General features: G+C 38.9%; 1 protein-coding gene across 1 annotated transcript; it reads right to left on the bottom strand.

Moving 5' to 3' along the window:
- Positions 1 to 2,005: 2,005 nt before the first annotated feature.
- Positions 2,006 to 63,810, bottom strand: LOC124606609 (DNA cross-link repair 1A protein-like). The gene is made up of 11 exons (XM_047138594.1): positions 63,316 to 63,810; positions 58,346 to 59,433; positions 37,402 to 37,672; positions 31,674 to 31,886; positions 26,885 to 27,025; positions 23,540 to 23,651; positions 20,254 to 20,397; positions 15,250 to 15,374; positions 14,825 to 15,000; positions 9,396 to 9,534; positions 2,006 to 2,326 (listed from the first exon to the last, which is right to left on the bottom strand). The coding sequence occupies exons 1-11, from the start codon at positions 63,692 to 63,694 to the stop codon at positions 2,133 to 2,135; spliced, it is 2,982 nt and encodes a 993-aa protein (XP_046994550.1). The 5' UTR covers positions 63,695 to 63,810; the 3' UTR covers positions 2,006 to 2,132.
- Positions 63,811 to 112,110: the final 48,300 nt, after the last annotated feature.

Genomic DNA, 112,110 nt, shown 5'->3' with positions numbered 1-112,110 from the left:
GCATCCTCATAGCAGTGTTACTGGCACCACCCTTATGCGACTGGCACAAAATCTGAATAGACATCATCTTTCAGATGTAGAAACACACCTAGCAAATCCCGTTTATGTCGCACAACTCCTTCTTGGTGCGGCGACTTTTTTTGCGTCAGTGTATTAACTGATGGTATTCCACTGATGAAAAAGCAACCACTTGGTGACTGGAGGATATTGCTGTTCTGGATTGCAGACCTTGACACTGCGAGGGCAGTGGAGGTTAATACCGATATTTATTGATTATGTATGAAGGCAGATTAGCATTTCAAGGTAAGAGATTTGAGTTTTTCTTTATGCATCAAGTGAGGGAGGTGATCAAAGTAAAAATCTAAGTGAGTTATTAATATACCTGATGAACAGTAGAGCAAATTACAAGTGAGAATAAAAAAAGGGCAAGGCATACTTAGGGTTTTCCACATAAAATACTGGAGATACAATAAAGTAATAATGAACAGGTAATAGAGAAAAAAAAATATTTCCATTATATGCAGACAGGCACAACTGTGATTTCTGTTGCCTGATAGTGTGATCGTGTGTGTGAGTTGCGTTTGTGGGTGTGTGTGTACGTCTATTGCTGATGAAGGCCTTAATGGCCAAAAGCTTTATTTATTTGTGACAGCCTTTTTGTTGTTCCTGTCTGTGACTCAGCATCTCAGCTATATGGTGAGTACCAACTTCCGTTTTCATAATATTGTTCCATTCCATCCTGGAGTTTCCATTGTTTGATTTCCATTATATGCCTGCTACGAGCTAGATAGTATATTTTCTAATATCACTGACCTCGTGAAAGTGACACACAACACTTGATAGAAACACAATAAAATGCACTGGAACACATGATTACTTCCCCTGCAGGATAATCAGAATAACAATAATGGAGGATAAATACGAGGCTTTGCAGGCAGAGACAAAACATAACCACAGCAGCTGGTTTTTGATGGTGTATCAGCATTGCCCACCAGAAAAAAAATATATCATGAAATAAATAAACAGAATTATCTTATTTGCCACTTAATGGCATGTATAATGAAAAAAAAAAAAAAAAAATAGCTCAAAAATCATTAAGAGGGCACATCTTTCCTTCCACATCAATACATCTCCTATTATGACCTATTTTAGTTAATGATCAGGGCGGTATAGAATCACTTCGTTTCCTACTTACTCACTTAAAAACTGAATTCTCATAAACTGGCTCAAATTAGCATATTGAAAAGCTTATATTTCTACTTCTTTTCTTTTATTTCTTTAAAAGCTTATCAAAAACGTTTGCTCAGATTTATTTGCAGTTACCTTGCAGACAAAAGTTGTGTCTGCTGGTGTAGTGCATCAACAGCCAATACAATTATCCTGTAGAGACAGCAGTTAGACTGCTGTTTGAGACCTATGGTTAAACATCTTGAAAGATCTGTTAGGTTAGTAATACCGATACAAAGTATGTGTGTCTCTGAAGGAGAAGGTGGATTCATATGCTGGACCATCACTCTACACTTCCGCTATACAGTGAGTGGTTACCTTCGATGATTCCATTGCTTATATTTTACATAGATATGCCTAGTACCTTTTCGAACATTAGCACATTTTCTACATGGAAGATAAATGAATACTGCTACTCTTTTCCTCTTCTCTAGCTTACTTTAATAGTCTTTTGACTATCACCAGCCACTTGTTTATACATTCCGAAAAAATTCAGAAAAATAACAGTACAAGTTACCTACATAATGACAATTTCCCGCAGAAATTTCAGTTTCAACAAGGGCAATATCATCTATGTCTTGTAACACCTATTACCCCACTGTTCCCCACATTGATTATCAGATAATGCAATCCAGAGGCAACACAGACAACATTAGCAAAATATCAAATATAAGAAAAGCAGGAATGTAGACAGGAAAGTAAAAATGGAAAATATTCAAAATAAATACATAACAAAATAATTTAGGACAATTTTTCAAATGGAAAGTAATATGGTGCATTTAATAAAACCCCGTAAAGTTCATATAAATTCTGTAAAAAACTTTAACAATCATATTGTCTTACTATATTTTATAAAAAGTAAATTTAAGCAACATCTGCTTTAAATTTCTATAAAATTATAAAATTTATTGCACAGAGAGGTAAGAGGACAGTTTCTTCTGAGTTTTTGAAGAAACTGGTTGAGACAGCCACGAAGAAAAGTATCGCTGCAAAATAGCATGTTTTCCAACATTCACTGTCGGAACAATATGTTCTGGCTGCAGAAACTGTACAAACTCACGTAATTCTGAATAGCTGGAGTGTTCACTATAGGGGACACCTGTAAAAAAACACATTAGAGATTTATTAATGGCACAAATTAAGAGTAACTCTTATGCAACTTACATGTATGAAAGTTTTCAGAAACAGCTACTAGATGAAAATGCTACTGTTTTAAAAAAATTATTATTGTTAAAACAATTACAGCTCAGAAATTGGACATGTTGGCTGTTTACAGTGAATGATTAAAAAACAGTGTTGTCAAAAAATGGAAATTTCAGGTAAAGAGTTCCATTGGATTAATTTTTACAATTTTGATGAACACCTATCAACAATGTCGCGAACAGCTTCATTCAAATGGTAATAATCAATAGTCGTCAGAAAAGACTGTCTGTGATTGGTTTACAGAATTTCATTCTGGTTATGCTCCTGTCAGTGATGAATTAAGAGATGGCCAACCAAAATCAGTTTCTTTCCATGACTGAAGAGGACTGGCTTGACACTTAAATTGAAAAAGAGGCATCATCAAGCATTTCGAAGGTTGTGGTCTGTTTGAATTTGCACAAACATTTAGCTGTAGACAAATCTGTTGCTGATGGATTCTACAACAACTTGAGCAAAACTCAGAAACCTGCTCGAGTCAATCGGCCTGAGGAAATGTTCAATAAACTATGCCAAAAAAAGCAAAATCACCATGCAACACTGTAAGTGGAGAAAATGTGTTTATATTTGTATGAGCCAGAAACTTACCAGCATGAGTTGGTCCGATAACCAGAAATTGCACAGATTGAGAGCCAGTGAACAAGTAGGCCATGCAACTGGATCCCCTTGTCTGATCCATTGACCAGGGAAGACACGATTGGGATATGTTCGGACATTAACAGCGAAGTAGGTGGAGCACCATCATGTGGCAGCCACATAACCCTTTGAATCATCAATGGCATTTCTCCCAGCAGCGGAGGCAAAGTCACCCACAAGAAACGCTGATAGTTCTGGTGACAAGGAAGGAAGACTGGTCCCACAATATGGTCATCAATTATCCCAGCCCACACATTCCGGCTGCACCGATGCTGATGATTTTCTGTCACCATATCAGGGGGATTGTGCATAGTATCCCACAGATGACTTATGAAAGTTGAAGATAGCACTCCACAAAAAGGTGGCCTTATCTGGTAATAGGATGGACGACACAGATCCTGGAATCATGGTTGCCTAGTGAAGAAATCAGTGACAAAACTGTTCCTGCTGTGGAAAGTCTGTCGCTAGTAAGCCCTGTACATGATGTAAGAGATAAGGGTAGTAACAATTGTCATGGAGAATGTTCCACATGATCGTCTGGCTTACTCTGTACTGGTGGGCCAACTGCCTGGTACTGGTACGGTGGATGCCTTCCACAGTGTTAGTCATATTTTCCTCTAAGTCTGCTGTCTGAACATTTTCGGAATGTCATTCATGATTTCCTGCTTCCTGATATGACCCTGTCTCAGACAAACGGTGAAACATTGTTGCAAACATTGAATGCTGTGGTAGTTGCCAGTGGGGATAGACCTCCTGATACAACCTTGCTGCCTGCTGCATGCTACCATTTGCCTTTCCATAAGTAAACACCATGTCGGAAAGCTCTCAATTCGAATATGGAACCATTGCATACAATGCTGTATCAACATCCATTACAAGGTGCGACAGCTAGAGAAGTGAATCAGACACAACATTACAAATTATTACAGCAGGAGAGGGTGCTAGAGCACGACGTATGAGGAACAGTACCACCCTCTAGGAGGAAACCGTACATACTTTAACTGTGTGGCTGCATGGTACAGTGTGTATTAGACCGCAGTATCTGTAACGAAGTATGACTGAATAAATGGTCTCTGTGCTGGTGTAAGTTGGCACCAGCACACCAGGTGGCAAAGAGGTTGTGAGAAAATCAACAGAGGCCAAAGACGGTCTTGCAGGAAAGGTGTTGCCGATGCCGTCTTGGCCGCCTGTATTTGGATCGCCGCTGCGGATCGGAGGGCCCAGTCAATTCCAGTCTGTCATTCTGTGAGTCACCGAGACATCAGTCGCAGCCCAGTCACTTGCCGTTGCAGACAGTCGCAGGCAGCACGCAGCGACCATAGTGGAACGTGCAGGCTACACTTAGCGACCAGAATAGTGTACATAATGGGACGTGTACTTCACCAGCAGTGAGGCTAATGTGGACTATTACAGAAGAGCTTGTACCACGGCAGCTGGACTACCTTGAGTAAACTAATTTTCTATTTTAAAATCTGCATGCAGAGTGTGATATAGACAGAGGATACTGGCTGGCAACCAGCATCCTCTCCTTGCTTCCCATGGTACAAGCCTACAGTGACAATGAGACAACACAAAAGTCTCTAGCATGGAAGCCATACATTTCTGGACATAAATTCATTAGACCTTTTTTGTTCCATATCCTCTCTTTGATCATTTTCTACAGTTTGCATATGATGGAAAAAATCACAGCTGAAGGTAGGAGAAACACCTTCTACATTCTGCATGTAATGGAAGACTACCATGCAGGTTTCTCACTCGCAAATCACATCTGAATACTGTCAATGTGTCTTACTGTAAAGAAGACACGTTAAGTTGAAGACAAGCACAATTAAAAGACACTTGCAGAAAGCTTTTGGCCACAGCCTTTATTAGTAAAAGAAACACACCATTTACACACAAGCAAGCACACCTTATGCACAATGCTTGCATCCCATGTGATAGTTACATTCCAGACCGAGATGCTGGAGATGGTGATCATGTGTACATGAGCTGTGCTCTTTTACTGATGAAGGCTGTGGCCAAAATCTTGCTATAAGTGTCTTTTATTGTGCCTATCTCCAACTTAACGTGTCTGCTTTACGGTAAGTAGCAAACGGTCTTTTCCTACATTGCTGACATTCCTACCTGCAGTTTCCACATCTCAATATTGGCTGTTTGTGAGAAGGTCATGTTATGCCTCATGTAAGACAGAGAAACATCTACCAGTGCATGCCAGAATTAAAGGGCAGCCAGATCATGGACAATGAGGACTGTTTCACCATTCCAGCATAATACTGATCGTGTTGATCAGGATCCTATGACTGCCACACAACTATGAGATCAATGGCTTCAGGAGGGTGTAATATACCGAAACACTAGCAAATAAATGAAAAATGTAGTGAGGCAGATACAGACCAGAGCCACATGCATACCAATTGGAGTAACAATAGATGTTAATGTTCGCTAGTGAAAACCCATCTAGTATTCAGTACTAACATTTTAAGCCAAATGACTTCCAAAGATGACATTTATACAGCTATATCAACAAATAACTATTCTATATTTTGTAAAGGTAAAATCTAAATACTGTTATACATATGTTGACTTAGTATTTCCATTTAGTAAACTGTTATGCTGTCAAGAGAGAGCAAGTAGTTTGAAATGTTTTTGGATTACATAACTTGTTAGGGAAAGGCATCCGACATATATTTTAGTGCCAAATATTCGTACCACTAACAACTACATAAGAATATTGGATTATTTGTTGTGAGAACTCTATACACACAATGGTATTGTGGCACGAAGGTCACAAGTACTCACTAAAAAAATTAATTTTACAACAGTCTGCCATCAGAAATAAAATGTATGAAGACTCTGTTTTTGTATGTAGAAATCTGAAATCCTCTTTGCTTGATCATTACTTTTACACTGTATCTAAATTTTGGTCCATGTGTGTACAAAGCTATGAAATTGATTGCAGAAATGATTTTTGTACAAAGAATTTACTCAAAGGCTTTCTTCCAAAAGCTAGCAAAGTTTTCATTCCCTTTTGTGTGTCTGCTGACAAGTCAATACTTCTGCTTTTCAGAGAGTCCTTTACTCTAAATTATTTACATTTGGCCATAATTTTCCTTGCTATATCTATCTATACTAATTACATAAGCCTCTTTAGATGTCAGGTGAATATTTCACAAACCCAGAGTAGAAAAGGGGGGGGGGGGGGGAGGAGGAGCAGCTTCAAGTATTGCAGATAAGTCTTTCCAACAACAAAGATAAGATTAACAACAAATTTCCATTGAACACGCTAAGGGGAGAGGGGGGTGGGGAGAAATAAAGAACCACAAAGGAATTGCCCACATTGGACAGAAATTGGTACGTGCGATACACACGTACAGAAAAACAAATGAAGAAAACTTCTATGATTTATTCAAGAGAAAGAACTTTACAAATTGAGCAAATCTGGCCCTTATGCAAACAGTTACTTGGCCTGGCACCGACTGGCAGAGTTGTTGGAGCTCCTCCTGAGGAACATCGTGCCAGATTGTGTCAACTGGTGCATTAGATCCTCAAAATCACGAGCTGGTTGGAGGGTCCTGCCCCTAATGCTCCAAATGTGGGGAAAGATCTGGAGGCTTTGCTGACCAAGGTAGGGTTTGGCGAACATGAAGACAAGCTGCAGAAACTTTTGTCGGGTGCGGGCAGGCACTATCTCGCTGTAATGTAAGCATAGGATGGTTTGCCACGTAGAGCATTGACAGGGGGCAGAGAATATCATTGACGTACCTCCTTGGTATGAGGGTGCTACAGATGAGAACCAAAGAGGTCCTGCTATGAAATAAAATGGCACCCCATACCATCACGCCTGGTTGTCAGGCCATACAGTGGTCAACAGCAAGTTTGCTATCCCACCGTTGTCCCGGGCATCTCCAGGCACGCCTTTGCTGGTCATTAAGACTTGATTTGAAGTGTGACTCATCAAGGAAGACAATTCTACTACAGTCAATAAGATTACACAGTGAAGACATGTCTGAAGATGCTCCACAAAGTGGTGGGGTACCAACTTGACTGTTGCCCACAATACGGCCTGATAAACAGGAGTGATGGTCTGGCATGCCATTTCTTTTCACAGCAAGACCTATTTGGTTGTTATCCGCGGCACCCTCAAAGAACAGCGGTACGCCGAGGATATTCCGTGCCTCGTTTTGTTGCCCATCGTGGTGAGCCATACTGGGCTTACATTTCAGCAAGATAATGTCGACCAGCACATAATGAGAGTTCCTTCCACTGCTTATTTTTGTGCTTGACAAACCCTACCTTGGCCAGCAAAGTCACCAAATCTCTCACCAATTGAGAACTTCTGGAACGTTATGGGCAGAGCCCTTCAAACAGCTTGTAATTGAGGATCCAATGCACCAATTGGACAGTATTTAGCATGATATACCTCAGGAGAACATCCAACAACTCTACTAATCAATATCAAGACAAATAACCACATGCATAAGGGCCAGAGGTGGACCAATGCATTATTGACTTTCTCAATGTTTGAAGCTCTTTCTCTTTAATAAATCGTCCAATTTTTCTGAAATTGTAATCATCTTTTTGTCTGCAGATGTACTTCACATCTACCAATTTTCATCCCACGTGGATAATTTCTTCGTGGTGCCTTTTATTTTTTTAGCGTATGTCAGAATAACAACAAAATATCAATGTATTTTTCGAGACGGAAGGACCATGCCCAAACCAAATTTGGTAAAAGATTTGATAAAGATTATTACCAACTAAGGAAACAGATGCTACTGTAATTGTGAGAGAGATAAGCACCTGCTGATGGTGCTGAATGCGTTCAAAGCTACAGAAATCATTTCAGTTTTACCAGTGCTTCACAAGTTACTTTATTCATGATGATTTTTACAGAACAATTTACAAAATGTTTTTGATGTGGAAAGAAGATATAGGTAATGCTACATGAACTGAGAACACACTTGCACTAAATGTCATCTCACTTCTTACAGCAACATAACCTCATTAACAACTCAATTTTTTGATGAGATATGTGGTGTTTTCTTTCTCACGCAGATTCCAATAAGACCACATACTGCACAAACAAATTGAAGTAAATGAAATATGGAAGTAAGCATCTTTATGTGTATCTACTAATGTCAAATGACCACAATAATTGTCCAGACAGCAGCAACACTGCAATATTATTACCAGAACCCTTTGAATCTTAAGAAGGAATTTGAATGTAGAAGGTGCAAGGTTCTGGTGTTGTGGGAAGTCTAACAGAGTTACACACACAATTTCTTATTTTCCATCTACCTGTTTCTCCTAAACGACAATACTATGAAAAACGTAGTGTGCTAATCACCATATAGCAGAGAACTTGAGTCACAGACAGGTACAACAAAAACTATTAAACATATAAACTTTCATCCAGAAGGCCTTCTTCTGAAATAGACAAAACACACATACACATTCATGACAATGCAGTTCACACACACACAACCACTGTCTCTGGCTGCCAAGTCTTTTTGTTTCACCTGTCTGTGACTGAACTTCTCCACTATATGATGAGTCACAATTTATCCTTTTCATGACATTGTCATTACTCCACCCTTGATTTTCCATTTTGGTTTCTCCTTAATGAAGCAATTGTTACTTTCTGTCCTGCCCCTCCATGTTAATCACACTGCTTGGCACAGACCATCTTTCCTCCACACAGAACCTTACTGGCCAGTGTGTTTCAACTACTAGTATTGAACGCACATCCAGGCCTTACATGGAACACTATCTTTAACAATTTTGTCTCTCATTACAATTTGATCGATAAATTTTCCATGAGAACCAGCCTTTGAAGAATTCTTTACTTGACACCTTTTATTTACGTGTATTCTAAGACCTTTGCAAAGTTGTTCCAAAGTAGCATATGTTTACTTGGTACTGCAACGTCAAACTTAAACCTCTATAAACAAGTAAATGCTCTACAAATACATGTGATCCTTCTGCTCGCAAAACCATGACATCATTTCTCACTACTTGCATCAATCTCTTTCTAATAAGAATTTCATCTTTGAAAACCAAATCCACAAACAGACTATTATTGTGAGAAATAGGAGGGCTGTGTCCTACACAAATCTCCTTATAGCCCATCTTAAACAGTTTACTTAAAAGTAAAAGGCTCTCACACATTTCCTTAGGAAAGAAGTTCTTTGTAGATCTCTCACAGGTGTTATCAACATAACCATAAATTGGTACAAAGTTCAAAAAGAGTGTATTCATTGCTACTTTCAATTCATTCCTGGAAATGCTCCCATACTGCGATACATATATATTAGAGAGTGCTTCAGACTTACCGTAAATAGTGACATTATCATCAGCTGTTCGCCTGAAGGTTAGTGAGGATCCTGAGTCTTGCAACTCCCATCCTGATGGCCGAAAGGCAAGAACATTGGAATATATCCCCTGTAAGCTGTTGAGATGATCCTTCAAGTCCTGTAAACAAAAATGTGTTAATGAACTGGTGGTGACGTGGGATCTGAGTGGGGTACGGTCAAATGGGGGGTGCCCCCAGGGATCAGTGTTGAGGCCACTCCTGTTCCTTATTTATATAAATGATATGCCCTCTAGTATTACAGGTAATTCTAAAATATTTCTGTTTGCTGATGACACTAGCTTGGTAGTAAAGGATGTTGTGTGCATCATTGGCTCGGTTTCAAATAGTGCAGTTCATGACATAAGTTCATGGCTTGTGCAAAATAAACTAACACTAAATCACAGTAAGACTGGGTTTTTGCAGTTTCTACCACACAATTCAACAAAACTCAACATTTTAATTTCACAGAATGGGCGTATGATTTGTGAAACTGAACAGTTCAAATTTCCAGGTGTTCATGTAGATAGTAAACTGTCGTGGAAAGCCCATGTCCAGGACCTTGTTCAAAGACTTAATTCTTCCATTTTTACTATTTGAATGGTGTCTGAAGTAAGTGATTGTTTGACACAAAAATTAGTCTACTTTGCTTATTTTCATTCGCTTATGTCATATGGTATTATATTTTGAGGTAACTCTTCCCATTCTAAAAGGATATTTTTGGCTCAGAAATGGGCAGTTTGGGCAGTAAGTGTTGTAAGTTCGCGAACCTCTGGTCGACCCCTGATCACCAGTCTGGGTATTTTGACATTGCTCTCTCATTATATATTTTCTTTACTGTCATTTCTTGTTAACAATATCAGATTATTTCCAAGAATTAGCAGCTTTCACTCAGTTAATACTCGGCAGAAATCCAATCTGCATTTGGATTGCGCTTCCTTAACTCTTGTGCAGAAAGGCGTGCAGTAGACTGCTGCATCCATTTTCAATAAGCTACCATAAGAATTCAAAAATCTTAGCAGTAATCCACACACTTTCAAATTGAAACTGAAAAGTTTCCTCATGGGCCAATCCTTCTACTCTGTTGAGGAGTTCCTTGAAAAATTTAAGCTAAGTTGTATGTTACATTGTTGATAGCATTTACTTAAACTTATGGCTTGACATTTTTTGGGTTCATAAACATTTCATTTTATTTGTTATTACTTTTATGCTATATTTCATGTACTGAAATGTTCCATGACCTTGGAGATTTGCTTCTCAATTTGGTCCTACAGTACTAGACGTGTAAATAAAAATAATAAAAATAAATACCTCTTTTGGTTTAATAAAATTCAAATGTCCATAGTCTGAAAAAAAAAGTTGATAACCTTAATTTAAGATGATTCCACATTTCTAGATTTCCAGAAGGCTTTTGACACCGTACCACATGAGTGGCTTGTAATCAAATTGTGTGCTTATGGAATATCATGTCAGTTGTGCAAATGAATTCATTATTCCCTGTCAAAGAGGTCATAGTTCGTAGTAATTGGCAGATAGTCATCGAGTAAAGCAGAAGTGATTTCTAGGGTTTCCCAAGGTAGTGTTACACGCCCTCTGTTGTGCCTTATCTATATAAGCTATTTAGGAGACAATGTAAGCAGCCACCTTACGCCGTTCGAAAATGATGCTGTCATTTATTGTCTAGTAAATTCATCAGAAGATCAAAACCAAATTGCGAATGATTTAGAAGATATCTGCATGGTGCAAAAATTGGCAATTGACCCTAAATAATGAAAAGTGTGAGATCACCCACATGAGTGCTAAAACAAATCCATTACACTTCAGTTAAACAATAAATCAATGAAATCTAAAGGATGTAAATTCAATTAAATACCGTGTAATTACAATTACAAACAACTTAAACTGGAAAGAACACAAAGAAAATGCTGTGGGGAAGGAGAACCAAAGACTATGTTTTATTGGTAGAACACTTAAAAGGTGCAACATATCTACTAAGGAGACTGTCCATCCTCTTTTGGAGTACTGCTGTGTGGAGTGGCATCCTTACCAGATAAGATTAATCGAGTACATCGAGAAAGTTCAAGGAAGGGCACCACATTTTGTATTATCGAGAAATAGGGGAGAGAGTGTCATGGACATGATACAGAATTTGGGGTGGAAATCATTAGAACAAAGATGTTTTTTTGTTGTGGCATTGCAGTATCACCTTTTTCCCATTTCATTTCTCTTGTAGAACAAATGTTTATGCATAACCGAACAAGTGATTTATATGGCTCAAAGACTCATTATGACTGTGAGATACAGATTATCTCTGACTCATGATATAAAAACTCTGCGGATATAATGTGGAACATTACGTGTAAAAGGAACTCACTGACTTCTGTGTGAGAATTGCAGAGAGTAGGATCGCAGTGGCACTGTAATTAACAGCATTATTGTAAGCTGCCATTTTGAATACTGAATGTAATTTGATGGATTATGATAACATTTCATTTCATACAAGAAGACGACATATATTTAAATGTAGCTAGGAAAATAATTTCTGGAAAAATACAATTTTATGAATGAAAAAGGTACGTTCAATTCCATGGTTATTTTAACTTCTCCCTTGTCTGTGGCTCAGAACAATATTTGGTGTGTCGTAACTCATAGGGAACAGCCATGGCTGTTTATTCTCTATTTTAAGAGATTAAATTCTGGACTTTATCAAAACTGATGCACACCTTGTGCACTGATTACCACACTGCATAGTGAGTATGTCATAGCACCCAAGCCACGCGGTCTGAGGCGCCTTGTCACAGTCCGTGTGGCTCCCCCCGTCGGATGTTCGAGTCCTCCCTCGGGCATGGGTGTGTGCGTTCTGTCCTTAGCGTATAAGTTAGTTTAAGTTAGATTAAGTAGTGTGTATGCTTAGGGAACAATGATCTCAGTCCCATAAGGCCTTACTACAAATATCCAATTTCCACAGCACCCAAGACGGCTTCCCCACGACGTACGTTGTGCCTCTGATTATTTTAAGAATTTTCAGAGTCGACAATCACCAGAATTCTGCAGAGCCACAGAGATTTTATTCCAGGTGCTGACTTCGACAACGAGGGTCAGACAAAATATGATTATGAACCATAAGCTCTAATCATTTAGTTTTATAGACTTGAAAATTCAAAATTAACAAAATTTCTACCTGGAAGTGTGGGAGATAATTGTGTAAAAATATTGGGGAAGCGAATTCTCTTGCCCAAAAGTTTCCAAGTAACTAGATATTATTCAGTCACAATAATTTGACTTCAGTTACAGGGGCAAAGAAGTTGAAGCGCGATTTTCTCTTGAAATTGCAATCACAAACTTTCTCCTCAGAAAGTGAAAATATTTTGTTGACTCTGACCTACGTAGAAAGAAACAATCATAATAATAAAATAAGGGAAACTGCAGTTTGCATTGAAAGATGCAAGCTGTTCGAGAGTGGAATAATAGAGAATTAATGTGAAGATGGTTCGATGAACCCTCTGCCAGACACTTTTGTGTGATTTTGAGAGTAGCCATGTAGATGTAGGTTTACGTTATGATAATAGAAAATATCAGGTAGGATATAAAATGAATAATTACATGAAGAAAAACCATCATTACTGTATGGCTTATGGAAAAAACATTGAGCAGCAAATACACACAGGTTATTCATAAGTACCTCTGGAAGTTTCAGAAGAAGACTGTCAGAAAACTGTAAGACATACAGAAAACAAATACATATCAGAGTACAGAGTGTCTCTCCAAGTCTTTCACTCACATCACTGGTGCTCAATATGGGCACCATTTGCAATACGGAAAACATCAATATGACAGTTTCATGAAAATATGCTCCATAATCCTGTGTGGGTTTTCAGTGTCCCAAAGAGACACCTTATGACGGTTCACCTTTCCAAACACATGAAACATTGTTTCATCACTAAAAACTAACTTCTGTAACAACCTATCTTCCTCCAGAGGTGAGTCTTGTTGCACACTGTTGAAATGAGATGTGATGTCATTATGACACACAAATGCTGTATGTAAGACAATAGGAGCCAAGCATCGACTTTTCTGATCATTTGACAGACGCTAAACTGGGGTAGCTTTTTTCTAGGATGGATTAAAGGAGAGGATCATTATATCCTCAACTGGTATATTCACCACAATTTTGGAAGATGTTGATGTCTCCATATTTCCTTTGGACATGTGAATCTGACAACTTTTGGAAAAATTGACCCCAAAGTAGTCTATCTAAATGGTACAACTGGCTGTATTCAAAGCAAAGTCACTGTGGCCCAGTCAGTTAATTGCAGATATTCGGTGACAGAGGTCCCGTGTCCAAAATTCCCCAAAGTATGATTTATTATGCGAAAATTGCAATTATCTTCAGAAATGACTCTGAAGACTGAACTGTCTAACGCCAAAGAAGATTTTGACAGGTACCCTCCATACTGTCAACCAATCACACATGCTGATATCGCTGAAGAATTGCATCAGTGTGTCTGAAGTTGACAAGTAGGTTATTACTACTGGTAAGGTTTACTGGATCTGACCTTTAAATATAATTTTGAGATTTTCAGTCTCACCAGCAATGAAGACAGGTGCCAGTCCAACCTGTTCGCCATGAGACATCAGGGAAGTCATACAGCATTTCTGCTGAAAATAGGTGCCCCTTAAATAATAGTTACTCATCACAATTCTAAAAACTGGACATGCAAAATAACATGTTCCTCTTGGATGTAGAAGGGCATAGCATTTTCAAGGTAGTTTAATATCTTCATCCCATTTTACTCGAAAGTCAGCAAGTACAGAATTCTTCAATTCAAAATTCATCAACATTTGGAAACTGCAATGAAAGTACTGCTGGAAATTTTAAAATGTGTTGAAAGTAAGTGAAGATGGGTAATATTAACATAACTTTGCATTTTACTGTTATAAGGAACCATCTGGAAATATTGTCAGCTCAGTATAGCCACCCGAAACTGGTATTTCAGAAAAAGCTTTTTGGTCAACTATTTTCAGTAAAAATGCTGTACGTATCATGTACACAGAAATGAAATGAGAAGTTAAATTTAGCATTAGATGTGAGTAATACCTTCCTTGATGTCTCACACCGAAGTCAGATTGGCACCTATCTTTGTCCCCGATGAAATTGAAAAAATGCTAAAGTGATTTTGAATGTCAGATCCAGTAATCGTTACCAGTAATAATAAATTACTAGGACAACTTCAGGCACACTGATAAAGTTTTCCAATGATACAGATACATGTAATCGGTTGACAATATGTAGGGTATCCGTCAAACTTTTGAAAGGGAAATTAGAATTATTGCATCCATCATATCCCTAATGAAAAATTACCTTAAGCATCTAATACTATGGAACCAAACCAAAATACTGATGATACTTACCCGGCTGTTGAGCTCTTTCATAGCCAGCACATGCACCTGAGCTTCATGTGGTTTTGTTACAAGTCTTGTTTCAATGTTTGGATCACACAAACATTTTAGCACACCTCTCTTATCAGGGCGTGCCCACAGTTTTGCTCCTATTGCTTTACTGATACCTAGAAAAACTTTTTCCTTTCCTGAAAGTAACACTGCCCTATTAGAAAAATTAGAGGTTACACCATAAAATGTATCATTACAATGACACTCACTGTTACATTGGCCAAAAAAGACAAGTATATTATATACTATGACGTAATTGACAGTACGGGAAAATTCTGTGTGAGGAATATTACACCAGCTTCAGAATTGTATTTTTGTGATTGTACAAATACAGTTGCATATTTAGTATATCTCTATGACCAAAAGGTAAAATGTGAACAACTTACCAATGAGATATGTTCCACACACTACCAAAGTTTTAGGACATCTTTGCAATGTTGCTTTTGTTATTTCTATGGCCTTTGCAATAACTTCTTCCTGTGATGGGAAATCATACCTTGGTTCACAATATCTGTAAACAACACATTTCTATTAAGACAGAACACCTTAAAGCGAATCCAGCTGCTAAAGTATTTCCCCGAAGACTACCAAAGTCCCTGATTTCATCAAGGAATAGTGAAATTACGTTTACAAATGACAACATTATTACTGATAATACTACAGAAGTGTACAACAACACGCACTTTAATAGAAGCAGCACTGAACACAGCAATTGCTTCAGAATGTTATATTAGCTATTTCTAATTGCTAGCAGAACAAATTAAATGACCAGTTGTGTGATACATCCACAATAACTATTTGCTGCAGTTTCTATAGTCACTGCAAAGCACAGGAACAGATAAATGACTGTACAACAGTAATATAGACATAGACAAAAATACATGTACCACCAAGATTTCATCAAATGATGGCAGCATTGTAGGCACACTTACAAAAAGGCTGTGACAAGCAAGAGGAAAAACTGAGCACACAGAATAGGAAAGACAAAGAGAGAGAAGAATTTGATGACTTGTGTAGGACAAAGAGGAATGGCCAAAGAAAAAAGATGAGCAAACAAGACAGTTAACTAAAAAAATGCAATTAACTGGATGAAGAGGGAATAGAAGTAATGTAAGGGAAATAATACAGGAACACAACACTCCTAGGTTACAAGTAGCACTGAAAGTACAACAGCTACAAAAGTCATCAATGCTGTGTTATGTGGTTTGGTCAGTGGCAAGGCAGAACACTTCCCTGTCTTCATCACAGACAAAAACACAAGAAGAAAAGCAGGAAAGATAGCACTAACTGTATCAGAAAATTCCTTGGATTTAGTAGGTATACATAACTTCCTGGCAGGCACTATGCCCCAGACACAGGCCTCGCCTGCCATTTACCCTCACAAAGGAGTGCATCCTATGTTACCCAGCAACACCTCGGACTGCAACAACTGAACCACATCCTTTACCAGGGCTTTGATTACCTATTATCATGCCCTGAAATGAGGGACATCCTACCTGAGATCCTTCTCACTCCTCCTAAAGCAGTGTTCCATCACCCACATCATCCAACATCTTAGTCCATCCCTATGCCACTCCCAATCCCAACTCCTTGCCACAACGATCCTATCCCTATGGAAGACCCGTGTGCAAGACCCACCAAATCCACCCACCCAGCACTTACTATTCCAATCCCGTCACAGGTTTATCCTACCCCATCAAGGGCTGGGCCACTTGTGAAAGCAGCAATGTCATTTACCAGCTTTGCTACAATCATGCAGCAAAGCTTTTTACATTAGTATGACTACCAACCAGCTGTCCACCAGGATGAACGGCCACCACCGAACTGCAGCCAGGAGCTTAGTGGACCATCCTGTGGCACAACATGCAGTTGAACATAAACATCCTTGATTACAATGGCTGCTTCACTACTTGAGACATCTGGATCCTCCATTCCATCACCAGCTTTTCTGCACCACAAAAAGGGACTTATTCTTACAACACATTCCCCGCTCCCATAATTATCCCGGTCTCAATCTATGGTAACATACTGCCCCACACCCTTTACCCAGCAGTTTCCAGCCCCTCTGTCCTATCACCTCATCCCAATTCCCATCACCTGTACTCTTTGTTTATCACCCTGTGCCAACACACCTACTCATCTTTCCCTGCTCCTCTCGTTTTTTGCTGTTTTCCCCACCTCCCTGCCACACAACCAGACATTGCACCCATTGGCATTCTAGTCCCTGAACACACTACCAGTGAGTGCTTCTCCCCGCCCATACACTGCTATCCGTTCCCCTTCCCTGACCCCTACAGATTGCTGCTACCGTCCCACTTGATAACTGCATTCTGGCTCGAGCTGATGGAGTTGGCGATAATGCGAGCATAAGATGTGCTTGCTTGTGTGAATGAATGGTGTGTGTTTCTGTTCTTCCGACAAAGGCTACGGCCGAAAGCTTACGTGTAGATGTCTTTTAATTGTGCCTGCCCACAACTTAGTGTTTTATCTACATGGTGAGTAGCAGTCTATCTTTTCCTACACTTTTAACTTTCTGTACAGTATTATATGACTTAAAAGTGCCCTTCGATAGTTTATGCTTATCTTATTTTACACCACGGGCATGAAAAGCCCTTGCAGGAATAGAGATACTGGTAAGAGTAAAGATAGAGTCAGCACAGAATAACATGGCCAGTAGATGCACAGTCAGCAGGGCACATGTGGGGAGAGCAATAGTGGTGGGGATTATGGGTAACTGCTGTAGGGGAGATGCCAAGAGCTGGAGGGGGAGTGCCGTTCTAAACTTTTTTTTTTTTTTTTGTAAATATTAAGTGGAGCCCATCCATGCCCACACTTGCATGGTGACCATTCAAAAAGATGTCACTTCTGCTTTGATTACTATCTAAAGGGAATCCTGCTGAGAATGCAGTGATTTATTTTTGCCTGACTTGTTAACCATTTGGAACTTTCAGAGAAGCATCACGAGTGACGAATTTTGGGTAAAACCTACACATTTCTCCTATTGCCATGTTGAAATTTGCTTCTTTTGCTAAAACACAGGGAAATTTACGCTATATCACCTCACTAACATGTTGTGCAGACACAATTGTGAGAGAATTCTAAAACAGTGGTTTACTAAGTTTATTGAGTGAGGAACTGACGACAAGTAAGGTCAGTAACTTATGAAAAAGCATGTCCTTGGCACAAACTAAACGTGTAATGTCTTTACATATGTTGTTCCAAAACCTATAGCATTTCTCATTTCACTAGCTATTGATGGCCCTTAAAAATTACATTCTCTCATCAAAAAAGTCTGTTGTTCGTGGAATAACATGGTAGCCTCCTCTTTGTATGCAAACATTTCCCAAAGTCTCATTTCGATGTCTTAAAACGTTTATGAAATATGTGGAATGTTATAAATATTTTACTCTGGCTTTATCGCTGGCACAGCCTGATCCCAAATGAGTGTGCTAAATCAGTCCCCCCCCCCCCCCCCCCCCCCAAACACACCTGCCTTTTTCTGGCTGACTAAATTGTGCCAACTGTACAGTCCACTGGTCTGGGATGATGGGTTGTGGCACATAGAGTGGGCAAGGAGAAAAAGGATGCAAGGAGTGAGGGGAAGGGTGGCAATGGCTGTGAGGGAAAGGACAACAGATGCACGGGTTAGGAATGTGGCACTGCTGAGCTCTTCCTGGCTGTAAGAATCCTTCTGGAACTTACTGTCATCTGCTTACACAGATTTCATACAAAATACGAGACATTAAAATTGCTATTACGTACTGTGTATCACAAGTGCATTTCTTAACTTTTCTTATTGGTTTACCAGATTTGCCTGTCATCTATGTACAAATAACTCACACAAAAGCAGTGGAAAAAAATGAACAATCACAGATAAACTGTCTGTAACCCTAGTATTCAGTTACTCAATATGCACAACAGCATGATTTAGCACTGGATCCATCTGAGGCATCCCTTCGACACACTGTTCCACCCTGCCACCTCCCAGTTTCAAATTACATCAATCTTCTACAATTGCTTACACCTCCCCCCCTCCTTCCACTACACTTCTCACATCTGATTTCCTATCCCCCCCCCCCCCCCCCCCCACTTCTTCTTACCACCTTTTTGGTACTTACCACTTGTCACTTCAATCCGTTACTCACGCATTTCTTTCTTTGTCTATCTAAGCTCTTCCTTCTCTGTTGTATTACATTTTGTCTGGCAAATGCTTGCTATCCTATTTATTTCACCCCACACCCCACATATGTGTTCTGTTCTTTCTCCTTTCTTGCCCTGAAGAGGGGGCTTGTGTTTCTGAAATCTATGGGTTATTTTTCTTTAAGGGTGTGTGAGTGTGTGTGTGTGTGTGTGTGTGTGTGTGTGTTTTGAAAAACCAATAAAAGCTGACTGAAATACATATTACGTAATCTTTGTTCTACTTTCCTTAGAGATGATTTGCAAAGTTTCTCAGAATTTGTGGTTGGGGTTCAAGATCAACCTGAAATGCAAACAAATACTATGAAAGCCTGATAAATGCCAAACTTCATCATCTTGCTGCTCCACGTAAGGAATAGCTAAATATTGCCTGTGCACAGGAATTTTCACCTTGGAAAATGGTTTCTCCTGCATTTGATTCAAACAGTTTCAGTACAGTGGTCCTAGACGCCGATATCTCCCGGCAGATTAAAACTGCGACAGCAGTATCCTTACCTTTCTATGTGATGCCAACAAACATCACATGCCAACTCAATGTTTAAGTCACTTACACTACTATCACCCTCTCCAAACTTCACAGAGGTTTTCCTTTGTAAATTTACGGAGAAACATCAATGGTAGGAGGAAATGGCAGATGAATGGCTTAACCATAGCATCAGAATTTTTTTTCCCACAATGAATCTCTCTCACAATGAATTAGAGTACACACTTAAACATAACTTCCTGGCATGTCATAGCAACATTCAAATCCAAACACTTAAAGCAAGCAAGATTCAAACCCAAACTTTTAGTGTGCAGATGACAATTAGTAACAGCACTTCCCATAAACAAGTCTCAGTCTACCCCACACTTTTAATGTAAAATTTCCTCCCGGCATACATTCCTGCAACTTCACAGGCCATTAGAATTCTTTTGTCAATTGTCTCCTTCTGTTAGAGCCGACCTTAATTCAACACTCTTTCAAATTTCTGTGCATGTTTCATTCCAGTTTCTAAATTATTAATGAGTACAGTGTTAAGTAAGTAGTGAAAATGAAAAACAGTAGTTGGTGCCATGGTTCCAAACGCTAGTTAAGCAGGGCATCATCTATCAAGAGAGCTGGACAAAAGTACGTGATGAAAATACTCAAAAAAGATGAAGAAATATTTTACAGAAACAGGATGACAATAAAAAAGCAAAAAAATCCTGCTTACGTGGTGTCGAGGAATAGCTTGTTTATAGAGCAGTGTTGAATGGCTGGAAATGACTTCATGACTCCATGATAACGAAAATCACCCACATGTAAAAAATTTCTACCATCAGGTAGCTGAAACAGCAGCATAATTGAACCAGGACAACTGCAAAAGTAAAACAGAATATATGTTATGAAAAAAAAAATCACCATGTCAGTAAAAACATCCATTATTTGTCATTCCACTTACTCCTACTAAAATTCTTATGCTAAAATTACATCTTTAAAAAACAATGCTCTTACATTTAAGAAAACTGTGAAATGAGGTTTTCCTAGATTATACAGTACATTCCTTGGCAGTTGAATGTTTGTAATTTTTACGCAAGAGACATAGTACCGTATTTACTCGAATCTAAGCCGCACTTGAATCTAAGTCGCACCTGAAAAATGAGACTCGAAATCAAGGAAAAAGGAATTTTCCCAAATCTAAGCCGCACCTGAAATTTGAGACTCAAAATTCAAGGGGAGAGAAAAGTTTTAGGCCGCACCTCCAAATCAAAACAAAGTTGGTCCATTGTAATATGAGACACAATTTAGGTCCAATGAATGACGATACAGCTACAGTAGTTTGGTTCGAGTCGTAGGCTTAGCAATTAAGCTTTACCAGGTAGCCACTGCTATGCGTCATGCGCTCTGTCCATATTTATACGAGTACCTCCCTTTTTCACGTGCTTCGTCTGGTTTGAATTGATTGTTTATTTTTCTTTGAGCTGATAAGTGCCATTCTCTTTGTTATAGGTGTTAACGTCACTCTAAGCTGAAAATGCATTACTGTACTGTGTCATGCATTGTTTGTTGCATTCTGATAATGAGTGTTTATGGCCTGTCACCGCTCGCGGCATGGCTTGCTTTTGTGCACGCTACTGCCGCTTACAATAATAATAATAATAATAATAATAATAAAGGAGAGGAATCGTCTCATTAGCAAAACAACGGCAAGAGACTGCTATTTGTTTTTACTTACACTGCTGCTTTCTTTGATAATGATCAACAAGAACCAAATAATAGACTGCATATGATAGATGATGTTCTGAACGAGAGTTCAGCAAAAATTTTTCTCTGTTTGAAAATCTTTGCAGACGCCTCTTTAGTACATTACATTCTGCACAGAAATTAGAGTCATCTTAGGTTTAAAAATCTAGGCAATTGCCGTGCTTCATTTCTGACTATCACTATTAGGCATAAGAATAATACGAATATAACCATGACATGATATGTATATTCTTCCGTGTTTGCTGTTGTCTCACTCTAGTTTCGTAGTTTATTAGACAGACAGGATTTAAATGAGATAGCAACAAACACGAAAGAATACATGGCAAAATGTTTATATTCATATTATTCTTATGGTGAAGAGAATACTGCATGTGATTCACAATTCATAAAAGTTCCTATTAGCAACCATCCCTTCTGACAGGTAGGAAAAAATTCAGAACGTAGAGTTGGCCATATTGACAAACATCCCAAACAGTCTTGCCAGTTGGATTTTCGTAGTACATTGAAATGCTGCTACATCGAAGATGAACAACACGGAATTTGTATTTACTTCGTTGGATAATGTACGAAAATGCAGTGGTCGAAACTTGGGGCGGAGAAAAAAAGCTCGTCTTCCACCCCCCCTTTTTTTTTTTTTTTTTTAAATTTATTTACTGACGCAGAGGTTTTGGCGCCAGTATTTATCTTTGCGCCTGCAAAGCATGCCTGTGTAGCGCTACATATATTCGACGGCAGAAGTTAGTTGTGGCGGCACCTACCAACATTTTTCAAAACTTCCGCTTACTTTGCACTCGATCCTAAGCCGCAGGCAGTTTCTTGGATTACAAAAACTGGAAAAAAGTGTAGCTTAGATTCGAGTAAATATGGTATACAGTGCGATGACAAAAGCCATGGGATACCTTCTAAAATTGTGTCGAACCTCCTTTTGCCCAGCACAGTGCAGCAACTTGACACTGCACGGACTCAACAAGTCCTTAGAAGTTCCCGGCAGAAATATTGGCCATGTTGCCTCTACAGCTGACCATAATTGCAAAAGTGTTGCCAGAAAAGGATTTTGTGTATGACATGCTCTCTCAATTATGTCCCATAAATGTATGATGGGATTCATTTTGGGCAATCTGGATGGGCAGGTAATTTGCTCGAATTGTCAGGGACGTTCTTCAAAGCAATTATTCTGAGCCACTGACATTGTCCACTGTTATCCATAAAAACCTCATCATTATTTTGGAATGTGAAGTCCAAGAATGCATACACATGGTTTCCAAGCAGCCTAACATAACGATTTACAGTCAGTTGAACCAAAGGACCCAATCCATTCCATGTAAACACAGCTGACACCATTATGCAGCCATCACCTGCTTGCACAATTCCTTATTGACAATTGGGGTCCACGGCTTCATGAGGGCTGCGTCACACTTCAACCTTACCATCATATCTTATCAACTGAAATTCGGACTCATCTGAAGGTTTTCCAGTTGTCTAGGGCCCAACTGATATGGTCAACAGGCCAGGAGAGGCACTGCAGGCTATTTCATGTTGTTAACAAAGAGACTCGTGTCAGTCGTGTGCTGCCATAGCCCATTTACGCAAAAATTTGCCGTTCTGTCCTTACGGATATGTTCGTCATACGTCAAACATTGATTTCTGCGGTTACTTCCAAGGCTTGGTGCTTGTCTGTTACCACTGAAGACTCTACACTAGTGCCGCTATGCTCGGTCATTACGTGAAGGCTGTCGGCCACTGCGTTGTCCGTGGTGAGAGGTAATGCCTGAAATCTGGTACTATCAGCACACTCCTGACATTGCGGATCTCAGAATATTGAATTCTCTTATGATTTCTGAAATGGAATGTCTCATGTGTACAGCTCCAACTACCGTTCTGTATTCAAAGCCCATTAATTCCCACTGTGTAGCCATAATCATGTTACAAACCTTTTCACTTGGATCAGCTGAGTACAAATGCCAGTGCACTGCCCTTTTATACCCTGTGTACATGACACTACTGACATCTGTACGTGTGCATACTGCTATCCCATGACGTTTGCCACCTCAGTGTAAATAAAACAGCAACAAAAGAAAACATACACAACATTTTTCAACATTTTGAAATTTTTATTCAATACTTGTTGATATTAGTAATATTACGGAACAAAAATACTTTAACTTTTTAGAAAGGTAGTGGTGTGGAATTTAAGTCACATCTATAACTATATTTTATTGTAAGGCAGAAGTGGAGATACGAATTTGTCAACTTACTGATTTGCATCTAATGCTGTAACCCGAACCATTCCAATAACTCTTTCATCATTAAGTTCTAGGACAGTCAAGTACTTCTCATCCACACCAATTTTTTTCTTGACAAGGGCAGCTAGTAAGCATAAAAATTAACAATCATATATTTTATTCACTTTCAATATCACTATAATATTCTCTGCAAATTGACACAATAGGTTTGGTTTAAAAAAAGCTGAATGTTAAACAAAATTTTAAGCCACAAAATTGTCATTACAATACGGTTACACAACATGTAATGTGATTGTCACCACCAATAGACTATAAATGTTACCATGCCTCCATTTTGCATTCCAATCCCTCTTGCTTTTCTCACAACAGTTCCTATTTTTGACGAATTGTCCTGATGTCCCCAGGCACTCTTTTTGGACAGTAAAATGTCCTGGATTTTCATCTTGCACAGTATGAATTAGTTTTTCTTTTTTCTTTTTTTTTAACTAATCATGTGATCTGATTGGATGGTTTCTTTCAGAAGACCGGGCAAGGTTCCCTAATTATTCCAATTATTGTGTGAATTTGAGGAATGTTGGTATTACGCTTAGTTCCATCAAAAAATTAAGCTGTCTCAAGCCTCTAGCTCAATAAATAACATTGATTTTATAAGGAATTTGAAGGGGTTGGTGTCCTATCAGCAATGCAGTGCTTTCAGTTTTTGGTGTTCAATTGGGTCTGCATTATTGTTTTTATTCGGTAACACTTTTCCGAGTATATGCCCACCTTTCTGAGTGTATGGTCACACTGTCATGTTGTTTTGTAGACCACTGTTGCAAACAGTCTTCATCAGAGTTATTCTTCATACTATTGGCCATTCCTGTCTTAAGATGTTATATAGTGTTAATTTCATCCTGCTCCTAGAGCCAGTTTGTCCTGAACATCATTGAACTCTATTTTGATCAAGGAGGAAGCTGAAACTGACATCCTTTATTAATAGTAGTTTTTATTTTAATTTCCATTGGCTCATATCAGTGAGTGAGGAACAAGCCATTTCACTCCCACAGTGGCAGCCTAGACAACTGAGTGCACTCTGAGCCTTCCGTCTTTATGTTTATTGCCACATTTGAGTGGGGAAACCATGTGAGCAATGTCAGCCCAAAGGCCAGTTATGGCTGTCAGTCAATATGATCGGAGCCTGTATTTGTCATTTACAATTCATATTGGCATGCTGCCTCACAATTCCAATCACCTCTCACATCTCTCTCTTGAAGGTAAGGCTTCACAGCCAGCATGCGAGCTCATGGAAAACGTATAATATATAACTGTGGCAATGATCCACCACTGCTGACTTCCAGTGTTGTGTGAGCCATATGTGCCTTTGTTTTTCATAAGACATGTATTAACTGGACACTAGATCTCACAGTGTATACTATAACACTCTCACAGCCAACTTTATAAAGTCCAGAACTGGAGATCCTAGCATGCCACATTTAGTTGCTGCATCAATATATTGGCTTGCCACGCACTTGGCAGATGACTTTTCCACATATTCGCTGGCACCCTGCACATACAGTAGGAGGATGAAGTGATTCTACGCTTTACCTTCAAGTGTCCTGAATCAGTACACCAGTGCGTAGTGCAGAATTACTACTGCTATTATTATTATTACTGTAATTATTACTGCATAATGGTGGGAGCTGCTGTGCACCTGCATATCGGTACTGGTTGGTTTTCTGTACACTCTGTGGTTGAGAGGAGAGCCATCAGGTTTTCTGTACACCTCTACATCAAGGAAGGGAAGCCTGACACTCTCTTCAATTTTCATCATGAGCTGTATATTAGTATAACATTTACCTGGAAAGTGTCACTATGTCCATATAAACTAATTTATTGATCAGAATGGTACAATTTATCAAAATTCTTCAAAATAGGACCCTTTTGTATCAATACATTTCTTTCAGCAAGACTGGTGAGGACCATGACAATAGGATATAAGAAATTAGAGCTCATTTGGAGGCATAGACAGTCATTTTCCCCTCGCTCTATTTGCGAGTGGAACGAGAAAGGAAATGACAAGTACTAGTACATGGTACCCTCTGCCACGCATGATATGGTGGCTTGCAGAGAATCTATGCAGATGTAGATTTAAGGGTTTAATGCACCACTGACATCAAGGTCATTAGCGACAGAGCACAAGCCTGGACTATTTCAAGGCTGTGGAAGGATATCAGCCATACCCTTTCAAAGGATGCCTGGAGAGATTTAGGGAAATTACAGAAAACATAAATCTGTATGACAGGATGCGGATTTGAACTCTTGTCTTACCGAATGAAAGTCCAGTGTGCAAGCCATTGCGTCACCTCAGTTGGTCCTGCAAAGTGAGCACGACTCCTTTAATGGCATCCCAAGTGTGTTCAATAGTATTGAAATCACATGAGCTGGAAGCCACACAAAGACCTTCCTGTGCGTCAGGTTTTCTCAAACAATTCAGTAGCAATGAGATAAGTACATTGGTTTTCTGAAGACGCTGGTCACCTGTGAGGTGCTTAGGCAAACCAATGGATGCATACAGTCAGGCAGTAGGTTCCTACATTGTTCTCCAGTTAAAAACAATGTCAGACAAATCATGGATCTAATATTCAGTATTCACCTTAATTACATATCCCTCATTTGAGAATATTTTCACCACCTATTCAAATGTTGCTCTGTTGAGAGGTGGAATATACCCCTCGTGTACCTATGATGTGCTAATACTTTGCCATCACTAGGTGATAATGGGTACCACGTATCAGTACAGCTGTGCTGCTTCGATATTTTAAGCATCCAATGGTAACACTCCTTCACCTATGGCAATCTCTCTGTTCTGTGAAGCACAGTAAATAGAAGTATACATCCGGGGTGGTGGCTTCTGTATCCCCTGCAGTTCACAGATGCTTCTAAGTAATATGTCTACATTTTGCAAGAGTTAACAGTGATCCACGTCATCAACACATTACAGCCCAGAGCAGCTCATTCTTATGGCAGTGAACAATTTGTGGTACATCCTTTATAAAGCGGCTATAAAAAGCCCCAGGGCCTGTATGACCTCCATTATGAAGAGTCACATACTGCTTGTGTCCACAATCTGGCAACAATCAAACTCAATGAGATATCGTGAGTTTTGCCCTTCCTGAATTTGACTGTCACCCCATTTGTCAATATAAGGTCCGATGATACTACAAATCATACCAAACTATTCAGACTGCCATGATGATAAGTGCTGAGTTTCCATCACAATGGCTATATCTAATTCAACTGTTTATTTGTGTATTTATGTAATAATATCATTTACATAATTATACTTCCTGTATATTCAACAGGTATTCCTAAACTTGCCTGTAACTGCACTGCAGTAGATTGGTTTACTGAACCCTTTACGAAGACCTATATAGTGGTCTGAATGAAAATGTGTCAGGAAGTATGAAGTAATCCCCGGAATGATCCCATACTGGAACGCATCAACAACAAATGTTGTATCTGAAAGAAGAATGCACAGAAAGACAGAATTACATCTCGGTTCATGTTAATAAAAATCAATTAAATTTATACACACAAACAATGGAAATTATTGCCCAGACAAAATCAAATTTTACAGAATTTTCAACTGTCTAAATATTAGCAAATGAGAAACAAACTAAGAAGTAACAGACGGACTGCAACACACTCAAAATGGATGTAGCAGGAATCGACACATAATGAGCAAAACATCTTTCATTAAGATATTTGCAGTGCACGTAAGAAACACACTGTAATACCAGATATGCGATTTGAAACTTAACTATGGACTGGATACTGTAACTCTAAAGTTTACAAGTATGAGAGGAAAATTTCATGAGACACAACTTCTGTTCATTTAGATCAGTTACAATCCCAATCAACACAGTGAAAGCTAAGTACTCCTAAACTGAAGCAGTTCCTTCAGATGTATCACAAACCAAATGGCTCCTCCCCCCCCCCCCCCCCCCTCCCGGCCACACGAGCATTCATTTTCTAATAGTCTCACTGCCTGCTCAAAAAAGAAAGCCTTCCAACCACTGTTGATTTCTTTTTTGCCAGGGTTTAATACCACATAAGCAATGAGAAGATCCTGTTGATATCTTTTTTCCCAGGGTTTAATACCTTATAAGCAATGACAAGATCCAAGTGTTTCACTGACTCAGACCAGGTTTAATAATGACCCAAACTCATTACGATTACATGGGCTTCACTAGGAACAGCATTTTGACAGTGATGTCCGTAAGATTAGTTGTATCACTATTCTGATGCCATGATCATGGTTCAACAGCAGTGACTCGCAGTCAACAGTACTACAAGCCAACAGTCCATGGCTGGCTGAAGCCAGATGGTGCAATTGTCAATGTGTAGAATCCAGAAGATTTATGAAACTATGTTGTTGTTGTTGTTGTGGTCTTCAGTCCTGAGACTGGTTTGATGCAGCTCTCCATGCTACCCTATCCTGTGCAAGTTTCTTCACCTCACAGTATGTACTGCAACCTACATCCTTCTGAATCTGCTTAATGTATTCATCTCTTGGTCTCCCTCTACGATTTTTACCCTCCATGCTGCCCTCCAATGCTAAATTTGTGATCCTTTTATGCCTCAGAACATCTCCTACCAACCGGTCCCTTCTTCTCGTCAAGTTGTGCCAACAACTCCTCTTCTCCCCAATTCTATTCAGTACCTCCTCATTAGTTATGTGATCTACCCATCTAATCTTCAGCATTCTTCTGTAGCACCACATTTCGAAAGCTTCTATTCTCTTCCTGTCTAAACTATTTATCGTCCATGTTTCACTTCCATACATGGCTACACTCCATACAAATACTTTCAGAAATGACTTCCTGACACTAAATCTATACTTGATGTTAACAAATTTCTCTTCTTCATAAACGCTTTCCTTGCCGTTGTCAGTCTACATTTTATATCTTCTCTACTTCGACCATCATCAGTTATTTTGCTCCCCAAATAGCAAAACTCGTTTACTACTTTAAGTGTCTCATTTCCTAATCTAATTCCCTCAGCATCACCTGACTTAATTCGACTACATTCCATTATCCTAGTTTTGCTTTTGTTGATGTTCATCTTACATCCTCTTTTCAAGACAATGTCCATTCCGTTCAACTGCTCTTCCAAGTCCTTTACTGTCTCTGACAGAATTACAATGTCATCGGCAAACCTCAAAGATTTTATTTTTTCTCCATGGATTTTAATACCTACTCCGAACTTTCTTTTGTTTCCTTTAATGCTTGCTCAATATACAGATTGAATAACATTGGGGAGAGGCTACAACCCTGTCTTACTCCCTTCCCAACCACTGCTTCCCTACAAACTGTAAATAGCCATTCGCTCCCTGTATTTTACTCCTGCCACCTTTAGAATTTGAAAGAGAGTATTCCAGTCAACATTGTCAAAAGCTTTCTCTAAGTCTACAAATGCTAGAAACGTAGGTGTGCCTTTCCTTAATCTTTCTTCTAAGATAAGTCATAAGGTCAGTATTGCCTCACATGTTCCAATATTTCTACGGAATCCAAACTGATCTTCCCCGATGTTGGCTTCTACCAGTTTTTCCATTCGTCTGTAAAGAATTCGTGTTAGTATTTTGCAGCTGTGACTTATTAAACTGATAATTCGGTAATTTTCACATCTGTCAACACCTGCTTTCTTTGGGATTGGAATTATTATAGTCTTCCTGAAGTCTGAGAGGGTACTTCGCCTGTCTCATACATCTTCCTCACCAGATGGTAGAGTTTTGTCAGGACTGGCTCTCCCAAGGCCGTCAGTAGTTCTAATGGAATGTTGTCTACTCCCGGGGCCTTGTTTCAGCTCAGGTCTTTCAGTGCTCTGTCAAACTCTTCACGCAGTATCATATCTCCCATTTCATCTTCATCTACATTCTCTTCCATTTCTATAATATTGTCCTCAAGTACATCGCCCTTGTATAGACCCTCTATATACTCCTTCCATCTTTCTGCTTTCCCTTCTTTGCTAGGAATTGGGTTTCCATCTGAGCTCTTGATATTCATACAAGTGGCTCTCTTTTCTCCAAAGGTCTCTTTAATTTTCCTGTAGGCAGTATCTACCATGCCCCTAGTGAGATAAGCCTCTACATCCTTACATTTGTCCTCTAGCCATCCCTGCTTAGCCATTTTGCACTTCCTATCGATCTCATTTTTTAGATGTTTGTATTCCTTTTTGCCTGCTTCATTTACTGCATGTTTATATTTTCTCCTTTCATCAATTAAATTCAATATGTCTTCTGTTACCCAAGTATTTCTACTAGCCCTTGTCTTTTTACCTACTTGATCCTCTGCTGCCTTCACTACTTCATCCCTCAGAGCTACCCATTCTTCTTCTACTGTACTTCTTTCCCCCACTGCTGTCAATTGTTCCCTTATGCTCTCCCTGAAGCTCTGTACAACCTCTGGTTTAGTCAGTTTATCCAGGTCCCATATCCTTAAATTCCCACGTTTTTGCAGTTTCTTCAATTTTAATCTGCAGTTCATAACCAATAGATTGTGGTCAGAGTCCACATCTGCCCCTGGAAATGTCTTACAATTTAAAACCTGGTTCCTAAATCTCGGTCTTACCATTATATAATCTATCTGATACCTTTTAGTATCTCCGGAATTCTTCCACGTATACAACCTTCTCTTATGATTCTTGAACCAAGTGTTAGTTATGATTAAGTTATGCTCTGTGCAAAATTCTACCAGGTGGCTTCCTCTTTCATTTCTTAGCCCCAATCCATATTCACCTAATATGTTTCCTTCTCTCCCTTTTCACGAATTCCAGTCACCCATGACTATTAAATTTTCGTCTCCCTTCACTATCTGAATAATTTCTTTTATCTCATCATACATTTCATCAATTTCTTCATCATCTACAGAGCTAGTTGGCATATAAACTTGTACTACTGTAGTAGGCGTGAGCTTCGTGTCTATCTTGGCCACAATAATGCGTTCACTATGCTGTTTGTAGTAGCTTACCTGCACGCCTATTTTTTTATTCATTATTAAACCTACTCCTGCATTACCCCTATTTGATTTTGTATTTATAACCCTGTATTCACCTGACCAAAAGTCTTATTCCTCCTGCCAACAAACTTCACTAATTCTCACTAAATCTAACTTTAACTTATCCATTTCCCTTTTTAAATTTTCTAACCTACCTGTTCGATTAGGGGATCTGACATTCCACACTCCGATCCGTAGAACGCCAGTTTTCTTTCTCCTGATAACAACGTCCTCTTGAGTAGTCCCCGCCCAGAGATCTGAATGGGGGACTATTTTACCTCCGGAATATTCTACCCAAGAGGACGCCATCATCATTTAACCGTACAGTAAAGCTGCATGCCCTCGGTAAAAATTACGGCTGTAGTTTCCCCTTGCTTTCAGCCGTTCGCAGTACCAGCACAGCAAGGCCGTTTTGGTTATTGTTTCAAGGCCAGATCAGTCAATCATCCAGACTGTTGCCCCTGCAACTACTGAAAATGCTGCTGCCCCTCTTCAGGAACCACATGTTTGTCTGGCCTCTCAACAGATACCCCTCCGTTGTGGTTGCACCTACGTTACGGCCATCTGTATTGCTGTGGGGGGGGGGGGGGGGGGGTGGTATGAACCTATGTACAACTTATTTTGTTTAAAGAGGTTCAAAAATCAGCCAACCAGTTGTAAAATTTGGGCCTTGTTACATCATATGATTGTACCTTAGATTAGATGAAGCTGAGTGGCTCCTGTCATATATAAAGTTGACAAAACAAGAATTATCTCAAGCCATGGCTTTAGATAGCAGCCAGATTACATGTATCATGCTTCAGAATGAATTCTCACTAGTAAATGCCCATGGGTAGAGGCTGTAACAGGAGTCACAGGATAAAATATTTGCATACGTTACGTGTACATCATGCTAGAGACTAAGGCCAACTGTTATTTTCTTTATTACTAAAATTTTCTATGTTTGTTTAAAATGCTACATTTCATTGCTTAATCAAATCTTTTTACTGTATTAAAATCTGAATTTCACTGGTAATACCCCCATTATGAACTACAATTTGCCAATTGAAACTACTGTCTAATAATATAACGTGCAGGCCCACTTACGAATGGGAACATTATACAGCAATTACCTGGGATCTTCTTATAAAAAGGACATTTCTTCTCTTTTGAAGTATCAGACACATTGTTTCTTCCAAAAATGTTTCTTGGAGCAGTGTTCCTTGGAGCAATACTTTCACTACTTGATGACACACTTTCTGATGAAACGACCTGCATATCTTCATACCCTCTTGCCTTCATACGATCCATAAGTTTTTTCCACTCATCTTTTGCTGACTTTTTTCCTGCAGAATAGTAAACAATGGGGCTTACAAAAGGAAATATGCATTTTCTCTGCCATTAAGCAATGAGGGAACGTTTGGAGCATAAACAGTGTGGAATCCAATATGTATAGAAAATTGCTATGACTAGATATGGATTGTGAGCAAAATTGTTCGAGATCTTGTTAGATGTGACAGAGAAACCATGGAAAGCTAAATGTCAAAGGTAGAACAGGAATTTAAACCTTCGGCTGCTAAATATATGTTCAATATCTTAAAACACTGGGGCACCTTGCTCAATTCACCATTAGCCTGAAAATATATACAGACCAGGCCTTGCAACAGAAAACTAAATATATTCAATAATGTAGAAGTCAAATCAGTATAACATTCAATTGTGATGCGTAGTAAAAGTGAAATGAACCGTTACAAAACAATGAAACTTGTACTGTTTTACTCAGACATTTGATCTGTCTCTTCAACTGAGATTTCACTGGAATATAATGCTGGCAGTTCCCAGTGTATATAAAGCACCAGGAGTATAAATGAAATACAAGCTATAAAAAACTACATATACAAAATTTTAGTGTAGTTCAAGGAGATAAAGGAAATACTTTTTTATGTGACAAAAATGTCACAGATACACCGTTCCCTGCTAGGGATCCATAAGGCTTTGACACTAGTGATGTTTTAAGATGGTGTTCAAGCTGCTGTCAGATTCTGCTGAAAATGTCATCCACTTACATTAATGCAAAACTGGCATCTACATGCGAATGGTTGTCTAATGCACTCAAATCAACCAGATGTTTTGCAAATAATGGCTGCAGTATCAGCCAAATGGGCAACTAGCTCTTTGGAGTATCTAATACACCAAACACTTCATCTCCCCCTACAAAAAGAAATTCACAGGTCAGGAACATCTCTAAAACAATATTCATCACAGACAGTTTGAACAATATCTCTGAACATCACTAGTGCAGAGACGGACACCAAACCTAAGACTAAAATTGCTGCTTACTGATCATTTTGATTCCGAGAACTGACTTTACTGTTTTGAACATAAAAAGATGATCTAAATACTGACTCATATTTTTCTTTAAGGAAGAAGGGGCAATTGCATTTTTTTAAAACTAGTTTCCACCATAATCATAACCAGCCAACTCAAATTTATGTATTGTTTTAACTATGGTCAACATATAAAACAGTAAAGGTTTTACATAGAAAACATACACTTCAGAAAAAGAGTGGTAAAGATGAGTTTTGGAGTGATCTTTACTGCTGTCTTTCATTGAAGCTGCATATTTTCATAGTAAGTAAGCACAAATATGAACAGTGACAAATGTGGCAAGTTAGCTTTGCAGGCACTGAATTTTTCATGATGGCAACTACTCGATTTTCTAATGTCAGTCAATCAGAGCACAGGACATGTGATTATTTCAGTAGTGAACATTTATATTCTCGCTTGTCACGAATATTTAACCGTTTTTGCAAGAAAGCTAGTCATGGTAACAGACTGATAGTTGTAAACCCATTCTACAATATAAAGGATTTCATGACCTGTGATATTAAACTGTAACGTTAATAACAATTCTGTTCTTTTATAGCATGTACTGTATTGTATTATGTGCATGACTTTGTCTATTGCTGTAATGGCTTAAAGACAATAAAATTATTATTATTATCTCATCTTCAGAGTACTGCTTGTGTCTTACATGAGCTACCCCTGCCAATTAAAAACGTTCCTGAGTGATAATTACAAAGTGAACCTTACTCTCACATTTGTCACGACATCTCTTGCAGTCAAATGAGCATCTACTGTGCTTTTACACATATTTGTGGTGCCTTCATTCCAACTGTTCCCTGACAATGATAATCCCCTTCCCACATCCCCACTCTCATGTGGAAGTGTGAGTTCAGCCTTCACAATTTTCATAACAGTACAGTATTTTTTTCTCCAGAGGTATATATCTTCTAAAAAGACTGAGTCCAGAAAATGTCTACTGGGTTCGTGTCACTGCCTGGTTTTTCTTCCTCTAATGTCAAAGTTTCCATTAATCAACTAGTGCATGTTCACTGCACTCTACTGAAAGAACTGCAGCTAATTTCACTATGTAGTTGAATAATCCTTCTTTCACCCTCTTTGCTGAATGAAACAACGTAAAACAGGACTATCAAATGAAGTTCCAAAATATGTGTACAAACATACACACAGTGCTTTCCAGCTTGCATGGAAATATAACATCTTTCTTGTTGGTTGGGAGGTTTTTTTTCCACTGTAAAATGATCAAAAACAGGAAAAGACAAACATATCCGCTTGGACATTCTATCTGTACATTTATATTCAGTTTCTAGAAGTACTCAATCATCTGTCAGGTTTTTAATAAGATCCCATCAGCATTATTTAGTTGGAAAAAGAAGTCTTCTAAGATAATCAATAATCACAACAGCAAAGTATTTAATATAGACAGACATAAATTCAGGCCAGAAAGTCATTACAGAAAAAAGTAACATTTAGCTATCTTGAAGTGTCGGATATTCTGCCAGATATCAGTATTGTCCATGCACAATATTTCAATAACACCACTCATCTTCATCACCTGCTACCTGAAGCTGCCATTTGAGTGGAATGGGTCCATTATTTATACCTACTGCCTTATCACTCCATGGTTGGCTCCAGGTATTTTATTTGTGGTCCATTCCCACTAGAATCATCCTGGTATGTCCCGCTTTTGGTTTGGTGCATTTGGTGGTGAGCTGATATTCAGTTTTTGGTCTTTTGTGGCTGACATCGATCTGGCATTGCGTTCTCAATATGGTCCATATGGTCCACCAGATGCATAGGGTACACACCTTATCACAGATACACCATTCCCTACTAGGGATCCATAAGGCTTTGACACTAGTGATGTTTTAAGATGGTGTCAGATTCTGCTGAAAATGTCATCCACTTACATTAATGCAAAACTGGCATCTACAGGCGAATGGTTGTCTAATACACTCAAATCAACCAGATGTTTTGCAAATAATGGCTGCAGTATCAGCCAAATGGGCAACTAGCTCTAATCTTTCATCACAAGAAACAACAGCCATACACAACCTCAAAACAGCTCCTAATCTAAGATAGGCTGACATCGGAGATAGAGACTCTTTGCTTAGTATTCTGCAAAACTGGATACATGGCAAAACGGATTCAGAAGACTACTCAGCCAGCCACTCTGCCACACAAAAGAGAAGAAGAGCAAGATGAAGCAAAGTCTATGGCTTGCCACCTTATGCAGATATGATAAGACCTGGAAGATTGTCCAAGAAACATAACACTGTATGTGTTTTGTCTGCCTACCAAAATAAGAGGACTACTGGGAAATGTGTAAGATCACCTTGGTTCACAAAACCTAGGAATCTGTAACATACCTTGCCAACATCCTATGTCATACATTGGCCAAATGACTAGGGCAGACGACATGACATGCCAAGAACATTAGAGGCACAACTGGCTGAGACAGGTAGCTAAATCACCTATTGCTGAGCACTGTCAGGAACTTAATCATACTATGATCTTTGAAGACATTAGTTCTGCCACAGACCCCTAGATGATGGGACAGTGTTATGAAGGTGGCAGAAAATCTCATGAATCATGAAACTAGGTAGCAATTCAACAAAGCCTGGCATCCTACACTGAGGGCGTTAAAAATGCAATAGTTGCTACATCAGAACTAACAAAAAGAAGAACAGAGAATGTGGACATGGGGAATGAACATCAGACAGAGCACCATGTACACCATCTCAAGAACAGAATGTCAGATCGTGGTCAGGTGTCCCCTGGACACTTTCCAGGAATTCCTTACCTAAAACTTGGCCTCACCATCCTTCCCCAAGTCACTAACAACACTAATCTTTCATCACAAGAAACAACAGCCATACACAATCTCAAAACAGCTCCTAATCTAATAATCCTCCCAGGAGACAAAGGCTCCACCACTGTCAAGATGAAATGCAGTGACCACCTAATAGAAGGCTTCTAGCAACTGCCTGACTTCTCCACCTACCAGCTCTACCACAATGATCCAATCCTAGAATTCCAACATAACCTCCAATCTTACTGAAGTACTCAGACCTATACCGGAATCTCTCACCCAGAGCCATCTCCCTCCTCACCTGAATGAAAACCCTTCACACCCACCTTCTACATGCCCTCCAAAATCAATACACCCAATAATCCTGGGCACCTCACTATAGATTGTTATTGGGCCTCTAATGAAAGAATTTCTACTCTTATTTTTCAACACCTCCAACCAATTGCTCAAAACTTAGCCTCTCACATCAAAGGTACTAACCAGTCCTTTCACCAACTCTCCACCATCCCCATTCCTTTACTTTCTGAATCCCCACTCACCACTATTGATGCCGCCTCATCTCCCTATACACAAACACCCCTCATGCCCAAGACCTTGCTGCTACCAAACACTACCTCTCCTAACATCCTCTAGATTCCAAAACCACTTCTAATTCCTCATACACTTTACCAACTACATTGTGACACACAACTGCTTCTCTTTAGAGGGAAAGGGATATAAACAAATACGCAGCACAGCATTAGACACATGCAGGGTACCCTCCCCCCCCCCCCCCCCCCTCCATGCCAACCTTTCTATGGACAATCTAGAGGAAAACTTCCTAGCCTTTTTTGGTTCAGGTTCACTATGAAATCTTCATGATCTCCCTACACCCCCCCCCCCCCCCCCCAAAAAAAAAGAAAAAAAAAAAAAAAAAAAAAAAACCAACTGCAAACAGATTTCCTGTGCCATATTCTCAAACTCCCCCAATCCTCCCAGCACACCCCAAGAATCAGTCACAAAGAAGAGACCCCTGACCCTCATCACCCAATACCTTCATGGATTGGAGCATATTCTTCACCAGAGCTTCGGATTATCTTTTATCGTGTCCTGAAATGGGGACATCCTATCCGAGATTCTTCCCACCCCTGCTAAAGCAGGGTTCTGCAGCCCACCCAACTTAGACAGCATACTAGTCAATCCATATGCTAACTCCTGCTCCCAAACCATTGCCACAGGGATCATATCCCTGTGGATGACCCAGATGCAAGACATGCTTATCCACATACCCAGCACTTTTTTTCCAGCCCTGTTACAGGTTTACCTTATCCCATCAGAGGAGGGCCATCTGTGAAGGAAGCCATGTCATTTTCCAACTGTTCGTAACTACATCCAAACAATGGTCAACAACAAAGTTGACCATCTGGTGGCATAACATGCAGCTGAGCACAATTGTCTCGATTTCAATGGTTGTTTCACAATGCAGGTCATCTGAATCCTTCCTTCCATCACCAGCTTTTCTGAACTGTTTGATGAACTTTGTAACACATCCTTCATTCCTGCAACCCTGGCCTTAATCTTCATTAACCCACTGCTTCCATACCCTCCATCCAACACACACACACCTTATTGATACTATGTCTAGAAGATACTTAATACAATTACTACAGTCAGAGTATGCTAGGGGTAAAATTTTTGTCACTTACTCTCTTTATCATCAGCTACAACTGGTTTCTGTGTGTACGAAACATTTGTAGAGTAGGTGCCTCCTGAACTAACACATGACACAACAGATACTTCTTTCATAGGCTGTACAGGTGCTTGTTTCCCAGAAAATCCCAGCCCATCAAGAGATGATTCAAATCTTGGCTCCAAGCACCTCCTCTTTGGCGATGGTGTTTTTACTGTACTTCTTTGATTTGCCACTGTACATTCTACATGCATAGCACTCCGGCAGTTGCACATTTCTACATTTACCTGTAAACATTACAACTACATTTCATGGCATGAAAAATGCTGCAAAGGCATTAAATGATTACAGACAGACAGTAAAAATGTGTCATTCGCATAGTCGAGTATCTGATTTTAACTGACTCAATACATTACAAGAAATTAATATACTAATAGAAACTCCAGGATGGAAGTTACAAGACATTATATTATATTGCATAAACTGTGTAAAGCTTGCAAACTGTCACATACTTTGTAATTACCTGACATACTCAGCATGAAGACAGTGCCCTCTACACTTACAGATGTTGTAGATTTTATTAAAACCTTCATTTGGCCATGATCAAATGTAGAATACAGTGCTTACGAGTTGCAACTGCTTAAACTGTCATCTTCACCTCAGGATACAAACATGCAGTGTCTACATAAAGAGAAGAGTTATCACAGTTTGTCATCACAATACAATACAATATATGTATGTGAAGTATAAAAATCTTTTTAGAAATCTGAATATTACAAAAGATAAAGTAATATGCCCAATCGCAGTATCACTCAAAATTTTCCAGGCCAAGGTAGCTGCACATATGTACACTGCTGAGGGCAGGAGAAAATTAGAACACCTGGAAAGACACTGTTGATTTTGATCCGATGATGGCATATGCCACTAGGGAGAAAGTAAATGCACTGATAATTATTTCAACATCATCCACCAACAGATAATGTAGTTGCATAGCTAGCAGAGTGCCATCAGTGTCTACCCTTTAATAGGAAATGCTCACACCCAGAAGCCTCTGTGTGTTGCAAACGTGTGAAGCAAACAGGCAACCATACCACGGAAATACATTCTTGCGTCTTACAGCCAAATGAGCGAGTTGGAAAGGGATCACACTGGGGCCTTCCGAGTCGTGGAATGGCCCTTTCAGAGAATTGCCACACAAGTTGGAGGTGCTGCATCAGTTGTGCAACGATGCTTGTATCAGTGATCACATGAACATTCTCACACCTATGGATGAGGTTTTGGATGTCCATGCAGCACAGACACCCACCAGGATTGTCGAACTGTAATGGGAACACTGGCAGATCATACAGCTACCACAGCACAAATAAGAGGGCTTGTGAGCTCAAATGTGTCAACATGAACTTTTGCCAACCAGTTATTAACAATGGGACTGCGAGCATGCACACCTCTAGACTGTCTTCCACCCTCACCACAGCACCGACTTGCACTGCCTGACTGGTGCCATCAGTGGATCCCTTGGATGAAGGAGTGGCATGCCGTGGTCTTCAACAATGAAAGCAGATTCTGCCTGCAAACAAGTGAGGGTCATTTCACATACAACATAGACCTGGTGAATGCTGTCTCGTAGAATGCATTCATCCAAGTCACACTGGCCCCAAACCAGGCCTTATGGTCTGTGGTGCAATAAGCTACAACTCTCATTGACCTCTGGTATTTCTCGAGGGGCGCTAACAGTGCTTGGTACATGCAGGATGTTGTTAGACCCATTCTTTTGCCGGTCTTGCAAAAGGATGGTGATGTGCTGTTCCATCAGGATAATACTCGTCCTCACACTGCCTGTGAAACTCAACATGCTCTACAAGACTTGCAGCAACTTCCCTGGCCAGCATGATCTCTTAAAGCACGTGTGGGATATCATGGGACGAGAAGTGATGATGCATCTTGTCAACCAACAGCTCTTGCAGAACTAAATGGACAGGTCGATCAGGTGTGGTATAACATATCCTAGGACTGGATGTCAGAGTCAGTGATTGCACTACCACTCATGGACCTATACCATGTACTAATACGGATGTCTCAGCATAGGTCGATGCCTGGTACCTCAGAACCGCTTCTGCTACTGATCTGTAAATGTAATCATTTCACATAATCCATATGCACTGTTGCAACATAAATCTTGAATGAATTGGAAATCTCTAAATGGGAGTACTGTAAATGCAACTCTTAAGTTGAAATTTCATTAAGGATGTTAATACCATAATGATAAAGTGTCTTAAAAATTCTATTGCTGTAGACACCACATGTTTATACCCTTATCTGAAGATGACCATTTAAGCACTCAAAACTAGTAATAACAGTTTTCTACACTGTGATCTTGGCCAAATAAAGGTTTTAATAAAATCTACAATATGACAATGGAAAATCCAGGATGGAATAATGACAATATTGCGAAAAGAATAGTTGCTACTTAGCATGTATTGGAGATGCTGAGTCGCAGACAGGCACAATAAAAAGACTGTCAAACAAAGCTTTCGGCCAAACAGGCCTTCATCAGAATAGATAACACACACACACACACACACACACACACACACACACACACACACACACACACACACACAAAAGCACAAATGAAACTTACACACATATGACCTCTGTAGCTGCCAACACCAGACTGCCAGCAGCAGCGCATGATGTGAGAAGCTAAGAGATGGTGCGAGTAAGGAGGAAGTTGGGTTGGGGTAGGATAGCACAGTAGGGGTGGGAGACAGTAAAGTGCTGGTTGTGGGAGCATACAAGGATGAGGTGGATGAGGTGGGGTGAGGTTAAACAGAGGGCAGATGGGGGGGGGGGGGGGGGGGAAAGGACAAACAAGATAAGTAAAAAGACTGTGAGTGTGTTGATGGAATGGTGGTCCGTGTAGTGCTGGAATGGGAACAGGGAAGGGTGAGGACAATGACTAAAGAAGGTTGAGGCCACCAGGGTTAAGGGAACGTAGAATATATTGCACGGAGAGCTCCCACCTGGGCAATTTGGAAAAGCTGGTGTTGGTGGGAAGGATCCAGATGGCACAGGGTATGAAGCAGTCATTGAAATAAAGAACATTGTTTAGCAGCATGCTCAGCAATGGGTGGTTCAGCTGTTTCTTGGCCACAATTCGTCAGCGGCCTTCAACGCGGACAGACAGCTTGTTAGTTATCATGGTAACGTAGAATGCCTCATGGCTCATACCCCCCCATAATAGACCTAGATGCAAGACCTTCCCCATACATCCTCCTCAACTACCTACTCCAGCCCTGTCACTAGCATCACCCATCCCATCAAAGGCAGGGCTAGTCATGGGATCTACAAGCTAAAATGCAACCACTGTGCTGTATTCTACTGGGCATGACAACCGACAAGCTGTGGCCAAGAAACAGCTGGACCACCCAGTTACTCAGCACACTGCCCAACACAATGTTCTTCATTTCAGTGACTGCTTCACAGTGGACCGACAAATGTGGCCAAGAAACAGCTGGACCGCCCTGTTGCTGAGTATGCTGCCCAACAAGATGTTCTTCATTTGAATGACTGCTTCACAGCCTATGCCATCTGGATCCTTCCCACCAACACCAGCTTTTCCAAATTGCACAGGTGGGAACTCTCCCTGCAATATGACCTACATTCCCACAACCATCCCAGCCTCAACCTGCATTAGTCACAGTTCTTACCCAGTTATACCCTTCCCTGTTCCCGTTCCAGCACTACACAGCCCTCCCCGCCAACTCACCCATAGTCTTACTGCTTCTAGCTGCCCTACCCTCCTCCGACCTCATCCCTGACCGCGCCCACAACCAGCACTTTACTGTCCCCCACCGCTACCCTGCTACTGCTCTCCTTCAATGCTTCCACCTCCTCCTTCTGGCCTTGAAAGTCATGTGTGTGAAAGTTGTATTTGCATGTGTGTGTGTGTGTGTGTGTGTGTGTGTGTGTGTGTGTGTGTGTGTGTGTTCTGATGAAGGCCTGTTTGGCCGAAAACAGCCTTTTTGTTGTGCCTATCTGCGACTCTACAATATGACACATATTTGTACAGGGGAACGTAAGGAACGTTTCTAATATGGTGCTGTGAACAACTACAACTGAAATTACGTTAACTAGTATTTGGCTTTTCCTTTAGTAGCTATACTGCAAATTATGAAAATTTTTCACTGGATATGTTTCACTAATATTGGTAAAACATCATCAGTTGCTACAAACAACTTCCTGGGGAGGGCAACCACAGTTTAGAGACATTGTAAATAATAGCTGTACAGCTATGCACCTCATCATTCTTGTCTTTTTTAGTTGTTATAATGTTATGGAGTGTTGGATGTTTTCTTATTATTATTATTCACATCATCATTTGTGATTCCGTGAACACTTTGCATACATAGCACATTTTTACAATTGTTGATGGCAGTTGCAATTGGTAAAAAGCTTAATATCACATTCACTGCTAGCTCTTTTTGGATTCAGGGTGTGGAATGGTAAGGAGGATGGAGTAAGGGAGGAGGGAGGGAGGGAGGGAGAGAAGGAGAGGAATACAGAGAGAGAGAGAGAGAGAGAGAGAGAGAGAGAGAGAGAGAGAGAGTACGTTGTTGGGTGACGAGGGTAGAAGGTGTAGTACAAGAAGGCAACTGCGGTGTGAAATCTAACATGGAGAGAGGAAGGACCCTATGGTTATATTTAATACTGTACTGTATCGTCTATTAATTCATAAAATGTATGGTTTGCCATACTGGTGTGATCATTTGGGAATTGCTACTTTTCTGTTATTATCTCATGACTGTGATAATTTTTCTGCAGGATGGGGAGACGTTTCTTGTCTCTTACAATTATGATATGCATGTTCCTGTTCCTTGTAATCATTTTATGGTGATGCTCGTGTAGGAGTTGAGTGGTTTATTCTGTGCTTCTATGCTCTTTGTCTTGGGTATCAAATGTTCTACTATCTTTCCATTCACACCTTCCATCGTGTGTTGCACAAATGGTTCAAATGGCTCTGAGCACTATGGGACTCAACATCTATGGTCATCAGTCCCCTAGAACTTAGAACTACTTAAACCTAACTAACCTAAGGACAGCACACAACACCCAGCCATCACGAGGCAGAGAAAATCCCTGACCCCGCCGGGAATCGAACCCGGGAACCCGGGCGTGGGAAGCGAGAACGCTACTGCATGACCATGAGATGGGGGCCATCGTGTGTTGCACTTTAATCAGTACATACCAGATTTCTGATACAGATGGGTTGAGGCCACCTGTCCAAACACACTGAAACATAGGATGAGACAGAAAAGGCCAAGGCCAAAATACTAAAAGTCTTTTTCCAAAGCTGTTTCAGAGAGGCAGATCGCACAGCAGTTCCTCTTTTAAATAGTCACATGGAGAACAAAATGACAGATATCGAAATAAGTGACCACGAAACAGAACAGCAACTGAACTTCCTCAACAGAGGAAAGGCCGCTGGACCTGGTGGGATACCAATTTGACTATACAAAGGCTATGCAAAACAACTTGCTCCTTAAGAATCAAAGCATTGCAAATGACTGGAAAAAAGCAAAGGTCATTCCCAATTTCAAGAAAGGTCTCTGAAGGGAGGCACAAAACTGTATGCCTGTACTCTGAAGTTGGTCTGTTGTCGAGTTTTGCAACATGTTTAATGCTCTTTTATTATGAAATATCTGAAGACTGAAAATCCCCTCTTAAGGAATCAACATGGATTCCAGAAACAACAACTGTGTGAAACCCAGCTAGCTCTGTTTGACCACAAGACCCAGAAAGCAGTTGATGAGGCACCAAGATATTTGCTGTGCTCCTTCACTTTCCATTCTAAAATGATATTTTTGGCTCATAAACAGGTGGTTTGGGCAATAAGTGGTGTAAGTTCCTGAACCTCTTGTCGACCCCTGTTCACTAGTCTACATATTTTGACACTGGCCTGCCTCTCTCTCTCTCTCTCTCTCTCTCTCTCTCTATATATATATATATATATATATATATAAAAACAAAGATGATGTGACTTACCAAATGAAAGTGCTGGCAGGTCGACAGACACACAAACAAACACAAACATACACACAAAATTCAAGCTTTCGCAACAAACTGTTGCCTCATCAGGAAAGAGGGAAGGAGAGGGAAAGACGAAAGGATGTGGGTTTTAAGGGAGAGGGTAAGGAGTCATTCCAATCCCGGGAGCGGAAAGACTTACCTTAGGGGGAAAAAAGGACGGGTATACACTCGCACACACACACATATCCATCCACACATATACAGATATCTGGTGTCTGTATATGTGTGGATGGATATGTGTGTGTGTGCGAGTGTATACCCGTCCTTTTTTCCCCCTAAGGTAAGTCTTTCCGCTCCCGGGATTGGAATGACTCCTTACCCTCTCCCTTAAAACCCACATCCTTTCGTCTTTCCCTCTCCTTCCCTCTTTCCTGATGAGGCAACAGTTTGTTGCGAAAGCTTGAATTTTGTGTGTATGTTTGTGTTTGTTTGTGTGTCTGTCGACCTGCCAGCACTTTCATTTGGTAAGTCACATCATCTTTGTTTTTAGATATATATTTCCTACGTGGAATGTTTCCCTCTATTATAACTATATATATATATATATATATATATATATATATATATATATATATATATATATATATTCTTTACTGTCATTTCTTATTAACAATATCAGCTTATACCCAAGAATAAGCAGCTTTCACTCAGTTAATACTCATCAGAAATCAATCCTGCATTTGGATTGGACTTCGTTAACTCTTGTGCAGAAAAGTGTGCAGTATACTGCTGCACTCATTTTCAATAAGCTACTACAAGAATTCAAAAATCTTAGCAGTAATTCATGTGCTTTCAAATCGAATCTGAAGAGCTTCCTCATGGGTCACTCCTTATAATCTGTAGAGGAGTTCCTTGAAAAATTAAGCTGATTCTTATGTTGTATAGTTGATTGTGTTTACCTGAACTTATAGCTTGATTTTTTTTTTGTTTTGTTTCATAAACATTTTATTTGTATCTGTTATTACTTTTATATTGTAATTTCATGTACTGACACGTTCCATGACCTTGGAGATTTGCTCCTCAACTTGGTCCTACAGAACTTGACATGTAAATAAATACATAAAAAGGTGTTCAACAGAGTTCTGCAATGCTGTCTAATGAACAAAATACATGCGTATGAAATATCAGACGAACTATGCGATTGGATTGAAGAACTTCTAGTAAAGAGAACATGGCATGTCATTCTCACTGGAGATAAGTCTTCACACATAAAAGTAGCTTTGGATGTGCTCCATGGGCGTTTTATAGGACCATTGTGTTTAACGTAATATATAAATGACCAGGTAGATAATTTTGGAAGTTCCATGAGGCTTTTTGCGAGTAATGCTGTTGTATACAGAGTAGTCACAGCACTACAAAACTGTACTGAGATGCAGGAAGATCTCCAGAGGATTGACACTTGGTGCAGGGAGTGGCAACTGACCTTCAACAGAAATAAATGTAACATATTCTACATACATAATCAGAAAGACCTTTATTGTGTGACTAAACAATTGCAGAACAACCACTGAAAGCAGTTACTTCATAAACTGTCTAGGAACAAGTGTACAGAGCGATTTGACGTGGAACGATCACATAAAATTAACAGCGGGTAAGGCAGATGCCAGACTGAGATTCACTGGAAGAAACGCCAGCAAACGTACAGGTCCATTTTGTAAGTGTGTAAGCGTCATGAAGATGCTCCTCCAACTCTCGTTGCAGACACTGCAAGACAGGTGTTCTGCATCACCATGTGGTCTACTGCTAAAGTTTGAAGAGTGTGTACTTAACAGCAGAGAAACTAAACCAGTTCACTATAGACAAAAATGACAGAAAAATCAGGCCATTTGACAGTAGAAACATGAAACTGGGCCAGTGTGTGATGTCAGGCACAGGATGTGGGTCATTGATTCAGGATGTGTAAGAAATACAATGTTCACTCTGTATTTGCCTGTGCCCCTTGTGCTAAGGATTGCTTGATTCATCGCACTGATTACGGACCCGAAATAGTGTTTGAATTACAGTGACAGCATCTGAATACTGTCAAACAGGGTGATTTTGGACACCGGGGGCGACTTCGGACAGTATGGCTTATTTGCTCTTTGTTACTATATAGAAACAAAGAGTTACTTATTTTAACGTCTGTGCGCCAGTGCGCCATTTATCGCTTTCCCCAACTTTTATTTTGCATCAGTTGTTTCCCTAGGCGAATAACTGATGAACAGTCTCAGCGTTAAAAATCCATGCATTATTGTAAAGTGGAAACTTTTACTGTTGCGCCGAGCGGTAAGTTATTGTAACCGTAATTGTTGACGCGCTCAGTAGCTAACAGCATTGAGACAATTTCTGTACAAGTTTGTCGAGTTTCTTGTGCAAGGTTGTAAAATAACGATGGTTTTTGTAAAACTGTGTACTGTGTGGGGTGATTTCGGACAATGCCAAGAACGTATAAGAGCAGGACAGGTGCTACAGTACGGTGTAAGTATGACCTGAAACTTTTAGATAAAGCTGTTCGTGATATTCAGAGTGGTAAATTATCATACAGAAAAGCATGTGATTTGTATGGTATACCTAAATCAACCCTACAAAATAAACTGCAGGAAGCACATCCGACAAAAAAAAAAGAAATGGGAGGACAGCCAGTGCTAAATAAAGAAGAAGAAGAAGAAGAAGAAGAAGAAGAAGAAATGCTGAAGCAAGGTATCTTGAGGGCTGCACATTGAGGATTTCTCTTCACTAAATTGGATGTTAGATATTTAGTTAAAGGCTACCTTGATAAATCTAGCCGAAAAGAGAAGAAATTTTGTAATAATTTGCCAGGAGAAGAATAGGTGCATTTATTCCTCAAACGACAGTCAGAAGATCTTTCTGTTCGCTTAAGCGAAAATATTAAATGAGCTCATGCAGAAGTGAACAAGGAGACAGTTTATTTAAATTCTTGCAAAACAAAAACTTATCTGTATTGTATAAAATTCATTATATCATTCCATATCACTTATTCATATCAAAGGGCTGCCTTAAAATGTCACCAAAATCAAATAAAAAGCATGCAGAATTTTAAAAAATGCAGTAACTGTCTGAATTCGCCCTCTATATACTGTAACTTCGGACAGAGATTTAAAAAACACATGTCCGAAATCACCCCAATCCATGGGGTGACTTCAGACACTTTATTTAACTGCCTCAGATAAATATACCTACACAGGACTTTCTGGTTCTGGGATATTTTATTTGTTACACATATACCCTACCACTTCCATAACAACCAATTTAATCTAACAATATATATGAAAGTTACAATCAAAATAATGACAAAACCATCTGAAATCACCCTGTTAGACGGTACCAACAAATATGAAGTACAGAGGCTATACAAGCTTTAAGAATGCGCTTACAATGGCTCACTATCTACCATCACGGCTTAACACAGAAAGAAAGCCAGTTTTACCAACCTTCGTTTTTTTTCTAAAATCACTTATCTTCATTATTTGCAGCTTGAAATGATACCTTCAACTGTTTTATAATGAAGATAAATACTAAAAAATTACCTTTGATGGTTATATTGGACTCAAGCATTTAAGGTGACTGCTCTGAGGTCTTTCTCTCACAGCATAATGGTTAGAGTGCTGAAGTGGTAATCTGAAGGTGCAGAATTCAAAACTACTTGTTTCCATTTTTTTATCATTTGTATGAATTCACTAGAATGAAAAAGACAGCAAAATTCTGGCCAATGTTTACCCAAGTTATGAAATTGAGTACGAGAGAAATGAAATAGATGGCCTTACTGCATATTGACTTTGCTAAAATTCAAATATTTTTTCTTCAAGTGGCTAAAGTTTCTGTGAGATCTGATGTGCCTGATTTCCTGTAACTGTTGGATCTTCTTTGCCTTGAAAATGGTACTGAGAATTTTTCTTTGCTCAGATTTTTTGTCACCATGCAGTGTTTTAGCAGGGAGTTAAGTAGAGTCAATTAAGTGGAGACTGGTACCAATGTATGTTTCTGGTTCTGTGGGAGTAATCTGCAGCTTAACTTAATGTAACAAGGTTGCTACAGAGCTGATAGTAGTATATGTGTGGTACTGCTTTTATCCTTGGCTCGCAGATCAAGGCGAGGCTAGGGATCATTGCTAAAGCTATTTCAGTAATACTCAAGTTTTGGGAATTGATCTGCATCTGCTGATAAATTTTTCCCACAGTGGGCACAATTGCCCCATGCAGTGAGCCTGCATACCTTATTGCACTAGCACTGCGTTTATGCTCGTCACCACAAGCTGCAAAAGTAAGAAACCATCTATAATGCTTGATAGGTGTTCTTTCATCATTTGGGGAAAAATAAAGATAGCAATGAACTTCCTTTGGTGCATAAATTTTTAATCTATTCACTTCTCATATCATCTAAAACTGCTGGTTTATCATTCTTTCACCTTCTTAATGACTATATCATCAAGTTCTTGCATGGCAATTTCAACTTTGGGGCTGCTAGTCTTGATATCTATTTGTCATTCCATTATATTATATGAGACCCACAATTTTTTCATTTAAGCAAGACCTGATGAGCAATAGTATGAGGAGATAGGTTGATTTCCCAGGACCTATACTGAAGACATTAGTCTACCTTTACAATATTCTCCATGCATTTCAACTGGTTTAAGACATGCTGAACACGATATAGGTTCAAACGAAACGATTTTGTTTATCTGTTGTTTACCACTTCAGCAACATCTCTCTGAACAGAGGGTTTAGCTGAAACACAGAACAGTCTATGCACATCATTAGACTACGCCCGGAACCATAATTTACATTCCACCCATATGCTGCGGGTCTATTGTCTGAAACTGCTGCTTATCTTTACCACAGGAAGTTCTCAATCTACTACAGCCAAAACTGCATTGTCTACTTACTGAACAAATTTTTAAGTGGCATTCAGTATTTAATAAAAATTACGAATTCACAAATTTTTTGGGAATAATGTTGGCTAAAGCAGAAAAATGCTGGTATTAACAAGTGTGTAATCAGGAATTTCATAAGCTTTTCACCTTCAGCTCTAAAACGTAGTAATAAAGACAATGAGAAGGCTTACAATGCAGGCAGTTCCTTAAAATATCCTTGCTGACTTTTGGTCTGACAATTTAAAAAAATGTAAAAATACATGAATATAAAAGTCCTCCAGTGAGCTTTGAACCCACAGCAAAAAGAGGCATTGCTTCAGACAGTGATCACATTACCACTACACTGGCGAGCCAATGCTGTGGTCCATTCTCTGTCATTTTCATAGTTTAGCTAACAAAGATATTCTCTGACATAAAAGATGAAAGTGGTTTTATTTTCTCGGTGGAATAACCTTTCTGGACTCAAAACCATAAATCTGACAACCCAATGTCACACCTTACATGAAAATCACTCAGATTATTTAATGCAACTGACAAGAAAATATCAAGTGAATTTAGCAGGAAAAACCTACGGCATTCCTGGAAGTAACTTGATGGTCATGAAATAGCCAAATATATTATTCAATGTTGCCAATTTTACTAGTCACAGGAATAATATTTTTATACACCCAATGGTTTTCCTGTGGAGGCTCAGCAGTGCAGAATGTAGCTCTGAAATATAAACAGTATTAGCCAATTACTTCTACTCTCATTTTTGTAACTAGGCTTAGGGGCTAGAGTGCAGATACTAATAACACTCTGTGCACTGATGGGAAGCTGAAAACCCTAAATTAATAGCTGTCACAGTTATTACTGTTTTTCTTTCTTAAGCATACTGCAAAGTGAAAAGCTCATTCATCAGGTGTGATTCCTTTTTTGGAGTGTTGCTGGTTAAGTTTAACACATTTTTGATCTTTATAGACTTAAAGAAGATATTCCTTGAGAACACTGTCATTGGCACAGCCCCAAAATGGAGGGACACAAATGAAAAGACAAAAACAGAGCACTGATTGCAAAAGGCAAACATCCACAAAGAAATTAAATAAGCTACAAGTAACATAAAGCCTCAAATCATTAAGTGAACTATTCAAAGAAACAACGCACAATTTTTGCAATTACCAGAAAAGTGTGCTGCAAAGGCATACAGAAATTAAAGCAGGGCATGTAATACGGAACACAGTACCCTGTCAGCACAGTCTTTAACATGTAATTCAAAAGTAAAGCTGTCATTCAGTCTACAATAATCAGAAGAATGCAAATTAACTTCTACCCATGTAATTACAAAACAATCATTGCTGACACCATGTTCATAAAAGTAAAAATGTTCTTGTGAACAAACAGTTCAATTTGCAGCATGCTTATGAGAAAAAAAGAGAGAGAAATACCAATAAGGGGTTTATCTCGTCGAGTGTGTGGCATATTGCAAAGTAATGCCTCACAGTCAGTGCTGTTTTTTCTTTAGTTATTACCTAATGGTTTGATGTTAACTTCTCTACTAGGTCATCACAATGCTAACATGGGAATCATCGAGGCACAATTGTTAGAGCAGATAGCTACGTTATGCGGAAGTTTGCAAAATTAGGTACCACTCATTGTTTGATCTAAACCCTTGTAGCATTCCAAAACAGTCAAAGTCTATCGACTACTGTACTGGGTAGGCAATTAAGAATGACCAATAGACGTGAAAACTAGTGACCTCCCAGGTGACACCAGAATGGGCAAATCATAAAATAAAGGAGAAATACGCATTCCTTAACCCCAACTAGCATCCTACAATGTCATCAGAAATTTCAGCAAAATAAAAACCAAAGTCAAATAAAATAAAATGGTTTCTTCCCAATTTAATGAGCCTCATAATAGCCATTAACTCCCATAGCTAGTTATTTGTTCTCTACAAGGCTGCCTTCGCTTTGTCACACCATTGTCTACTGTGTCCATACAGGAACAAGATCCATGCATGTTCACTAAGCGCTACTGTAGCTACAGTTTGCTTGGCATTTTGGCATGTTTTTGGGAGGACGCAGGAGATTGTAATAGAGGGTAAGAGAGAGACGAATTCAAAATAACAAAAAATAGCTTTAAAAGGTACCTCACAATTTATTACTTTTTAAGTATGTAGGGAAAGGTTAACTGAAAGACAAATGAATGAAGTCTACAACTTTGCTTCCACTGCTTTTTCTCTAAGTTTGAGGCTTTACTGTGAAAAACTTACAAAACATTTACAATTTAAAGTACTGTAAACTAGTTCTTCAGAAACTTGCTTGAATTTTTAACAAATCATTTACAGCTGCACTGTACAGTTTCTAAATGCCAGTTATCAGGGTCTACAGCAAGCATGTGTCTGAGGTCAGTTTCTTTAAGATTTATATGTCTAAATAAGGATAAAAGGTCTGCTTGGCCTACCTCCTGTTGTATATAGAACTAAGGCAGTAAGACTGAGATCACAGCGATTTTCGTACAGTGTTGGCATTGTCTCTTCCTGTACCGATACTCAGGGAGTAATAACGATAACAATAAAACACAAAAAAATGGTTCAAATGGCTCTGAGCACTATGGGACTTAACATCTATGGTCATCAGTCCCCTAGAACTTAGAACTACTTAAACCTAACTAACCTAAGGACATCACACAACACTCAGTCATCACGAGGCAGAGAAAATCCCTGACCCGCCGGGAATCGAACCCGGGTGCGGGAAGTGAGAACGCTACCACATGACCACGAGCTGCGGACAATAAAACACAGTGCATGGTTGTTTAGCCTAATTGCTGAATGCCAATTTTGTGAATATGAACCACTGTAACACTTATGTGCACAATGTTGAATTACCAAACAAAAGGAAAAAGAATCACACATACTGGAAATATCTGCAGCACACGTGTATATAATGTAGGTCAGGCTGTTGTTGGTTTGTCCTGAACACCATGCATTTATTAGGTCTGGAGCTCAAGCCTAGGCATACACCCTTATCATTCTGAGGTTACAACCATCCCACAGGTGGATATTTAATCCAGAGTTCCCAACATATAAGAAACCTCCACTTCCATAGTCATTCTTGAGGTGAAAATGCGTAGCTTTTGACAATATGTGTTACTGCCACTTAACTGCTGTTGTGTGGATCCAGGATACCTAAAAATTAATAAGTGTGCTAATTATGTGACATGCACAGATGGTATACTGCAGTTGCTTGCTGAATCATGTGTGGCTGCAGCCAGGTTCACACTGGAGGACAGGCTGTGTCATCAAAGAAAACTGCTTTAACACCTTCAACATTATCAGCATGACAAAAGATTGATTGATTGATTAGTTAATTGAGATGGGTAAGGGACCAAACGGCGAGGTCATCAGTCCCGCGATTCCAATGTGAGTTACAGAAGAACGAGGATCTGCTAAAAGTGGACAGATCCAGTCAGGGGAGTCAAATTATGAAATAATGAACATTAAACATACACAGTAAAAGCATAAAAGGTGAGACCAAATCTACAAACTGGGCAAAAAGGGGGGGGGGGGGGGGGGCGGTCATGGGGCCATAGACCAAGTAAACTGCAAATGAAGTCCCAACCACAACCAACCTGCCCCTGCTCCATGGAGGGTACCGAGGACTAGGTCAACCATCCATGGATCATATGCTAATATTAAATTTAAGGAAGACCATACTTAACACGAAGGGCTGAAAGAAGGGGACATTCCACCAATATGTGAGATATCGTCAGTCTGGCTCCACAACCACATTGTCGGGGTGGGTCGTTACGTAGGAGGAAACAATGGGTGAGCCGGTTATGACCAATGTGTAAACAGCATAAAACAGTGAACTCCCTCCAAGAGGAGCAGAAAGAAGGGCGTCAAACTGCAGTAGACTCCTTGTTTGTGCGGAGTTTATTACTATGAGCAGTAGTGCTCCAGATGGCATTCCATTGTTGTGCAAAGAGAGATTTGACGTAGATCTGCATATCCACAGCTGGAATCATGAAAGTAAATGGGGGGGTAAGTATCTGCTTCTCTAGCCAAATGGTCAGACAATTCATTCCCTGGGATGCCCACATGACTTGGGACACAGAGAAAGATGACTGAACTGGTGGCATGCTGAACGGCAGAGAGAAGATCATGGATGGCAGAGAACAAAGGGTGCAAAGGGTCACAAGAGTAACATCAGTCAATAGCCTGCAGGCTGCTCCTGTAGTCTGAACAAATTAAAACACTGTGGAGGGAGGCTTGAGAAACAAAAAGAAAGGTCCTGTGAATGACTAGAAGCTCTGCTGTGAATACACTACATGATCCTGGCAATAAATGGTGCTCAAAGCCAGTAGGAGATATGAACGTGTATCCCACCTTATCAATAGTCTTAGAACCATCAGTGTAAAAGATGGTGGCACCCTGGAACTCTTCAAGGATGGCCCATACAAGACACCGGTAAACCATAGGAGCACCAGAGACCTCAGGATCCTCGAACAGATCTGCCCTAATCTGTGGTTTAGGCACCATCCAAGGCTGGGTGGGGGGAGGGGGGTTATAGGAGGAAAGACACTGGATGCAGTCCAGTGAGTGGAGATGGAGATCCCGACAGAGGTAAGTGAGGCGCATGCCAACCGGCAATCCCACCTGTGGGCGGGTCTTAAGAAGGAGACATCCCTCACAGGCGAAGAGCACAGGGTACACAGGATGGTCAGGGAATTAGTGAATGGTGATTGCATAAGAAACAAGGAGTTGGTTCCATCGGATGTGTAGAGGGGGAATACCCACTTCTGTGAGGAGACTATCAACAGGACTAGAGCGAAAGGCACCAATAGCCAGACGCACCCCACAATGATGGACAGAGTCAAGGAGTTTAAAAGAGGAAGGAGCTGCTGAGCCATAAACCTGACTACCATAATCTAGTCTGGACAAGACCAGACCACAGTAAAGATGGAGAGGAGTGGAACGGTCTGCACCCCAAAATGTGTGGGCCAGGAGGCAAAGAGCATTAAGCTTCCGCATACATGTAGTCTTTAGGTGGTGCACCCCAAAATGTGTGGGCCAGGAGGCAAAGAGCATTAAGCTTCCGCATACATGTAGTCTTTAGGTGGTGAACGTGGTGAAGCCATGTCAGCTTGTTATCAAAAATAAGGCCCAAGAAACGGGACTGTCCTACAACATCGAGGAGTTGGTTGCCTAATTAAAGTTCTGGATTGGATTGTACTGTGGGCCGATGACAAAAATGCATAACCCACATTTTGGAGGGAGAAAACTGGAAGCCATGAGCGGTGGCCCATGCAGAGGCCCATCAGATGGCACCTTGGAGCTGGCGCTCAACAGACACTACCGAGTGGGAGCTGCACCAGACACAAAAATCGTCAACAAACAACACCGGGGTAACCAGAGGCCCAACAGAGGTTGCAAGCCCATTGATGGAAGAGGGTGACATTTAGCTTAGAACCCTGTAGAATACCATTCTCCTGAATCTGGGAGGCACTAAGTGAAGTGCCAACTCGAACCCGGAAGAGCCGGTAAGATAAAAACTCACGGATAAAAATTGGAAGAGGACCACTGAAGCCCCAGTCATGGAGGGTAACAAAAATATGATGGCACCAAGCCATGTCATACGCCTTATGTAGGTCAAAGAAGACCACGACAAGGTAATGGTGGCTGATGGCTGATTCCAATCACAGTAAATGGTCAGTTGGAGATCGCCCTGCCCAGAAGCCACACTGATACAGGGACAAAACGCCCTGAGATTCGAGTACCCCACATAATCTAAGTTGACCATCTTTTCGACCACTGTACAAAGTACATTCGTGAGGCTAATGGGGCAGTAGCTGTCGAGAGACGTTGGGTTTTTCCCGAGCTTGACGACAGGAATAACTATACTGTCTCGCCATTATGACGGAAAAGCACCCGTGAGCCAAATGTAGTTGAAGACCCTGAGCACTGTTGCCTCTGGGGAATGGCCAAGTTTTGGGTCATCTGGTCATGGATGGAATCCAGCCCTGGGGCTGTGTCTCATGAAGAGCTACGAGCCCGCACCAATTCCCATTCAGCGAAATAATGCTATAGGGCTCAAAACGGTGCTGGATGAAACAGAGGGGAGGTCTGTTCAACTCTGCGTTTCTGCCGGAGAAAGGTAGCAGATTAGGAAGAGGACGACGATGCCATCACAAAGTGTGTCACGAGATGTTCTGCAAGAAACGATGGATCAATGCACAGAGCACCTTGGAGGTTCAGACCCTGGACAGTTGACTGTTGCTGGTGGCCCAGAAGGCCAGGGAGCTTTGACCAAACTTGCGATGAAGAGGCATACATTACCAGGGAGGAAACATAGCACTTACAGCATTCCTTTTTACTCCGCTAAATAAGGTAATGAGCCTTACCAAGGAGACACTTAATAGTGAGGAGGGTGATCTGTGACAGGTGTCACTTAAATTGCTGAAGCACCCATCAGTGGTCCTGGTCAGCGACTGTAACGTCCTCAGTCCACCACAGTACCAGATGATGATGAGAGGGACCTGTGGATAGGGGGACAGCAGAGCCAGCAGCAATGAAGAAGAGTGGCAGAGATGCCTTGCACGACTACATCAATGGAAACTTCCAATACCAGTTTTTGTTCCGGTTTTTGAGTTATGATCTTTTTGATTGTTGAGGATTTTGTCTCCTTGTTTTTTGCATTAATATCTGTTCTGGTATGTCTTCATTTACCGAACTATCAGCTTAATAAGTCACAGCTGCAAAATAATAACACGAATTCTTTACAGACGAATGGAAAAACTAGTAGAAGCCAACCTCGGGGAAGATCAGTTTGGATTCCGTAGAAACACTGGAACACATGAGGCAATACTGACCTTACGACTTATCTTAGAAGAAAGATTGAGGAAAGGCAAGCCTATGTTTCTGGCATTTGTGGACTTAGAGAAGGCTTTTGACAATGTTGACTGGAATACTCTCTTTCAAATTCTAAAGGTGGCAGGGGTAAAATACAGGGAGCGAAAGGCTATTTACAATTTATACAGAAACCAGATGGCAGTTATAAGAGTCGAGGGACATGAAAGGGAAGCAGTGGTTGGGAAGGGAGTAAGACAGCGTTGTAGCCTCTCCCCGATGTTGTTCAATCTGTATATTGAGCAAGCAGTAAAAGAAACAAAAGAAAAATTCGGAGTAGGTATTAAAATTCATGGAGAAGAAATAAAAACTTTGAGGTTCGCCGATGACATTGTAATTCTGTCAGAGACAGCAAAGGACTTGGAAGAGCAGTTGAATGGAATGGACAGTGTCTTGAAAGGAGGATATAAGATGAACATCAACAAAAGCAAAACAAGGATAATGGAATGTAGTCTAATTAAGTCGGGTGATGCTGAGGGAATTAGATTAGGAAATGAGGCACTTAAAGCAGTAAACGAGTTTTGCTATTTGGGGAGCAAAATAACTGATGATGGTCGAAGTAGAGAGGATATAAAATGTAGACTGGCAATGGCAAGGAAAGCGTTTCTGAAGAAGAGAAATTTGTTAACATCCAGTATTGATTTAAGTGTCAGGAAGTCATTTCTGAAAGTATTCGTATGGAGTGTAGCCATGTATGGAAGTGAAACATGGACGATAAATAGTTTGGACAAGAAGAGAATAGAAGCTTTCGAAATGTGGTGCTACAGAAGAATGCTGAAGATTAGATGGGTAGATCACATAACTAATGAGGAAGTATTGAATAGGATTGGGGAGAAGAGAAGTTTGTGGCACAACTTGACCAGAAGAAGGGATCGGTTAGTAGGACATGTTCTGAGGCATCAAGGGATCACCAATTTAGTGTTGGAGGGCAGCATGGAGGGTAAAAATCGTAGAGGGAGACCAAGAGATGAATACACTAAGCAGATTCAGAAGGATGTAGGTTGCAGTAGGTACTGGGAGATGAAGAAGCTTGCACAGGATAGAGTAGCATGGAGAGCTGCATCAAACCAGTCTCAGGACTGAAGACCACAACAACAACAACATGTCTTCATTATTAGGTAAGCTGTATACTTAGTTTGTTTCCACTCCAAACTCTCTGACCGATGGGCATAGCAGTCTGGTCCCTTCAATCCCACAAACTCTCTAATTCCAGCAGTTGTCCTGTCAATTTGATGTTACTTCTGCAAATAAATATTTTTCATATTATCCTTGTCTGTAATGAGTGGTCTTCACCATATTGTGTAAGTTTCGTGGTGTCCACCATCTTGATGACATCAAGCATCAAGGCCATCAGGTGGTACCACACTCTTCAGTTCAGCCAATGGTCAACAAGCACATAAGAAACATTACTCAAAGTTTAACGGCAATCTTTGATTTCAGTCATACTCGTGTTCATGTTGATAGTTCAACTATATAATGAATGATTTACCTTTATTCCACCCATGGCTTGCCAATATTATTAGGTTGGTGCGCAAGTTCATAGTGTTTTTGCTTTGCATGTTGGTATTCCAGTTGCTATGAGCTTATTTATCAACTGTCACTTTTATTTGTAGTTCACTGTTGATGTTTGAGTTTATATATTGTCATTTTGTCATCTGGGATGAGAGTAGAGCGACAGATGCTACAAAATGAAGAGCCAAGTGCAGAAACCAGAATATTTTCGACATATTCTTCTGTTTGAGTTCAACAGTGGGGTGACAGCAGTGGAAGCAGCCAGAAATGTTTTTGCCTTGTATTGGGATAATGCCAGTGGACAGAGCATGGCAAGAAAGTGGTTTTCTCATTTTAAGGTGGGTCGTTCTGACATCAGTTACTCTCCACATTCACAAAGACCTTCGCGGTTTGATGACGATCATTTAAACGCACTGATCCACAATGATCCGCATTACCGTACCCGAGAACTGGCAAATGTAATGAATTGCAATCATTCCAATATTGTGCAAATTTTCATGCAATCACTCTTAAGCCAAAATCACAAAAATCAGCAGCTGGCCATATGTAAATCTCTGCTTGCTCGTCATCAATTGGCTCATGGGCAACACTGGCCATTCCTATCCTGTATCATTACTGGTGACAAGAAATGGTGTCTTTATGCTAACATGAGGAAAAGAAAGGAACGGTTGAGCCCCAACAAATCAGCAACTTCCCGCACTCATCCACAATGGAAATGAGAATGAGCTTATGGCATCGTTGGCTGGGAAGCCCTACTCAGGGAAGTTCGGCCAGCAAGTGCAAGTCTTATTTCATTTGACACCACATTGGGCGACTTGTGCGCTGGTCATAAGGATGAAATGATGATGAGAACGACACAACACCCAGTCCACGAGCAGACAAAATCTCCAACCTGGCCGCTTGCATGGGAGGCAAGCACATTACCACCCTGCTAACCAGGTGGACACACATCCACAAAAGATGATGTCATGCATCTGGTGGAACAGCGATCGTGTGGTGTACTACGAATTGCCTCCCCGAGATGTAACTATCACTGCTGACATTTACTGTAATCAGCTAATGAGGGAATTGCTGTTGACTTTACAGGACTGTAGGTGCCAGCATGATGCACAACAATCTAGTGAATTTCATTAAGACAGTGGTATTTTATTTTAGCAAATACTGTTTATCACTCGAGTATGCTCAAGTCTTCTACTCGTCTAAGTATATTATTCTTTATAATTTCTTTTGTTTCCTTATACTACATACTGTCACTTGTCACATTTTAATTACTTCCCAATAATATATTTTATATCACAAATGAGCTGGATTGCAGCAAAACTGAAACCTGACTTTTGAATAAATTCCATGTGGGTGAATGGTGTAGTATTGTACATGTACACAGTGCAATTAACTAGAGATATCAGTGTTTCATAATGAGCCAAGAATAGTCACAAAAAGCATAAAACCACAGTAATACAACAAACTAACACATAATTAAGTTACCACACACACAGTTTTATGGCAATGCGCATCAGTTTCATGCCCACACACACTATTTTAGTTTCCGATCAGTCTAAAAATAACAAAACTGAAATTTGTTTGTCAGAAATGTTGTCTTACCTCATCAAGTAAAGCTCCAGGGACAGTATCAATGCCAAGACCTTGCCACCCAGTTTTGTTGTAAGTAAGATGAACTTTGACAGGACTTACTAGGGACTTCTTTGGTGAATTAATCTCCATTTCTACAGAAGGTACTTCAGAAGCGATTCCATGAACACAATTGCATGGAATAGTCTTAGACTTAACTGGGCTTTTAAGATTGGTGGTATCCGCACTGTCACATTTGCCTTTAAATTTAATGCTACCTTTAAACTGAAGACTTTTCTGAACAAAAATTTCTGTTTTATCAGTTCTTGCAGAACTATCACTGTCTTCATCACAGCTCAGGCCCACTGTATTTGATTTCAGACTATTGGAACTGTCGCAAACTGAAATTTCTTTTTCGGTATCCACCAATGCAGCTTCCACTGACTGATTATCTTCCAGATTACCTGAAAACTGATTGTTCTTACCACCACTCAAGTTTCTCAAGATGTTACTAGGCTTTTTAACTTTGAATGGGTTTTTGGAAAGTTGTTCAACAGGCGAAGAAACTTTGAGAATTGAAACAGATTTGGACGATTCATCAGAACCCGAAAAAACATCTGTTCTGCTAGTTGTTAGGTCATTATGGTGTATAAATCGTTCTGAGGGCACTTTAGTAGAGCTATTTCCTTCAGAATGCTTGGATAAGATACTTTTTGTATGATTTGTTTTGTTAAAATCTGCTACTGATTCACTAGTATCCACATTGCCGTTATCATCAACATCAGCTTCAAAATATGTTGACTGTGATGAAGAAGAAACTGATACTTCTTTCCTCCCATCTGAAGCAGCATTTACACAGGCAGCTTGATAAGTTGTTTTCTTAATACAGCCTCCTTCATCTCCCTCATCCGAAAATAAATCTAAAGAACTCTCAGTACTGGTCTCTGATATTATCCTCTTATTGTCCAACAACTGACTTCTGCCCACATCGCACAAATCATCTTTCGATGGGTGACGATTGTAGTCAATGACTGTTGCTCGAATTTCTGCCAATAATTTGTGGGAGAAGTCTTTAAAGTGAAAAATGCTTGTTTCATTACACTCCTTTCCTTGGGGACATTCTGAAAAAGAGTAAAACAAAGGGACGGTATCAACAGGTTGATACATTAAGACTTGACTAACTGAAAACAAGCAAACAAAAAAGTTTAAAGTTAATATAGTGACTGAAATTTCACAATATCGATATCCATTTCTGCCATTAAGTATTTTGGAACAACAAACAAGTATGAAATGGATATTCACATTACGCAAACGAACAATTGGCAATCATTCACCTGTTCAATATAAACTAAATAAATCCAAAACTCTGAAATTTATTTTATTATTAGGTAGTACATTCAGAAAGCTTGGGTCCAAGCAAAAAGGACACCACCCGAGGATTTAGACAAAACTAAAGAGTCTTAAAAATGCCGTGCCTTCAATTTCTTCTGTAATGGTGGAAATGTACACATAGAATACGTCCATAGGACGATGTAGCAAATCATCACTAGAAAAAAAGAGACCACTGTGATGCAGGAAAATGAAAATTGTTCATGGAAGTACAGAGGTGGTATAATTCAGGAGACCATCAAGAAAAGAGCAAAACGTGTAAGGGAGCCAATGCTCCTAAACAATGAACCCAAAGTGTGAATGGAGAGAGGTAAGAAACGTGCGCGCGCGCGCGCGTGTGTGTGTGTGTGTGTGTGTGTGTGTGTGTGTGTGTGTGTGTGTGGTGAGGTTTGGGGGGAGAGGGGAATAAGAAGAGGGACTACAAGGAGTTTTATCCTATCGTTCATATCACACACACTGTTTACTTCCCTCTGGCCCCCAACCTTCTCCATTTTAGTAAATTTGAAGTATAAGGAGCCTGACCCACACACATATCTCAAAAATATCTTTCTACCCTGGTCCTCAACAACTCTTCCAATTTATCTCCATGAACAATTTAACACTACTCCTGCTGTGATGAGACTGAGCATTCTCTTACACCGTTTTCCATCTCTCTTCGCCTGCTGTCTCTCTTTCACCTTAGCACCTTTGCTGCTGCTCTTACCTCCCCCCGCCCCCCCCCCCCCCGCCTCCTCCACTCTTCCACATTCAACTCAGCCAAGAATACCACTCATTCTATTCAGTCAGTTGCAAATGTATTTTTATTACATTTTACTGGTAACCGTAAAGCGTATTTAAAATATATTTGCACCTTACGACTTAATTTTATTCCGAAATCAAAACTGGTAAAGCATAATAAAAACATATTTGCAACTGATGATTGAATTTTATTCTGAAAAATCTAGTAAACATGGGCTCTAAAATGCATATTTTAAGATATGTTTCACATGAGTGAAGATAAACAAGTGCTCATACCTCTTAAGATATTCACTTTAGAGCCAATAGTTACTGGGCAGTTTTCCCTTGTTTTGGTCCATACTATCACCTCTCAAAATACAGAAAGCAAAGAGCTAACAGCAGAAGAGATTTGTTTCAAAGTATCACAGATCTCTCTTCAGGTATGCATTTTTCCTCAAATTTATTGCTTTGAATGATCGTTCCTGTTATCTCCATGAATATTGACCATTCCTCCTAGGACACTGTGTTGTGGGAGGGAGGAGAGGCGTATATTGGAGGTAGAGGATATGGAGATGTAGAGCTTCTTACTATTAAGAACAACACATATTTTGAACACTGAGCTATGATGTTAAGATTCTTTTTTCGGGTCGACAGAAGCGTCCGATCCCAAGCGTCGGCTTTGACCCGTGACGTAAGGGTGTTGTCGTGTGTGACGTCATGACGGCGCGGAGTTTGGTTTGTGAATATGGCGTGTTTGTAGATGTTGTGCTCTCTGGTGGTATGTTCAGGGTTTTCGTTTGTGTGGTATAATGGGCTTCGTTTGAGTGTCGGGTCTGTTTCGTAGTGGAATTCGTTTCAGTGAGTTAACGATTTTGTGTGAAGGTTAATTTAATGTTGTTCGCTGTACATCGTGTGGTAATTTTAGTCAAATTAATCGGTTGTTGTTTTTGTTCAGGAATGGATATGACGGATAAAATTAACAGTGCGCAGGTCAAGGGAAGTGTTCGATCCCAATGTGTGGCTGTGTATGTTGATATCGGTATCGGGAGATGTTTTTGAGCTATACAGACCAAGGGAAGTGTTTGACCCTAATTTATGGGATCGGGAGCTGTTGTTGAGCTATATAGGTCAAGGGAAGTGTCCGATTCCAGATGATATTGTGTTTAGTGGTATTTGGGGAGTTTTGCGATGTCGGTTTTTTTCGTCGTTTTGTATGGGGGTTGGTGTCTAAATTTGTTTATATTAAGTTTGCCCACACCGAAAAACACCCCATTTCCCGCGCTTGTCCCGTTAGTGTCATTAGGCTTTTTGTGGAAAGTGTGTGTGTTTGTTTCTTGATGTATTTTCGTCCTCATAATGTGTACGTACCGACTTTATATGTGCCATATCGGAATTGTGGTTTATGGTCGTTTCAGCTATATTTGTGACGTCATGGGTCAAAGCAGACGGGCGGGATCGGACGCTTCCGTATTTCCCTTTTTTCTGTGCTTTATCAGCTACTTGGCATCTTCATTACATGGTTTTGTAACTGTTTCTACTCTCTTCATTACTTGCATTACACCCACACTTCAGTCATTACTACTTTTGGACATAATCCACTGTGGGCAAAGTTCATTCCACGTTTAATAAATTTTGCTTGATAAGTGAATAAATCACATGGGAAATGCAGAGGTGTTTTGTTATCTAGTACAAAAAAACTCTGGCATGTATTTTCAAGTATACTGTTTACATATACCATACATCAGAACAATCAGAAGTGTTTTTGAGGTTTTAAAACTGTCAGTACACACACAACAGCCTACTGAATGATTACAATGATGTAATAGAAAAGAAGAAAGGTTTACAAAAAATATTTTCTCTTTGGAGTGTGGTTGGATACATTAATGAAATAACTAGTTCCATGTCTAACATGTGTCATATGTGTACTACATGAACAATGTATAAACACTTGTTCTGTTGTTACAGAACCTTGTTCCAGTCCTCACACTGGGTACCATCTAATACAAAAAGTGACAAAGGAAACTTGTGATAAACGGTGTAGACAACATGGCAACTATCACATTATGTCAGAGGCGATTTTTTCAAATGGGTTAAGTTAGAGCTCAGTTTGTCACCACAACCAGGTCTTTTCAGTTTCACACTTGTTGGCTTGGCCAACTCACAATCAAGCTCCACCTTCCAACCTAACCTACACCTCACACTAAACCATGATTCAATCTGCCATCACAACCAGTTTTTTTTTCTTTCTTTTTTTTCCCCGCCACGTTCATTGGCTTTGGCAAGTAACAACAAAACTGCAATTGACACACCAAATTGTGATGTCGCAGACCCATTAACATTATGTCCATAGTCAAAGCCGGTGACTGCATTTATCAAGACATTGCTCTCAGATTCGGGACGATGGAGGATTAACGCTATATCAATTATGGCCATCTTGATTTAGTTTTCCTAAATCAGTTCAGACAAATGGTGGGATAGTTCCTTCCACAAGGCCATGGCAACCACAAACATATTCCTAATAGATGGTAACTTGATGTGTCATAAGCTTTTCAGTTATCTGCCATAGCATTTCAGAGATCTGAAATATATGACCTAACTATACAAGAATTATTATTGTAAATGATAATTCAAAACATCTGTTTCTGTGAAACGTGTATGATTAGCGACAATTTGGGGCAGAAAAAAATCCTTCTGGAACAACAATTTTCAATTTTATTTTGAGACTGTATCTGTGTTAATGTTAAATGATTGATATATTCTTCTTTACATTTTTAATCCCAAGGATTCTGCAAGATTTGTAAGGTAATTATCTTGAACAGTGAAAACACTGATTGCCACTCTTATAATAAATAAGTTTCTCGATCTTCTTACATTTAGAGGGCAATTGTATAACTTACCTCTGAGATCATCCCAAACCACTGAGCATGTACTAACATGAACTTCTGGCAAAATATTTAGTGACGTCAAAGGCATCTGGCACAGTGGACAAAACTGCTGCTCGTCATCCGGTGTCTCTCTCTTTCGTGCACGGTTCTTTTTACATCCCTTCTGAAAGTTTTTGTCTACTTCCTTAGCACAATCGGAAAACTTCGCATCTGCAGTGTCAAGAGTACTTTTCGAAGCTTTCAGTCGCCTGCGAACTTTCTGCTGTGAAAAAGAAAGCTTAGTTCTTGTTACATCCTTACGAATTGGACTCGATTGCAACTGAGACGTCCTCGCAAATGAAACAAAGTCTTCAGATAAATCGTCACTCATTGATGTAAATAGAATCTTCATTTGGGAAGTCACAAATTAGGAAACGATTTCGTTGCATAAGTATATACACCCCACAATATAAATGTTGTCAATACCACACTAGTTGCAAAACCCGCTTCATGTTTTGTTTTGAACACAGAAAATGGGATGGGCGATACATTGCAATTAATCGATTAATCGTTATTATTCTCATAATCGATTATGGATGGACCAAATCATACTGAATTGAATTGAATTGAATTGAACATATGAATTGAATTGAATTGAATTGAATGAAATCTTATTGTAGTTCAGCTATTACAGCAATTGACAAAGTCAAGTTACATATATTCAAGCTATACAAGTTATACAGCATATAGACATGGGTTGAAGATCACTATGTCTCTATTGATTTTCCATAAAATACTATATTTAAAATGAAATAATATGAAAACATTGCATCATAAATTACTCAGTTAAAGAAATTATGCTGCACTCTCCAAACCGGTACCACTATGATATTTTACAGTCATAAAATTCCTGAAGTGAGTAGAAAGGATTTGCAGCTAACCAACTTAATGATTTGTCTTTCAATAAATCAAATGGAGCTTCTACCCATTCTAGTGGCAGTTTGTTAAACATTCATACCTACCACTTCGTAGCTATTCATTGACTTGGATAATCTGTAGTAAATCTGTAGTAAATCTGGTTGATTTAAAGGCGGGAGAAGGGACCAAACTACGAGGTCATCGGTCCCTGTAGTAAGGTATGTCAAGACGGCTACTATTTCTGGTTCCATAAGAGTGTACCTCTCTTCTAAGCTGGTGTTCTTATAAGTTGCTCTTTATATGCAGTAGGGCAGTGTAAATATACATGTTTATAACAGTTAATATTTTTGAGTTGATAAACAGTGGTTTGCAGTGGGCCAGTTTATCACTGTTTGTGATGATTCGAATTCCTTTCTTCTTAAGTACCAAAATGTCCTGAATGTGTGAGCTATTGTCCCAAATTAAAAGCCCATGAGATATAATGCTCAGAAAAAAAGTAAAGTAGGCCGATCTTACATAGGCCGCAGGTACATGGTTTTTTTAAATTCCTTAACAAATACACTACTTTAGACAGCCTTGCACTTATGTATTTAATATGTGACTCCCAAGTCAATTTACTATCTATAACAATACCTAAGAACTTAACACTATCCAAGAAGTCTTCTACTGGCAGATCTCTCAAACTAAATACAATCTTTTGAGTTTTACTCTCATTAAGCAGGAACCCATTGGCTCGAAACCAGACTGATGCTTGTGATATTGTGTCATTTACCACAGTTTGAAGCATATCCATGTCTGAGCCGATATTGAAAAAAGTGGAATCATTTACATAGAGAATGGACTGAGTATTTATCTAAGATGGTAGATCGTTTGTCATTAGGATAGATAGCAGAGGTCCTAATACTGAGCCTTGTGGCACACCACGCTTAACTTCAGCTGGCTGTGATCTCTGTTTACCAATACAAAAATTTGTTTATGGTTGCTGAAGAAAGATTCGAAAATGTTGTCAACTTCACTGTTTGTGATTCTGTAATAAACTAGTTTGCTGAGGAGTGAAATGTGCTCCACACAATCGAAGGCTTTGCTAAGATCACAAAAGGTAGCCCGAGCAAAATTTTTTCCTTCATAAGCATTAAGCACATTTTTAATCAGCGAGTCAATGGCATGGACTGTGGATTTGGCCTTCCTAAAGCCAAATTGTACCACACTAATAATGTTATTACATGTCAGATAATCACACAACTGGAAGCTGATGATGGATTCCAAAACTTTAGATAAAATAGATGACAGATATTTCGCGATAGCTAGATGGGCAATGTTTGTATCCTTTCTTGTAAATGGTCTCTACCCTGGATAATTTTAATACATCTGGGAATACTCCTTCAATTAGATATCTGTTTATACATGTGTTAAAAGGATATACTATTTGCCCAGTTATCTTTTTTAACATATTACAAGAAATACCATAAATATCTTCACTATCAGAGGGCCTAAAATTATTTACAACAGTTAAAACAACATCTGGTGTGACCTCTGTTAAAAGGAATTTATCTTTCAGGGTGTAGTCTACATTATGATATTTAATGAGATCAGCTACAGTTTCTTGCGGCCTCCCAATGCTTTCCCTAATTTGGTTAACAGATTTTATACAGTAGTTATTAAAGTCATCTGCTGAAATTTCTACCTTGGCCTTCTGATTGCTTTTGGCCACTGAATTTATTATAGTCCATGCTTTTTTGCATTTTTTATGACTCAATACTGACTAGGTTATGTTGTTTTTTGGCCCCATTTAAAGCACACTTATATTCCGTTTGTGCTCATGAGTACCTTTGTTTAGCCGTCAGTTTTCTGAAGTCTGTAAGAATCTCTATACAACAACAACTTGCTTTTAGTATTGGCTAGTTGAGCAGTATACCATGGATTCTTATCCCTGTATCTATTACTGTTACTTTTAGGGTTAACTTTACATTTGTATTGAGGGCAGTTGGTCTTGAACGCGTTTAAAAAAGAATAAAAAATCAATCGAAGAATGTATTGGCAGAGCCCTGACCATTATCGTTGAACATAAGTGACCAGTAAAGCTGCATGCCCTCAGGAAAAATTACGGCTGTAGTTTCCCCTTGCTTTCAGCCATTCGCATTACCAGCACAGCAAGGCAGTTTTGATTAGTGTTATAAGGCCATATCAGTCAATCATCCAGACTGTTGCCCCTGCAACTATTAAAAAGGCTGCTGCCCCTCTTCAGGAACCACAAGTTTGTCTGGCCTCTCAACAGATACCCCTCCATTGCGGTTGCACCTACGGTACAGCTATCTGTATAGCTGAGGCATGCAAGCCTCCCCACCAATGGCAAGGTCCATGATTCATGTCGAGGGGGGGGGTAGATGGGTAGGTCACATAACTAATGAGGAGGTATAGAAAGAAGGGTAGAAGAGGGTTTTGTGTCACAACTTGACTAGAAGAAGGGATCGGTTGGTAGGACACCAAATTAGTGTTGGATGGCAGCGTGGAGGGAAAAAATCGTAGAGAGAGACAAAGAGATGAATACACTAAGCAGATTCAGAAGGATGTAAGTTGCAATAGGTACTGGGAGATGAAGAAGCTTGCACAGGATAGAGTAGCAAGGAGAGCTGCATCAAACTAGTCTCAGGACTGAAGACCATAACAACAACAACATGTGACTAGTCATAATTACTGAGTGAGACCATGAAAGTAGACAATTTTTCTTGCGTTATTGGTCTCGTGATTAGGCTCTTTAAACTCCTTATAGTCCACATTAGGCCTATCTGTACCTATTTTTACCCAAACTGAGCCATGGTCCGAGAAATCAAAGACAGCTACATGTGGAGACAGTAACTCTCTATTGACATTTGTAAATATGTTGTCGTGACACAGCAGACTGTCTTGTGGGTTTGCAGTTCGTAAAAATGAAACTGAACTGTAGTAACAGGTTTTAAATTCATTTATGGTGTGCATATCTTTGTTTACATCAAATGTGGCATTGATGTCACCACCATTCACCATACTATATTTCTTCCACTGAGGACTAAGAAAGAAATTTAGTAAAGTCTAAAGTTTTTCCAAAAATATTAATGGACTTCCATCTGGTGTTCTATAAAGAGATACAATAGCAATTTTTAAATGATCCAGAAGTACACTTGTGAGTTCAAAATGTATCTCACTGCACAGAAATTCTAGATCTAGTTCATTACTACAATTTATTAATCCTTTCTTAATGTAAATTGATACACACCCATGAATATGCTGCACTATGCTAAAGCTGTTTGCTAAGTGGAAATCACCTAGTACATGAAAAGATATTTCATTTCCTTTACACCAGTGCTCACTTAATCATAATGCATCAAATAAGTTTTCATTTACAAATTCATTTAAAATTACGTGACTTCCACTTATACTTCCAATACTGAGAATACAGATTCAGAAGGATGTAAGTTGCAATAGGTACTGGGAGATGAAGAAGCTTGCACAGGATAGAGTAGCAAGGAGAGCTGCATCAAACTAGTCTCAGGACTGAAGACCATAACAACAACAACATGTGACTAGTCATAATTACTGAGTGAGACCATGAAAGTAGACAATTTTTCTTGCGTTATTGGTCTCGTGATTAGGCTCTTTAAACTCCTTATAGTCCACATTAGGCCTATCTGTACCTATTTTTACCCAAACTGAGCCATGGTCCGAGAAATCAAAGACAGCTACATGTGGAGACAGTAACTCTCTATTGACATTTGTAAATATGTTGTCGTGACACAGCAGACTGTCTTGTGGGTTTGCAGTTCGTAAAAATGAAACTGAACTGTAGTAACAGGTTTTAAATTCATTTATGGTGTGCATATCTTTGTTTACATCAAATGTGGCATTGATGTCACCACCATTCACCATACTATATTTCTTCCACTGAGGACTAAGAAAGAAATTTAGTAAAGTCTAAAGTTTTTCCAAAAATATTAATGGACTTCCATCTGGTGTTCTATAAAGAGATACAATAGCAATTTTTAAATGATCCAGAAGTACACTTGTGAGTTCAAAATGTATCTCACTGCACAGAAATTCTAGATCTAGTTCATTACTACAATTTATTAATCCTTTCTTAATGTAAATTGATACACACCCATGAATATGCTGCACTATGCTAAAGCTGTTTGCTAAGTGGAAATCACCTAGTACATGAAAAGATATTTCATTTCCTTTACACCAGTGCTCACTTAATCATAATGCATCAAATAAGTTTTCATTTACAAATTCATTTAAAATTACGTGACTTCCACTTATACTTCCAATACTGAGATGACCTATCTTGAAAGTCAAAAAATTGGTGAGTAATTTTTTTTATGGGGGCAATCATTACTGCTATATTTCTCTGTAGTGTTACCGACAGTTATTATATTATTCTTATCTTTAATCTGGTCATCCAGTGTGAATCTGGGCAAACCTGTTAGTCTCGGCCCTTCTTTGCTACTTCTAAAAAAGAGTTTTCCCTAAATCTATTGACTCAGAGCTATCGATTTTTGCTATGCCTAAATCATTGGCTACTTTTATGATTTCATTACTCACAAGTTAGTTATCTTTAAAAAACAGACATTTTTAAAGTATTTACAAATTTTCTTCATTTCTTCATTTACTCTTCTCACTTCAACGTTCACACAAGACCAGGGTGGAAAATCATGCCGAAATGGTATTGAAAAGATGAGGATTTTCGTATTTTGTAGTTTCTGCAGTTTCTTCTTTAATGATACCAAGAAGTGTTTTGCATCATTTCTCGCTCAGTTCCATAGCTTCCGCTGGTGAAGAACCTGCTACAACATCTTTAAATTTTGCACTAGATCATTACGTCACGCCACGCGACGCCACCATCACATAAGGATGTATTCACACTGTCTGTCACGTCAGTTCGCTTAGCCCAGTGCCATACTGTGAATATGAGTTACCATCCGTGATACAAATAGTCTTACTACAGACATGAAGTTAGCAGTAGAAATGTATCAACCAGAAGGGCCATTTTCTACCATGTGATTTATCCGTCTCTTTACGATCTTTGCACGCACTAGGATATAAACATCCAAATATTTGTGACAGAGTTGTATGTGGCTCTACTCTATGCACACAAAGATAATCCTCTTACGGCCAGTTGTACAATCTCGCGATAAATCCAGCTACAGGAGTAGGCTAACAACGGGTTAACTTGGAGATAAGAGTGTGCGTCGACCCCATTTTAATCCCCGGTTAATTATTCCCAGAAAAGAGTTTCTGTCTAGTTAAGCTGACAACAACTGAAGAGCATGCAGTATACTCTCGCGTATTCATCAGTTTATATTTACATAGTCGTCGTCTGCAGAAATAGCGTCCTCACTTGGGTGGTAATCGTCCCAGATCGCAAAACTGCCCGCTTGAAGATACTGTAGACTGAGAACTGCTTACTTCCCGATGCGGAGTTAGCCCCTTTTCTCACTATAATTTATCGTAGATCACTCGAACAAAAAACCATGCTCAGATCACACCCATCTACAAGAAGGGCAATAGAAGTGAACTACAAAATTATCGTCCAATATCCTTAACATGAATTTGTTGTAGAATCTTAGAGCATATGCCGAGCTGAAGCATAATGAGGTATCTTGAACAGAAAGACCTCAGTGCCAACCAACATGGTTTTCGAAAACATCGATCATGTGAACCCAATTCCCACTTTTCTCACATGAGATACTGAAAGCTTTGGATCAAGGCAACGACATAGTTGCAGTGTTTCTTGATTACCTAAAAGCATTTGATTCAGTATCACACCTACGGTTTTTGTCAAAAGTACGATGATATGAGGTATCAAGTGCAATTTGTGACTAGATTGAGGACTTTTTGTCAGGGAGGACGCAGGATGTTATATTGGATGGAGAGTCATCATCAGATGTAGAAGCAACTTCAGGAAAGTGTGCTGGGACCCTTGCAGTTCATGTTGAATATTAATGACCTTGCAGGCAATATTAACAGCAAAATCAGGCTTTTTGAAGATAATGCTATTATCTATATTGAAGTATTATCTGAGAGAAGCTGCTTAAATATTTAGTCAGTGATATTCAGTCAGTGACAAGATTTCAACATGATGCACAGATTGGCAACTTGCTCGGTTCAACAGAAATATCTGATCCTACCCGTCTGTTTCAATCCATGACATAACAGTGTTGTTGTGTGTGACGTCATTACGGTGCGGATTTTTTTAGTTGATTGTTTTTGTAAATGTCGTGTTGTTGTGTTTGATGGTGCCCTCTTGTGGTGTATGTGTATGTGTGGAGTGTGACATGTTGTACTGGGTTCATTTGAAGTTTCGTGTTTACAGTTTAATGTTAATGAGTGTTACCTGTTGGTCAAGTATCGTGCATTGGAAGTGTTTTCAGTGAGTTATTAAGGCTTTAGTTTGGTTCATGGGTTTGGCTTTTTTAAAGGTTTTTATTGTTTTGGTGTTTGTTGTGCAGTAAGAAATTTAATTCACTGTGTGTTTTCTGTTGTTAGGTGTGGATATGACTCTGAAATATAATAGTGCTTCACCACGGGCTGAGATTGGGGGGAAATAATGTCGGTTATTATTTTCTTGCGCTATTTGGTCTTATTGAGGAGGTTGTCAGATGCAGCATTTGGGTGAGAATACCGTATGTAGATGGCCAGTATTACGGCATCTCCAACCAGGGACCCATTTATGTGACAGTGTCAGCATGATAACAGCTGGCGTTCCATTAGACATGGTATCTAGTTTGAGAAATCTAGCCTCGCCATGAGGGAGATTGGTTTGTTGACGTATTATTTTTGTTAGAGATCAGTGGTCGTTAAACTGTGGCCCGCAGGCCACATGCCGCCCAGATCATGTTTTCGTGAGGCCCACGACCCTCCTCGGCTGCACACGGGTAGCATTAGCTATCTACTTGTGTGGCGTAGTGGTGTTTTGTTAACAGAAACTGCTTAGAATTTTGATTAAAGTCGGTGAAGTAATTAGGTAACTGAAAATCATCCACCACTTTCATTTAACGCGCCACTCGCCAGTGTTCCGCAGCGATAAAGGCGTGATGGGCCAGCTAGTCAACATGTGAGCCAAGCATCAAACGCGCCGTGTGCCCACGGCCGCTCGTTTGTCGGCGGCGGGTTTCTCCCGCAGCCATCTCATTGTTAGCTTTGTCGTGTCAGTATGTCAGTCGTGAACTAAGTTTCAGTGCCCCTGAGCGTTCGTCACGTATTGGGTGTATTTGTGCTCATATTTGGTGATATAATTATTGGTGGAATAAATAATGTCTGATGTACCCTCAAGAACAGTGACTAAGGGGAAAATATATGAAGAGAAAAGAAGTTTCCAAGAAATATGAGAAGAAGAGTTTTGCTTTATAAGTGGACACAAAGAAGGTACTGCTACTTGCTGAATATTCCGGGATACAATTGTGGGACTGATGAGATACAATTTATTTCATCACTACACAAGTAAGCACAATTCATTTACAGTAGCTTTTCCTTTGAATTCAGATGGAAGAAAGGAAAAAATTGCTCATCTAAAAATCTACCAATCGTTGTCAACAAAACGTTATGTTAGCAGCAGTTGGGCAAAGTGAGGCTGTCACAAGAGCATCACAGCAAGTATGTAATATTCTGGCAAAAAATATGAAAGCTTTCACTGATGATGAATTAGTGAAGCAATGTAAGATGACTGTTTCTGAAACTTCGTTTCAAAATTCCTCCAGCAGTAAACAAATATCAGCTGAAATAAATAAACTCACACTTTCAGTATCTACCTGTTGATGTCGTATAGAATATATTTCAAAATATATGTTTGAGGCAGTAATTAATAAAGTCAAACTATGCAAATACTTCAGTCTTGCTTGTGATTCCGATACAGATTTAGCTTCGATGGCTCAGTTTTCATTATTTGTACGTTACTGTACATATGAGGGGGTAATAGAGCAAGATATTTTAGCAATTATAACCATGAAAGGTCACACAAAAGGATGTGATTTTGTGGATGCTATTAAAGAATTTGTAAAAAAATGACTTTTTTATGAGCAAATTAATTCAGTATGTACAGATGGTTGTCTATCAATGATGGGTGTCAACAATGGTTTGATAGCACTGATTAAGAAGGAATTGAGTTCGCCAAATTTACTCTCCATTCACTGCCTACTGCATCAAGAAAGTTTGGCATGTCAAATTTCAGATACCAAATTGAAGAATGTTAAGCAAATGATTGTAAGCGTTACAAATTTAATTTATACCTGTGAACTTAATCACCGAAAATTTACAGAACTTCTGCAGGAATTGCAGGCTTGTTATTGTGATGTTCTCCTACATATTGCTGTCAGATGGCTAAGCAAAGGAAAAGAGCTGGAACGGTTTGTGTATTTGAAATCTGAAATTATTTTATTCTTACAACAAAGTGGCAAAATTTATCCTGAACTTGATGATGATGAATGGTGGATACTTACAGCTTTTTTGACCGATATTACACAAAAATTCAACACACTCAGCTTGGAATTAAAAGGACCAAACAAGATAATTGGGCAAATGACACAAAATATTTGCATTTGAAACCAAACTGCAATTATATATAAATGAACTCGAAGTAAAAGATCTGCCTAATTTTCCAACTGTTGCTATGCTCTTATCAGGCTTAACTATCGCCGAAACTATTTGTCAAAACGCGAAAAATATTTGGAAGAAATAAAAAACAGATTTGCAGATGTTAAAATATTCTAAGCTGTTAATTAATGAAAAATTATATATTTGTATTTAAGTTTGTTTTGTAATTATAATGAATAAAAACCATGTTCAATAAGAGACCTGTAGCTTTCTTATATAGCCTGCTACATGTGCAGAGCATCTGTCCTTTTCTATTTTTTAAATTTCTTATTTATTTGTACATTTTTGAAAGGTTGAGATTAATGCAATTATAATAAAATTTTTGTGGCCATTTGAATAATGTAATACAATATTTTAATAATACATCTATCTCATATTGCATGAAAGTACTTTAAAATAAATTTCAGGAACAATATACACTGATCCCAGATTTGTTTTTGGTAGTCGCTCAAAATTACTAATGATTCCCTTCCTTCCCATCACCCTTCATATGCTCCTGCATAGCTACAAGAATATTGTAAGATTATGCAAGTCATGTGAATTTTATTTTCACAGAGATAATTAAACTGGAATGAATTAGTCAGATGAACTGTATGCTTTTTTCCAGTTTATTGAAATTTGATCGATAGCATTTTATGCAGTTTTCAACACTTGTAAACATGGTGACAGTCATTCTTTGAAAGTCTGTGAATGGCACATGTCATCACTGACTCATACTACCACAACGATTATTCCAGTTGGTCTCAACACTCGACTCCTGTGAAGACTGACATGTAGTGGTCTGCTTCTCACCGTTTAACAGATGCAGTTCTGAGGGGAGAAACGAGAACAGAATCTGAGAGCAGAGCCGTGTAGGCTAGGAGGCCCTACGATAAGAGTGGGACAATGGGACACCCGCATTGCCCGCCGACCGCCAAGAGGTTCATCCCCCAGCCCATTTTAAAAGATAGAGCCATCCAGAAGAACAGTATAGATCTTATGATAAAACTAAAAGGGCCACACCAGCTGCAAGTTTTAGAGTGAGACTATCGCGTGTCTGTTACATAGCAAATATTAAAAACATTGTCCCACCACAAAAAGTATAACGTTTCTCATTGGATAGACAGAATTTTTGTAGGCGGAGCTTAAGGTTAACATTGAGAGACTGATTGGTCAATTGAAAACACAGCCAGATACCTTTTTCTTAAACCAACTTCGGTAAACAATAGTAAGGATAAGTTTGAGAGAGTTGCTACCGAGACGGCGAGGTGTGTGGAGCTGCGCCGCCAGCCGTCCATGATGCTGCCTAACCATCAACAAGGTAATGAACGCACACGATGCCGCATAAGAGCGCATAAGGCTTCACTCAGAACTGCTGAAGTCTCATCTGTTACATCCCCTTTTTACGTAATACTAGTGTCGATCGTCAATTAAAATTCGAGGTATTCACATTTGCTACTTGAAGTAAAAATCTGAAACATGATGATTTTTCTGTTTTACAATTATTGAGAAGCCATATCAGCCACTGTAATTTACGAGAAGTTAAAAATGTAATTAAAGATAATTGAGGGTCACTGTAGACCATTTTTGATAGTTTTCTCTTTTATGAAACTTAATTTAAACCTAGATTATACATGTGATATGGCATAGGTCATCCTTCAGTCCATTATAGAACTTGGAAATCCATTCAGGGAATATTCGTTCACATTTTTGTTGAACACAGTTGGTTTTTATCATCCTGTATTAAAATATTTCCTTTTATCAATAGTACAATTTATAAACAATGTCTTGTGAGTAGAATAAAAATTCCAATGGTAAATTTAGCAGCTAAGTAAAAATAGGAAGGCCTTGAACCCCTTCCACTAAATTTAGTTAGTATTAAGATTCTTTTACAGGGAGTGACACTGAAATCATTAAGTATTTGATTATATCATCGCTAGTCTCACTGAACTCTTCTGAACACTACATGTCATGTATGGTCTGGCGTCTCCTTACCAGCAACAGGTCCCAGGTTAAAACTTGTCAATTCCCTAAGAAACACACTCACAGTGTCGTGGTAGGGAGACACGACTTAGAACAAACAGATACCACGCAGAATGTTAGACGATGGTTGATTGAAAAGGATCAGAAACAGTAGATGGTGTGCTGATTGAGATAGTAAGAAATGTACACTAGCTTTTCAGATCTCTAGTGCTGCGCTCTCTGGTAGAAATGCTGTCTGCTATTAGTAATCAAGTCTTTCCATTCAACCACATACCTGTGTTGTATCTCATGGTGAAGTCCTTTGATGATTACAGCCATTAGTGAATCGTATTTGTGGCACTCTCATATCTCGAAACGAGTCACCTTTTTCGAACTTATGTATCTACCACTATCTGCAACCCATATAGAAACAGAGTGACCTGAGTTACTGTTACAGGAGTCCCTCAGGGCCCATTCCCGTCTATCACCCCAACATGCTATCATCGTTATTCTGTTCCATCCAACAGAGAAAAATTACGAACTATAAAAGCTCAACTAACTTTATTCGATAGAGATCTCGATAAGATTTGTACCGTATCTCTCTCTGCCCATATATCGAAAACAAATACAATATGTGTGCCAGTACCGAGCACATGTGGCGGCCCTATTAAATATACGGGTATTGATCCACTGCACAGAGTGTGTGTGTGTGTGTGTGGGTTGGGGCTTATGGGCGCTCAACATCGAGGTCATCAGCGCCCCACTGCACAGACTAGTTTAAAGTTTCATCACCTGTACTGTAGGAATATGACCGTATCCCACAGACTATAATGTAATTTGCAAGAGATGCTCCCTGTGACCATGTGTCATTTGAAACATTACTTTTTTTCTCCTGTAACATGCTTTGTGCACTGCCATACATTATGCTTTTCCACCATGACTTCGAGGTCTGTGTCAGGTTCTAAACTGACAATAACACGTTCTGATCCATTGCCTCTCGCAGAAAACTAGACATCGCACCGTGTAAACCATATTGTTACTGCTGCTACCACAACACACCACATACACTTGATGATTTTTTAAAAAAGACAGTCACAACATAAGGAAAATGGAAGAGTTTGGTGGCGTTGTGGAGCATTTCCAAACTGCAGCCTGAAGGTGATTGACGACCTCTGCATTTAAACTCATCTGTCACAGTGACAGAATAGCTGATGGCTCTGCATTCCGTTTCCACTAATTCCTCATATTGCAGATCACTATTTCAGTGCTAGCCATCACCAGAAGGTGTTGCCCCTTCACCAAAACTCTTTCTGTATCTCAAACAAACGATGTCAGTCAATCATTATGTGGTAATCAATAGCATACCAGTGGACAGATGGGATGGAAAAGACACCGTCGATGTACTGTAATAATAAGCATCACAGTTGATAATGTGAACAATTTTAGCAATTGTACAGTAATTTTAATACGACCAATGATGCAACAGCATGTTTCCCAATTTCAGTATCATCGCTAAACCACCTCTTCTCTACTTTGCGAGTGTCATTGCGATATATGACTGTCCAGTACGTCCATTCATTGTTAATTCTAGAACATATACATAATCGAAGTACGAGGGGTGTTTGAAGAGTCCGTGCAAAGTCCGAGAGATGGCACCACCAGCGCGTATAAAGGTCATGTTTAGTAAGCAGCACCTTTGGAAAGAACTCACACCAAGTTTCAGCCATATTGATCTATTTCTTTGTGTTTGACATTCGTGTAAATCAAGGGAATCGAGAGATTGTCAAAAAAAGGACGAAGAAGAATTTCGTGTGGTGATTAAATATTACTATAGGAAAGGCAAAATGCCTCAGGAGACTACAGAGAAGCTTGATAAACATTACGGTGACTCTGCATCTTCGATTAGAACAGTTTATAAGTGGTTTCAAAATTTTTGGAGTGGCAGTCATAATGCTCCATTCATTCACAAGACATCCTTTGTGCCGGCACATAGGAGCCTCTACATAGTGGTGAGAACGTTTGTGTTTTGGAGATGGTTGTTGAAAGGAGGACTTAACGATTTCCAGGAAGGGTAACACGTGATGGACGGGATGCCACGTTAGGACCATCAGGAGGAATGCATTCAGCTTTACTCTGGACTATTTTTGCAAACAGGTTCCGTTAGGACAAGAATTTCCATGCAGACAAGCTGAGACATCACGAAAGCTCCTACAAAAGCGACCATTAACCATTTCTGCGACACTTTACAATTTCCGTGAGGTAGACTAGGCTCTTATTTACATAGCCATGTAACATCAGTATTACATTGAGTACCTTTTAGATGTACCTGCGATGGTGAGTCACTACGTGAACATTTCACGTTGAAGCGTCAGCCATGCTGGAAAGGTAAGCACGTGCACGGCTAGACACAGCTCGCAAGTCCCGTTAGGACTGCCTAGGAACAATGCACCATGTGCTATTCTAGGGAGTATTGGAACAGATTTCTATAGTGTGACCTGTGACGTCAGTATAATATTGAGAACCTTTTAGACGCATCTGTGAGGGTGAGCCGCTATGCAAACATCTCTCTCGGCTCTGGACTGGCAGGTACGCCACAGCCATGATGGTTAGGTGCACATGTGCGCATCCAGAGGCTTACTTCTCTCTTATTTATGTAGACATGTGATGTCACTATAACACTCGAAGAATTCTAACTATATACCTGGAAATAGACGCGACTTTCACCTCCTAGCTGTAGGCGGCAGCGGCCTGAGAGCAACAGCTTGCGCCCCTGCATTCGTCTCTCCAGTGGCGTCAGCACATGCGCGCGTTGGAACTTTGTTGGATACAGTTCACTGATACGTTACTGTTGACAATAGTTCGAAAGCGGTTTTCATGTGTAGTGAGTGTTTGTACACTAAATTATTTTCGGCTGTTTAAGCATCGTGAGCGTGTTGGCAGACCGTTATACAGCATTATTTTTTCGGTAATTTACGAGTAGTTTGCTGGTCTGTATGCTGTGTGCTGCATTATTTGGACAGTTTACAATTGGTGATAGTGTCTGCAGAGCCTTTTACATGCATTGTTTTGACAATTTTCGAGTTTTTTCTTGTCTCTACATCAGTGTACTGCATTATTTCGGTGACTTATGAGTAGTTTGCAGGTCTGTAGCTAGGTATTGTGACCCCAAGCACGTCAGAGTCAGTGTTTTGTAGCAGTGTAATAAATAAACTACATGAAATCCATCCCTAAATAAATTGTACCAAAATAAAGAAAGTACACTCCATCCTATCCAGCAGCCCAGAACAGGCTGAGTCGTTTTCCAACTTATTTCCAGAGGAGGGGTTACCAGACATGGTGGGGTTAGTTAATTTAACAATTTAATCAAGTAGTCAATGAAACTGACAAGAGTAAGAGGAGCTATTCAAATAATTCAGACATGAAAAGTGTACCTTTAGCAGTGAGTGGGAGGGGGTGAGTTGGAGGTTTCCTGTGTGTTTGGGGTGGAGGAGCGGAGGGGGTGGGGAACAATAGGTTAAGGACCTGTCAATCAAAAGGAATGATTCTTTTAGCAGAACAGTGGGTTAAGGACCTGTAAATCACAGGAGAACAATAGGTTAAGTACCTGTCAATCGAAGGAGAATAATAGGTTTGCCCATGAGTGCATACCTGCCCCTAACGTAGGCAACCCTCAATAACAAAACGCCTTGGTAGCCCTGCTGCCCTACTATTATTGCGCCATAATGCTGTTACATCAAAGAGTAGGAAAGGGGAAGAAATTAAAATTTTTCTTACATTTTCCATTAGGATAGCCATAGGCGACTTCACGCAGAGGTAGTGACATAGCTATACAACAGAAAGACAATCCGGTGTAATATTGCTGAAAACAAGCAAGAGAATACGCTAAAAAATTGTTTTAACAAATGCTTGTAAGCATAACACAACGAGTACAAATAAGAACGACCTTACAAACTAGCCTGTGATGGCGGAACACCCAAGAGTTGAAACGTTTATCAATAGCGCAAGGAACTCTGACTAGTGGCGCCCAGTATGGATCACCGCTGAGTTGGCTAACTCGATATAAAATTAATTTAATTACTTCAAACTCACAATGATGTCATAGGGAATGAGAAAGGGTGTCATTGAAAAATTGATAACAAGGACCTACCGTATCACAAAGAGATTTATTAACTAATATCAAGGTCAAGAGAGAACAAACATATAAACAGAAACTTCAACTGTATAACATTTCACTAACACGAGGTCAGGTTGGTCGGCAATAGACTTGGGGAACTTAACTGGAATTTACGTATAATTGAGACTGGCTACTGTGTGGAAGGATGCCAGTCTAGGCAAGCACACTCTGCTGTATCGTTCCACTGACTGGTCTCTTACATAAAAATATAATTAAGCATGCAATGGACACTGGGAGTGACTACTGCGAGCCTTCTGAATTTGCCGAAGCTGCGCAATGTTACTGATATAGCTGGTGAAAGACGAGATACTGTCGTCTGCGTGCAGGTGCTGCTGTAGCGTCGCACTGCGGGAGATGACCCCCACGTCCAGGAGTGATTGTTTCACATCTGCGAAAATATATAGTTTCGCCCGGGTGTCCAGACGTCTTTACAACTAACTGCTCTCGCCACAGAAACAGAAGAACTCTAGCCAATGTTCTCCGCGACGATCGAGAAGCAGGTGATTGCCTCCCCCGTTGCTCAAAACCTTCGGAAAAACAGACGTTCCCCCCGATATTCTCGAATAAAACTATCATGCCCCGTCAATGGTTACTGTGCCAGTCATGTTTTCTAGCAAGGAGACCCAATCTTTCTCTACAAATCTCTGCAGTACAGTACACTTTCTGTTCTCCATAAAAACAGCACACAGTGCCTGGAGGTCCTCAGCCAAACCCCGGCGCATTTCACAAGATTAGGGAAGCTTCCTAGTGAAAACAAGCTTCATATCGTCCATAAAGCGATTCAGTGGGCGTCGCTTTGGCGAGGTGCGGCGGCATCTAAGAAGCGCGACATCTGGAGAAATTCATCTTCCCACCTCACTAGGTACGCTGTTACTATAATAAACACATTAGCTGGGCGCCAGCTTGATGGCACTTCACATGGACCTGCACACGCGATAAGGAGGCGAGGCTCCCATACCACGTCCACTCGCTAATAAAGCGGTTAGACTGGCGCCAGGATGCCTGGCGCCACCAGTTTCTAAAGAAGTGTCATTTTACAGTCAACCACAGCGGTCCCACCCTCTTGCTTGGCGGCTATCGGAACAAAGCCATCCACCAGAATGGTGGCCCATAAACAACTGCCCTGCAGTTTTGGTGACAACAAAGGAAATGGCGGACTCGCTCGCTGCTCGGGGAAAGTTCTAAGGCTGCCCCTAATGCAATGGTCACCTCCAGCGTCCAAAAATCAATCTGTATAGCCGAGTTTAATTCTACTACTGCTACTCAAGTCATGCAGGTACTGTGAGATCAATCAGTGGTTTACCCTAACCCTAATAGTCCATCAGATTAATACCAGTTAGGGAAAATTTAGATACACTAAAGGCGAATGAAATTGTATAATAATGACCGAAACAAAATGAAAGGACAAGTGCCCAATAGGTATTACCACTGCAGTGGCCTGCTCGGAAGGCACTGCCATCTTTCAATATTATCTAAAATTCTACCTGTAGTGAGGCCAGTTGCGGTGAAAAACACAAGAAATATCACAGAACAGATGCGATTAGGGTACTAAGAACGCAGATGTGACACTTCCTAGTCATCCTAATAGATGGCTATAGTGTAACCTCACCGATTTACTAGTTTACCTGTTTCCTTTCTTTTTCAGCTTGCACCACTCCATGCCCTGCTTTTACTTGTGGTGGTCGCCTCTGCTCTACTCAGTCCACTGGCACTCGGGGTCACAACAAGTGACGTAAATTTAAACCTGGTATTCTGTATTATGCCTTTCTAAGTATATAGACTGTTTCCATACTTGGTTCCCCAGCCACGAATATTCTGTGACGTTTCCTAAATTTCTTAGCCTGACTCAAGGTGAATTTTTACGTGAAATAGTTCTTATTAGTACCCAATGCCTTATGCTTACAAGCATTTCTGAAAAAATTCTTTAGCGTTTTTTTTTTTCATGCTTGTTTTTGGTAATATTACACCTGATGATGTGCATCTGTTAGCCAGAAACCAATCATGGTTTTGGAAAAGTAAAAGCCTTTTACAACTGAAGCTGTTTATCTCCATTTCTATGGTGGACAGTTACACATGTTCATTCAACAGGATGTTCTTGGAAGCACGTACTAGATGTGGCTTAAATTTAAAGAACTAATGCTGATGGCAAGTGTTTGTTTATATCAGAATAATGGAACTGATTCCTCTTGGTACACAATACAGATCAGAAGCAATGAAAGAAGCATGCCAAACATTGGTGATGTTTTACTGAAGTTCCCTAATTAGTATGGACTACAATTTGAAATGATTTTAATAGTTACCACAAGGAAACACTGACTGGAAATCTTGCTGAAAATCCAAACAGATTATAGTCAAATCTAAAGTACACCTTCACTGCATGACAGCAGTGGCAATGTTACCGATGACAGTATTACTGAAGAAGAGTTACTACAGATGGTTCTCCAACACTTCTTCACCAAAGAGGATGAAGTAGATGTCCACAATTCGAATGAAGTACAGCTGCCAACGTGAGAAACATGAACAATTAGTTATCCTTTGTCTAGTAGAGCAGCTTAAATCTCTCAATAAAGACAAGTTCTGGCCCAGACTGTGTATCAGTTAGTTTCCTTTCATAGGATGCTGATATAATAGCTCTGTTATATAACAAACCATGATTTATGAAAACTTCCTCTATTAACCGAATTTTGTGATCCCACCCCCATTTCTGTAATGTTTATTCCTATTTTCAGTTACAAAGTATGAAATTCATATTTCTCACACAATTAAGCAAAATGTTGGTGTGTCCATGTAATTTAATATCTTTCCAAATCTATCCATTACATAACAACATTTTGTCATGTTTCTGTGTGATAATTTTGCACCACAAAAATAATTATCTTAAGAATTTCACTTTATAATGACTTAGATTCAAAACAGAGTATGAATGTATGCGAAATGTAATTTTTTAATTTTTTATTGACATTACTGGCCACAAATGCCATATGGATCGAATATTTTCCAAATGTTCTTTACCCAACATTTCATTCAAATGTATTGTTCAGTAAATGGAGTACTGTCATTATGTTCTAAAAACACATATAACGTTTTCATAAATAATTCTGCAGTTCATGAAAAATTAAATATATGTTACTATTTACATGGTACCTATTAAAAATTGTTGAATTTATTTTCGTAATTCGTAAATAGCTTTTGTTTCTATAGTATTTCTGTAAATTTTGTAGTTATAAAAAACATATTTCATTCAAATTTATCTCTGTTCTTAAAAGTGGATCTTGTACCATTAATAAATTTGACTAATAGAAGCTTCTAGATGCTTCTGGAATGAACAATGTTTTGTATATACTTGGGATTCGAGCCAAAACACCTTATGTCAGTTCTTCATATCAATGCACACACTTCTTATGAACTTTTAAACTTCTTACATACCTGCACATATAATCGTTGTTTTAAACTTGTGAGAAAGTGTACAAGCAAATTCTTTCATTTCGTGTTAAAACTGTTTATTTTATAATGTGATATATAATATATAATGTTTATAAACAAGCTAGTAATGAGTGAATATAATAATATAAAAAAACGTCAGAATCGAAAGTCAGCATCATGCTTCAGTCTTCTACTAAAAGACCTAGACACTTTACGCTTGAATCATGATTTTTAATGGACGCCAACCCCTATTCATTAATGCCTTACATAACTTCAGTAATCACACAACTTCTTCTCTTTGAAAATTAAACGCTACATGAGGACTATTAGAAAAATATACTACCTTATTTTTTTGTGAAAACCTGATGGATTTGAATCTTGCATGCTTGCATGGGTCAACCATGAACCTTCATGGCACGAATGAATATTTCCTACCTCTAGTCAGTTGCTGGCTAGCAGCAGTTGAGTGAAATAGTGTTTAGTGCTAACATAGGTTTTTCATTGCAAGGGAAATGGCGGAACGAATGTAGCGGAGCCACTGCATCAGAGTTTGCCTGAAACTGGGCGACAACCATGTGGAAACCTTTCGGAAGATTCAGATAGCTTTCAATGACTATGCTAAGGGTATCACACGGATTAAGGGGTGGATTAACCCGTCTAAAGACTGCCGCACATCGATGGAGAGCAAGCCTCTCTCCGATCGGCAATCAACATACCAAAATGAACAGGTCAGACCTCGTATTACAAAAATACGATGTTCACTAGAAATTCATGAATGAAATGTTAACAGCATGTCCAAGAATGTGGTTATACCAGTTATCAATCATATACAATTGCTCACTCGATGGAAGAACCGTACTGTACCTCCACAGTGAAAAGTTGCACAGAGCACACCAGTGCTCAAGAGATGGAACTGGAGTAATCCACTGAACTTCAGACTCATATCACTGAACTGATTTGCAGTAGGATTTTTGAACATATACTGTGTTGGAGAGTTATGAAACGATCTATTGGTACATAGTCACCATGGACTCAGAAAATATCTCTCTTGTAAAAGACAACTAGCTCTTAATTCACATGAAGTAATGAGTGTATCGGAGGAGGATCTCGAACTGATTCCAATTTTGTAGGTTTCTGGAAGGCTTTGTACACCATTCCTCACAAGCGACTTCTAATCAAATTGGATGCCTATTGAGTACTATCTCAGTTGTGCAACTGGATTCGTGATTTCCTGTCAGAAAGGTCACAGTTTGTAGTTATTGACAGAAAGTCATCGAGTGAAACAAAAGTTATATCTGGCATTCTCCAAGGAAGTGATGTAAGGGGCCTCTGCTCTTCCTAATCTATATAAATGATTTAGGAGACAATCTGAGCAGCCCTGTTAGATTGTTTGCAGATCATGCTGCCATCAGATGATCAAAATGATTTAGACAAGATATCTGTACAGAGCAGAAAGTGGCGGTTGATTCAATAAGGTCATCCACATGAGAACTAAATGTAATCCATTAAATTTCGCTTTCACAGCAAATCACATAAATCTAAAGGTTCTTGATTTAACTGAACACAAAAGGATTACAATTAGAACAACTTGAACTGGAACGATCACATAAATAATGTTGTGGAGAAGGTGAATCAAAGACTCTGTTTACCTGGCACAACAGTTATAAGATGCAACACATCTAATAAAGAAACTCGCTACATTATTCATGGTAAACCTGAATACCTACATTATCCTTGTCTTTCCTCTTCTGGAATACTGCTTTGTGGTAAGAGATCCTCACCAGATAGTTTAGATGAAAGAGATCGAAAAAGTTCAAAAAACCGAATGGGGGAGAGGGTGTTGCAAGCGTGATACACGAGTTTGTGTGGTAATCACTGAAACAAAGACTTTGTAGTTGCATAAGTTATTTCACGAAATTTCAATCACCAACTTGCTCCTCAGTCTGCGAAAATACTTTGTTGATACATGCCAACATATGAATAAATGATCATTATAATAACATATGAGAAATCAGAACTTGCATGGAAAGATTTATGTGTTCATTTTTTCCACACTCTGTTCAAGAGTGTAATGGTAGAGAAACAATCTGGTTCGTAGAACCATCTGCAGTGCACTTTCGTGTGCATTGCAGAGCAGTGATGCAGAAGTAGATGTAGATTGATGTTCATCTTTTAATCTCTTTTCAAGACGCTATCCATTACATTCAACTGCTCTTAAACTCCTGAACCATCTCTGACAAAATTACAATGTCATTGGCAAACTGCAGAGATTTTGTTTCTTCTCACTGAACTTTAATTCCAGTTCCAAATTCCTCCATGGTTTCCTTCACAGTTTGCTCAATATATGGACTTCCTAACATTGATGATAGGTTACCGTCCTATCTCACTACCTTCTCAAACATGACTTGCCTTTCATGTCCTTCGGCTCATATGACAGAAGTCTGCTTCTGGACAAGTTGAATATATTCTTTTGGCTCTGTATTTTATCCCTGATATCTTTAAAATTTCAAAGAGTATAATCCAGCCCGCATTGTAAAAATCTTTCTATAATCTAAATTGGTTTGTCTTTCTTCAACCTATTTTGTAAAATATGTCATAGAGTCAGTATTGCCTTATATATTCCAACATTTATCTGGATCCCAAACTGATCTTTTGAAGATTGATGTCTATCAGTCTTTCCTTGCTTCTGTAAATAATTCGTGTCACTATTTTGCATCCATAGCCTATTAACTTGGTTCAGTAGTATTCACACCTGTCAGTACCTGCCCTCATTGGAATTTGCATTATTATTATCTTCCTGAAGTCTTATGGCATTTCACCTGTATGTGTCTTGCATAACAGAAGGTATAATTTTGTTATAGCTGGCTCTCCCAAAGATCTCGGTAATTCTGTGGAATTGTCATCTACTTAAGGAACCTTGTTTTCATGAGGTCTTTCAATACTCTGTCAAATCCTTCTTACAGTATCATATCTATCACTTCATCTTTACCTACTTTTTCCACTTTCTCTATAATATTGTCATCAAGTTTGTTCCCCTTACACAGGTCCTTTATATATTCCTACCACCGTTCAGTTATCAGTTCTTTGCTTAGAATTGGCTTCCTATCTGAATTGTTGTTATTCATACAGTTGCTTCTCTTTTCTCTAAAGGTCTCTCTAATTTTCATACGAGTGTCAACCTTCTTTTCCCTAAATATACATGCTTCTACATCCTTAAAGTTATCCTCTAGCCATTCCTGCTTAGCCATCTTGAACTTTCTTTCAATCTCATTGTTTAGACGTTCCTTTTCCCTTTCAACTCCTTGATTTGCTGTTTTTTTTCCCTTTTGCTGATTAAGTTTAATATGCTCTGAATCTTCTAGGAAATTCTGGTAGGCCTTGTCTTTTTACCAAATTGATCCTCTGCTGATTTCCCTGTGTCATCTCTAAGTATTATCCATTTGTTATCTATGGACTTCCTTACTCTTACATCAAACCAACGTTGTCTACTGCTTCTCAACAAAGTCTTGCAATTTCTTCCGTTTTTATCTAGAGTTTGTAACCAATAAGCTACTTTCAGAGTCTACATCTGCCCTGGGAACTGTCTTACAGTCTAAAATCTGGTTTCGAAATATTTGTCGTACCATTATATAATCAGTCTAATACCATCCAATGTCCCCACATCTCTTTCGTGTGTAAAACTTATTTCCTGATTCCTTAAGTAACTGTTAGCCATTATTATATTATATTCTGTGCGAAATTCTTCCAGGTGGCCTTTTCTTTCGTTCTGTTTCCCCATTCCAAGTTTTTCCTTCTCTTCTTTTCTCTACTACCAAAATCTAGTAACCATCACAATAAAACATTCATCTCCCTTAACTAACCAAATAATTTTCTTTATCTCATCATACGAGGGTAAGTCAATTATTATCTGCAAAGTAGTTACAAAATTTTATTGTAATCAGACAGGAAACTTGCAAACACATAATTTTTTGACATAGTCTCCTTGCATTTCAATGCACTTGGTCCATCGTTGTACAAGCTTCCTGATACCCTCATAAAAGAAGATACTTGGTTTAGCTGCAAGCCAGGAATGCACCACTTCTTTCACTGCTTCGTCAGAGGCAAATCGATGGCCCCTTAATGCCTGTTTGAGTGGATCAAACAAGTGATAGTCGGAAGGGGCAAGATCGGGATTATATGGAGGATAATCTAGTACTTCAAATTTGAGTTTCTGGAGCGTTTCGGCAGTGTGGGCAGCAGTAAACGGACGGGCATTGTCATGCAACAACATAGCAACTTTTGACGGCAGTCCTCGGCGTTTGCTTCGAATTGCAGCCTTTAACCTGGCAGTAAGCATCTCCTGTAACCTACACTGTTTATTATTGTGCCCCTTTCCCCATAACGTTCCAGTACTGGACCTTGCACATCCCAAAAACCGTAAGCATCAGTTTTCCTGCGGAACAGTTGGGTCTTGAACTTTTTCTTGCATAGCGAATTTTGATGTTTCCATTCCATACTCTGCCGTTTATTCTGCGGCTCGTAATGATGGATCCATGTTTCGTCACCAATAATGATCCTGTCTAAGAAGTTGTCTCCTTTGTTTCCATAGCGATCCAAATGTTTTTTGCAGATGTCCAAGTGCATTTGTTTATGCAACTGTGTGAGTTGTTTTGGGACCCATCTTGCACAAACTTTATGAAACCCATGTCTGCTGTGGCTGATTTCGTAGGCAGAACCGTGAATAATTTGCAGACGATGTTCCACGTCATCAATAGTAAATCGTCTGTCTAAGAGAATCATTTCACGTGAATTCTCAATGGTTTCTTCATTTGTGGTGGTAAACGGTCGTCCAGCTCCTTCATCGTGCGTAACACTTGTGCTACCATTTCAGAATTTTTCAATCTATTGACAGACAGTCCATTGTGGCAAAACATTGTTTCCGTACTGTACCGAAAGTCTTCGATGAATTTCGGCCCTTGATACGCATTCTGACCACAAAAAACGGATCATTGAACGTTGCTCTTCTTTGGTGCAAATAGACAGCACAGCAACCATGATTAACAGCACGGCAGCTATAACGAAACTAACCTAGCAGTTTGAAAATTGGAAAGATATACTAACAAATAAACAAAGCATGCTTCATCAACGTAAAACGACAGTACTACCAAAATAAACAAAAATATAATTAAATTGCGGAAAATAATTGACTTACCCATGTACATTCTTTCAATCCTTTCATGCAAATAACAGCAGTGTACATCGAAGTAATAGCAGCGTGCATGGCTACAAAACAGTGTACATCCAAGTAATAGCAGTGTACAACACTAGGAGAAAGGATGATCTTCACTACTCAAGGTTAAATCTAATTTTGGCTCAGAAGGGGGTAAATTATGCTGCCACAAAAGTCTTTGGTCACTTACCTAGCATCAAAAGTCTGACAGATAGCCATGTAGCATTTAAAAGGAAATTAAAAGAATTCCTTAGTGGCAACTCCTTCTATTCATTAAATGAATTTTTGGATATAGTAAGTGGGTAATTTTCCCAACCCCACAAAAAATTTAAAAAAAATGTTAAGTGTCATGTAATATTTTGTGTAATGAAATATCTTGTATAGACACCTTTTATTAATCTGACACGTTCCACATCATTACGAAGTGTCGTATTCATGATCTATGGAACAAGTACTAATCAAATCAAATCATCTGCAGGGCTGGATGGCATATAAACTTGAACCGCTGTGGCTGTTGGCTTCATGTCTATCTTGGCTACAATGATGTGTTCACTATGCTGCTCTTACCAGGTTACACACATTTCTATTTTCTGATTCATTATTAGCCGCCCCCCCCCCCCCCCAGTGTTACCCCTATTTGATTTTGTGTTGGTAATTTTGTCTTATGTGACAAGTCCTTTTTTTCCTGCCACCACACTTCACTATTTCCCATTATATCTAACTTCAGGCCATCGATTTCCCTTTTAAATTCTCTAATGTACCTGCTCGTGTAAGAGATCTAACATTTGTGATGTGTCTGTCACATATCACTGGCGCGATATTAGTCTATTATTCTGGTCATTTCTTGGCTGTTTTTGAAGAGAGTACAAAGCTTGGGAAGACTGGAGGAAGGTTTCAAATTATCTAGTTAAGAAAAGAGTGGATCAGGTAGCCATCCTCTGATCTAGCTTGACCATAGAGGGTCAGTCACACAGGCTCTGGAGAAGGGAAGGGAGTCCCCAGGGAAGTGGAATTGCAGTTCACTGAAGCAATTGCCATAAGCACTTGCCCCTGACTTTGACAGCGAATGTGGCTTTCTCCTTCGAAGGCAGCCGCTGCTAAGCAGGGTATAACAGTGTGTGACAAATTCAATTTCCTCCAAATCTTAATACCCAATGTCTACATCTACATCTACATACATACTCCGCAATCCACCATACGTTGCGTGGCAGAGGGTACCTCGTACCACAACTAGCAACTTTTCGCCCTGTTCTGCTCCCAAACAGAACAAGGGAAAAATGACTGCCTATATGCCTCTGTACGAGCCCTAATCTCTCTTATCTTATCTTTGTGGTCTTTCCGCGAAATGTAAGTTGGCGGCGGTAAAATTGTACTGCAGTCAGCCGCAAATGCTGCTTCTCTAAATTTCCTCAGTAGCGATTCACGAAAAGAACGCCTCCTTTCCTCCAGAGACTCCTACCCGAGTTCCTGAAGAATTTCCGTAACACTCACGTGATGATCAAACCTACCAGTAACAAATCTAGCAGCCTGCCTCTGAATTGCTTCTGTGGCCTCCCTCAATTCGACCTGATAGGGATCCCAAACGCTCGAGCAGTACTCAAGAATAGGTGGTATTAGTGTTTTATAAGCGGTCTCCTTTATAGATGAACCACATCTTCCCAAAATTCTACCAATGAACCGAAGACGACTATCCGCCTTCCCCACAACTGCCATTACATCCTTGTCCCACTTCATATCGCTCTGCAATGTTACGCTCTTGACTGTGTCAAGCGCTACACTACTAATGGAATATTAAAACATTACAGGATTCTTTTTCCTATTCATCTGCATTAATTTACATTTATCTATATTTAGAGTTAGCTGCCATTCTTTACACCAATCATAAATCCTGTCCAAGTCATCTTGTATCCTCCTACAGCCACTCAAGGACGTCACCTTCCTGTACACCACAGCACCATCAGCAAACAGCCGCACATTGCTATCCACCCTATCCAAAAGGTCATTTATGTAGACAGAAAATAACAGCGGACCTACCACACTTGCCCGGGTCACTCCAGATGATACCCTCACCTCTGATGAATACTCACCATCGAGGACAACGTGCTGGGTTCTATTACTTAAGAAGTCTTCGAGCCACTCACACATTTGGGAACCAATCCCATATGCTCGTACCTTAGTTAGGAGTCTGCTGTGGGGCACCGAGTCAAACGCTTTTCGGAAGTCAAGGAATATGGCATCCGTCTGATACCCTTCACCCATGGTTCGCAAGATATCATGTTAAAAATGGGCGAGTGCCTTTCGCAGGAGCGATGCGCTTCTAAAGCCGTGCTGATGCATGGACAGTAACTTCTCTGTCTCAAGGAAGTTCATTATATTCGAACTGAGAATATGTTCGAGATTCCTGCAACAAACCTATGTTAAGGATATTGGTCTGTAATTTTAAGGATCCGTCCTTCTACCCTTCTTATATTCATGCATCACCTGCGTTTTTTTTTCCAGTCGCTTGGGACTTTACGTTGGGCAAGAGATTTGCGATAAATACAAGCTAAGTAAGGAGCCAATGTAGTAGAGTATTCTCTGTAAAACCGAATTGGAATCCCATCAGGCCCTGGCGATTTATTTATTTTCAACCCATTCAGCTGCTTCACCACCCCAGGGATGTCTATCACTATGTCCTCCATACGGGAAACTGTACGAGACTCACATGGCGGTATGTTTGTACGATCCTCCTGCGTGAAGGGTTTCTCAAATGCTAAATTTAAAATTTCAGCTTTCGTTTTGCTGTCTTCCGTTACCAGGCCAGACTGATCAATGAGTGACTGGATGAAAGCCTTCGAAACGCTTACCGATTTTACGGAAGACCAGAATTTCCTTGGGTTTTCAGCAAGATCTTTTGCTAAGGTATGACGGTAGTAGTGGTTGAATGCTTCGCGCATCACTCTTTTTACAGCAGCACGAATCTCTACTAACTTTTGCCTGTCCTCATTCTCCTGATCTTTCTTGTACCGCGAGTGCAACTGCCTTTGCTTCCTGAGCATTCTCCGAATTGCGCTGTTAAACCATGGTGGGTCTTTTCCGTCCGTAACCCACTTTTTCGACAGATACTTGTCCAATGCGTGATTTACAATGTGTTTAAAATTTGCCCATAATTCTTCCACGTCCATCGTACCGGTAGTAAATGAATTCGATTCATTTACTAAGTGGGATGCTAACAACTGCTTATCCACACTTTCTAGTAAGAATACCTTCCTGGCCTTCTTGACCGACTTTTTAACTTTCGTAAACATAGTCGTAATGACAACATCATGATCACTAATCCCTGTGTCAACACTGACACTGTCGATGAGGTCTGGTGTGTTCGTGGTTACCAGATCTAAAATATTTCCATTACGCGTTGGCTGTCGATTTAGCTGCTCAAGACAGTTTTCGGATAATGTGTTCAAAAACTGAGTCTTGTCAGCCTCCATGTTCACGTGCAGTGTAGTCGACCAATGAATGGAATATGGCTACTAGCAGCTGATACCCACCTTTCACAAGTTGAGATGCATTCTGTAAGCCAAGAATGGGAAATTTCTGTAGTGTTCCACAATATTCAAGTGAATAAAGCGAAATTCTTGCTGGTCACTGTGTTGATGGCTGGATGTCCTCCCCTCTAAGTAGAACTCATCAAGAAGTCGGGAATTAGGTTGAGAGGAGAAGAAATTTGGCGTCTTGTCATGGGGAGACCATCTGTGGCACTCATAGTGCAGAAAACGTCGGTTTGCATATTTTTCCTGTCACCATCTCAGCTGTCTATATCTAGTGCCGACCTGTACATTCTGGCGCATGTTTGCTGAGTTTTGAAAAAGTTCCACATTTTGCATTAGTGCTGTCCACTTTGTGAGCAGCTCACAATTTGCTACACAATTTGAGTTACCTGATTAATTATACTATTCCGTGGGTCTTGGACTCGTTTACTTCGCATTTGCGAGTTGCACAGATTAGAAAACGTTATTGCTTTCCCAAGCAGTCTTCCACGTAGAAAAGGTACCTCCACACAGTGTTAGCGGGACATTCGTGATTAAGCTGAGTGTCTAGAAAGCTTTGGGTTTCAATTTTTTAGATGACTTTATGTTTGTTTCTTTAAGGAAATTTATTAGTCAACATTACGAGAGTTTGTGTTCATATGTTTGGTAACTTGCCTATTCTGTGGCGTTTTAATATTGTATGCATCTAGATTTTAAATAAATAAATGACTTATTAATTTCCAAAATTTATTTGAATCTCAGTAGCAAACCACTGTTCTACAACTGGTCCTAGTTAGGCGACACAATAAATATAACAGTAAATATGAACCTTGCACTCCTAATTTGATCGTTTCATTGTGATGGTGTTACATTGGAAAGTATGTGCCAACTTTTTCATTTAATTTTTAAATATATATACGTTGATATTTGATTATGATTTATTAGCATTGTGTTGAGCTCATCTAAGATGTGCTAAAGGCGGGTTAAACAGACAAGAAAGTAAAGATAGGCAGTGCAGGTTCTATTTATGTTGACTCAAATTGAGGACACAAAACGCCACTTTTCACATTCCACGCTACAAACTGTAGAATGTCAGTCTTGTTTTTCCTGACGACGACATCCATCTGAGCAGACACCACCCAGAGATCAGAATGAGGCTTTATTTTACCCCTGAGGTATTATACCTAAGAGGATACTACCCTAATGAAGCCATGCTGTAGAGATGCATGTCCTAGGGGAGAAAAATCATGGCTGTCGTTTCCCCTTGTTTTCAGGCCATTCACAGTACCAGCACAGCAAGGATGTGCTGGCTAATGTTATAAAGCCAGATCAGTCAGTGATTCAGATTATTTCCCCTGCAACTTCTTGAAAGACTGACACCCCTCTTCAGGATCACCAAGATGTTATTTGCCTTATGATGGACATTTTACCGTTTTCTGATGTTAATGTATGTATAGATATGTATCCATTGCTTTGTAACAGTGATTTGTAAGGGGTAACCACTGTTAATAACACCTGTTTGTGAAAATAAACTATTGTAACGTAATTTATTTACATTCCTGCCACTGGTGCACCAAACCTTGCTACTTGTCATTATTTTTCAGATGCCAGGCTCTTGTGTAACTACATTATTCCTAGTTTAATACCCAATGCTTCGCTTGCATAGTCTGCATGGTCACCATAGATTTATTTTTTTCTTTGATTAAATTTTTATGTTGTTGACTTTCTACACTTTTCACACTAATTAAGGCCATAAAATCATAGTCTTTTCTGAATGTACTTTTGACCAAGAAGTGACTTCTGAAGCAGGAAGCCACAGTTTTTGTTAATCATGCCTTTTGCTTTTTTGTGATGATATTTCCATAGGAACCTTCATTCCCTAACACGTATTTCTTTATATCTAACTGAGAAGTGAAATACCATTTTTCATAGATGTAGCTTTAAAAATGGTTAAGTAGTACTTTGATAATGAATTATTTCAGAAAACGTTTCACCCACTCTTTTGCACCATTACTGGTTGATTATACAGAACTGTGAAAACATGTATTTTTTAATTTCTGACCAGTTTTCGTGGTTCTGTTTTCAAAATTGCCTTAATAGCAAATATATTCAAAAGGTCTTTCATCCTGTATTTCACTCCCTTTAGGAGTAGAATTTCAAACAATCCCTTCTTAAACGATACCTACAGTATAAGATCCACATCTTCTGCAAATTTCGTGTTTCTATCCTAAATGGTTTTGGCTGGGCGATGATGAATCAGTGCATCAGTCTGGCCCTATTTCATCTTCATAGGGGCTGAATTACCAGAAACTGTGAAATATGAATTTTTTATTGCTAACAGAGAAACCAAAAGCAAATTATCACAGATTTAGCTTTTAAAATGCGTTTCTAATTAAATATTTCATAAAACATTTCATCGCCTATTTCACCACTTTGAGGGTTGAATTTCCAAAAACATTGAAACATATTTTTTATTTGTAACTGAGAAGTCAAATTTAATAATGATTTATTAAAAAAACTTTCTCGCACCTTTTCAGTCCCATAGGTGTTAAATTAACAACAATATCGATACATGTATTTCTTTACTTCCGACCGAGAAACTAAACACCAATTTTCATAGGTCTGGCTGCAAAATGGTCTTAACAGCGACATATTTTTAAAAAAAATCATACCCTATTTTATCTCCTTAGGGGTGAAATTTCGAAAAACCCATTCTTAAACAATGCCTACAATATAAGATCAACACACCCTCAGAATTTCAACTTTCTATCCCTAGTGGTTTGGGCTGGGCGATGATGAGTCAGTGAAGGCTGGTTGTACAGTCTCGGGATATATCCAGGGCTAACTAACCAAAGAACAGAGTAACCATGGGTTAACTTAGAGAGTGCGTTGTACCTTCCCATTTCATTCCTCGGTTAGCTGTTACCGGAATAGCGCTCATGTCCAGTTAAGTTGGCAACAACTGAAGAGCGCTCTCGATATTTTCGTGTGTGTCATTTCATAGTATCTTAATCGTCGTCTTCAGAAATGTCGTGTCAAACATGAGTTATAAGCTTTCCACATCCCAAGACTTGTCGCTTGAGGATACTTTGAGACTGGTAGATACTGCAAATGAGTTCAAGAGTATAGCAGAAAACAGGAAAACTGCTGCAGTGTCATTCAATGAAAACATTAGTGCAAAACATTTAAATCAATTGGTAGGGTACTTGTATGAATAACGGTCTATCTTGAAATTAATCAGATGATCAGGTATTTGTTATCTGACCAGAAAGAGATCTTTCTAGATTTCCAAATAAAGTATACAAAAAAATATATAACAGTTTCAACTCAAAAACAACTTCACATAGATCGACAGAGCAGCTACAGCAGATGTATGATTATTATCATTTTAAAGAAAGAAACAAGTTAATATTATGAACAGAAAACGTAGCAAAGATTACAGATTGGTGGCGCTCCATATGTGGAATGTAAGTTCCAAATTGTGTATAATTAAATACATGGTTTGATGAAGTTATCAACAGATGGACGCCACAGTTAGTCCGTTTCAGATGCAACATTTCTGCACGATAGTATTCCATCAAATGTAGCTGTGTGATAGGTGGTGAACTGTAAGTAGTGGGAGGTGGGGTTGGGTTGTTTGGGGCAAGAGACCAAACAGCGAGGTCATCGGTCTCATCGGATTAGGGAAGGAAGTCGGTCATGCCCTTTCGAAGGAACCATCCTGGCATTTCCCTGGCGCGATTTAGGGAAATAATGGAAAACTTAAATCAGGATGGTCAGACACAGGAATGAACCGTCATCCTCCTGAATGCGAGGCCAGTGTGCCAACCACTGCACCACCTCACTTGGAGAACTGCAAGTAGGCAAAAATATATAAGCAACTATGAAATGTGGTCTGCTTCGTGAAACAGTTGATCTTTTCAGTCTCTCCAACAAATTGTGACAACACAGACGTCATGGAGGTTGACTTGACTGAAAATTCTGAGAAGTATTACTGGCTAGCTTGCTGTTGTATTTAAATCTTAGAATGATTAATTCATTATAGCAGCAATGGGTATTATACAGAAAATTCCATTGGTGAATTATTGAACACTATTTGTGCAGTTCTTGGGCATATATAAATTCTGTTTCTATTATGTGGAGATTGTTAATTCTATTGAGGTTATATGAAGACTGAGAGGCCAATATTAACAGCAAGCAACCATTATTTTGTATAATCCTGGGGTGGCAATGTAACTGCGGAACATATAAAACTGGAGGCTGTTGTTATACCTTATGCTAAATATTTGAGGAACAGCAACTATTTCATACATAATTTTACCTTGTGCAATCATCTCTAGCAGCTATATCTGGGGGGAGGGGGAGGGAACGGGAAGTAACCATAGTTGTGACACCTTCACTGTGTTCTTCCTTCTTTTCTTGTCGTCTCAGCTTAGAACTGTCAGCTTCATTTTCGGAATAAAAATACCTCTTCTCAAATATGAAAGAACTAGCAGAGTCCCAGAGGGTGATGCTTCAAAAGTTGCTTGACAAGAACCAGACAGTGGAAATCGATCGGTATTGGTTAAAAAAAGGATCATAAAACTCAAAATTAAGACCAGAAAATAAAAATCATGACAAATAATTTCAGAATTAAAATATATTAATCCATATACATTTACTTTCGTTTCTTTTAATTACATCAAATAACTTAAATAATTAATAAAACTCTGTTTTGTGTATGTCGTCTAGTGCCAAACATATCCTTTTAGTGAAAGACATCATGATGATGCCAGTGACTGTTAAACTTTTTATTTCCACTATTGCAATTTCCTTTTAGTAATCATGCTGGCTGTCCCCTTGCCAATACCAAAGAAGTCTCCAATCGACAAAAAGAAATCACCAGAGACAAAATATTTGAGTGTGTGTAGTAACTGGTTCATTGGTGGAACAGAGTCATTTCTGAAAGGAAGAAAAGAATGATATGAGACAATTCGAGAGAAATTTAAAAACATAATTTACCAGCCACTCTTTCAACTATTATGATTACGTAGGTTCAATAACATGAAGATTTCAGTTAACTGAATGAAAAATACCTATGTTCTTGTAATACAGAGATAATTACCTCATGATAAATATGGATGTGATTATGTGGATAATACTAATAACTGAGAAATACAACAGCTATCTGCTATAGCTCTCTTTTAAAAAAATTAGTTTCTTATTAATTTTACTATGTTAAACTTAGCCTGAGTAAGTACAAATAAATTACATATTTATGGGAATAATGCTAGGTGGAGGACAATTTTGTTGCTCTGAAGCATCCACTAAAATACGTCCCAGTGGGAGGCAAGGGTGGAGAACATTTCTGCTATAGACCTGGCTGAGTGAACTAGGGACATTAGTGTGTTATTAAACTTTATGTTACATTAAACAATCATAACAAGCCATCAACTTCAGAAGAATGGTATTTCACACTAAAAATATAAGATATTTGAATTTACATTACCTTCAACTGCCTACAGTTTGACATAAAGAAGAACACCGAAAATTACTTGATATACCTGTCAGAAAATCATGTAGTCACAGGTATGCAAATGGTAAATATAGGTGGACATGAGGTTTAAGCACATCTAAGTAGAGACAGTATGGCGAGCAGAGGAGTTGCCATATATGTTAAAATCTGCCATGTGTGAAAAATTTGGAAACTAAATAATTTTGTGCAGAGTAGCATACAGAAGCACATACATATGAGCTTAAACTAAATAATGGCACTTTTATAATTGTAGTTTTTTATAGGTCCGCACTGGGAAATTTTCAGCTATTTATGAAAAACTTAGATTTTTTGTTGTGCTATCTGACACACAAAGGGAAGCAAATTATTTTTTATTGGGATTTCAATGTAGATTTCCTAAAAGAGTCTGATAGAAAGCTTGACCTTGAGGTATTATTTGGTTTCTTCAATTTGATGTCAGTTATTGATTTTCCCTCTCGGGTGGTACAGGAAAGCAGCACACTGATAGATAAAGTTTCTATAGACTGAGATAAATTTAATCAAATAAAAACTTTTCCTGTGAAGATTGTCCTGTCTCATCTAGTTATAGCACATGACATAGCTCCATACAGTAATGCAAAACAGTCCCCAAAATAGTGTGTTCAATTAATGATTTCACAGTTGAAAATTCTAGGGACAGCTTGCAACAGTTAGACTGGGATGAAGTGTACAGGGAACCTGATGCTAATTTAAAATTTAACCTCTTCCATTATACCTTTGTGAGCATATTTGAAAACAGTTTCCCTGAAGAAAACAGTAAAATATAATTGCAAGAAACCATCTAAAAAGCTATGGTTTACTAAAGGCATAAAAATATTTTCTTAACAGGAAAGGGAAATTATCTTATAACTATAAGGAGTAATGATCCAGAAACAATGGAAGATTATAAAAACTACTGCACTGTATTAAGAAAAGTTATTAAAAAGTATGAAAGTATGTGCATCATATCTGCCATTAACACATCTGATAATAAAAGTAAAACAATTTGGAATATTGTTAAAAGAGAAACAGGGCAACTGAGAGCAGAGGAAGACTATTTCTACCAAACTCAATGAAAAGTTTGTTAACAAGAAGCCAGAAGTAGAAAACATTTTAATAATCATTTTTAAATGATGTAGAGAAAGTAGGATCCAGTTATTGATTACAAAATGCAAGGCAGTATATGGAAGAGGCAGTACTTATGCAATTTGATAAAATTGAAATTCAACCCACTTCTGCTACTGAAATTAGGAAAATAATAAATTCACTCAAAAGTATAAACTCCCAGGGAGTTGATGGCATTTCCGACAGAGTACTAAAGGCTTGTTCCCTATAGATAAGTAGGATTCTCAGCCTCATATGTTTAGCTCACTGAAATAGGGTATTTTTCCAGATAGATTGAAATACGCTATTGTCTGGATAGATCTGATCGCTTCTGACTGCTTTAGCCAAATTTCTCGTAAAAGCAATGTATTCAAGAGTAGCATTACATTTTTGTAAAAATAAAGCAGTAACAAAATGTCAGTTTGGTTTTCAGAAAGGCTTTTCAACAGAAAATGCTAATAGGCTTTCACTGATCAAATATTAAATGCACTGAATTACTGAACAGCGCCCATTTGGATACTTTGTGATCTCTCAAAGGCTTTTGATTGTGTGAGTCATTAAATTCTTCTAGATAAGCTTAAGTATTGTGGTATGAGTGGGACAGTAAACAAATGGTTTCATTCATACTTAACTGGAAGAATGCAAAAGGTTGAAATTAACAATGCAGATAGTCTACAAAAATCAGCAGAGTTCTCTAACTGTGGAGGTATCAAGAATGGTGTCCCACAGGGTTCAGTCTTGTGTCCCTTACTGTTCTTGCCACTATAGAGTCATGAAGATGCAAAGCTAGTTCTTTTTTTTGATAATACAAGTACAGTAATCACACCCAACAAACAAGAAACGGCTGAGGAATTGAAAATAACGTCTTTCAGAAAATTATTATGTGGTTCTCGTCAAATGGACCCTCACTAAATTCTGAGAAAACACAGTATATACAATTCTGTACAGTAAATGGCATAACACCACTGATAAATATAGACTATGAGTGGAATTCTGTAGCTAAGGCAGAATATTCAAAATTTCTGAGTGTGTGCATTGATGAGAAATTGAGTTGCAAGGAAGACACCGATGATCTGCTGAAATTGTTAAGTTCAGCTACTTACACTGTTAGAGTTATTGCAAAATTTGGTGACAAGCATATCAGTAAATTAGCCTACTATGCCTATTATCATTAACTGCTTTCATTTGACACCATATTTTGGGTAATTTATCATTAAGAGAAAAAGTATTCATTGCACAAAAGCGTGTAAACAGAATAGTGGCTGGAGCCCACCCAAGATCATCTTGCTCACATTTATTTAAGGAACTCGGGATATTCACAGTACCTTTGCAATACATATATTCACTTATGACATTTTTTATTAATAAATCATCCCAATTAAAAAATAACAGCGAAGTGTGTAGCTACAACACCAGAAGGAAGGATGAGCTTCACTATTCTGGGTTTTTGGGTTGGCACAGAAAGGGGTGAATTATGCTGCCACAAAAATCTTTGATTATTTGCCAAATAGCATTAAAAGTCTGACAGATAGCTAACCAACATTTAAAAACAAATTAAAAGAATTTCTGAAGTTTTAGATATGAAGTAGGAACTGAAAAAAATTATTTTGTGTAAAAAATAATGTGACACATTCCACGTCATTACGAAATGTCGCATCCATGATTTATGGAACAATTATTAATGCATGTATGTCTATATGCATTCAAGGAAAGTTAAAAACATAGCATTTCAGGCACCCCTTCCACATGCTTCAACTATACAGATTCAATAACTAGATTCCTGTTCTACTCTTATAACACACGAATATTGCTATTATTTTATGATAAATATGGGTTGACAGATGTGGACAATACTAATAGTGAGAACAGTAGCTATGTTCTATAACTAGGAGCTAACTTTTTTATCAGAACGTTTTGCAACACAGAAAATCGATGTTCCATCAAAAACAGAAAAAGCTGTTAATACAAAGAGTACACATAACTGGCATGGTTTCTCGATTTGGTTAAGTCTATTATAGCACTGTCTGCTAAATAGAATGAAAGAGTCCTTTTCGCTACTGCAGCAACTGTAGCACAAGACAGATAAACAAGACTATTTTTGTACAGACCGTTATGTTAATGTGCCTGATTTACATCAATAACAGCGGAATTCACAAGGTACTGAAATTGAATGCATATTACTATAAATAAACATTATTATTCAAGAAAACAGAAAAATAATTGAACTGAATTGAATTGAAAGAAATTTTATTGTTGTTTAGCTATTACAGCAATTGACAAAGTCAAGTTACATATATACAAGTTATACAGCATATATACATGGGTTGAAGATCACTATGTCACTATTGGTTTTCCACAACATTCAATATTTCAAATGAAATAATATGAAAACATTGATCATAAACTACTCAGTTAAAGAAATTATGCTGCACTCTCCAAACCGGTACCACTATGATATTTTACAGTCATAAAATTCCTCAAGTGAGTAGCAAGATTTGCAACTAACCAACTGAATAACTTGTCTTTAAATAAATCAAATGGAGCTTCCACCAATTCTAGTGGCAGTTTGTTAAACATCTTCATACCCACAACTTCGTAGCTGTTTAGTGACTTGGATAATCTGTAGTAAGATATGTCAAGATGGCTACTATTTCTGACTTCATGAGAGTGTACATCTCTTCTACGCTGGTATTCTCATAAGTTGTTCTTTATATGCAGTAAGGCAGTGTAAATATACATGTTTATAAAAGTTAATATGTTTAAGTTGATAAACAGTGGTTTGCATTGGGCCAGTTTATCACTGTTCGTGATAATTCGGATTACTTTCTTCTGAAGTACCAAAATGTCCTGATGGTGCGAGCTGTTGCCCCATATTAAAAGCCCATAAGATATAATGCATTGAAAAAAAAAGGCAAAGTAGGCCAACCTTACATAGACCTTAACAAATGCACCACTCTAGACAGCCTTGCACTAATGTATTTAATATGTGACTCCCAAGTCAATTTACTATCTATAAGATTCCCTAAGAACGTAACACTATCCATGAAGTCTACTACTGGGAGATCTCTTAAACTAAATACAATCTTCTAAGTTTAACTCTCATTAAGCAGGAACCCATTAGCTCGAAACCAGACTGATGCCTGTGATAATGTGTCATTTGCCACAGTTTGGAGCATATCCATGTATGAGCTGATTTAGAAAAAAGTGGTATCATCTGCATAGAGAATAGAGTGAATATTTATATAAGATGGTAGATCGTTTGTCATTAGGATAAATAGTTGAGGTCCTAATATTGAGCCTTGTGGCACACCACACTTAACTTCAGCCAGCTGGGATCTCTGTTTACCAATACAAACAATTTGTTTACAGTTGCTAAGGAAAGACTCGAAAATGTTGTCAACTTCACTGTTTGTGATTCCATAATAAACTAGTTTGTTGAGGAGTTAAATATGCTCCATACAATCGAAGGCTTTGCTAAGATCACAAAAGGTAGCCAGAGCAAATTTTTTTCCTTCATAAGTATTAAGGACTTTTTAAATCAGGGAGTCAATGGCATGAACTATAGATTCGCCCTTCCTAAAGCCAAATTGTACCATAGTAATAATGTTGTTACATGTCAGATAATCACACAACTGAGAGATGATGATGGATTACAAAACTTTACACAAAATAGGTGTCAGAGATATTGGACGATAGCTAGATGGGCAATTTTTGTCTCCTTTCTTGTAAATGGGCACTACCCTGGATAATTTTAATACATCTGGGAACACTCCTTCAATCAGACATCTTTTTGTACATTTAGTAAGAGAATATACTATGTGCCCAATTATCTTTTTTAACATATTACAAGAAATATCATAAATATCTTCACTATCAGAGGGTCTAAAATTATTTACAATAGTTAATTCAATATCTGGTGTGACCTCTGTTAAAAGGAATTTATCTTTCAGGGTGTAGTCTACATTATGATACATTATGAGATCAGCTACAGTTTCTTGAGGCCTCCCAATGCTTTCCCTAATTTGGTTAACAGATTGTATACAGTAGTTATTAAATTCATCTGCTGAAATTTCTACCTCAGCTTTCTGCTTGCTTTTTGCCACTGAAATTTTTATAGTCCACACTTTTTTGCATTTATTTTTTGATGACTCAATGCTGACTAGGTTATATTGTTTTTTGGCCTCATTTAAAGCATACTTATATTCCTTTTGTGCTCTTGAGTACCTTTGTTTAGCCATATCAGTTTCCTGAAGTCTGTAAGAATCTGTATACAACAACAACCTCCTTTTCATATTGGTTATTTGAGCAGTATACCATGGATTCTTATCCCTATGTTATCCCTACTGTTACTTTTGCCCTCCGCCACACACCGTTGGGTGGCTTGTGGAGTTTATCCCTATGTTATCCCTACTGTTACTTTTGCCCTCTGCCACACATTGTTGGGAGGCTTGCGGAGTATGAATGTAGATATAGATGTACTTTTAGGGTTAACTTTACATTTGTATTGAGGGCAGTTGGTCTCGAATATATTTAAGAAAGAATGAAAAATCTAAAGAACGACATATTGGTAGAGCCCTGAGCATTATTGTTAAACATATGTGTTCAACCATAATTACTGAGTGAGAGCATGAAATCAGATAATTTTTCTTGCATTATTGGTCTTGTGATGACTATTTTAGGCTCCTTAAAGTCCATATTAGGCCAATCTGTACAAATTTTTTTCCAAACTGCGTCGTGGTCCGAGAAATCAAAGACAGGCACATCTGAAGACAGTAACTCTCTATTGAAATTTGTAAATATGTTGTCGAGACAAGCGGACTGTCTTGTGGGTTTGCAGTTCGCAAAAATGAAGTTAAATTATCATAACAGGTTTTTAAATTCATTTACAGTGAGCACATCTTTGTTTACATCAAATATGGCATTTATGTCACCACCAATCACTATACTATATTTCTTCCACTGAGGACTAAGAAAGATATTTAGTAAAGTCTCAAGTTTTTCTAAAAATATTAATATACTTCCGTGTGGTGATCTATAAAGAGACGCAATAGCAATTTTTAAATGATCCATATATACACTTGTGTCTTCAAAATGTATCTCACTGCACAAAAATTCTAGATCTAGTTCATTACTACAATTTATTAATCCTTTCTTAATGTAAATTGATACCCCCCCCCCCCCATGAATATGCTGCACTCTGCTACAGCTGTTTGCTAAGTGGAAATCATCTAGTACATGAAAATATATTTCATTTCCTTTACACCAGTGCTCACTTAAGCATAATGCATCATAGAAGTTCTCAATTGGAAATTCGTTTAGAATTACGTGTTTTCCACTTATACTTTCAATATTGAGATAACCTATCTTGATAGACAAAGTTGATGAGTAATTTTTTTATGGGGGCAGTCGTCATTAGTGCTATATTTCTCTCTAGCGTTACTGACATTTTTATATTATTCTTATCTTTAATCTGGTCGTCCAGTGTGAATCTGATCAAACCTGTTAGTCTCGGCCCTTCTTTTCCACCACCAAAAAAGAGTTTTCCTTAGATCTAAGTGGTACTGACTCAGAGCTATCGATTTTTGCTATTCCTAACTCACTGGCTACTTTTATGATCTCATTACTCACATGCGTCTTTCCGAGTTGATTCAGATGGATACCATGAGCAGTGTGGAATCTTGTACCTAAGTTAGTTATGTTTACAAAACAGACATTTTAAAGTATTTACAAATTTTCTTCATTTACTCTTCTCACTTCAACATTCACACAAGATCAGAATGGAAGATCAAGCCGAAATTGTATTGAAAAGATGAGGATTTTCGTATTTTGTAGTTCCTGCAGTTTCTTCTTTAATGATAATAAGAAGTCTTTTCTTTTATTTCTCACTACGTCGTTTGATCGAGCCAGAAAAACTGCCAGTTCCACAGCTTCTGCTCGTGAAGAACCTGCTACAACATCATTAAATTTTGCACTAGTTTTTACTGTGGCTGAGATATGGTGGCTTGAATTGTTCGGAACTATATCCCTTAATTTCCTTCCTTGATTGTCTGCATATAAACGTATTTTCACGGGCCTAGGTCTGCAATTGCGGCTTGCTTTCTTGGGGTTGTCGGTTTCATTACTTCTATCGACAGTTGACGTAATATTTTTGGTGCACCCATTATTCAATTCACTTCTATTGCCAGTTGATGTAATATTGTTGCTACACCTATTACTCACTTCACTTTCATTAACCTTACTTGTGTTAAGCACCTTGACTTGCGAGTATACTTTAATGTTTTTCCTGTAGCATTAACATGCTCAAGGACACTTAATCTGTTTTCCAAGTGTGGAAAGTTTACACAGTCTATACGGCGTTTTGTGACAGAAACAGCCTGCCATTGTCCTTGTAGGCGGTCTACTGGCCTACATTGATTGTTTGGTTCTGTGTACAGGACGCTAACCTCTTCTTGTGAAATTTGTTTAATGAGTTCCTGATTAATTGCTGCGTATTGCTTCTTCAGTTGTTCGTTTTCTTTAGCCAGAGCTAGGTTCTCTTCAATTACTACTGATAAGATAGCTTGTAAAGTATTATAGTCAGTGTTTACCTCACGTTTATCTTCCTCCATTAGCGCCATATTGTCCTTACTCTTCAGACAGACATTGCATCGCCATTCCCTGTTTTCGTCTGGAAATTATCTTCTTCTAACTCTGCACATCGAAAATATAATCAACCATCGCACTCGTCACACAGAATTCCGTTTTTCACAGTTATACTACACTTTAAGCACTTTACACTCATCAAAATTCTACTTTTCTTGGTAGCTAACCCACTTGTAATCATACTACTTGCCGCCATCTTGCTTAGTCTCATCTGCCCGTCATATGCTCCAGTTTCTCATGTACAAGATAGACAAGAAGAAGTACGGCTTCCTCTGATTAGCAAGATCTGGATATAAATTCGGAATTGTTGTCGCTCTTTCTTTCCTTTCCTCATTTTCATGGACAGTTCAGCCAAAACCTCGTCATCGCCGTGTGCATATCTGTCACTATATCTCTGCCAGCTTGGAAAGTTATGCCCCGGTTATGCTCGCTAGCCAGCAGAAATGGCCGGTTATGTTATCTCCAATTTATTCTCCTGCTAGGCGTTACTCCAGGTTCGTACAACGCCTTTCCCTCACTATTCCGAGAATGGACCTTAACCGGCTGCTAACCGGAGATTGTTCAAGGATTGCACCGTGAGTCAGTCAGTCAGGCGGGACATTACCTTACACACACACACACACACACATATATATGTGTGTGTTTGTGTGTGTGTGTGTGTGTGTGTGTGTGTGTGTGTGTGTGTGCCTGAGTAAGGAGTAAGGCAATGTCCCGACTGGCTATTAACTTCAAAAATTTTCATCACTTTAATATTCTCTTCTGAAATGTATGTAAAAAAGTACCTATGTTTAATTAAGGACTACTATTTTTTGCATATTAAGTCACATGCATACACTTGCATGTTGTCCATTTGTTGCACCGACTGATAAATAACAGCTTAGATATTGTGACTGCGAATTCTCCTCCTTTCCTCAAAGTATGCTTTCTTTATGTATACTGTTACAGAATAATTTTAAGTCTTCAAGTTAACTTTTACGGTATACCTTGTAGACATGAATCTTTAATTCGTATGCTGTTCATGGAATGGAAAAAACCTGCACTGATGATTAGTCATTAATTATTCATTGTGTTCTATTGAGGCCATAAAGAAAGAAAACCTTCAGAAACATGGAACAAGCGTAGATGTACGTGTTCAGGTTTTGAATTTTGAAGTTATTTTCGGCACTTTCTGTAACATTATATTTTGAAATACCAATGTCTCGTACGACAACGCCGTGGGGTAGTCGAAGTAATATTTTATCTGTGAGTTCTTGGTCAGTGACAGGCGTCTAAAGCTAGCGAAATGAGGGATGCTCAACTACCGGACCTACCGATAGATGGCTCTACCAGCTGATCACTATCGTCTGTATTGCCCGCCATATTTGAATTTGCCAAGAAGTTTCTCTCGGTCTGTACGGTGTATAAGGAATTACGGATTATCGAAATGGTGATTTTTTGTTCTGCTTTCAATTGTACGAAGCGATGGAGTAAGGAAAGTGACTTACCATTTCACAGGTAATAGGACTACCGATACAGTACGACAACAATACAGACTTAGTGCGTTTGCTAATTCGATGTTTTTGAACAGGTTTCCTCTAAAGCACCCAGAGCTGCTGAAGAAGTGGATTACTTCCGTGACGCGGAAAGATTTTAAACCTACGTCTTGCAGTTTTCTTTGCGGAAACCTTTTCCGACAAGATGATTACGTAGTGAGCCCTGGAATGTGGAAGAAACGTCTCAGGCCCGAAGCAGTGCCATCAGTTTTTGGCTTTCCGACACATTTGATGCCGCCAAATAAACAGCCACGACGACATGTTAGGATTTTGAGTGACAACGATGCTTCTCCATTTGAGGTAGCTTATTAATTTCCTTGCTATGTGTGTGCTTTTGACTTTTGTGAATTTATTTCGTACGGACACAAATGGGCTACATAGGTCTAAGCAATGTTGTAATACACTTCCATATTTTTGTTTTTAGTGTTCTGTCCTGGAATCCGTGCTTGATTTGCCCTCTGCAGAAGCTAGTGATTGCGTGGAGAATGTTGTCAATGAGAATTCTTCCGTGGAAAGCAAGTCCAATTTATCCAATGCAGAAGCTGCGAATTGTGTCGAAAACGTTAGTATAAGGATGTTTTCACACCCCCAAAGTTTTCTTATAATATTTTTTCGTCAAGCCTTGAGTTATTTCAATCATATATAACGAAATTATTTCTTTATTTCAGAGTGCAGTTGGTTCTCAAGTAATTGATTGTGGTATACAGTCAAAAGTAGAAATGGAAGACAAGGCGACCGAAACTTGCAATTTTTTCTCAGACAGTGTTCACGAATTAAAACGTAAACTGAAGTGTGTCTGAGAAAAACTTCGAAGAAGAGAGAAGAAAGTGTTTTCCATGGATAACATCATAAGTTCATTGAAGGAGAAGGGGCATCTTCCTGAGAAGTTACATAACTTCCTCAATCATCAGAAAGGAACACAAGTGGAATTAGTGTGCAATTTAGTGGACAACTCTCTCTTGTCAAAGGGTAATAGATACACAACAAATGTGAAAATGTTTGGGATGACTGTGTACTTTTATTCACCAGCAGCATATGAATACCTGCAAAAATTAATGCCTCTGACCCGTACATCATTGATTTCCAAATGGGTGGCAAGTGTCGACTGTAAAACTGGCTTCTTAAAAGATATTTTTAAGTACGTTGATTCGAACCCAATTGTAAGGGACCAGTTCAGCGATTCATGTCTAATTGTAGACAGTGTGGCAATTAGGAAGCAAGTAGTTTGGGACCAAGGAACTAAGCAATACACAGGTTTTTTAGAGTTTGGTGGGGAAGTGCCTCAGTCAAAAGAAGTAATAGAGGCATCTGAGGCTCTGGTTTTCATGGTTGTCTCTATTAAAGGCAAATTTATATGCCCGATTGCATATTTCTTTATCAACGGTGTACAGGCAAATAATCAGGCCACACTGATAAAATCCGCTTTAGAGAGGCTGCATAGTTCTGGCATTAGGGTTTGGTGTGTTACATGTGATGGCTGCAAGGTAAATATAAGCACTTTACGTACACTTGGCTGTACTTTAAATTTTTCCAAGGGTGATTTTAAAAGCTACAATGTTTATTGTATCTTGGACATGTCATGTGATTAAGTTTGCCAGAAATGCTCTAGCAGAAGTATCTGCTATTGAGTCTCCAACTGGCATTATTAGATGGCATTTCATTGAGCAATTGAACAAGGTACAACAAGAAGAAGGTATGACATTTGCCAACAAACTATCAGGACAACATATAAGTTATGTAAATAGAAAAATGAATGTTTCATTAGCTCCACAGACTTTGAGTTCTAGTGTGGCAGATAGTATAGTGTTTTTTGAGGAGGGCTGGTGATCCAAATATTAAAGGAAGTGAAGCAACAGTAGAATTTTTGTATAATATTGATAGGATTTTTGATATTCTGAACTCCAGAAATCCATTAGGTAAAGGGTATAAGAGCCCCCTGAGACTAGACAACAAATCTTATTGGCTTGGTATTTAAAATAGAATTAAAAAAATGATTCAAATGGCTCTGAGCACTATGGGACTTAACATCTATGGTCATCAGTCCCCTAGAACTACTTAAACCTAACTAACCTAAGGACATCACACAACACCCAGTCAACACGTTGGTATTTTCAGACACACTGAAAATTATATCAAAAGCTTAAAAATCATTGGTGTTCCATTGCTGCTCCATGCAAGAAATACTTTTGCTTTTGGGATAATTTTCATAGCTCTGACAAGTATGCTTCGTGTTGAATCTCCTTTGAAGTATTTGCTAACATATAAACTGTCACAAGACCACATAGAGCTTTTTTCCCCCTGCATTCGGTCCAGATGTGGTTGGAACAACAATCCAAATGCATACCAGTTCAAATGTGCCATGAGAAAGTAGCTCTTGGGTAACAGTGTCACTGCAATGAATGGGAATTGCTCAAATTTTAATGTGTGTTGTTTGCCACCTGTTTATGATTTTCATGCAAGAAAGCATGTAGTAGAAAGTGATGAAAGTGCTGCAGAAAATGAAGTAGAGGAGTGGTGTGCACTTCTTGATGATAAGATTAAGTTCTCATTTCACAAGTAAAACATACTCTATTATATTGCAGGGTATGTGTCATTGCGCCTTTCAAGGCAGATCACATGCAAAGACTGTCATCACATACTGAAGCCACCAGTAGTTAAATCTGCATTAGAATGTGATTCCCTCTATGCTTTTCCCAACATGGCCAGTAAAAATGCATTTGTAAATTTTGTTAACCGGGGAAAACTGGTTAAAACAAGTGACTGCGTGTACTCTGTTGTAGAATACTCAGAAACTGTTTCAGGTGTTTGTGATTGCTGGGGATATGCGACAGAAATATATACAGGACAAGATTTTGCATTGTGTTATAAATAAATTTGTAGATTACCCATTTCTTGCTCTTGGTCATGATTACCATTATGAAATTAGGATTGAGGACTTACATCAGACTCAACTTGTTTGTAAGATTGCATCCCTATACTCCTGAATACGCTTAAAAACATGTGGAAAAAAAGCCTGCTGAGAAAATTTTAAACAACAAATCAAGTATAAGGCAGACGTTAAATAAACTCGTATTGTTTAATCATGTATAGTGCTCAAATTGGAAAAATTATGTAACAAGACATTCTATGCAGATGGGTGTGACATTTTGACAGATTTTTTAAAACTATTTTGTCCATAAGAGTTGTTGTTGTGTAATGATGAACTTCAAAATATGAATCACATTGAAGTAAAATTAAGTCTTTACGTCCTGTGTAGATATTGTAAAAAAATTATAATTGTTTATTATATAAGCTTATTTTAAGATGTTTGGTGTTACAAAATATGCACTTGCATTAAAAACGGGTGATTTGTGTGAAATTAATGAAAAAAAAAAATGTTCTGAGACTTATTTGACAGATGGCTTTCAGTGTGAGAAAATATTTCCCTCAATAATTACGTTAACTTGAATTTTTCACTTCAAGAAAACAGTTTAATCACAGGATGGGTGTGATCTAATGGAGTATGCAGTGGCCCTATGTTTCAAACAGTAATGTTTGTGGATACTCTGCAACATAAGAGCTATAAAATTGTTACTCTGTTAATTCTTGTTTTAATACTTCCTATAATGAACACAATGTTCCAGTTGATCATAAGCATTCTTATTACTTTATAACCATTCTAGAATAAGCGGGCCCGAGTCAGGCAAAACCTGTCTTTATTTTGCTAGGATGTCTTTCTATTATATTTTCCTGTGTTGGGGGGGGGGGGGGGAGAATGCAAATAATCATATAGAATTATCTTTCTAGCACTACAAAGTACGTAATACAGTGATTACAGGTACACCTGGAAATCTAGGAAATTTCAGTATTCATTTTACATGCCTAATTTTCATCAACATTTACCTTAATTATACGGTTACATTTTTTGCTGATTTGAACTGTGTACTACATGTTAAAAAGATTTTGTTTGGTCATAGTAATAAAAGCATTTCATTTTGTTAGTTCATATGTCCCATACGGAATTGAAATTATCAAGTTATGATGACAAAGGAAGGAAATAACATTAAGGAATCTTACTTCACAGAAATTATGTAACAATGGTTACACTTTTTGCTAGTTAACTTTAACACAAGCCATTTGGTTTCCATTAAGAGTGATAGCAGTTGCACGAGTCACGTAAAGAACAAAGTTTCCCATAGGGAACTAAAGTATTTTATGTTTGAGTTATGCAGACCCAAAGTATTGTGATCTTCATATTTCTATTTAAAAAAGTTTGTAACTCAAATTCACAGACATTTTGGAATCTGTACATACATGTGTGTAGCAAGGTACTTTTCATGTGCCATGTGGAACCTTTAATTTTCTGGTTTAAATATAGTTTATTTCATGAATTACCTTTAGTACCAGCACTGTCTGAATGCATTATTTACCATTTAGAAGAAGAAATACTAGTGTACAGAATAACAACCCTCATGAAAAATGCGAGAGATTGTTCTGTACAGAACTTGGAATGGCTCTTTATCAATAGCAGGTAAAAAAGAAGGCTTCTATTAAATGTTCAAAGAAACCAGTCAGTACCTCTTAATTCACCATAGAGGGGATACAGTAATAAAACAATTTACTTTTTTCAGAATTTCTGCTAAGTATTAAAAGTGTGAAGACCTATTCAATTAGTATTTGCTTTACCAATAACCTGTAGTACAAGCACACGTATAAGCAGATAATTATGAGAGTAAAGAGTTATGTTAAAATTAAAGATACTGACTGTTATTACTTGCTCACAAAGCATTGTAGTTGCTGTACAGTTTATGCTGTATGTGGTGTACCCAATGTGATTCCTGGAGGACATAATATTCTGTTATCCTATGGGAGTGCACTGGTACCACACCTATTGAAAGTACGTTTTGCTGTGGAATAGTTGTATCAGATGTCTGTACCAGAAAACAAATCTCCACTGTGACACCCTCATGTTCTTGGTATGATATTAGCTATTATTACAGGAATGCTCTTCACATGGAGGAGGAAGCATAGTGAGATTTTCTTTTTCATCATTTCCAACATTGTACACAACTTTCTTGCACTTTTATGTTATCACATTTTTCCCTTCATAATCGAAAAGAGAGAGGGAAAAAAAAATGTAAGCGAGCTTCATAAAAACTGAAAACTCTACTTGCATCATTTGTTATTTTCAAAATGTTACTCTCTATCCAAATACTGTTCTATTTCTTCCAACCAATTTTGAATTTCTCAGGTTATTACATATTATTTACTGTACTTTGTCCACCAATACTTCTGTTGTTACCAGATAGTTTGTAATGTGGCACTACCTTTGTGCCACTGCTATTGGCTAGTGTACTCTTGCAGATACGAAAATCGACTGGACTAGAATGTCCTGTCAGTATAGGACAAATTCAGACAACATGGAACTTTTTACACTAAATTTGCAATATAATGTCACCCTTGTCTCACACAGATTGTAGCAGCCATTGGGGTGCCTGTCTGGCCAGCTTCTGTAGCTTTCACTTTCAGGTTTGTTTTTTGCTTGGGCCGTATACTGACAACTAGTCATTCCAGTGATTGACACCATGTCAAAGACTGGAACCAAGATTCACAGAAATAGAATTCTATGGTTGTAATTCAAAGTGTAATTAATTTTGCTCACTGACATGTTTTGAATTCAATTTTAAAATTGTTTGGGTGTCAGACTGGAAAATTAGAGTTTTAAGACACCCCAACCTTAAAATTAACAGCTGTGATCGAGGTTATTTTCAACAGGTCCCTTCACTGCCTAGATCATCATGGATCAGTCCAATATAATATTATTACTAGACTTAACTTCCAAATGATACAAGTCATGCATTTACGAGAAGCCTTAACGTTGGGCTTTGTGTTTGTCTCATTTAAATGTATTTCTTGTCTCGTATCAAAGAGTGAAGCACTGTTAAAAACTGGTGCTTCTACCATATCACTCAGTTTAAATACACCGTATCATGTACAGGCGTTAATAAAATCATGGCATTTAAATTACTGATCAAACAGAGAGCCAAATTCGTAAGTGCATGTTGCAATTACAGTGTCAGCATATATGTAGATCGGTAATGCATCACTTCAGATAAAGAAAAAATAACGATTTTTTCCGTTTATACGTAAGTAATACTTTAATAGTTCAGTTGTAATTTCTGTTGTCAGTAAAGATACCCCTAAGCAAACGATGTCAACTTTTTTTCAAGAGACGTCTTCACTGTTGTCCACACTTGATTTTCCGA

This window comes from Schistocerca americana, chromosome 3, assembly GCF_021461395.2.
Source record: "Schistocerca americana isolate TAMUIC-IGC-003095 chromosome 3, iqSchAmer2.1, whole genome shotgun sequence".
Lineage (NCBI taxonomy): Eukaryota > Metazoa > Arthropoda > Insecta > Orthoptera > Acrididae > Schistocerca > Schistocerca americana.
This window is presented reverse-complemented; position numbering and strand designations above follow the sequence as displayed.

Coding starts and splice junctions, on each gene's coding strand:
- LOC124606609 (XM_047138594.1), bottom strand. CDS start 63,694: ATGAAGATTCTATTTACATCAATGAGTGACGATTTATCTGAAGACTTT. Junction 20,398..23,539: donor ACAGCATTAGATGCAAATCA/GTAAGTTGACAA, acceptor TTACTTTTGCAG/TTGTCCTGGTTCAATTATGC. Junction 9,535..14,824: donor TGAAAGAGCTCAACAGCCGG/GTAAGTATCATC, acceptor TTTTGTTTACAG/GACTTGAAGGATCATCTCAA.